The sequence below is a fragment of the Pholis gunnellus genome, assembly GCF_910591455.1.
Source record: "Pholis gunnellus genome assembly, chromosome: 2".
Lineage (NCBI taxonomy): Eukaryota > Metazoa > Chordata > Actinopteri > Perciformes > Pholidae > Pholis > Pholis gunnellus.
In genome coordinates this window covers 21,891,069-22,000,381 of record NC_136536.1, presented here as the reverse complement: position 1 = coordinate 22,000,381, position 109,313 = coordinate 21,891,069, and the positions used below count along the sequence as shown (strand labels likewise).

At 45.3% G+C, this 109,313-nt stretch overlaps 3 protein-coding genes across 17 annotated transcripts; all 3 read left to right on the top strand.

Moving 5' to 3' along the window:
* Nucleotides 1-4,566: 4,566 nt before the first annotated feature.
* Nucleotides 4,567-13,250, top strand: vwa1 (von Willebrand factor A domain containing 1). Its single transcript, XM_079182000.1, has 6 exons — nt 4,567-4,948; nt 7,614-8,171; nt 9,908-10,240; nt 10,419-10,694; nt 10,997-11,272; nt 12,287-13,250. The coding sequence occupies exons 1-6, from the start codon at nt 4,864-4,866 to the stop codon at nt 12,313-12,315; spliced, it is 1,557 nt and encodes a 518-aa protein (XP_079038126.1). The 5' UTR covers nt 4,567-4,863; the 3' UTR covers nt 12,316-13,250.
* Nucleotides 13,251-13,935: 685 nt separating this feature from the next.
* On the top strand, nt 13,936-31,373 carry LOC306704399 (ral GTPase-activating protein subunit beta-like). 15 transcript variants are annotated; one of them, XM_079170725.1, is made up of 32 exons: nt 13,936-14,155; nt 15,179-15,399; nt 16,485-16,687; nt 16,805-16,971; nt 17,072-17,258; nt 17,502-17,633; nt 17,834-18,012; nt 18,499-18,567; nt 19,042-19,193; nt 19,539-19,779; nt 21,240-21,441; nt 21,533-21,700; nt 21,822-21,936; nt 22,111-22,258; nt 22,394-22,458; nt 22,580-22,724; nt 23,931-24,058; nt 24,421-24,603; nt 24,715-24,863; nt 25,861-26,048; nt 26,158-26,261; nt 26,405-26,560; nt 26,719-26,784; nt 27,215-27,424; nt 27,694-27,852; nt 28,027-28,195; nt 28,565-28,687; nt 28,798-28,934; nt 29,034-29,142; nt 29,309-29,387; nt 30,205-30,353; nt 31,119-31,373. In XM_079170725.1, exons 2-32 carry the CDS (start codon nt 15,223-15,225, stop codon nt 31,310-31,312), a joined length of 4,653 nt encoding a protein of 1,550 aa, XP_079026851.1. In that variant the 5' UTR covers nt 13,936-14,155; nt 15,179-15,222; the 3' UTR covers nt 31,313-31,373. The 15 variants fall into 15 exon arrangements, with proteins under 15 accessions (XP_079026851.1, XP_079026858.1, XP_079026857.1 ...); XM_079170732.1 differs by having other exon boundaries at nt 26,158-26,282; XM_079170731.1 differs by having other exon boundaries at nt 23,922-24,058; nt 24,427-24,603; nt 26,158-26,282.
* A 3,334-nt stretch (nt 31,374-34,707) lies between these two features.
* Nucleotides 34,708-108,400, top strand: prex1 (phosphatidylinositol-3,4,5-trisphosphate-dependent Rac exchange factor 1). Its single transcript, XM_079173550.1, has 40 exons — nt 34,708-35,045; nt 52,556-52,621; nt 52,852-52,974; nt 58,128-58,232; nt 60,939-61,040; nt 61,393-61,554; nt 65,205-65,338; nt 65,651-65,766; nt 67,360-67,509; nt 70,897-71,044; nt 74,942-75,042; nt 76,443-76,546; nt 77,685-77,734; nt 79,626-79,701; nt 80,168-80,240; nt 83,215-83,360; nt 85,655-85,747; nt 87,566-87,714; nt 87,826-87,911; nt 89,228-89,367; nt 90,495-90,639; nt 91,387-91,562; nt 91,996-92,157; nt 92,494-92,704; nt 93,955-94,243; nt 94,940-95,158; nt 98,331-98,419; nt 99,046-99,128; nt 99,820-99,910; nt 100,035-100,163; nt 100,250-100,291; nt 101,110-101,327; nt 101,568-101,670; nt 103,830-103,973; nt 104,980-105,094; nt 105,779-105,845; nt 107,013-107,188; nt 107,418-107,520; nt 108,072-108,139; nt 108,234-108,400. Exons 1-40 carry the CDS (start codon nt 34,902-34,904, stop codon nt 108,274-108,276), a joined length of 4,941 nt encoding a protein of 1,646 aa, XP_079029676.1. The 5' UTR covers nt 34,708-34,901; the 3' UTR covers nt 108,277-108,400.
* Nucleotides 108,401-109,313: the final 913 nt, after the last annotated feature.

Genomic DNA, 109,313 nt, shown 5'->3' with positions numbered 1-109,313 from the left:
TGTCCCAGAAGCTAAACGCTGAGGGAATTGTCTTTATAGACACCGCTTAGAAAAGACAAAAGGCCCGCTGTGGACAAACAGGATGCTGATCAGCGGAGGCAGGAAAGTACCACAGACGCAGGAGCGGAGGTGTCGATGTTGTTCAGGAAGGCAGTGGGCACTTGGCGCATTTCTGGTCATCACATCCCAGTGATGGGAAGTCCCTCCGACTTGTCTGTCTGTGTTTTAGTTTAATGGCTTTTATTCGTGTGTCACGTTAGAATCCAGTGTGGCAGGAGGCAGAGATCGTTCTGCATGGGATGTATCTTCCTTTCCTATCACTCTCATACCCGCATCGCCCCTTGTTCCTCTCTCTAATCTCTCTTTCCTTGTCTTTGTGATGCAGTTTTTCTTTGCAGAGAGACAAAGCTGCTTTTCTTCCTCAAATCCCCACAAAAAAAACACGGTTTGCTATAAACCAAACCTCAAATACCATAGGCTGGCAGAAAGTAGGAAAAAAGCTGGCAAATATAGATCCGTGGAATTCACTTAACTACCGACAGTGGCATTCCGAAAACCTCGGCAGCCAACGTTTTAATGGGTAATTACAACGTTAGGCTGCTGTTATGGGCCAAAGTTACAAGAAGAAGTAACTCTGGCTTCAACCCTCTCGCCAAAGGATGGGCTGCTCTTCTTTATTCCCATGTTATCGCACCCTGTATGTCGTAAACTCTTCCAGTGATGACATCTCGCTGTTTTCGCCTCTCCTCCCTTTACTCCTCTTCCTTCTGCCGCAGGCCCCAGTTTAAAGGTCAAGTTTGCTGTTGCTGTTTTCAACTTTTACCCTCTTGCAGGAGTTTTAGTCGTCATCCCTCCCGGGCCTGTGACGGTTTGTGAGCGAGGCAGCGAACCTGACACGAGACCGCTTTGAGAGAGCCGCCGATGTCGGTGGATCGTCGGCGTGGCGTCGAACGCCGACTCGAGCTGCAGTTTCGCGTGCTTGACACCTGTTGCATGTAATCCTTCATTGCACAACTCACCCATAGCTTTACACGGTGAAATACATGGAGAAATGTGCGCACATGCTCACGTAGAGAACAGAGCATGCTCTGTGCAAGATATGCATGTTCAGCTATTTACTGCTTCTCACGCGCATCGGTGCCAAGTAGTTCCAGGTGGGGGTGTACTGTGTGTATCTGACTGATATACAGCTTGCTGTAAAAAAAAAAAGAAAAGAAAAAAGCATTGGAAGAGGACTCCCATCTGTAGTGATATCCAAACAACAGTGTCGTTGACCACGGGCTTCGGGGGGGGCGCAGATGTGCGTGTGACAACTTGTTCAGGCCTGGAGGGGAGGTACTGGAAAAAACGCAGAGAAATGAATGTTGCATGTCCGTTGTGCAGCAGCAGCAGGGTGTAAACGGATCGTGATGCAGCAGGGAACTTGACTTCCCAGACATTTGGAGTTCAATTTTAGCAACGGAGCATAAAACAAGAATTTTCAGACACCGGACACGGACTTCAATTGTAATGGCTGCCAAAGTCGTCAATGCAAACAAAATGAATTACTCCTCAGTCACGATCATAACTGTATATTATATAATTGCACAAAGCATAACAAAGTGCTTGTATTGTATTTATTTTTACAAATGTGTTTCATATAGACTAGTGCAGTGAAATAGGTCAGACAAAGCTATCATAATGTGTCTCAATCACTGAGTGCACTGTAGCCGTATGTGTTTAGTTACTAAGTGTGTGTATTGGGAAGGGTGTGTTCAATGTCAATGTCTCACTGGAACAATAGAAGTGTTTGGACACGGTACGTCACAGAGGAATCCAGACCTTTGAATTCTTGCATCCTCTGCCGTCCATTTATTCCCTCCTACCCCCATTGTTTCTTTCTTTTTTTGTCTCACAAACACACAAACACACACACACAAACACACACACACACACACACACACACACACACAAACACACACACACACACACACACACACACACGCAAACACGCACAGACAGGAAGACAAACAGTATCAATAATCTCCATGCTGAATCACACTCTCAGAAATAAGATCCTCAAGGGCAAAGGTTCCTCACAAAACAATTTTCAGAAAGAAAGGGTTTTCTCAAGGGTTCTTCGTAAGACTAAGGGTTCCATTGAGAACCTTTTTCATCCAAAGAACTCTTTTTGGGACAAAGAGTTTGTCATGGATTATTAAACGCATGGATGTTAAAGGATCCTCCTAGCTCACACTCCCAAAAACTGTGATTGTGAACCATGTCTGTTGTGGGTTGTGCTGCAGGAGCGAATTTATAAGGGTTCTCAATAGAACCCTCTTGGTGGGTTCTAGATGCAACCCTTGGAATATGAAAGGATTCTCGCTGAACCCCCGTGGTAGTGTTCTAGATGAAACCCTTCAAATATGAGATGGTTATCAATAGAACCCCCTGGATCTAGATGCGATCCTTTGAATACAGCAGGGTTCCAGATGAAACCCTTGGAATATAAAATGACTTTCGGAAGAACGCCCGGGTGGGTTCTTGTTAACACCCTTGGAAGGTGGAAAGGTTTTGGATAGGACCTCCTGACGGGGTACTCGGTGGAACCAGAAGGGTTTTCCTTAGTACCTCTCCAAAGGGCTTCTGGGTGGAACCTTTCACACATGGCTCTAGGAGTTTATGTTGGGTTCTAGGAGGAAACGCATCAGAACCCCTTGTGGTTCTAGTTAGCACCTTTATTTCTATGAGCAAACAGCGGGTCCTGTGTGAGTCCGTGCTGCCCACTCACTATCTGTCTACATGGAAATGTAACTTTATTTTAAAAGGCAGAGTGGTTGACCTCAGTGAACAGCCTGCATGCAAAGCTGCTGACACTTTTTCCACTCCAGGACGCTGTGCTGTATAATTTCAAAGATGCACTCCCATTGGTTTGAATACTGCAAGAATTTGTGGCCGCTCTCAGTGAACCAGAGGTTCCTTACAGTCGCTCGGATAGCTGACATTCTTGGTTGTCTTCACCAGACAATTATTGAGAAAATAAGTTAAGTCTAAAGGTAAACAGTACTGGTAGTCTGTAGAATATCAGCAAATATATACATTTTACAGATGTATTAATGCATGCTCTTATTACTCCGTAAATCCCAATAGCTAATACCTTCTGTGGTGTATATGACGCACTCTAAAATGTATCAGCAAAACATGTAAAGTGAGCTTTTAGTGGCTTCCCCATTTATATCCCTGCTAATAAGGTTAGGGGAAGACTTACATGTGATAGTGGCTCAGATCCAAGGTGTTGACGCCTGTATGGTGAACACAGCCCTATTTACTATTCTGAGTAACTGGGGAGACTGGAGACAGAAGGGAGGAGTAAGGTAAACTACACGAGAAAGTGAGATGTGTCAAGCCAGACAGTGGTAGCCAGAAGGAAGTCAAAGCAGCTTGAACCTCAAAATAAAGGCATCCTTTTGTCAGTAGCGGTTTGTCTGTGTGGTACAGCTGTGTCAACCGTTTCTATACACTTATTTGTGTTAAAGTCACTGAATATAAACATGTAAAACTAGAACTCAAGTCTGTTTGAATCTACTGAACACATTGGGGGTTTACTTACTAAATACAATCTGAGGTACCTATACTGGGGTATTTATATTTTATGATACTTTATTACATTTCTCATTTAAATATTGTATTTATTTACTTCTCTATATGTATCTGATAGCTAGAGTTAGTTTGCAGATTATTTCTTTTGGGTGAGGATGCACATGCACACTTAAAAAGCTAAATCCACACACAATGCTGCCAGTGGTTTCAAACTATTCCACTGATCTACAGGTGGAGGAACAGTTAAGAAACGTAGCACCGTGCCAGGAAAGGCCAGGAAGAAAAAGGTTGTCAGCAAATAAACAGGGATGTAAATAATGCAGGTTTGAAAAGGACATTTTTTTTTTATCAGCTTTGCAAATGTTATACAAAGAAGGAAATGCATTCAACGCTTTTGTTATACACACAACACACACAATGCCTTTTGGTGAACAACACTGTCTAGACATAACCTCTGCTTACAAGAAAACGCCACGAAGGGCCTTTAACATTTTTTATTTAATTTTTTTAACATAATATAACCTACTTAATATAAATAATTGTCATCACTATTAAACCAGACAACACTATATAAATCAATTAAAGTCAATAATAATTATCAAATGGCGTAGCATATTTGGTAGGCTAATATTACTCTGAAAGGGACCATTCGGCATTAGGAATACTTTACTTTGTGAGAATACTTTTGCATTTTATTTTAGTAAAATTTGAAAAGTGGAATAAACTTGGGATTTTGTATGCCTTAAATGCTTTATTTCACAACAGGCAACAGCTTTGGGTTGACCAAAATGTCAGGTTTATAATTAAATCCCTAAAACACTAAATCTATAACTGTATTTTGGCCAACAGGCCTATTGGCATTGCGTTTCTTTTTAAGAAAATACATTTGCCTAAAAGCGAACGAAAGTTTTATTTTGAAAGTTTCAGCCCGGAAAACTTGCATTTACTTCTCGCGTGCTTGATATTCGTTGTCCCGAGCGCGAGCGAGGCGCATTCGCCTTGACGGGGAGCGTCCAGACGCAGCGCGCACAGTTTAGTTAAAGTTTAACTTCCAGCGTCTCCAGTCACTGAGTGGGTCGACCATGCTCACCGAGGGAGAGAGAGAAGAAGCGAAATAAAAACAAAAAAAGCCGGACTGGACGTGACTCAATTATGCTCCTGACTAAGTAAAGTAATTCACTGACTGGGAATGCGCTCCTCCGCGCTGTGGTGGACATACGGTTGACTCAGGAACCCATTTGTGTCGTAATTTGCTTCGCGGGGAACTAACTCGTAACTGTTGTGATGGAGAGCCGCGTGCTGGCGACATGGGCGCTGCTGTGTGTGCTCCTGCGGCCGTCGGCTACGCAGAACACTGCACCTGAAGGAGGTAAGACCCCCTCAGACATGCACCCCATTGATCCAGTTATATATATATATATATAAAACTGTGTGTGTATTTTATATTTTATTTTTTATTTATTCATATATTTATATGTATTATATATATATTTATTTATTTATACATATATTTTTTTCTTTTATTTATTTATATAAATATATATATATATATATGTAGGCTATATATATTTATAGATATATTTATATAATAAGAAGTGATTATACATAACCAGAGATGACATATTTCCATGAGAAACTGCTGCTGCAGGAGGTGGAGTGACTGGAGCTCCGGGTGGATCAGGGTGGGGTTGATATTACACCAGTGTTCTCAGCAAAGTGGCACGACTCCAGGTCTGGAATTGTCAGTTGACGAAATCCCACAGCCTGAGGTAGTGCTTCCTCAAAACAGGGGGGGGGGGGCGCAGATGCCAATCAGGGCGGCCTGGGGAAGGCTTCAGATGCTCCCCATATATAACACACACACACACACACACACACACACACACACACACACACACACACACACACACACACACACACACACAAGAAAAGGGGTTGAATTCCCAGATTATTGTAAGCTGATGACATCTCTTGGCGTTACAGCAGTGGCTTCCAAAGTAGCGGCAAATCAGTTTCCTGATAGAGTGAGAAATAGTAACATCTTAATCATTATGGCATCCATTAAAGTAACAATCTACTGAGAAAAGAAAACTGAGCACGAGAATGACTGATCTGCAGTTTTAGATTCCCGCATCTTTGACGTAGGCCACTAAGATGCAATAAAATCTCTTTTCTTTCTCTTACACTGACTGGTGTGGAGCTGAGACAGTCCTTGGTGAGTTTACAGGCTGGTTTTGATGCCAACACGCGCCTCTATTTGTCACCAGTTTCCCGATCAGTGACGACACACACTGACAGAAGATTCAAAACAAAACGTCACCAGCCGTTGACACCCATGCGGTAAGAACTCAGGACATGTCTTGAGAGGCTAAACTTGGCGGCGGCGACACCGAGCGAATCTCTGTGACCTCGTTAGCATAGTAGCCTGGTGAGTGAGTGGTCGCTTTGGCTATTTCCATTAATAGGGACCTGATGACACTCAACCCACATAGCTCACGGTAATTGGGCTTTTTATAAGCGCTAGCTTAGCTTTTATAAGACCTACCATCCCCATGACCCGCAGGCCACAGAAAAAGAAGGATGTTGCCCAATGTACCAACGTGATTATGAGACATTTAAAGGGAATTAAGGATCAGGACTGTCTGTCCTTTGTTGTCCTCATAGTCATGCTATACATCCCCGCACATCCAGCCCTCAAATCTATATTGTTCAGGCTTGTGTCAGTGTCAGACCCATATACCGTGATGTCCATGTGTTGCGGGTCCTGTTGTGTTTCAAGTCTTCTCTCTACAAACAGTGAAGCGGCTATCTCCAGACGCCAACATGTGGTTTCATAGATAAAGACATACCTGCACACATAGGTAGAGGTGGGGGGCGGTGGCGGGGTGGTGGGCTCCAAAGTCCAAAAGATCTAAGGAATTCTTCCGGCTGATGGAGAGAAAGGCAGCGAGTGTGAGTGTGTGTGTGTGTGTGTGTGTGTGTGTGTGTGTGCGTGCAGGCCTTGCTGTATTCTCAGCTTTTCAACGCCTCACCTCATGCGTTACATTCAAATATTGGAGAAAAAGAAAGAAAGAAGAGGCATCCAAAGTTTCCAAAGGTGTCTGAGTCCATGCAGTAATTGCAGTCTTATTAAATCACAGTAACCTCGGGGCAATGGAAGGTCTTGGGTCTCTCACGCATTTTGTTGCGCTTCTCCCTTAAACCACTTTTAACAGAAGGCGTTTCTTCGCGATTGACTGCACAATCTGCAACTTAATATTGCTCTTTAGATTCGACCTTCATCTGTCTGCTTCTCTCTCTCGGCTCTGTAGAATGGCCATCCAACATTCCTCCTCGTCTCTCACATGGAACCTGCCGGCGAGCACCCCCCCATCTCAGCCTCACTCCTTTTATTTCCCCGTGTCCCACCTCTCTTCTCTCCACTCCCTCTACACTTCTAAGCCCAACAGCTACTGTCCCCCCCCCCCCCCCACCTTCTGTCTTCCACTCTTGGCATCCACTTTTCACTTTGCTTCTGTTACGAAATATGGAAAATTGTGGGAGAAAAAAAAAAAAAAAGAGTCCACTCCCTGTCCCTGTGCTCAAATGCCTTTTATCAATCTCCCACTCCTTCTGAAGTCATTACGCTGCCGCTTCCTGTTTGTTTGGGTTTCTTCTTATCCACGCTGTCATTACTCGCTTGCTGACTCTTTGCTGCCTTCATCTCGACAATATCCCCTATAAAAGTTGTTGTTCCAGGAAGCTGGACGCAGAATGGGAGATTCCAAGTAAGTGTGTGTGTGTGTGTGTGTGTGTGTGTGTGTGTGTGTGTGTGTGTGTGTGTGTGTGTGTGTGTGTGTGTGTGTGTGTGTGTGTGTGTGCGCGTGTGTGTTTGTGTCAGTGAAACAAGAGGGGACCTGTGGAAAAAGTTGTGGGAGTAGAAAGGAACCATAGAGGGAGTCCAGCATCAGAAGGCGGTCGACCATCGTATTCATTTTGATTGCCTGATTTGCATTTAAATGTCTGCATTGATTGTAATTTTCTTTTCTCCACAGTGCTGAACTGCTGCGAGGGAGACGTCCTCTTCTTGCTGGACTCCTCGGGGAGCGTGTCGTCCTACGAGCACTCCCGCATGCTCACCTTCCTGTCGGAGCTCCTCCTCCCCTTCTCGCTGGGGGAGGACCAGGTGAGGGTGGGACTTCTGCAGGTGGGCACCCGGCCACGCCTCGAGTTCGGCTTCGACGCCCACGGCGCCCAGAGCGGCCTCCAGGGGGCTCTGAGGAACGTCAAGCCTCTGAGGGGGGACACCAACACGGTGGAGGCGCTGAGGATGGCCAAGGAGAGGGCGCTGAGGCCCGGGGCGCCAGGCGGGGCCCGGGAGGGGCTCCCGAGAGTGCTGGTGTGGCTGACGGACGGGGTGAAGCCCGGCGATGTGATCGGGCCGATGGCCCAGCTGCGGGAGGAGGGCGTGGCGGTGCTGGTGGTCTCCACCGGGCACGGCAACTACCAGGTGTTGAGGCAGGTGGTGAGTCCGCCGGTGGAGAGCAACCTGTACTTTGTGGACATCGATGACATGAGCATCATCACAGAGGACCTGCGGGACGCCATCATCGGTGAGTCGGAATGGGATAGCGGGGGATGTTTGAGGCTGAATTGTGCCACCAAAAATGATTATTGTTTTTTCAGAGTTTAATAATAATCATTTTAATGAATTCATGTTTCACAATTTGTGAAATGGAGTCACAAAACAGATTCTTTAGATGTCACCGTGTTGGACTCTGGTAGAACAGGAGACAAATGAGCAGTGAGATGGAATATGATCGATAGCGTATCATAACGCAATCCTCAAAAACTATTTTTTTAAATGGAATTATTGTTGGAAAATGTGATGATTTGTGAAAATGTTCTCAATTCAGAATTGTTCCATTCAATTTACCGATTCATTAAAGTTTTTCCATAATAATAGTAATGGATCAACTGACTGAAATCGCTCCCGCCCTCTTTATCACATGCAATAGTGCTGAAGGAACGAGTCCTAAAACCTGTAAATGAGTTCCCTCGTCACGAGGTCAGTGGGTTCAAAGCCGCCGCGTCGGGTACATCATGTTTTTTGGTCGGACAATTCTCGTGAGCGCGATAAATGGAGAAAATGGAGAAAATGTCTTCAAATTTGGCACAAACTTGGACTCGAGGATGAACTGATTTGAATCTGGTGGTCAAAGATCACATCGACCTCACTAATGCGTTTTCAGCCACAACTCAAGAATTCATAAGCTAGTTATGACAGTTTCACACAAATGTCTGACAGGATGAGCTGATGACATTTTGGACAGACACGGATGTAAACTGTGTCGTGACTGGTTGGTGGAGGCGTACAACCAGGAAGCTTTCATTCTAATGGCTTTTAGGTTCCGAGTCTGAAATAAGTTCTGTGGTTTAAAGATTTTAATATTTTGTTTGACGACATAAAAAAATGGCAGTTAATCCCTTTTCGTGAATTTTGAAGCTTTTAAGTGTGAGAAAGAATCCGATTGTCTTTTGGTCGAGTGAACCAGTGCGACGCTAACTTTTCCGATGTTGGCCGACAAAAACACGCCTCTCTGTGCATTTCGTAATCCACCACTCATTCACGGATCATAAATATCTCTGTGCTCCTCCTCCCTGATTCCACACATGCTCCTGAAGACAGAGAGTCTAAATAGGAAGCCGGGACATTGAGAGCGTCCATGTGCCTGTGTGAGACTTACTGTAATGAGATAGGACGATCTATTATTGGATTAATGATTCAAAGTCCCTTGCTGCATCCACCAACACTATGCCAGACATGACACATACATACATACATGATATATATATATATATGTATATGTATGTATGTATGTATGTATGTATGTATGTTTGTATGTATGTATATATGTATGTATATATATATATATATATATATATATATATATATATATATATATATATATATATATATATATATATATATATATATAGAGAGAGAAAGAGAAGAAAGCTCACAAGGGACACCTCAGCTATTACACAGTATATACTGCAGAAATGCACCAGTCCTTGCTTGGTGCCTTCGGGTCTGATCACAGATATCAATGCCTCTGTGGCATTAGTTATTTTGTTGCAGGGCCTCACTGGGTTGGCTATTTCAAGTTGTCTTAATTCAAGCGCTACGAATGCATCCAGAAACCTAAGTCTGGCTCTCCACGTGGGTGGCCGTCTGAATCCCATTTTTAGCACCGCCTTGTTCTCTTCGTCATGCCGTCCTTTTTTCCCCCCTCTGTGCAGAATTTATGAGCAAACTTCATTCATCTTTTTCTCCTTCACCCTGCAGAGATCATCCGAGCCGAGCGTATCACCGTCCGCGACGTTGCCACCGACTCGGCCACGCTCCAGTGGCGCCCCGTCCTGTCCGGTTTGACGGGCTACTACGAGATCCGCTTCAGCTCGCTGCCGCCGGGAGAAGCGGGAGGCGGCGGAGGAGGAGGAGGCGGGACCAGTCCGAGCACCAGTGGTAGTCAGTACCAGAGGCTGACCCAGTCTGCAGACTCCAGCACTGCCAGGCTAACGGGCCTGAAGCCCGACACCATGTACACCGCCACGCTGACCCCGGAGTCCAACGACCAGGCGTTCAACACACTCTCCATCAACTTCAGAACAAAGCCAGGTTGAAAAGCCACATTTTTGCAAGACTTGAAATGCTTCTTATTAACAGGAATTCATTCATTAGAAGTGTGCCATCTCTATCTTCTTGTTTTTATTCTATTCTAGTTAGTATGAAATCATCAAAGAGGTTATTCTCCTCATGTGATCTCATACTGACTCACTGTCTCACTGCCCCCCAGAGGTGCTGAGCCCCGCCGTGGTGACGGTCTCTGAGTCGGGGCAAACCAGCGTCCGGGTGAGCTGGGGTCCCTCTCAGCCGGAGACGGTCACAAGTTACTACGTGGAGTACTCCGCCCTGCCCAGGGGCAAGCTCCACGCTGTCACCGTGGGCCGGACGCAGAACTCCACGCTCCTCCGGGACCTCCAACCAGACACCACGTACCTGGTCACGGTCAGTGCCCGGCACGCCTCGGGCACGGAGAGGGCCATGTCCGTCAAAGTGTGCACCCAGGAAGGTGAGCGAAGACGATGCAGTCGGACTCTGTGATCACAGATCCAATTCTCCTAATCCCACGCAGCCTAGCCCTTTCTGTGTCTTACATTTCAGATAATTACTAGCAGGTTCCATTCAGGTTTGAAGACGCCAAGAGCAGTTGTGAGCAGCTAGAGGAGCAGGAGCCGATCAAACTGTCACATGTTTCTTCCCTTTATAGCTTGTTCTTTAGTTTTTTAAGTCCTCTTCATTCATAACCTCTGCTCTAAAATTCCCTTCCTTTTAGAAATGTACGCTAACGACCGGTGTGGTCTTCATTTGCAGTGACTCCGGGCCTGGCAGACCTGCAGCTGACCACGGTGGGCAGCGACGCGGTGCAGGTCGACTGGAGGAGCAGCCCGGGCTCTCTGAGGGGCTACTGGCTCACCTGGGAGGGACAGGAGAGCTCGGCCCCCGACCAGCGCTCCTCCTTCTATTTGCCCCCCGACTCCTTGTCGACGCGCCTCACACACCTCCCCCCAGCTACCAGAGTGTGTGTGTCGCCCATTTACCGGACGGCGCGAGGGGAGGGGCTGTGTTGCACCGCACAGTTCAATTCAAGTGAGTGGTGACAGACAGCGCGGCCGTTTTCACGTCCATATTTTGTAGGAATAGTGTGGGAAATGGACATGTTTGCTTTCTTTGAGAGAGTTTAGCTTGGCAATTAGCCTAGCTTCGCATTAAAAACTGAATAAACAGCTCACCAATGACCACGTAACTCCATCTTAAACCACATATTTTTCATTTACATTTCTGTTTCGGTAAGGATTAAAAATGTTTTACTTTGGAGGCAAAAGGCTAGCTGTTTCCACTATTTAAAGCAACAAAAGTCTGACATTTTGGACCTTATGCTTCAGTTACTGATGAGAAGATTGATACCCCTCTCACACAAGTTGCCAAGCAACCAGCAGAGGCTCCAGGAAGTTACTGGAATCGTTTTTCTGGACACATATCCCTCCATCAAACTAGAGATGTGTTGCTTTTACACAAAGACTTTTGTACTGGTTAGTCAAACGAGTAACAACGTGTTAATCAGCGAGCCTTTAGAGGTGCTTGTAGGGGGATTTAGTCACGTATGGACAGAGCCAGGCCCGCTGTTTCCCCCTGTTTCCATCTTTTGTGCTAAGCTAAGTTAGCGGGCTACTGGCGGTAGCGTTATATTAACCATACAGCCATAAGACTGGTATCAGCCTTCTCATCCAACTTTACTGGATACATCACAGTAAACAGTTTTTTGTTCTTGTATCTTTTTTCTACCGGAGTAATAATCCCTAAAATTACATTTTTTTTTAATGTAATTCTTCATTACTGTGAGCAGCACAAATTACATCACATTCAGCTCTCATCTCATCAGTGTGGACGTAGAACTCATAGACACATGTCATACAGTTTGTTTCTGTAATTGGAGTGAACAGCCCCTCTAAACAGAAACATGTTTATGTCGGACTGAATAAATAGCTCCAGATCAGTTCCATTTGGCTGAGTGAAGAAGATTCATAACACTTTGACTTTTGCCCAAATGTTTCAATGTACGAATGTCAACGTCTCAACTTGTCCCCCCTCTCTGTCCTTTAGATGCATTACCATACGGCTACCAATCCTAGCGCCCCTTTCAGCTGCAAGTGCTCCCACCAAACATGGAGACACGATGAAGGCAGGAAGAATGCTGACTTTTCCTCCATAATTCTTTTCCGTTGCCTCTCCCCTCTGTGGATGTCATCCAGGACAGCCGTGCGGTTTGGCTCACTGAGCACTCATGTGGAAGCCATAGACACTTGAGAGTGGTCCGGGACAATGTGGCCACATGTTGACTGCTACAATGTGCAACACAGAGGACTATTTGCTTTTCCTTTTTCTCGTCTCATCTGGTTTACACCTGTAGTAAATGTATAGTGTTACAGATTAGAGTAGCAAGCATAAGCTGAATTTTTTTTTTTTTCCAGAAACAGAGCAGGGCGTGCTGGGAATGTTGGATATTTTTACGTGGCTTGTTTCCGGAGAAGGGCTTTGCACCATGTGTGGGCCTCATGCCCAAATCCTGCTAACACACAGAGAACATCTGATTTACATTTATAATGAATGCTTACCAGTTGTACTTAAATAACTTCTCTTTCAGCACATGCTTGACACTAGTATGTGCGGCAAGCGAACGTCAACGCGAGCTCCCTAATAACAGGGTCTTCAGGATTGCTTTGAACAGAGCGTCCACACAGATGCTGGGTTTGACACAAATCCGCATGACGGAGAGTAGCGTCTGTCCGTGGACACGGATCCATTATTCATATTTATTAATCAAGAATCATGTAAGTATGATAATTAATAGCGCACAGTATTTACAGACATGCTGTTTAGTATTAAGACTGTTACCTTCTTTTTAAGCGAGTCTCTGCTGCCCCCTACTGAAAGCATCCTAACAGGCTGACAGCTGATCTTTTACTGGTATTCTCTCAGAGCAAATGTATTGTTTGATGTTGGTTGACCACTATTGAAATTTAACATATGTAATAGAAAAAATGCAATAAAGTCCTTTAATAATGTTGTTTGTACTATGTGTATTTAAAAAATGTATTATTATAGTACAATGTAGCATTGTGGACAGAGATAAGGACTAACTCCACTGAGTTTATGAGTCGCGAGGTGTACTCAGCCAGTGAAAACAGTTGTATGTCTTTGTTGCTTTACAGGCGCTTTGAATGATTTAGCAGGCAGAGTGGGTCTAAGGAAATACTTTGGGAAGTGTAGGATCCAGCATTTTGGGAGTTTGACTCATTCTAGGGACTAAAATTCTGGATATTTTGGCCTCTGCTGCTTCGATTGAGACCATTATTTTTATATCTGTCTCCAGCAAGTCCCCTAACTATTTGCAAATGCAATACTTAATCAATAAAGCCCCCCTTTAAATCACTTAATAATGAAATTGCACCTCATAGGGACTACATTTATCAAGAAAAGTAACATTCATAATAACACTATGGAACTATAGTGTTGGTCTTAATAATGTTTTCCACATCTTGGGAAATGCAACAATTCCAAACTAGATCAGGGTACCCAGATATTAGTCTAATCTATATTATAATTGATCAGAGCATATATCTTTTTTGAAAAGTTTTTGTAAAACTAAACTGGCCAATATGAAGAAAAATATTGATTTTTCATTGTTTTTCCGAAAGTACCTGAATAGGCGTAAAGGATGATTTCGGGCGGATGGTAGGTTTCGGGAGACCAGGAGCACTTGAAGGCAGCATCGGGTCTGATGCAGTTGCTGTAGCAGTCCAGTAGGGAGCGACAATCCACGCATCCTGTTTCCCGTTAGTTCATCAAGCTGCAATAGCCAAGCCTTGACATTGCGAAGATGGACGCTGTTATGGTGTAGACCTGGATACATAGAAAGCAAAAACGGCGAGTTTCAGAGGTCTGTTATGACAACATTTCCAGTTCGTACAGGTAAATAAAAAAACCTGGTTACTTAGCTAGCGAGCAAACGTTTGCGTCTTTGCAAAGTTAGGTAGCTAGCAAAATGACAGCCAGCTCAGCTACTTAATGTCAACGAACGAGCTAGCGAATATGAGCTAAACTAGCTAGCAACGTCGGTCCAACTAGTTACAGCGTACCGAGAGATATCTAACCGATACGTTAGTGCAGCCTCTAGTCTAACCCAGAGAGACAGACGTGTTACACAGAAGCCAGCCAACACTTAACGACAGCTAATGTCATCGGCAAGGCGAGGAAGATGTTTTGATGTCAATGCTAGCTAACGTTAGCAAGCTAATCATTTTGAGAACCGTTTCCTGGTTGTGATTCCTCGGCTTGTGACCAACCCGAGGTTTAGGACACAAGTGGACCTTGACTTCGTTTCAGCTTACAGTATGCTAAATGCAGCAGGTATTTAAATGATGCTATGTAATGTCAGTCTTAATACCATATTGATATATCTAGAAGGAGAGAACGTAACGTTAACGGAAGCAATAGCATTAAAAACAAGCTGGACTGTTGGATGGGTCCTGTTTCCTGTCAAACTAACGTCATAGCCAACGTTAATGTTACACGAAGTGCACGTCTTCCGACTCTTTACACGGTTTTATCTTTCGCTATTCATCTCGCTATGCTTGTATTGCGCAAAATGACAATTTACTATTTTTGTCGTATTAAGCTACGCGTTGATGCAAACGAAGTACGTTTTAATCCTGCACCAAAATACACTAGCTAGCTAAGTAAGATGAGAGTGAATCCGTTAGCGATCACCAAGTTAAGACCTTTTGATAGTCGTCAAGATCAAAACGATTATCAAAACAATATAGCACTGTCAGACAGGGTTACACATTGACAGCTTTGGAGAAGTGTTCTCACAACAGAGGCTACAGCTGTGTTGGTGCTAGACATTAGCTAAGTAACGTTAGCCTGTACCTAGTTTCCGGTTTTCTCAACCCCCCCCCCCTACGTTGACTGAAATGATTTGTGTGTGTGCAGGTGGAGGCAGGAGGTGTGAGTAGAGTGCAGTAGACATCGGCAGCATGTATTCTGAGTGGCGCTCGCTGCAGCTGGTGGTGCAGAGTGACCAGGGCCACCTCAGCGTTCTGCACTCCTACCCCACGAGCGTGGGCACGGAGGTGGCCAATGCTGTGGTCAAGCCTCTGGGCACGGCGGTGAGCCCCGTCGCCACGGAGAACATCCTCAAGACGGACAAGGAGGTGAGAAAACACTGTTGTACCAGCAGCTCCGTGGACACCACACGACGTGTATATGTCATGTTGACATTGGTGGTTCACTATGGGGGGATGATAGTACGTGTGTAGACCCCGATTTTGCCCAGATGCTTGACAATCAAACGAAAGAGTTCATTTTTCTATCTCGTAAGATCAGAGTCCTTTTCCCCGCTCCTCATGCTGTTAAAGTCTATTTAAATGCCATTAAGCAAGGCCCAGTCGGGCTGTTATATGTCTGTGGTGGAGCTACTCCAGCATGTAAAGGAGTGACTGTTGGAGCGCTGCAGAGATAGCTTCTGTTTTCTCTGCGGGAGGTGTAGGCCTGAAACACAACAGACACTTCCCCTTCACATTCCATGTTAATGGAAGTGAGCACAGCTTGGTTTGCGATATTTATTTTCTTTACGTGTTGTGTGTGGATTATGCAAAAGAATACTTTGAAAATGGCTAGTGTCATATCTTAGAGCCTCTGAGGCACTCGGTGATAAAACTATGTTAGTGTGTTTTAATAGGGATGTCCTGAGCCCTTCCGTATACTGGTTATGATAAAAAGAAGAAGCGATGAAGCAGCTGTCTCCCTCGTGCTCTGATAAAACACTGGATCGTCTGCCAATACACAACGCTGTGAGCAGGTGAACCGCACAGCTCGCAGCAAGCCAGACATCCCCTGCCTTTGCTGTCGTCTTTGATGCATTTACACCAGTGTTCAAATGTAACATTGACTGGAGGATGATGAGCTGGTTTGTCATGCAGCGCTTGTCTTTTGAATAGCCGCTCTGTTTTGGATTTGGCAAGAAATGGCATACCATGATTTGGAGAGTGTCGTTATTGCCGTCATCATCTTGCTCTAAACCTTTGGCCTTCCTTGTTATGAGACAGTAAATCAAGATGTGCTCAACACCTCGTGCTTTACTCGCTTGACATAGAGCAGACGGAGATAAGGCAAAAGAATGGCAGAGTATGACACTGTTGAAATAGGTCTTGGGAGCTGCTGTTGTCGCCCTCGTGTGTCATAAACCAATAACTTATTGAAATTCACACAAATAGATTAAAACGGTCTGGGTTCCTAGGTGAAATGGACCATGGAGGTGCTGTGCTATGGCCTCACCCTCCCCCTGGAGGGGGACACCGTCAAGCTGTGTGTGGACGTGTACACAGACTGGATGATGGCCCTGGTGTCGCCCAGGGACTCCATGCCTCAGCCCGTGGTCAAGGAGCCCAATATGTACGTCCAGACCATCCTCAAGCATCTCTACAACGTCTTTGTGCCGAGGTACGTCAGAGAGAGACACCAATGTCACTTGTGTTGCCTGCTGTTTTCTTTACTCTTTCTCTCTCCCTGGTTTCCTCTGTAACCCTCTCATTTTCAACTCTCTGTCTCCCCCTCCAGGCCTGAACAACACAGTCTAAACCACATCAGGCTTTGCCAGCAGGTTCTGACGGCGGTCCAGAAACTGGCCCGAGAGTCCGTTTCCATGGTGAGGGAAACCTGGGAGGTGCTGTTGCTCTTCCTGCTTCGCATCAACGACACATTACTGGCCCCGCCCACGGTCGGAGGTAAGACCCGCCCCTGTACTTACACAGCCCCCCTCTTGCGGTATTTACTTAGCTATCAACGCTGATTACTAAAAATCAATAATCCCGTAATATCTTTCAGTCGGGGTGGCTGAGAAACTGGCGGAGAAATTGATGGCCGTGCTGTTCGAGGTGTGGCTGCTGGCATGCGCCCGCTGCTTTCCCACGCCGCCTTATTGGAAGACGTCAAGGGAGATGCTGGCCAACTGGAGACACCACCCTCCTGTCGTGGAGCAGTGGAGCAGAGTGGCCTGCGCCCTGACCTCCAGGTGAGAAAGGCAGCCGCTCAGCTTAACCTCGGATCTTGTGCCGGGAAAGCGTGTTGAGTAGTTTGATTAGCGTTGGTAGTTTGTTTGTCCAATCTGTTTCACTCTTGTGGAGAAGCAAAACTTAAGAGTAGTAGCCTCTGAACTGGGAGATGTATTAGTGGTTGTAATAATGACAATAGGAAAAATGTCCGTGTTCTCTACTGAGTGTGATCTGTACATTCCTGTCTCGCTCCTTTAATCCAGGCTCCTGCGCTTTACCCACGGACCATCCTTCCCGCCTTTTAAAGTCCCCGATGAAGACGCCAGCCTGATCCCTTTAGAGATGGATTACGACTGTGTGGCACAGACGTGGTACCGCTTTCTCCACATGCTCAGGTGCACAAACCCTCATTTTTCTGGGTTCTAACCTGAAAAAGAGATGTTCTCTCCCCAATCAAACTAACTTGAATGGACACAGATGATTTTTGACGTGTTTGGTCAGAGAAGCTGGAGCACAGAAGTCCCTCATACCTCCCTCTCACCGTAAACTTTTTTTCTTAATCTGTGAATTTGCTTGTTTCTCCGTTTGTCTCCAGCAACCCGGTGGACCTGAGCAACCCTACGATAGTGAGCACCACTCCCAAATTCCAAGAGCAGTTTCTGAACTCCAGCGGCTTGCCTCATGAAGTGGTGCTGCATCCCTGTTTGAAACAGCTGCCCCAGATTTTCTTCAGGGCCATGAGGGGCATCAGCTGCTTAGTGGACGCCTTCTTAGGTAAGAATGAAAAAGAATCGCTCAGCTGCCTGCTTCAGTTCGGTAACCCATCACATTCAACATGCTTCTGCTGTCGTTGTGATTGTAGGACGGACTGACTTTCCAAGCCTGTCCTGCAGAACATGCAACAGAGATGTTACTCTGACAAAAATAAAGTGTTAATTATGATCTCAATACATACAAATGCATTTTCTTACTGTAGTGAAATCAATGGGTCTTGGAGGGGAGTAAAAAATATATAAAAAAATCAAAAATGCCCACATTGTTTAAAAAAAGGTTACACAGAAGTGTGAGATATAGTAATTATTAAATATAGTAATCTAGTAGTGGAAATGGTAATTCCAAGCATCCGTTTCTTATTACCAGCTGTTATTCTGGGCAGTACTCCTCTCTTAACATCAGGATGGAAGATGTCAAGTCAATAACATTTGTTGAAACGTTTGAATAGAAAGATGTCGGTGTGATTTTTCTCTCTTTACACTGTAGGTGTCTCTGTTGAAAAGAGAGATGTACGGGAGAGGGTGTTCTCTTTTTGTCCAGTGCTGCTCTCTCATGGTACACACATCAGCTGATGCATGGTCTAATGCAATGGGCCTAGTATGGAGTGCTGTGTCCATTTGGTGGTGATGATATTATCAACTGGGCTCAGTCTTTCTGTAGCAAAATGATACACTTCCAGACATTCAGATTAACCAACAAGATCATCGAGGAGGGGTCTCTTGTGGGCGCCAAAAGTCAATCACTATGGAGGGATGTCAATTACTGCTGATTCGTGTCTAACCATTGTCTTGCATGTCTACGAATGACTACCGTTTATGATCACAGACTCTGAAGCTACTTCATCTTCTCTTCTAACATTAACATGAAATACGGGGAAAATTGCTTCAAATGATTCAATTTAACCATAACAAGTTCTGTCCTCTGGAGAAGTTGGGCGGTGGAGATTTGTTTGTTCTTGTTTGCTAATCAGAAATCTCTTGACGCCAACTAACTCTAGCCCCCCAGCTCATCCTACCTTCCTGTCGACAGGTATCTCCCGTCCCAGAGCGGACAGTGCTCCGCCCACCCCAGTCAACAGGATGAGCATGTCTCCGCCCCCCTCCATCACCAACACCACGCCCCCTCACAGCCGCAAGCAGCGGCACGCAGTGGTCAACAAAACCACCAGCAAGAGCTCCATTGTAAGTTCAAGCGTTGCATCAAGCCGTAACAAATAGTAAGTGCAGAGTTAGAAAAGGCCTAGATCTATACTTTAATTACCTTATGGCAGGAGGCGTTATGTTTTTAGGTTGTAAGTCTATGTGGTCCATTCTGTGAAAGAGATTTCTCAGGAAAGGCACTACAGGAGTTCTTCACATTTGGCTCAAATATCCACCTGCACTCCAGAATGAACTTGAACAGATATTTTTTTTAATTAAAAGAAATCTTCTTTTCATCTAATCTTTTCTGCGTGTCATCTGTTAGTGCCATTCGTCATATTGTCGGCAGCCTAATCAGATATCTCCCCCCCCACCCCCACCCTGCAGGGCGGTAGTAGTCAGCCAACCAAAGCATCCCAGCAGCAGCAGCAGCAGCAGCAGCAGACTTCATCCTCCCCGACCCTGCTGTCCAGTCCCAATCAGAGCAGTTGGGAGACTCGGCCCTTGCCGGCCCCGGCGCGGCCGAAGGTCAACAGCATCCTCAATCTGTTCGGCCAGTGGCTGTTCGACGCTGCGCTGGTCCACTGTAAGCTCCACAGCGGCCTCAGCCGAGACCCCAGCATGACCGGTAAGACGTGAGGCGGGGGTTTACAGCGTTTCTTTCATTTGTGCATGGGCAGGTGGGTGTTTCGTTGCCGTTGATCAGTATGTCGTTTTTGTGGAGTTCCCTGTGTTTTTGGTGTTATTTTATTACTGTATGTCTTTGGGATATCCTTTCCTTTTTTTTTTCTCCACCATTTTCTCTAAAACTTCTTTGTGCCTTTTTGTGTGGGTGGAGGGCTTGGTTAGAAGTGGCCTGGTATGAGATTTCCATCTGATTCTAATTCATTTACATCTACAAACTAGAGCTAGAACTACATATAGACTGTAATCATACGCTAAGGACTTCATACAGCCATTCACAGCACACACAGTACTTAGTGCTTGGAAAGTGATTTGGCTCCTCATTAGCTCTCAATTAATTTGTCTCTCTTTGGTGTAGTGTCCTGCATGTGTCTGCCATGTCTTATTAATGTTAAAGAGTTGTAATGGGTCAAAAGTCAGAATGTATTGAGGAGAACGAGAAACAATAAGAACACAATTCATGCTTAATATGAATTGATCCCAAAATATTGGCTCTGCTTTGATTTTGTGTCTCTCCACTATTTCTGTTATCTTGCAGCCTCTTTTATCCAAATTCTCCTTTCTTACAAATCTTGTAAGTAGGAACGGCAGCTTGTTTTGCCTCACTTGATTTGCGTTTCTTGACAAATCTTACCCGCTTTTTAGTTGAGTTTCCTCATGATCATCGCCATTATCGCCATTGTTTTCTGTTCCCACTGCCTGTCATACATCAAAGTCCACCAGCGTTCTCTCAGCGTTCCTCCAAAGGTGATGGAATGGGTTTCACCAAACTGACCACTTGTCTCGACCATAACGTTGCCAGTTTGTGACGACGCCAACCCCCGTTTTTTCAGTTCTCATTTTCTTTTTCCTTTTGGGTCACACTAATCCTTATTATTATTTCAGACCCCTCAACTTCAGCATTAATGTTTGGTTTCCTATGATTTCCTTTTTGTATTGTCAGTTCACTTGAGTTTTGGTTTTATTGGTTTGGTGCCTCAATGCATGAACTGGATGTTCTGTACCTTGGGTGACTGTCATATAAGTGCAACAGAGAGGGAGCTGACACAGGGATTTTGCTTTGTGATCTTGCGGCTGAAAACATTTTATTACCAGCGCACTAAACTCGGTCTGATGTGCCAGCAATAGGAAACTCTTTGTGTCAGAGTTCCCTTTTGGATGATGTGAGTGTGTGTTTACTGTCATTTAAGTCTTTTTTTTCTCTTGTGATAGCGATTAAGTGTCTGCTTTATGCTGCTTTTTCCATCTAATTTAAACTATGTTTCCTTTATTTTTTTTATTGTGGTGTGCTTCTAGTAGCTACATGTCTTTGTCTGCCTGTTGCTCATACATGCATGTTTACTGGTGACCATATTACAATTCAGGGTCCCTTTCATTCTCTGTCTCTTCGCGCTCTCTACACAGCGATAGCCACTCAAGTGGGTCTGGAGCTGAGACGGAAGGGTTCCCAAATGTCCACCGACTCCATGGTGTCCAACCCCATGTTCGACGCCAACGAGTTCCCGGAGAGCTACGAGGCGGGACGAGCCGAGGCCTGCGGGACTCTCTGCCGCATCTTCTGTAGCAAGAAAACCGGAGAGGATATTCTGCCTGTTTACCTGTCCAGGTAAGTCTCAGTCCCAGGTAAGAGGATTTAGTGTCGTTAAACTGCAACAGTTTGAGTATTCCTCTCTCTCTCTCTCTCTCTCTCTCTGCAGGTTCTACATGGTCCTGATTCAGGGTCTCCAGATCTCTGACTTTATCTGTAGACCAGTTCTGGCTTCGATCATTCTCAACTCTTCCTCTCTCTTCTGCACCGACCTGAAGGGCATCAATGTGGTGGTGCCCTACTTCATAGCTGCGCTGGAGACTATTGTACCAGACAGGTGAGACTGCTTTTGGATTGGTTGATTTGATTGATATGATTTTTTTTGTGAAATTACTCTTCAGAGGTTTTGAGAATATCTCCTTCAGTTCCTTGAAGTCCATGTGTTTGGCTCTCAACAGGGAGCTGTCCAAATTCAAGATGTATGTAAATCCCACCGACCTGAGGCGAGCCTCCATCAACATCCTGCTCTCCATGCTGCCGTTGCCGCACCATTTTGGCAACATCAAATCAGAGGTTTCATTTTTATTTATTTAACATCTTCCACGTAAGTGCAGCTTTTCTGGGTTTGCAGTGTAATTTCAACCCTTTTTTTTTTTTTTGTCACTGCAGCTTTTTTCCTTAGCTTATGTAAAAGCCAGTTGAAGTTGAAAACGTTTGGTTGTTTAGCATGTTGATGTTGCGCTTTAGGTTCTGTTGGAAGGGAAGTTCAATGAGGAGGATGGGTGGCCCCATGACCAGCCCGTGTCCTTCCTGTCCCTGAGGCTACGTCTCGTCAACGTCCTCATTGGAGCACTTCAGACGGAGACCGACCCCACCAACACACAGCTCATTCTGGGTATCTACTGACTTCTTTACTTTGCCTCTCCATATTGTTTACGCAGTATTTTGCCGCTTTAAACCATTTTTGGACTGTTTTGAATCTCTATTGTTCTATGTGTTGTATAATTATTGGCCACCCCTCCCCTCTCAGGTGCGATGCTAAACATTGTTCAAGACTCGGCGCTGTTGGAGTCCATAGGTGCACAGACTGAAACGGTAAGGCTCCGATGACTGCTGCTGTCTACTTATGAACGGTTAACACGTTACAAGGCTGGAAGCAGTGTGACAGACCGGACATCAAGACCGCTGTGTGTGTGTTTTTTGTGTGTGGTGGTAGGGGAGCATAGACGGGAGCAACGTGACCGTGAGGAGTCAGAGTCACAGCCGCACCAACAGCGGCATTAGTTTCACCAGCGGGGGCAGCACGGAGGCCACCAGCCCGGACTCTGAGCGCCCCGTCCAGGCCCTGCTCCGGGACTACGGTAAGACGCACGGCTGCTCCACATGAACCGCTGTCCTCCTGCTGGCTGAATGAACACGAACGTTCCTTCATGGGATCAGTGCCTACTTGCTTGGTCGACGCACAAAACGTGTAACTTGCTGAATTAACACATGTGTTCTTCATAGCTTACGTGGTTAAAGTGGTACGCAGAGTTAAGAAGCGTTGGGTGAAATGCCTTTGTAGGTGATGCCGACGTTATTTGCTGTGATGCTGTGCTGTTGTATAGTGTGGAGTGCCTGCTAATTGCCTTTTCTATTGCCTCATCAAAAGCATTTTAAAAGAGTCTTTTCCTCAGTAGGGCTGAGCGATGTTTGGCTAAATTAATGTTTTGGACATTTTTTTTTTTTTTGAATAACTGATAATGGCCACACGTTTCTAGCTACTTCCACTTAACACTGTGCTGCTTATGGGTGACTTTGTCCAGCAGGACATGGCAGTGTTCCTGGTTACATTGTGTTGTGAGGCTCAGTACTGGAAAGCAAAAAGCAGACATGAGAGTGAGGCAATTTGTAGGTAATCTGAGGAAGTGCACGGTGCTGCGTCCACCATTGAATGAGAACGCTGCAGCTGGCAGCAGCTAACATCGGGGCTGCAATGTAATCATGTTGAGCAACTCCTCACCGTCAGTGTACATCCACTAAATGTTTAAGAATTAAAGTTGTATTTCTATGTACGGTCCTTTCCATAATGTTATCAGACAAATATAATAACCATCTGAGCTCGTCCGTGTCAATAACAAGCACGTACATTGACGTGAGGAGCTGCCCGATATGATTACATTGCTGCCCGTTTAGCGGCTGCCGGCTGCAGCAAAGATTGTCGTCACTTCAACACAAAAAAACAAACCAAAGTTACCCGTAAAGTATTTTTTTTAACTTTTATCAGATTGGCCTAGTTATTAATATATTCAGTCAGTTTGCTGACTATATCAGACATCAAGTTTTATTTTCTTTCAAAGTCAGAACGTGATCGCTCGGCCCTTTTCCCCAGCAGTGTGTCCACTATCTATATTTCAGTCTACATTGTGTGCTGAACTGATTTCAAACTCTTACTTCAATGCATGTTTTCAATATCTAATAACGGGGGCATTTCCCTCGGCATTTGAGCTGCTCTGCCTGAATCCTGCTTTGCTCTACTCTCTGCGGTGTTTGGTATTTTGGGGTGTTATATGGTCTAGCTCTTCCAGATACGGCAGCGGGCCTGCTGGTGCGCAGCATCCACCTGGTCACCCAGAGACTCAACTCCCAGTGGAGGCAAGACATGAGCATTTCACTGGCCGCCCTGGAGCTGCTGGCTGGGCTTGCCACGGTAAAGGTACAACGTCCGAACGAACACCACAGAGGGTTACTCCGTGTCTGCAATCATCGCTAGTCTGGTCCCTGTTAACTAGTGCAATTTGTAAAACAGACAGTATTTTGCTATAAAATGTAAATATCTGGGACTTGATGTGACATAAATGAAGAGTGCTGAGGGGAGAGGCCAGGGGAACATTGATGTTGTTTACATTGACATGAATACTAGCTCTAACAATACTCTAACTTCTATTTCAAATCAAATGTGCCGTATTTGAGTAAACCAATTAAACACGCACCAAAGCGCACAAACTGTTCACAAGTGCATGAAATGAAGAAGTTTGAAGCTTAACATTTGTGTGTGTGTGTGTATGTCTGAACCAGGTAAAGGCGGGAGTGGACTCTGCGGACCGTAAACGTGCCGTCAGCTCTATATGTGGGTACATTGTGTACCAGTGTAGCCGGCCAGCTCCCCTTCAGTCCCGAGACCTCCACTCCATGATTGTAGCTGCCTTCCAGTTTCTGTGCGTGTGGCTCACCGAGCACCCTGACATGCTGGATGAGAAGGTACGTTCAAAAGACAAATTCAAGTTTACCTTCCCAAACTTCTACCACACATACAACTGCAAACCGTGCCACTTGCTCTGAGATTCGGTCCTCTTTTCCTTTCTGGATCAGGACTGTTTGGTGGAGGTGTTGGAGATCGTGGAGCTGGGAATCTCGGGCAGCAAGTCCCGACAGGAGCTGGAGGTGCGACATAAAGGGGAGAAGGAGCACAACCCGGCTTCAATGAGGGTGAAGGACGCTGCAGAGGCGACTTTGTCCTGGTGAGATTCCTCAAAGCTTCTACAGCACGGATCTAAATCTACAGTTTGTTAATATGGTTAGGGAACACTTTAAACATGATAATCTGCACATACAGGTAAAGCATATATTGTTCCAAAGTGGTCTTTTATTTCTCTCTGCTCTGTCTTTACGGGTATTTCATATTTGTCTGTGTCTCGTCTGTGAATATACAAGGAATACATTTGTCATGCGACAGGATATCTATTCCACCAGTTCAAGCTTTTTGATACTTCCAGCACCTTATTTATGATAAATGCCGAGTGGAGCGGTGGTTATCCTGCATTTGCAATACGTTTTCATAAAACAGTAACCATCACCATGCCATCGTCGGTGTCATGGTTACATCCAGCCCTACGGCACAAATGAGCTATCCGAACACTAGCTTTCTAGCCGTGACGGCTCCTCCTTATCTGCGAGCGGAGACACTTATGTTGATCTGCACAATGGCTGTTGACAAGCTAGCAAACAAATGTCCATTGTGGAAGAAGTGCAACAGTACTGCTCATGTGGCTTTGCATGCTAAATACCCTGCAAACTGACACGAGGTCAGTTGGCTAGTCGGCTGTAGCAGTCAGAATTCAGAACCGCTGGCCATGACCCAGATAGCCAGGCACACAATAAACATTGTATCTAAAAAGATCCTGTGTGACTTTTGTCTAACTCGCACCTCAGACAAGAACTAAAGGAAAACTTGGTACAATCAAATCATCGCAATCTTAAAATCATAGCTGCAAGTTTAATTTCTGGATATCTCCCCAAATGTTTTTTTTTGTTATGATGTTGTGATTAATACATTTGAACATCACTTTTACATCATTTATGACTTGTTTCAGTCGTTGTTCTAAATTATGTATTTGTTCTATATTTTCCTGCTGACACGGTGACCTAGTTTCCCCGGCTTTTCCTGCTGGACCTCCACACAGCACACAAGTATAGCGTGCTGTGCCTATTGACCCAGTTTGCTTTGGTGTTCCCCAGTATCATGCAGGTGTTGGGGGCCTTCCCTTCCCCGAGCGGACCCGCCTCCACCTGCAGCCTGCTGAACGAAGACACCCTGATTCGCTACGCCCGACTCAGCGCCACAGGAGCCAGCAACTTCCGCTACTTCGTCCTGGACAACTCGGTCATCCTCGCCATGCTGGAGCAACCTCTCGGCAACGAGCAGAGTCAGTAGCTTATCATCCCATAATACCAGTTCATTGAATGTAGGAGTAGGCACTGTATCGCCTGTCAATGTATCAATTACCAACATGCCCTCCATGTCTATCCATAAAGACCCCAGTCCATCAGTGACGGTTCTGATCCGAGGGACGGCGGGCAGACATGCCTGGACCATGCAGCTCTTCCACCAACCCAGAGGAGCTCGGGCCAATCAGAGGGTGAGATCACACCGTGGTTCGGTGCGTCACGAAAGACAACGGCGCTAAACCTGACTTTTTTTTTGCTTTTGTCAAAACCTCCACATCCGTTTGGCTGATGACGCCTCTCTGCTCCTCGTCTGTGCTCTTCTCTCCTTCTGCAGCAGGTGTTTGTTCCAGAGGGCCGCCCCACACCCAACAACGGCGTGGGCATCAAGTACAACGTCAAGCAGAGGCCCTTCCCCGAGGAGGTGGACAAGATACCTCTTGTCAAAGCTGATGTCAGCATTCCTGACTTGGATGACATCGTCAGTAAAGAGGTGAGAGTCGCATCCTGTCGTTGATCTTGTATCCACGTTATGACTAATAATTGATATATTCTACTTCGGGCACAAGCTGAAACTAGATTGTTGTCGTGGCTAAACTAGAGCCTGCAGTACATTAATCACTCCTATTGTTCGTTATCATACAAACTCAGGTGGGTTGTATGGGCTGGCAGGATGATTCCAGAGCTGCAAGTACACTGATGAGTTATTTCCCACACGTGAGTTGTTGGAGAGGTGAAATTCCACTTGGGTGTCTCCTGGAATAGAGGGTCAAATCATCGTTCGTTTGGTGGAAAGCATATCAGGATCACGGATGGTGTGCAGTTTCTCAATCCACTACAATACCCTTGCAATCAGTTTGAGCTTTTTACTCCAAAAAACATGTTCTGAAAAATGACCAGAGTTGAATCAGCACCTCTCTGACACAGTGTTAAGAAAGAAGATTAAAAACTTCAGACAGGCTGAATTTTTGGAGCTGGGTTACTGGATTGGATTGAACAGGTTTAGCTAATGCAATGGTCACCGGCAATCAGCTTTGGGAGGTGACACCTCAGCATTTGGACTGTGGGACTTTGTGGGTTCATGCTGAATTTATACAATCAAGTGCCATCTGTTAGCCACCTAAAATTGTCTTCTTCTTCATTTCAGTTGGAAGTTCAGCATGACAGGCTTCGTCTTCTGATGACTAAGCAGATAGAGTATGAGAGCGCCTTGGAGCGGCACAGCGAGGAAATCTGGAAGTCCAAGCCTTACCCCGACCCACAGACGGACTGCAAACCCCCTCCCCCCTCGCAGGAGTTCCAGACAGCGCGCCTCTTCCTCTCCCACTTCGGCTTTCTGTCTCTGGAGGCGCTCAAGGTTGGTCAGCATCATTTGTGCGACCATGAGTGCTGAGAAATTCTCTTGAATTGAAGCTGAAAAAAAAAACACATTTTCTGCCAACATCAAATCCTCCAGCTACTCCCACTTAACTTTAATTGGCACTTTTACATTGTGATTCTATTAAAGTCTGTGGAATTAGGATATGAATATATTATAGTGGTAATGATGCTGTAATGTATGACGTTTCTGGTCATTTATACATTCATAGTATTGTTATTTTTAATATGCTTAATTACTATTAATAGGAGCCCAACAACAGTCGTCTACCTCCTCATCTGATTGGCCTGGAGTCATCGTTGCCGGGGTTTTTTGATGACATCAGCTACCTGGACCTGCTTCCCTGCCGACCGTTCGACACCGTCTTCATTTTCTATGTGAGGGCTGGACAGAAAAGCAGCCCCGAGGTGAGAGAGTTCACAACAGATCCTGTCTAGAATGGCAGCCTACTGTATAATTCCCCTTGTATTTCATTACAATTGGAATGAAATGGCTTGAATTTAGCTTGAAAACGTACAGATGTTGGACCTCAGTATGTGTATAAATAAGAAGGAATGTGTCGTTGTGCTCGCCGCGGTCAGATCCTGAGGAACGTGGAGTCATCGTCCAGCGTCCAGCCCCACTTTTTGGAGTTCCTGCTGTCCTTGGGCTGGCCTGTGGACGTGGGACGCCACCCAGGGTGGACGGGACACCTGGACACCAGCTGGTCCCTCAACTCCTGCTCCGACAGCAACGAAATACAGCAAACAGGTAAGATCTAAGCTAACTACTGCATCAGCTGTGAGGAAGACTTCGGAAGAATGCACATCATGGCATCTGTTATACATCTGCATGTTGGATATGCGAGGAAATAACATGAAGAAGAAAGATCAAACCTGATAGCACTCTATCAAATGTAAATAGACCAAGTACTGGTAAATAAAAACAGCAACTATTCCATTAATAGAAAAACACGAGCTGTTAAAGATTTATTTATTTGATTGTATAATTTCTGTTAATTATATTTTATTATATTGTTATTTAGTTTTTTCTTTGTCTTGAGTATGTTTATAGACTGATTTTGTAAATTTTATAAATACATTTTAAAAAGTCGATGTTGAACCTTTTCTTCCACTGTAGAGGACGCAGCTACTCCCGAGGACACGGGAGGCTCAGCGTTCAACGGGGAGAAGAAGGTTTTGTACTACGCCGATGCTCTGACGGAGATCGCCTTCGTGGTTCCGTCTTTAACAGAAAACTCTGGTCAGTGTTCTCTAAGTCGAGCACGAGTCGATAGATGCTGTATATGATGAAAACCCAGTGAGGGATTCAGGGTTGACAGAGTGGTTGTTTGTCCCTCTTTGCTTCCCCAGAGGAGTCCTCGGTGCACAGTGACTCCACAGTGGAGGCAGACACCAACGCTGACCTCGTGCCTGGTTCACTCAAACAACCCAACCTCACCCTGGAGCTGTTCCCCAACCATTCTGAAAACCTGGAGTCTGCCAAGAAGGTAACGTTTGGCTCACGTCAGTGTGTGCTGACAGCACGGATTAGGATTTCTAATGGTTTGATTTGCTTAAACTCACCGTGTGTTGTGCTGTTTCTGCAGCTGAGTCCTTTGGTGAAGACAAAGAGGTCGTCCACTGGGAAATCTTTCCCACCACTGGGTCCTGAGACGAAGGTGTTTGTGGTCTGGGTGGAGCGCTTTGACGATATCGGTATGCACATACTTCATTCTACCTCTTCTTCTCTTGTGCTGTCATTAAGTTACTCTCCACAAAACAGTTTATTAAAAGCTACTCTGTAGCCTTTGAAAGGTAGCTGTAAAAATGTGTGTGACCAGTGAAATTGAGGTACATGAATGTCACTGTTTTTTGTTTTTAGAGCACTTCCCTTTGTCTGATCTCTTGGCGGAAACCAGCACGGGCTTGGAAGCCAGCATGAGCAACAGCACTTCCTGCAGGTATTCAGACGTTTACACTCAAAGCACTCTTGTTTGCTGCCAGTAAGGAGAACATACGGTTCGTGAATTGGTTTTGGTCAGGTGCAAAAATGAAGGGAAAACTGCTAAACATCATGTGCGCTCACATGCAGGATAACAAACACACACACACACACACACACACACACACACACAATGCAAAACAGGAAGTACAACATGCAGCGTGTGCAAAAGACAGGCAGAGAAAGGGAACCGTGGCAGAGCTGTGACCACGGTTACAGACTGCTTCGTCGTGAGGACTGTGGATGGATGGAGGCTTGTGGTCAGTGGCCTCAAATGTCAAACTGATTTAAATGGCCTGTGATTAACCAAATTAACTATGCCTTGTTGTCTGGAGGCGTGTGATCTGATCCGATAACATCAACAGTTCATTTAATTAGTGAGTCGTTTTCTGAGCAGACGGCGAATCCTCGAAAGATAATGGACGCTTGGCATTTGTGAAGATTGAGGAATTATGTTTTTCCTGTTTCCAAAGCAAACTAAGAAGCTATTTTGTGCAAATAAAGAGGTGAAAATGGCATCGGAGGACAAGTCCAGTCAGGCTTCAACATGTTTCATGTGGAGGGGAAAATCTGTTTATATTTACACTTCAGTCAGTCAAGTTTCACACGATTACAGTCTGATCGATCAAGATACACGTTACTGAATGAGTTCTTTTTGTATAACTGTGGTGTTTTGTGTTGTATCGTGCCTCCGTTTGTCAAAAAGGCTTCTATTACATGTTGCAGCTCACCTACATCATCGTCCTCTGTGTTTTTGTGAACTGTTCCCGCTGCAGGTCAGGGTTACTAGAGAAGGATGTTCCTCTGATCTTCATCCACCCCCTGAAGACGGGGCTCTTCAGGATCCGGCTGCATGGGGCCATGGGTAAATTTGGCATGGTGATTCCCCTGGTGGACGGCATGGTGGTCAGCCGCAGAGCACTAGGTAACGACTCATATGGCTCTCTCTTTCTTTCTTCATCCCTCTCTAGCATACATTTCATTTTTGTTCCTCATCAGAAAGAAACAGAGGCAACATGTCTCAATGCATAACAGGGTTTTCCTATGGGACTCATTTAGGATCATTGATGAGCTTACTTAAATGAGAATAATATGCACACATAGATATGTTGTGGTTTAAATACATTGAAAACGAGCTGCATTTCATTTGTTTTCCAATGCAGAAGTTATGGTTTGTAGCACAAAGAAGGCTGCAGCACAGGTGTTGTATTCACAAGTTGAACTTGTGTCAACGTGCACGTAGGTCACACGAGCTACAGTCAGTTAAAATACAGAGAGAAAGTCTGTGGAAATGTCCTTGTTTAGCTGTACCATCAAAGAAATACATGCAAGTATTTATCTCTCCTTTGCTGACAGAGAACTTTACCTTGAAAAACATATCTAACCTCATTCTGCTCTCAATGCACGTAATGCCACTCTTGGCCAGCAGGTGGCAGAGTTGCAAGCCATGTTTTTTGACTTTTTAAATCATAAATGCACAAGAGTAAATAAAAAACATAAATGTATATATGTTTAACTTTGTCCCTTTAGTCAAAGCAGTTAGTCAAATGTTTCCCTCCCTTATTCGGTGCTGTGACTCGTCAGTTGTGAAAGGATTCATTCACATCACCTTTGTACAGTTTCACAAAAACCTTCCCATTGATTGCTTTGGCCTGACGAGCTCCTGTGTCTGCCCCCCCCCCTCCTCCAGGGTTTCTCGTGCGGCAAACGGTCATCAACGTGTGCCGACGGAAGCGTCTGGAAAGTGACTTGTACAACCCGCCTCACGTGCGGCGGAAGCAGAAAATAACGGAGATCGTCCAGCGTTACCGCAACAAGCAACTGGAGCCCGAGTTCTACACCTCGCTCTTCCACGAGGTGGGGGAGGGGAAGCCTCACCTTTAACCCCCCCGCCCCCGCCCTGTCCTAACACTGGCGCACACAACAACACACACACACTCTTGTCCTATACTCACACACCATTTACAGCTGTGCGTGCATACACAAACACACACACACACACACACAGAATCTTTATATTTATACTGTACTGTTTTGTTATTTATATGAATACATATATCAACACTGTCTGCCTTTGACTCCGAGAGCAAAGTGTCAAAAAACATGCCACGGTGGGACGCGCCTCATTTCTATGTCGCAGCCACTCGCTGAAGACTCGGACGGCTGGAGCTCAGCAGCGACTGTCTCTCTTCATTTAGTGTTCACGCTTCGTGGCAAAAGAGTTCCTGCTTGTCATTAACTGCAATACAATAGTTACACTGTTGGCCTTTCTGAACTTGTAAAGAGCTTGTCCTTTTTAAACCCTGTGTGTTCATGACGGTTTGCTAATACAGAGGTCGTGTCCTTAATCCAGATCTGCATATCTGTTTTTGTTTTAACCAGATTTCGGGGTTGGATTTTTGCCAAGGAGATAAACACGCAAGCGTTATTAAAAGAAAAGGAAAACAGTTTTGTAGTACACACAGCTGCTGCTGCTGCTGCCATGAGGCAAGCAGCTGGAAGTGATGGAGAGCATTAACCCCTGATCTGATTTTACAGAAAACAAATTGTCATCCACTGCTAAAGTCTTCCTCCTCGTGCGAAAACAAACGCATTCGGCCATCGCAGCAGCTGACTGAGCACGCCGATTTTTTGCCGTTTCTATATTTTTTTATTGTCCAGATGATTTCTAGGACTCCTGCGTTGTATTACTGCACGCGGGTGTCATTTTTGACACCTGCGCCGGTCTGAAAGTAGTCCCATCTCACAACAGCCACTGCACTGTTTGTGTGTGTGTGTGTGTGTGTGTGTGTGCGCGCGCTTGCGTGGCCACATTTATGCTTATTCAGCCAGTCAAATCATTTACACTACAAGGAGTCATGGTGACTCGAACCCATACACTGCATTTAGAGATCTGGGAATAACCCTGAAACTGGTTTACTCTTAGCTTGGTATATTTTAATTGACTGATGATGAGCAGTCACAGAGCTCCTGGAGTTTGCACTTGACGTTTGCAGGGCTGATATGAAATGACCGCAAAATACATTTTAGGTATGAAAGACAATATTTAACTTGTCTGAAATATTCCGTTTTGGATAACAGAAATGTGCAGTTTTGACTTTTTTTTTGCTTCACAATTGGTCTCACTTTTGTTTACTCACTGTACTTCTGGTTTTGATTCGAGCCTGTAACAATGTGAACTTATTTATCACAGCGACGAAAGCAGGGCCAACACCTCTAGTTTCTTTGTTCTATTTGAGAAGTCTTAATGCACTGAGCACGTTTTATGTTTATTTTCTATTCCCTTTGGTTACCGTACATGTCTTTTTGTACTTTGGTGCGTTTTTGGAAGCAACCCCCTGCTGAAGGAAGAGTTTTATCTTGCGATATATAAGGAAGAAGAGGCGCCGGAGTTTTTTTTTTAACCTATCATGTCTAATAGTGCGACTCACTTTTTATGACAGTGCTTTGTGCACGTGCCTTTTTTTTTTTTTTTTTAGAAGGAAAAAGTACATTGAATATGCTTCAAAAACTACATACAATCAGTCATACATTGTATCCTATGTTACTCCTCTGATGTTTGATCATATTTAAAGATTTGCCATGTACAGAAGCGGAGGATGGTATGTAAATATATGATAGTGTAAGGCATTTACAAGTTGTCTGTTGCATTCCTCATCCAGCGAGAGAAGTTGTGTATGTATGCAATTACGCGTGGGAGCATCACAATGGGTATTGAATGTAACATGCATCAATTAAAACTATTATTGACATTTTAATTTGTTTCTCCCACTCCTGATGTTTGACCTTTTCTTAACTGGATGGATCTCTGTTACTATTATTGGTTAGAGACAAAATTACACCTGAATAAAACGTTAACGTTTTCAGTTATATGAATATTTGCAGCACGTGCGGAGTGTGACTTTTGGCGTAAAACGGTGGTCGGGTGTGTGCGCGAGCGCAGTGAAACAAAGCCGGATATTAACTTGATAAAACCGTCAGCAGGTCTGGGTCCAGACCCGTGACAGTGTGCCTCCATGCCCCGAAGCTGTGATGACATATTAACGTACTCTGTTTACCGTAACTACACGTATTTAATATAGCCGAAGTATAACAGTCATAGCTGTTCGCATTATACCCTGTTTGTATACTGTATACACCAACGACAGTTGTTCACAAAACTGGTTTGAATTAAAAAAGTACCGTTTGAATTCATTAATACTGCACCAAAAAACCCCACATAATATTCGGATTTCCGAGGGACATAAAATCGACTCGACATCCAGCTGTAGCGCGAGACCAGAAGCCCTGAAACATATAGGCACGAGACTCAAATGAGCCCGCGTTCAAAGTGGACATATTAGAGTGGAAATGGGCAAGTCGGTGTTGCTATAACTAATTACAAATGAAGGCGGTTTGTTTTTCTTAGACCTGACCTCGTGCCGGAGCGTGTTACCCGTTAGAAAGAGAGTTGTTTATCACATGAGCTGCGCTTGTTGCGCCGGTATACACCAGAGGGCGCTATACTCTCAAATTACGAGCTAACGTTCGCTACAGGTGCCGCTGTGACAGGTAGGGCCCCTAAATATGTAGCTAACTTATTCAATAAACGTGATTTTAAAATGGTTAATAGCGTTATAGGCCGTGACCCTCAATTCAAAGACGAGCTTTAAAAAAACTAAAACAAATAGTTGAAGCTTTTAATTAAGACGTTTATTTCTGTCTTTACTTGCTAGCATATATTTGCATTTGGCTAAGAAGGAGTAACGTTAGCTATTTACACTTAGCCTCACAGTAGTGGTCACCTCACATTACATTTCGTTGTGGAATTAAAAAAGTAGAACAATACAGTGACTCTGGGTCTTTATGATGTGAATTACAGTATTAGTTGTTTTACGTCATGTTTTTAAATATTTAGAACCTGCTAAGGCATATTAGACATTCTCTAGTAAACAGGCTGAATTAATTCAGTGTAGCTGCCGTTTTATTCTCTAGTTAGTTAATGGCTTTACTTCATTATTTATTGCGATTTTTAATATTCTGTAAAAAGGCTAAACCACAGTAGGGAAATCAATGTAGCGTTAAGCCTCAATGACCACCGTTACAGATGTTTCTGTGTTTGTTTTTGTGTGCTCACTGCAGAAGTGAGCTGCTCCCCGGTGTGTGTGTGCGCGCGTGTGTCTCCTCCTCCCCTCTGCCGTCTCTCCAATCTGAACGGATCTACTGTCGCCTCGCTCGCGCTCAGCTGGTGCTGCGACCACACAGCCAGAGGCTCTCCGCTCGTCGCTTCGGTACTTCTGCTGTGAAACTTTTATCTCCTGTGTGTTTCTTGTGTGCGGTGCGTAACGTTTGCGCGTGGCACCTCGCGAGGGTTTTTTGGGAAACTTGCTGCCGCGAGATGGACTGAAGCAAACAAACTCGGCAAAGTGTGGATACTCGGAACGAGGAGAGCATTTGTGTAGAGAGCAGCCTCTCTGCGGGTTGAATTAGCACCATGGACGAGGACGACGGGCATCACGAGAACGGCGTCCACGCCACCAAGGACTCGGACCGACAGCAGCGGCTCAGGCTTTGTGTTTTAAACGAAATACTGAACACGGAGAGGGATTATGTGCGGACGCTGCTTTTCCTTCAGTCGGTAAGTTTTGACATTACCTCTTCACGCTGCTCGTGCTCACGTTCCGCTTTCTCAGACGCGGACAGAACGCTGCGCCAAACCCCAACCGCGAGTCCTTCAATTCACGTTTGTCTTTCATTTTGAACAAACATGCACGTTGTGTCAAGACCACTGGTGACATTTTACGAAACTACAGGCTGCACTCTTCCATTCGGCATATACACAGTGCGTTGTGAGATCAAAATAAACTTGAATATTTCCCCTCGCTCTAGGGTAGGACGATACACCAGCAGAAAGAAGTCCTGGGTTTGGCGTGACGTTCTGTACACGCGCATAGCTCCTGTTTACATCCTAACTTTTGAACCCCACGTTATTGTTATATACATATATAAGCATGCGACAGAGTTGGACACGCCTCGCATTTGTGATTTACAGCTTTTGATTGACTTTTATTGACCGCTTTATTCTGAGGTTGCAGCCTGCGGGAGATGTTATAGGCGTAGACGTGTCGAACTTACCGCGATCTTAGCTTCACGCTCTATGAAAATGTGAATGTGAGGAACACATTCCTGGGAAGATTTGTTAAGATTCGCGTGTGTATGGGGGGGCATTGTGTGTTAAACCTCAGGTTCAAGAGAATCAAAGAAACCCTCAATTCACATTGGCTTTGCAAATAAATAGATATTCATGAGCATTCAACACCACCGCACCTCGCTTGTCCTGAAGAGATGGGAAACCATCTCACACACTCATTGCACATCAGCTGCCTTTGATGAATGAACGTCCTGGTCATTTTACCCCCGTGTAGACGGCTCCCACCTGCAGGAAGCCATTCGCCACGTTTATCACTTCTTGTCATTTGTTGTTGTCTCTCTCCTCCTCGCCTTGTCATCTGGTGCTTGCACAGAGCAGGTGACTTCTGCGTCCAGCTGTTGCAAAGTCGGTGTGGTTTTGCTGACTTTATTATTATGCTTTATTACTGCCTGTAAGGAAATCCCCTATTTTGTCGCAACAGTGTCAAAGGTCAGGGTCGGCTCCAAAACACAACCCTCCAGCTGGTCGGGATTCTGGCTCCTCTCGCTCACTTTGCCAACCCCCAGGCTGACTCTGAGGATTGCCGTCATGTTTTACTTGCTGTTTCTTCATGAACATGCCACTGATTCTGGTCATTCTCCAATTTCAACATCTGGCAAGCGTTTTGTCAAACATAGCTGTGGTTCCCTCTTTGTCTTGTGCTGTCACGCGTTAAGGAACTTCCTCAAAGTTCTTGAAATAGTTCTGTTCGTCTGCACAGGCGGTTCACGGTAGCCCGGGGGTCGCGGATATATTAGATTATCATACAGAGTTCAAGTCAGTGATTCATTGCTTTCTCCAGATTATACCCCCACACAATGAGATGATTTCTACAACATTTTGAGGGCCAGTCTCTGTGACGCTGCTTCCTTTCTCAGTTCCGCAAGAAGCAGCCGAGGCTTATCTTCTGTTACAAGACAGACCAGGCAGCAGAGGGAAATGCTTTAACCCCACACACCCCCACAGCCAGTACCGACATAATGATAAAGACAAAGCCCCAATGATTTATCAGAGAAGTCTGGAAGCCCCCCCCCCTCTGAACATCTGAAAGCTGTCGGTGCCCTCCACCCGCTCCTCCCCATCTCACATCAATTGGGATGTCTTGATTTAAGCCATACGGTGTGCAGCCAGAGGGGAGTCGGGCTAGAGAGAAAGTCTGTTATCACCTGGGTCTTTGCATAGAATTCTCTTTTAGACACACACACACACACACACACACACACACACACACACACACACACACACACACACACACACACACACACACTGCAGTCACATGCGAGTGTCAAAACTAGGCTAGTCCTCATTTTTCCTTGTTAAGATAAGGCCATAGGTTTTATTTTGATTCATGACATTCGCAGTTTGATTCTTTCTGTAACTAAATACAATAAATCCTTTGATTTGGTAGAAAAAATTAGTTGATTTTTTTTATTTCTATGGTTAACAAGTGTCTTTGAAGGCTGCACAAGATTGCCCCCATTACAAGTCATCTTCACATATGGGCACATACTGTGCAACCAAGCCCCGACGCCAAAGCATGCTGCTCCATATCAATGGACCCTATATGCGATAGTATATGCTGTGCGTGCACTGAGATCATTCCAAAACCCACTGAATCTCCATATGGAGGACTCTCCGTTGGGGCTCTGCAGCTTAGATTGCTTCAGGAGTACACGGATCCGCTGCAAATCCCTCCCATGCTCTCCCCGTCCAGCCAGGGTCCAGCTGAGCCAGCTCCCATCCCTCCACGGGAGGCCAGGCTCTGTCACCATGCAGCCTACTGTTGGTGTTGATAAGGGAAGTCTGTCTGTGGGAGCTCAGAACATATGGTTTCAATAGAGATATGTGAGTGGTTCAGAGGGGGGGGGGGGGATGTATAGTCCCTCAGTGTGAAGAGGCTAGAGCAGTGAATGAAAAGTGAGAGCGGTCATTTGTGTTTTCCAACACTTATTTTGTGATCACGGGTGACTTTTTTTTGCGTGCCTCGAATTCGGTTAGATAGCATCCTACATTTCCCACAATGCCGTTTCACAGTGCACTGACAATGATTGATATTCTGATGCTTCTTCTGTGAGTTTCACATGTACAACATCTGTCGTTGTATGTTGAACGTCATGACATCACGGCGCAGATCACTGAAACATTTTCTGCTGTCACACCGGAGTTACCTGGATGTGTTTATATTTGCCTCTTTAAGTCCTAAAAACATCACCATAGCGGTGTTCTTCTGTATATAGATGCTTTTATGTCGACACCCCCCCCCCCAAGCTTCTTTTCTTATCTGTTTCCACCTGACAGTTTGGTTTCCCTCAGTTTCTTTGGGGGTTTCCCCCACATGTCCTCCATAGAAATTGATCAGTGGCAGACTGAATGGCAGCTTACACTCGCCCACATCACTCTCCGTTGCGTTTCTTTTTCCTACCTTTGTACTTAGGCCCCCCCCCCCCCCCTGTACAGAATCACTTCCCAATCGCAATGATTGCAAACGACACACAAGAGAGAAGGTTATCCGGCTCTGGCGTCCCAGACGTTTCTGCATGTCACTCATCCGCCGGCAATTACCAGAGCCAACGAGCTCATCCAATGTGCTGGGAGGCAAGGATGTAGGGGCGGTGGGAAGGGAAGAGGTGAGAAGGGGGTTTGGGGGGTGTGAAAAGAGGGATTAGAGGATTCGTTTTGCTCGGAGCTATCGAACCGAATCTCCAAATCTATCGCTTCTTTGAGGCAGCGAGCCGATTCCTTTTCAATTCCAGGTTTTATTGTGATAACTGCTCGTTTCATGTTTTTGTCTGTGTCTTAATCGATCATGTCTTAGTGCCAAAGATTAGAGGGGATTTTCTTCAAGGCCTCGCTTTGTTGATTTAATCCAGGCAACTGGATTTTCCCCGGTCACGATCCACCAAAATGTAGGCGATACCTAGGACAGGAATACGGTCAGTGGCGTCATACCCGGTAGACGAGAGGGATTTTCCTTCAAAACCATAAAATTGGGGGTTTGCCTTTTTGAAAGCAGCTGTCTGATGTTTTTTTTTCTCACCACGCTGACCCATGTCTTAGTGAATCCTGTCCAGTTAAGACAACAGCGGAATCGCGTGGCCAATAAGTCAGTCAGCGTTTGGCCTTCCCTCTTGGTTCTGAGAAGTGTGAGACTGAGAGTAGGAAGGTCTCATCAGATAATAGGAAACATCTGGAAATCCTGCCCCGTTTGACCCTTGCTTCAGGGCCACACACAAGCCAGTTTACGCATCGTCTAACACTGCCGCCTGTTAGGTGTTCTGCTGTGTGGCTGCACGCACACTGTTAAAGCTGCACACCTCTTTCTCTCCTCTTTCGCTGCCTGTTGACTTTTCAGTATGTCCACCTCGCCGTTGACGAGGATTGCTGAGCAAACAGGACGGACGCAAACACATGGTCCGACCGGTGCCCAAACAGACAGACATGCAGGAAGCCGGCCGTGAGCTTCCTCCCCAAACTTGAGCCTGCGTCTACCTCTTTTCCTTTTTTTGTTGTTTTTGTTTTTCCTCCGCTCCATCTCTCCAGCCCTCCCCATTCGGTGGGAAAGACCAGCCTGAAGTTTCTCTGGGTATAAATAGCTTCAGATTGTAACTCTCATCTTTGCCACAACGCCAGCGGTTTCAGTTCGCTGCAACCTCAGCCCAACTGAAGTCATACAAACACACATCACATATATATATAGCAGGGGTGAAGCCTGTGCAGTCCTAACAGCAGGTAGTTACTGTGGCAGACTGCTGGGGGTCTGTGAGGGTTTGTTCTGTTAATACTGGGCTTTAATCTCTAGTCTCATCGTGTATCTTAAACTCACAGATCAATCAAACCTTTTTTAATGCACAAAGCGGTATTAGAGTGGGACAGATATGCAAAAGAGAGAGAACTAAACATTTTTGTGCCCTCCAGTTTGATTAATAATGCTATATGTTATCTACTGGCTTTGGATTTTTGGTTCGGTAGAGTTCAAAACAACGTACTCGCTCTCCAGGCCGTCTGTTTCCAAGACGTTCGCACACTAGCACTGCCTTAAGCTGAGGTCGATGCATACGCCACCGCTCTAACTTGCCACTGTGCATCCCTCCCTCTCACTCCGCATAATCGGTACCTTGCAGTGCCGCCTTTGCCAGACTAACTCATTACAATGCAGCGTGTTACATAAACGGGGGGGGGGGGGTAAATGCCAGTTTCCAACTTAATCTGTGCGTTTTATTTAGTCATGTGCGCTGATAAGCCATTTCTTTGAGGCATAAGACTGCATCAGGAATTTTAAGAATTCAACTTAACAAGTCTAAACCACTGTAACACCCGGAGGCGTGATGTCAAAAAAAAAAGCGCCCCCCTCATTCTCTCCAAAAGAGATGTTTTCAGAGTCTTATAGATGCGGATTAGCATTAGAGAAAAGTCACTCCACATGTTGTGAATGTTGACACGGCCATCCTTTTGGGATGTGTAGGTATCTAATGGATTAAGTGTTTCCCTTTTTAAGTAGTTCTCTGTCAATGGTTACGCAACTAAGGGTGAATCTATTCAGCAGTGGAATCTGAGTTGTGTGGAGGTGAGAACATGTCAAAAAACCAGAAGTCGCCAGTGTTGCATCAGGTTAGCATTCTTTTTTTAATGACCGGAGCAAACGCCAACTACGAGCTGCCCCCACTGTGTATGTGAACAGCTCTGTGAAGCGCTTGTCAACAGGCTGATATGCGATACAGCGGGTGACCCGGCCTGGCTTGTAAAAGCGCGGCAACGCGAGATCTCTGGTGTCCCTTCGGAGACCATGACTCGGACAAAATTGTGACACGCACTTTCTCAGGGTGGGTACTGGGTCCAGTAGCTGTGCAGCATGTTTTTTGTAGAAAACTAGGGAGAATGAATAGGATGGAGGGATACCTACAGAGTGACTTGGCATAGACTCCCTCCCCCCTCTGGGAGCTTCCTATGTGGTTTAGGAGCCGTGGCAGCGGGCTTACAATGTTTGTTTGCTTTCTCAAATGCAACCAGATGCGTGGTTCCTTTCAGGGTTAGAGGTCATTTGCCTCTCAGAGAAAAATGGCGAACAACAAAACAGCCACAGAGCGACTAGACGCGGAGCTTCTTAAATGTCGAGAAGGAGACGTTTGATATAGTCTGGGTTAGATCACAGAGCTGCTGAAGTGTTGCCCGATCAGGGCGGGTCGGGGTAAATGCCTGTATGCTGTCCAGCCAGGAAGCTGCTCACACGGCACAATGGGACAAAGAAGGAGCGTTACACACACACACACACACACACACACACACACACACACACACACACACACACACACACACACACACACACACACACACACACACACACACATCACACATCACACACTACCAAGACAATCTGAAGTAGGTGTCTTTTGTCTCTCATCACATGACACAGAAGCAGATTCACTGATGGATTTTGATGTGGACTGATCCAGTCTATCTCATTAGTGTTTTCCTACAAATAAAACCATGGGCGGTTTCTGAAGCACCGTAGCGATGCTCAAAGTGGCCGGCTCTGGCCGTCGCCATTTTGGCATTGACGAGACAGCCCGACTCTAAAGAAAGGCAAAGAGGTGGATCGTAGGTGGAGATGACTCAGCAGAGCAGACCGTATAGACGGTATCAATTAGCGTACGGTACCCACCTCTCACTCAAAGTGTCCACACCCTTAACCCTTAGCATAAAAGAATTCACCACCTGTACAGTTTTCATGAATATTAGCCATAGAGTGCCTTAGACTTGCATTCTCTCTAATGGCCATCAGGGGGCGACTCCTCCGATATCAAAAGAAGTCTGATTGTGTAGAAGTCTATGAGAAAATGACTCTACTAGTGTCAAGTCTTCTTCAATACAGCATGATGTTCACTTAGTAAATTATGATCCATTTAGAGTCAAATACACCATAAAGCAGGGTATGCTTTAGGGCGGGGCTACCTTGTGATTGACAGGTTGCTACCATGGCGCTGTCCGGTGTGGGAGTTGTTTGCGTTCTCGTCTTACAACTTTAACCTTTTCACTGTTTCTTAGTTCATGAAAGTTCATTGTAAACGGCTTGATCGTCTAAAAATGTCTCCGTCAGCGTCCGCTTGTACTCAGCTCCGCCCTCTGGTATCACTTCTGGTTGCAAAGAACAATAAGATGGGGACAGATTACATTACAGTCATTTAGCAGACGCTTTTATCCAAAGCGACTTACAAGAAGTGTATTCAACATCGGTATTCAAGAGAACTACTAGTCACCAGAAGTCATAAGTGCATCTCCCTTGCTAAACAAGTATCTAAGAGCATAAACCAGGGCAAACGTACAGTGCAGAAACAAACATACAATAAGTGCAACGAGCAAACCCGCAATACAATAAGTGCAACGAACTAATACGATTACAATAAGTGCAATAAGCTAATACGAATAAAATAAGTGCTAAGTGATTAAATGCCGAACTTCTTACATACAGTCTTGTGTTTCAGAGCCGGCCTCAAGTTGCCATTCGTAGAACTGCCGCTTTTGGCACTTCATGCATTGGCTTCATTTCTTATCACTCGAGGTTCCTTTTCCGGTTCATTCTCGTCTCTTTGGAGCATTGCTTTGTTCTCCAGGCTCAGGTCTGCTCTTAATGTAACATTCTCACTTCCTCTTGACACGCTGCTGGTGTACGCCGTGGGACAAAAATGTGAATGAAAAGTGTGTCTAATGGCGGCGTGTTCAGCCAGTAGAGCGTGCGACAGCCTGAGTGAGTGGGGGAACGATGTGACGGTGGTGGGAAGATGCGCGGAAGACGGGACGCTCCTGGATTCACTTTTCTAGCTCGTTCGAGGAAGTTTTATGCTTCGATTTTCTTGTCACTTTGTTGAACATCACTTTGAAGATAAACCATTTCACTTCACCAATTAGTGGGGATCTTCGCCTATTTACGTTATTTAACCCCACGGGTTAAAGAGGCTGCAGACTCTGTTGTTCTAACTGTTCGCGACAGCTGCTGACAAATTCTTGGGGCCTGGTTCGCTGGAGGGCCTTTTTTTGGGGGGTGGGGGGGGGCATCTGTTGGATGCGATGACATTTTTCTTTTGCCGACTTACGTGGCATGACTAAAGGCCTGAGTCATACGTGCCGGGGCTACTGCGATGATTTTGTTCTCACGGGCCGACAGGAAAGCTTTCAGAAAATGGCACGACGTTTCTGACATGATGAATTGCTACAGCCATTTTCTTTTTTTTTTTAGCTCCGATTTGTTTTCTGCCCTGATTTACATGACCCGTTACATGTTACAGGATGGATACGTGATGCCATCCTGTTAGTGAATGGAGCCCTTGTTTTGATGGGGATTTCACCAGGACTGCGCTCTCTTGTCGTCATGTGATCACACGTGATTCAGTCTCACAATTTACATTCCACGCGGTTATCTCTCAGCTGTGCTGTTTTCTTGCACCGAGTCGGAATGTTGTGAATGAAAACGACCCCAAAGGCATCACCCTTTGAAGCGGAAACTAACACCGTAGTGGCTGACAAAAGCAGCAGTTGAGATGTAATGTTGGTCAGTTGATCAGTGTTTTCAGAGGTAAAATGAGACCTTTTTTCAGACAGAGAGGGCTTTAACTATCTGCCGCCTGTCTGCCCATTAAATACTGTTCTCTGTCTGCTTGGTAAATACATAGTCACATCTAGTGGGTGCCCTCTATGATCTTCCTCCCTGCTTGGCCAAATGACCATTATTGTGTGGCGTGGGACACTAATTTGGTTCTTTCCCACCTTTCTCTCTCCGTCTGTGACCATGACAGTGTTTATGTCTGGCCTGCTGAACGCCACATGTGGCACTCTTGGTTTTGGTTTTGCAAACTAAGAGTAAGTATGAAAGAAACCGGCTCTGAAACACGCGTGTCCAGGTATTATGGGAAAATGTTGGGGAAAGCGCTTCTGTAGATAAAAGCTTAAATGATCAGCCGCGCCGCATACTTTTTTTTCCGTTGAGTCTGTCGGAAGCTTCCCATGTCTCTGATGGCTCACTCAACGCCACACTCGCCACACTCTGATCCAGTCCTTCGGCACCGGAAAACTCCCGTCCAGATGGCTTCTGCAATCTGGTCCGCTGTGTTATCTCCCTATTGCCACATGTCACCCCTCGACAGGAAAGACACTTAGAAAAAGGACGCATAGACAAACCTGTGTCAAGCACCGGTAGAGATGAAATTCAGTCTGTTGATTGGCCGAGATGGAAGCTGAACGAGCCCTGTGAAGAGAAACTTCAGCAGTGGTTGTATATAATAAGCATGTCATTCTAACAGATGTACAGGTTGAAGCGGTTGTCTGAATGGCTTGCTGCAAACATTCTGTGTACAAATTGGGGAAGAGAATATGTCGACATGTCTTCCAGCACATTAATGCATCACAAGCCATTTGCATTATCACACGAGTGTCTTTTGTTGTTATAGATGTGTGATGAGAGCGAGTCTGTAATTGTGTGAAAGAAGCTGCCTAACCACCTGGAAAAGTGGAGATATCGTAGAGGATATTTATAACATTAATTACGTGCAGCCACTGTGAAAGCGTGAGCATCTAGCTAAACCCCCCCCCCCTGCCCCCTCCCCGCCCGCTCAGTGCCAACTTGTCCAATAAAAACTAGACATGCTCAGAAGATTTAAATGTCTGAGGCCGTGAAACTCCATGAAAACACAATCCAGCCGTCCAGAGTGATTTTTTTTCTTCTTTTTTTTCCATCACAAGTGTTTTTGAAAGTCTGGATTTTGCATATTCATCATGTGCATCACACCTCCATTAATGCAACTCGTCTCGTCTCGCCTCGTCTTGAACAGGAAGTCTCTGGTCCTCTGTGGTGGAGACACTGTCTCATACCCCTGTAGTGTTCGGTTTCCGCCCATGTGAGCGACTTAAAGAGCCTTGAAGTTTAAAGTCCTTCAAAGCGGAAGTGAGTGAGAGTGGGAGGAGAAGAAAAAAAACTGGACAAGACTCAAAGAAGACTTTGTGTTTTGGTGATTGGCTCTGCCAAAAAGGGTTTCTCTTGGACGACAGCGAGTGTACGGTTGGGCGGGTGAGGGGGAACTGAGGGAGTTTTTTGGATGGTTGGGGAAAGATGTGAATTACGGCTTCAGGGAGAAAGTAGTCCACTAAGGTTTGCCGGGGTCCCCTCATTGTGGCAGTGCCGCGGGCCCGCTCTCTGGCTCCGCTGCGCACGGCCCACAAAGAGGGGACTTCTTTATTTATTTATTCAATTTCATGCCACGTCGACCCCTAAACGGCCCCCGTCCCCTCTCCAAAACTACCCTGTCCCCCTTTGTGGCCGGTCAGTCCAATCCTCTTCCCCCCCCTCAAAAGGAGAGCCCCTTAATGGACGCATTGTTTGTTAGCTTGTTGTTGTTTTTCTCTCGCATAAGGAGGGGTAGAGAGTTTTTCGGGGCTGTTGACCTGAGAACACGCATAGAAAAAGTCCTGAATCTGTGGATCTGGGATTGTGTTTGAGGCTTGTTTCAGTAGGTGTGGGAACCGCAGAGCATTGAAAGGGGGCTCTCAGGGTCTTCTGGAGAGAAGAAAAAAACAAAAAAACCCTGACAAGTGTTAGAGCTTGTGCTTGATATACGGGGGCTCTTGTGAGATATCTGAATTGAGTGAGATGGCCCAGCATTGTTGCTGAATGCTGATGTAGCCACGGGCAATCGGGGAAACGTCCCAGTTCTGTCCCCATTAACGCCATCTTTAGTCCCGGTATGGAGAAGCTGCTCGAGCGAGAGAAGCAGGCCCAGTATACTGATACTGAATCAGTATATATGAGCTGCTCATGACATGACTTGTAGAAAACGTGGTATATGCATACATACATATATTAACATGGTTTTACAGTAAACGATGCTGATACAGGGCGCACTGGCACATATGTCAATTTGTTTCTAAATCTAGTCGACATGTGTTTGTTCATATGCTAGGCTGTGGATGTGAGAAACACTCATTATTTATTTATGTCATGTGCAATATAACTTCTATTTCAGTTTCTATTAGGCACTGGTGTTAGTGTTACTTCTTAAATCCTTTTACTACTGTATTTTGTTTCTTACACTGCTTTTTAGTGTTTTAATGAATGTTAATTGTTTTTAAATCTCCTTTTCTTTTGCCTTATGTTTTGATGCTTTTAATGGTTTTATGTGAAGCATTTTGATGCTTTTAATGGTTTTATGTGAAGCACTTTGAATTACCTTGTTGTTGAAATGTGCAAATAAACTTGCCTTGCCTTAAACACTTCATATTTTTGCTCTTATGGTAATTTACTTTTTAGTTTATTTTAGTTTTACTACATTTACCTTACTCCTTTTTTTTCGCACTGCTATCAGTATTACTTCTTATACACTAAATACTTAATACTTTTATTCTGTTTTTTTCTTATACTTAAATCTCTGGCACAAGAATTTCCCTCAGGATAAATAAAGTTCTATCGTATCGTATCTGATCTCTTAAGTTATTCTTGTGATTCAGGACACTACTACAGGTTCAGGTTCAGGTTCAGGTTCAGGTTCAGGTTCAGGTTACTTTTATTGGTACCCGTAGGTAGACTTGGTTAGCAATAGAGAGCGAGTCATCCATCTCAACAGGCATTACAATCAACACAGAGACAACAAGACAAACATGATAAAACTACACAAGGCTACAAATCAGTCTATCAATAAATAACAGATATGTTTTGTCACGTCCCTCCCTGTTTTTCTGTACAACATACTCTAAACACCTCTCAGTATAATGTAATCCAGTGCGAAGCCACCACGGCTTCCACAATGTCCACTGCGTGACCGCGTTCTCACAGGGATCCATTAATCCCCATGTCATGTGGAGGACCTTCTCTGAATGTGAACATCCAAATTAACAGGGTCCTGACTGTGAGTGACCCCTGAGGCCACACATCCCCTTTCAGCAGCCGAAATGTTCCCTGACTGGTCGCCGGACTTACTCTCATGTCGCAACTGGTTTAACGATTACTTCTCCCTCTCGTTATTTCCCTTCTGTTATTGTGACCGCGTGAAGTTTCTTGCCTTAAGAAATTATGTTCGTTTGCTAAGATCTGACACTTGTTAAGCAAGTGTAGTTTCGTGTTTAGTGGCGTGTATTTTTGTGAGCCAGCCCAATTTGCCTTGACTCAAAGATGTGAAGCGTGTTGTAGTGTTGGCTGCAGGTAGAAAGCTCTGCTCAGAGGCAGACGAGGCAGACGCTAAGGCAGCAGGCCTCCTGCTCCCTGTCCAGTGGAGCGAACGCTGAACCCGCACCAGCATATGGTCCATCTGTATCCTCACACCTTTCTGTCTGGCCCCCCCCCCACCCCCTCAACACAGATCTGACCCTTTGGCAGTTGGTCATATGACACAAAATCGTCCTAAACAGTGATCCCACCGTCTGGGGTGGCGGACAATGCTGGATGTTGGGTTAGACATGTTTTTTTTTTTTTGGGGGGGGGGGGGGGGGTTTCAGCCTGCCAAGTGCTACGATGGGCGGCAACGACATCATGTGTAAATAATCAAAACCGAGGCTTTGTGTTTCCATCCGTTCCTTTCAATCCATAGCATAATAAATAGCACGATCCCCCTCTAGTCATTGAGTCTTAAAAACATAGACGGCATTCTCATTACAGTGTGGCTGCTGCGCCACAAAGTTCAGGGTGAAGTCCATAATTTAAATCCCTTTTCAAGCCCATAATGTGATTTATTTGTTTGTCACGATTTGGTTGCATGCTAGCGCGAATCCGTGAGACCTAACTTTAGGAAAACACAGTCGAGTTAGCGGCCAGTCAAACATGTCACATACTTCCTTCACACAAAAGCCACACTTCCTTTTTTTCGAGGCAACATCTGCCGCTTTTGTGTCGAGAGGCGCTGCTTCGTTTGTTTTCCCTCCCCGCTGAGTCCAATCGCCGTCTATCTGCCTGAAAAGGAAAAACAAACTTGTCAATGATTTGGTTGTCTTCAAAAAAAAAAGTGTCGGCTTTTGTTCGGTGTGATTGCTCTGTTTTCACTTCCTGTTTGCTTGCCACACACACACACACCAACAAAGGCATCCATGGGCACTTCTTCTGTTGCAGTTTGGGCTTTTTTAAATTGTCTTCACTTCTTCTCGCGCACAAGTTGCTGCAATAAAACGGACAGTGACTCAGCTTTGCGGCACGTGGCCATTCAGCAAGTAGCACTTTTGACAGCTTTCAGTAGAACTGATGCAAGGGACACCAAAATGTGACCTGTTCTTCACACTCAATAGCAGAAGTGCAAAAGTAATGCACTCCTTGCATAGTGGGATCAGTCATGTCCTGTCATAATGCAGCATGTGCAACAAGCAGCTGTGACTTATGAGGTAGAGGAAGAGATCGGCAGTTCAATTCCCGGCTTCTCCTTTGTGTGGACAGAAGACCAGAAAGTCCATTAGCAGTGCAGTGCAGGCTTCTACCAGACGCTCATTTTGTTGTGGAGTCTGAGAGGGCTTTTTCCGAACTGCCTCTGACTTCGACGGAAGGTTTCACTCTTGAGTTAACTTACCGAACTCTTGGGCCAAACGGCATCAAGGACAGAAAGTTCACAAGTGTGAAAAACACCCGAGTGCAACTGTCTTTCAAAATGAGGGCAGAGGAAGAGGTGTGTGCCTGTGAAGATGCTAACAAAAAGCTAATACGCTATTTCTGTGAACTTGGAGTGATGTAGGTTTGCACTTTGCTGTTTAAGTGAGATCAGGCAACCTTTTGAATGTCTCGCCTCTTATTGTTGTTGTTACGAATGGATCTGAAGTGCTTGTACACACTTTTGAGGGTGAGTGAGGAGGAAATAATGTAGAACAATTATTGAGCCACAGAGAGAACTTGAAGACAGTCCTGGCAATGATGTCAGTGCTGTAATGCTTTCACAACTGCAGCGCAGAATATTAAAGGCCTGACAACTAAGAAGAAGAAGAGTGTTCAGGGAGGAAGATAAGCAGGTCTGTTTATGAAGACTGTTATTGGTTCCTCTTCAATAACTAGAGTAAGATTAATCTGTACATTGTTTCCATGAAAAAGTGCGAAAACTGCATTCTGTCTCCTGAAACTGCCAAATATTATTATGACTGATAAGTGAAATATTTCGCAAAATGCTCAAGATTACGATGCTTTCCATAATGAGATAACTTTAAAGTTTTATATTTCAGAAGAAAAGCCACCACATGAATAATGTATAAATGTCTCCAAGAAGCCGTTTTAACCATTACAGCATTCTGTTATTCTGGAACACGTCACCGTGACTTCCCTGGCTGCTTTCGCACTCTGAAATATTAGTGGTGTAATTCTGCATTAGTGTCGTGCTTGGCAGCCACTTTGTGGTCTATGAAGAAGCTCCATCACGGTTGCGTTGCCGGCCTCCCGTGGGATTGCATCACGAGCAGTCCCCCCCCCCTCAACAGCTCATCACCCCCTGTGGCAAGAGACGACCGCGGGCAGCAGCTGAGCCCCCCCCCCCCCCCCCCGGTGCAGCCACTCTGACTCACTATTACGAGCACGGGGTATCAAAAAGCGAATTTGGTGTCCCATCTGACCGACTATTATTAACACATTGATTGATGTCATCGCTATTTTTAGGAGTCGGAAAAGGCAACTGGGCATCTCATGCACAAGATAAAACAAGCCAAGTGTGGGTCACCTGTGGCTCAGTCAGATCTCAGTAACAGACGAGACAGAGTTGTTGTTGTTGAGTGATTGTCGCCCCGTCATACATGTCCATATCTCCACTCAACGTGATTACGATGTGCCGATGTCAGGAAAAAGAGGCAGCCGGGTCACCTGAGACGGGAGATTAGAAAGCAAACATCCAGCCGCCGCTCAGCATGTTCATTAAGAAGCAATGAGCCTAACGAGCGTGCCCAGTGGGTAGCGGATTACAGTGCTCCTCATGACTACTGTTTGTTTTTCATGATTGATTTATTTTGTTCTCCTTTTCCAATAACAACTGGCTTAGCTGCGTACTGTGGAAAGGATGGCTCTTTTCAATATTCATCTCATATTGAAATGTCAGTGTGTGTGTGTGGGGGGGTGGTATTGTCCTCTCCTTGCAAATGATGCATGACTCGCAGTACGCTGAGGGTTATCTGAGGGCGCGCTCACATCTGCATGTTTCCGTGCGAGTTGGAAATATCACCTCTGTTTTATTTTTTTTGGTGTCGAATCGTGAAGTCGATCTGGACTCAACAGACGCCGTGTGGAGTCACGCGTTACTCGTCCGTGAGTATCGGTAACTTGTCATTTTGGCCGAGTTACAGATTCAGGCCGTGGATGTCAAAACTTCTGCCACGTATGACTGACTTGTCTGTTCTCTCACCGGTGGTCATTACGGTTAAGAACTGCAGAAGTAGCTGAATACGAAAGTCCAGACTGCAGATTGCCCAATTATGATTCTTGGCTTTCAATGTACAATGAACTGCCGTCCATCAAACGTCAAAATCCTTCCAATTATACCCATAATGCTTTTGTTTTTCGGGGCAAATTCCCGTTGTTGATTCTGATCACGCTCACCAAATATTACAATCCAGACTGTAAAAAGTTTGCGCCATGCTTGGAGTGCATGCCTGGTTTATGCTCTGCTCTGTTGTCATGCTGGTGGACAGAGGGAGCTCCATGTTTTTTTTCTTCTCCCTCAAATAAACCTGTGTGCTTTGTGACGGAACAATGAAGACAGCCAACACAACCCTGGGTGAGAATGGCCATGTCAGGGGGCGAGACCTGAGCTGAAAGGATCCCTTTGTTGCTCCTTCCCTCCATCCTCCCCGCTGATGGCCACATCTGTGTGGCACATTTAGTTTCAAACAGCGAATCCCATCCTGGATGGTAGGTGTCCACAGAGAATGACTCCAAAGTCTGGATGCTTTAGTTCCCGCCCACTGTCCTAACATTGTCCCTTTTGCCTTTTTTTTTTGTTTTCCCTCTCTGCTCTCCACTGAGGAAGAGCCTTGTTTCCTGCCTCTCCTCGTCCTCTCGGCCAGTGAGCAATCTCTCAAACGAGTGACTCCTCCAGTGTGGACACGGTACAAGTTGCCATATGGGAGATTTAATTAGTGCACGCCTTCGAGCACAATCAGCGCCCTCCCAAAACCAGTCAAGAACACGACAACTGCCGCTTCCCTTTAATACTGATCTTAATTAGCGAGGCCGCAGCTCGCTGCTGAGGACCTTTGCTTTCTATTTTGGTGCAACCGACGCAAAAGCCAGTTTAAAAAAAACAACCAAAATACTGGAGACAGTCCTCCCAACGTGTTCGGCCTCTGAGGAAATGATATGATTGCAGCCTGCTACTCGGCTGGCTGCGTTCTATCTTTAGAGCAAATGTGTGATTACAAGTGTGAGTCTTTCATTACAGGCAAGGGACTTACTGTAAGTAATACATGCAGTTGGCTGATGTTTTGTGTGACTGCAGAGCATTCAAGGGTTTTTCTTTATGTTGTCTGTTTAACCAAATGGCAAAAAAAACAGATTTCCTTACTCGTCGACATTCTGGGTTGCTCTTGATAATCCACAGAACACAGAGCCAACCGCTTTCATACGGACTATTTATTTCCTAATTAAGTATATTTGGCCTGGATAATGAATCTTAATATGTTTTTAGGACCCACTTAAAACGTAGCGTCAACTAAAATGACCAAGAATCGGGTTGATTGATCGGATATTGCCTGATCTCATGTGGGAAAATGTTCCGTCTTTAATCTGTTCATCATTTATTTAACACTGATGCACCGAGGAGTAAAAAGGGGTTGAACTTGAAACATGTTGATTGTTAAAACAATATCCTGAAACATGTTTAATCTCATTGTAGTGAGGCAGGAAATCTACAAAGATGATCTCAAAAACCTGAACAAAAGAATCTAGAAAGATGCCACTAGAACCACTGACCCTTTCATCTGGCACTATAGATCATTGCGCTGCTTCTTTCAGTGTAGCTTTAAAGTGCCAGGTGTGAATCAGCTGCAAGGTTTTAGGAACAACAGCAGTATTCTCCAGTGACACTTACATTTCAGATGTACATTCATCATTGAACCCAGCGCCCCCCCCCCCTCCTTCATCCGTGTGGCACACTATCACTTTTCACACTTGAGGCTCTGACATGCAGGCAGACACAACAGCAGGAAGGAGCCTGCCAGATGAAGGAGGCTGCAGGAGTAGAGTTTTATTTGGTTTGGGGATTCATATCTCTCTCCACTTTCATTTGGCAGACGGTTATCGGTGTCTGGAGATGAGAGGCTGCCAGTCAGATGGAGGCAGGTTGTGTCTGACAGACAGAGAATTGGAGAAGAGAGAATAAAAGAAACAGTTTGCACATTCACTTCCCCCTCTCTGCACCCTTCTTTCAAAGTCGGGATTGGCAGGCGCGTGCACACACGGACAAAACCGCACACGCAAGCAAAGCCCAACTTGACGTGAGCCTGTTGCTGTCGTCTCCGGTGAAGCGGTGTGTGTGTGCAGATGCTGCAACAATTAAGCAGTTATGTTTTCTCTTTCTTCCTGCTGGATGCCCAGGTGCATTAGCTTCCTCTACAGCGGAGCCATGCAGTGAGCTTTAAGTGTCACAAGACAAACACGCAACACCTAAGGGATAGTGAAGTAACTGTGACGCGTCTTTGTGGAGCGCCATAAAAGGCGCTTTTCTCTTAAGTATGTGAGTGTGCATGTGGCTGTCTGTCGCTCAAGGGCTTGTGTGTTTTATGCTCATATATGTATGTTTCCTCAAAGCAAAGAGCTCATACGCACTCATGTAAAAAAAAAAATGAGTAGAGGGAAGCTGGACTTCCACTTCCAGGCAACGCTTGTGTTGTGTACACACAGTTTTTTTTTTTTAAAAGCCCCCTATTGTTATCTTGTTTATAATAGCGAACTCACCACGCTTATGTTCTCATAGATGGTCGTCAACAAAAAAAGACTTTTTCTTAAACCTGCTCTGTTTCTGTTTCCCCTTCAGGCGTTTTTACAGAGAATCCGACAAACTGCAGATGACCAACAGTGCCTCTCACCCGAACATGTCAAGGTATGGCCGGCCTTTAAATACTACAAAATCTTTCTAAAATGATTGTTTTTTTTAATATTATGAATCTCAGACATGGTATTTGCCTTCTTTCCCCCACGTCTCCGTCCATCTGTTGGTCACTTCCTTGCCCTTTTCCCTCGCTTCCTTCCACCCTGCCTCTTTATCTCTTCCTTCCTCTGCATCCCCTCCCCTTACATCACCCTCTCCCCCCCTCCCCTCCCTGTTTTTAGATTCTGTTTTCAAATATTGAGGACATCCTGGAGTTGCACAAAGAGGTGCTGTCTGCAGTGGAGGCCGGTCTGCTGCCCGATCCCCATCCCCAGCATGCACTGGGACACGTGTTCCTGCAGTTTGTAAGTACCACATGACACACACACACACAGACGGACAGCAGACGGTCACACGGATCACGCATGTGGGAGTGCGTGCATGCATGCAATTCCTCCTCCTTGCGAGAAAAAACACACACACACACACACACACACACACACACACACACACACACACACACACACACACACACACACACACACACACACACACACACACACACACACACACACACACACACACACACACACACACACACACACACACACAAACACTTTTCATGGGCTACGCGTAACCACAGATGCAGGGAAAGCGTGCAAAGCCTGCTGTGAAAATGCCCCTTAATTCTCTCTTTCTCCCCCCCCCCCACACACACACACACACACTACATCCCTCCCTTTGCCTTTCCTCCCTTTCCAAACAGGCTGCATCCTGTCAGCCAAAAAGAGTCTCTCTTCATCAGTCTCTGTCTCCTGCCATCTCCTTCTCTTGCCCCTCCATCCCTCCATCCAAAGATTCCTCTCCGCTCTGCACCCCCCCCCCCCCGCGCTCCCCTCTGTTTGAACTCGTTTGGCCCCAGGGAACAAACAAAGAAGGGTCTGTGTCCAGGGAGGAAGAGATGGTGTGTCACTCGGCGAGGGGACAATGCTTCTGCCGGTTGCACTCAATCGCAAGCTCCCTCTCTTGCTCTCCCTGTTTGTCTCTCTCTGATAAACCATCTTCAATTCACTTTCACTGAGGCACAGAACGCCTCCGCTAGGTATTCCACTGTCAGTCTGCTCCATCAGCCTATTGGTCAGTGTTGCAGGACGCCATTAGATTCTCAAAAACAGAAAAAAAGGTAGGTTTTTTTTTTGTCTTTTGAGAAATGTCCATATAGCCAAAAGTCCAACCTGCATGCCATTTCATGAAGCACACCACCATCAATAATAATCCACCCACTACCTGCTTGTGGCAAGGATGCCATTTAATCACATCTGTGGAGAGCCGTTTAATCGGCTCATCAAAATGTACCTTCACACGTTATGGCTGTCAGGTCAAGTGTCGGGGCGGAGAATTGATTAAAGGAACCCAGTCTGTTTTTTTCCCAACACTCTGGGAGATATAGAGGTCAGGCTGGATGGGTGCTTACATTCCCCACGGCCTCTTCATAATGTCAGTGTCTTTAAGTCAGTGCCACAACAGGAAAGAAACCTGTGTGACTCAAACCAGCACTGGATATCAATTCCAGGTATGATGATGAGTCATAGTAAGAAAGCGAAACTCAATATGCTTAATATAATGAATTTAAATGCTATTTCAGTACAGTTCTGTTCAACAGATTCAGACGTCAAACATGTACATGAAAACTGAGTATAGTTTTTAAAATATACATACATACATTAAATTACATGGAATGTTTATGCACTTTTTAATGTTGACTTAAAGTAGAAGGTTGTCAATAATCTACTTTTTATCTTATTGTCAACTAATTACCATGAAAATACCAAAACCAACACAAAAATAATAGATTCTGTCCCGTATCTACGTCGTTTTTATTGAAGTGTCAACATGCTGTGTTGTGTTTGTACAAGGGTTAGCGTGTGTTTTGTAATTTAACTCTCAGCAAAAAGCGTATAAGCATATCTCCCAACATGTTTAACTATTCTTTTAAATTCATTTTAATCACAATTTTTGGCGAACTTCCAACTAATTTAGCACTAATATGTTTAATTTGCAAACGGGAAGTATACGCAGTTTATATTTTATAATCAGTATATAAACATGCAATAAATGGTTTATAACACACTGTAATGCACTTGTAAGCAGATTTTGAAAGTTTGTTAATGACTTTATCAACTCCTCCTGTGAGTTTAGTAAGTGGAGGCTGCTGTGTCAACAGATAGTGAATGGCAATAAAACACAGTTGTAATGATGTAAAATATGCCTCCATAAGAGAAGTTATAATTGTTGACAAATACCATGTAACTAACACTTGAACATGTCCTCTTGTTTGCTTACAACTGCATTATGGTGTGTTTGTTAAATGCGTATGCGCTGCTTATAAATAGGGGGGAGGGGGGGGGGGGGGGGGGGGTGTTACCCTGCATATCCATTACACTTCCCTCTCCAGCCCATGACCTTTGTCTCCTCCGACACCGACACGTCTCAGCCAATCGGTTTGCCCCGTCTGGCGCCCTCCAGCCGTAGCCCTTGACCTCGACCGGAGGTCACCACCATGACTGGGATTTGATTAACCTCCCGCATTGTTCCGCAAGACTGTCTGCCACTCACAGTGAGGGAAGACAAATGGGAAGATTCATTGCTATTCAAAGTCAGATGTCGCCAAGATGGCTTGGGAGGCTGCAGATGTAAAGAAAAAAGAAAGTGCACCAGTCTTTTATTTTGAAGGCAAAGCAAGTTTGTTTGTCTAGCACATTTCAGTAGCAAGGTAATTCAAAGTGCATTACATATAACATCAAAAGCATGAACACAGTGTACAGATGCTTCTTTGTCACTGTTAATGAATAGAGGACATTTAATAAAAATTGACCACACACACACACACACACACACACACACACACACACACACACACACACACACACACACACACACACACACACACACACACACACACACACACACACACACACAGATTCTTAGCCCTCGCTTCAAGACCACAGCATACATGAGATTATTGGAACCCTGCGAAAGGTGCAAAAGTGACTCACGCCAGAGGAGAAATCAGAGACATCAATATTTGCTCTATTTCTGGGAGTGTATACACGAGCACTGTGCAAGAGGCAACAGTCACGTCATTATGCACTTTCTGAACTACGGCCATTATGCTTTGACTCTGTGTGTCTGTGTGTGTGTGTGATGCTACCCCTCTCATCTAGCCTCCAGAATAACATTCCAATGACGAGGGATTCAAATAAAGACGTATGTTTATCAAAGGGACAGCCCTCGTCTTTGAGCTATTCTGGATACAACCGATGTCTTTCAGAGTAGTCTCGATGCTTAAAACTGACTCTGTGGTTCACCTTTTGGCCCCTGGTAAGACATTTAGCTGGGCCTGAAGACTATGTAGTTGTTGTCACCGGAGAAAATGAAATACCTCTGAGGGGGCTTTGGTTGTAAACATAGCTGCAAAAAAAGGGTCGCTGTTTTTTATTTATTTATTTTTTTGGAGCAGGGGGGCTCAACAGCCAGTTGGTGACTGAGAGCTGAAAGGTTTTTTTTCAGGTTGAGCTACTGCAGTGCCACCATATCCAGGAGCACGTAGGAGTAAACTGATATACGGTGGCTACGTTTACATGTCCCGAAATATTCAGCCTGCTCAAGTACTGTGTTGTGTTTGTTTATTCAGCTTAATTCAGGTACAAGAAAGTTTTTCACACATGGAAACATCCTGTTCAGCGTCTCCAGCCCGTCATGGTTTAACAATTGAGTAGAGCAGACAGCCAGAAGACATATTCTGGTTACTGGTTCCACGAATAGCAAGCTATCAGGGTTTTTTTATTTTTTAAGTTGCTTAGTTGCTACTTAAAAAAGTAATCCTTGAAAGGAGTGTGTGGTTTTTCCATGTTTTCACTTCACAAACTGTGCAATTTACATTAAAATGTTGTGCTACATAGATGTTGTGCTGTGGACAAAGTAGAGCCAGAATCAACTTTATTGGCACTAAACTTTGCATTTGTTTTTGCTCGATAGCTTCGGGACTGCTGAGCTAACGGAGTGGTCTCAGTGAAATGAATTATGATTCATGGAAAAGTGCTAATTTGAGAGATAAAGTCCCCCCGAGCCTGTAAATACCACCTTACTCATTTTTAAATGTGCACCGAAAAGAACGGAAACCAATGACACAATGACAGTCTGTGAAATAGGGATGATGAACTTTGTTAAATATCTGAGATGTTGTCATCTTTAATCATCACTCCATCATAATGAGACTATTACAAATATGCATTTTACACATGTCCATGCCTTGCCCCCCCCCCCCCAAAACGTGGCCTCGGGTGTGTTTGGGTTCCTGACTGCCTGTGTGGCTAAAAAAAACCCAACTGTTTATATTGTGCTGCTGCTCACCACTGTTACACATCTCAGCTCCTTCTGGTCAAGAGACAACGAGTTCTATAAAAAGAGCTGTTAGCTTTGTTTGGCTGCTTCTGTCACCACTGCTGGGTTACCATGTAAAAACAGATTGTGTGTGTGTGTGTGTGTGTGTGTGTGTGGATATTGTTGTGTGTGTGGTACAAGTTGCTGGCTTGGTAACCACCTTCATTAGTACAACTTGTTAAAACATTCAAATATGCTATCAAAACTTTTCAGGCTGACTGGTCTCAATGACTGAATATTGATTATTCCTTTGTAGTCGTTATGGCCACGCCAGCGTTAACTGCAAAGCCTCGGGGCGGCGGTAGTTAACGTTCAGAGCGGTGTCCGAGCACCTGCGGTTTTGGATTTCACTTACTAAGCTGCTTCAGATGACAGTTTCAGTTTCTAGACCCGGAGCTTCGGCCCCACCGTGCACGTGGTTTCACATCCCAGTTGCTGTCGCATAGTTAAGAACACACAATAGGCCTCAATGAGCTTCGGGTGTACACATTGTTGTAGCACGCTGCATGAATAACGCATGCAGAGCTACGGTGTGTTCACTCGGCCCGCGTGTCACGTTACGTTTTTGTAAAGAAAACTAAATGACAGCCCGACAAATGCGTCCGTATCAGCGCTGAGGTTGTTCTGCCTTGTTGCACCTATAGGAAAAGGGAAGTGTGGTTTGTTGGCATGCTATTCTCCCCCCCCCCAATGATGTGGACTTCTTCGAAAAAGAGAAGTGTGATGGACAATGTGAACGAACACTGCGGTCATAGAAATACATAGAAATTCGATGAGGCTCTTTATTCTTTCGGTGGTTTCGTCCCTGTTGCACTTGATAGCCTGGAATCGCTAAAGGCTGGCGTTGCTGCTACTAATAATGATGAGCAGTGGCAGCTGTGGAAGTGCAGCTATCCCAAACTTTCATTGCAATAATAAAACTGAATCTCACTGATCTTCAAGAAACTGGAGCTTTTCTCCCCAGTTTCTGCTCCGCTCAGTGAATCTTCCTCCTGTCGGCCGTCTCAGTGGATTCCTCAACGCGGCCAGCTCGCTGCAACCCTGACATGTGTTTTGTCCCCCCTTGATCTTGCAGAGGAGGAGTTTCTCGGTGTACGGCGAGTACTGCAGTAACCACGAGAAGGCTCTGCGACTCCTCGTGGAGCTAAACAAAGTCCCCAACATCAGGACCTTCCTGCTGGTAAGTCGACACATCTGCCCTCTCCTCTCGCCTTTTTCTGCATCCTTCCTCTTCCGCACTATGACTTCGACTTCGACAAATCTCAAATGTTTTCATTATTTCATTTCACAGGAGTCTTATGTATCCTTTCCTCTAGTGGTGGTCCATATAACACCTTATCTTCTTTCCTTGTGGCTTACACTCATGTCTACCTTTGCCCCACATTTCTCCCCTCCTGTGAGTCTCCTCTCGCCCTTTCCTCATTTTTTCCTTCCATCATATCTACCTCCATTTCCATGTCAGCGCTTCAATAAAGGGAAGAAAAACCCCAGCGAGGTCAGAGGGTTCTTCCTGCGCGGACAGGATGCAACCGCCATCGAGGTCACCTTTGTGTCGCTCTTGTAGTGTTTCCGCTGCCAGCTGTTTTCTGTGTTTTGACACCCTAACACTCGGGCCCTAAGACAATGAACTTAAAATGCCGACGGGGCCTTTTGAGCTGGGGGGGGGGCGGGGGGGCCGAGCCGATGAAATCATCTGCACATTCTGGGCCAGCCAGCTGTGGAGCGTTGGCAGCCGGTTTGGGATTGGCCGAGAGATCTGAGGCAGCGTGTTTGTCGCTGCCTGACGGTTGGCTTCCACGACAATATTGTGACCCACAGGACGGGATCAGAGTGTTCGCTGTGTGCTTTGGCTCTTCGCTCCTCCTGGCCCGGTCATGCGGCGGCTAATTGGTTAGGTCTTGAGCTGCATTGACGCCTCCAAAATAGAATGACGGCACAAACATCTGGTTATGTATGAAAACAGTTGTCTGACCTGCTCAGTGTAAGCTCACATATTGGAACCGCTCTTGTGCTTTGAGTAGCAACGGCGAGCAAAACAGAAACAAGATCGATTCACCGTCATTTAGAAACAAACCAAAATAATCTTTCAGAAGTTGACAGAGAAAATGTGTGATTCTTCTGTAGAGGATGCAGAATGAAAGTTTTTTTTTTCGACAATCATTGTCATCGCAATTAATGTCAGAGTAACGTGTATCCCCGCTGGCGTCTTTCCAGCTTTGCATTTTTTTTTTCTCTCTTCTGGATGAAACTATTTTCATGCTAATTGAATCGCACGACGACGGGAGCTTCTGCAATTGTACGTCGAAATGAAGTGCTAATTGCGTTTGGAGGAGAGGAGAGAAGTGAAGCGAAAGCAAAAGGAGGTCGGAGTGAAGAGCGGAGGGAGTTCTGGCTTTAGGCTGGCAGATTACAAGTAAGCAGAGGATGAGAGAAGGGAAGATTTGAGATAGAAATTTGGTTTTGTTGGAGAGAAACACATTATTACATTAGGAATCTGTGTGAATACCAAAGTCTTCTGCGGTCGCGATAAGTTGTTCCTGTTTTTGCACCCCCCCCCCTGCAGAGTCATAATGCTCTAAACTGATTTTCCCACAGGAGGAACACTCAAGTGGTTTATCTGCGTGGCTGCTTTTGATCTTTCATCCCTTCCCATGAGCTCATACCATACTGACAGGCTGCGTTCCTACAAAATACAAGGCGCACAGAAACCATGACTGTAACTGTAACCCCCCCACACACACACACACACACTTCTGAAGAAAACCCTTCCTTTAAACTGGTTCTGGGGGGGGTCGCTTACAGACCGAATCTACCGGGGAATGAGAACCCATTTTAGAGCTTTCTCAGTGATCCTTTGGTTGGCTTTGAGGTGGCACAGTAGAAGGAATGTAGAGAAGTTCCAACTATAGAGTTGTGTGTATAAATACGCCATCTTAAAAATGAAGTCTTTTTTTTGGTTCTTTTTTAAACCCCCTGACTGCTGCTTTCCTGTAAGAGAAGCAGAAAGCGAAGGAACTGGGTTTAAAATAAGTGCTCCCAACACGCAACAAAGTGTGGCTGAAACAGACCATAAAGTGCTATTGGTAATAATGAAACCCCATAGACATGCCGAAATACAGTTTTGGTGACGGGATGTGGTCATCGGCAGTAAAGCTTAAACAGCATAAACAGCTATCGTGGTTTGGACCCACCGAAATATAGGATGTGCAGAGCTGTCACAGAAGTCAAGTAGCACTGTCATTAAATGAATCCCTATACTGCAATATGATAGAAATATGTATAAACAGACTAAGAAATAAATAATCATGCATTTCTGAAACCAAAGACGTGACTATTATTGTCACCATATTTATTCTTTTTTGAGAGACCACATAGACAAAGGCCACTTCAGTGGCAGCAAAGCATTAGCTCCATAATTGCGCATGCCTTTTTTTTTTTTTTTTTATAGCATGTGCATACAGGTTTAATAACGCGTTTATAAATGGGGAAAAAAATGTAGCCACACCTAAGGCTTTACTCCCAAACACACAGACGGATCATTCTTCTGCACCTGGACCTGTTGTAGAGCCTGTGACTGAATGGAAAGGACAACAATGGTCAATTAGAGTCTATTTATGTGATGCAAACAGCTGCAAATGCACTGAAATAGACAGGTGCTGTGTGAGACGATAAACATTTTCTTTTGAAGTATAAAACTTATTTTACTCCTTTTTGAATCCTGATTAATCTTCTATTCATTCACTGGTAACTTGACACAGTGAGCTCACCAGCACATTTTCTTCTCTTAACTTTTTCATCTTTTGTACACAAGCAGTTTTTAACTCACTCTGTTGGTAAATAGAAGTGTGAACACTGGTAACGGTGTTTGTTTGCGCTTCTTCTCCAGCACTGCATGCTACTCGGAGGGAAGAAAAGCACAGATGTTCCCCTGGAGGGCTACCTTCTCTCCCCCATTCAGAGGATCTGCAAGTACCCTCTGCTGCTCAGGGTACCGTACAACTGCTCATCAAGAGATAACACCACCATCACAGCCTGCTCAGACAATCTAAAAAACACTCTGCTAACATCAGAAACCTCATTACATGGACACAGCGCTAATGTGTTGATCAATACCACACATTCATTTTATATTGTTAGCAAGAACTCTAAATACCTGCGGGCATTTCAAGGCTTCCCCACACACTTTTCCTTCTGCATGGGTGGCGGGAAGATTTTGTTGTTACTAAAGGTCACAGAATACTTTATGCTCTAAGACTTATGTGTTTTTATTTATGTGCCCACTTCTGGAAAGTCTACAGTTTCTTTAAAACTCCCCCTTCCCCCCCCCCCCCCCAATCCAGGAGCTGCTGAAGCGGACCCCGAAGAAGCACGCCGACTACCCGGCAGTGGAAGAGGCTCTGCAGGCCATGAAGGCCGTCTGCTCCAACATCAACGAGACCAAGAGGCAGATGGAGAAACTGGAGGCTCTGGAGCAGCTGCAGTCGCACATCGAGGGCTGGGAGGTGAGAGCGAGACGGACGGAGCGCGGGCGAACGAGAAAGCCTCAGACAGTAGTCGTTAGGAGGCAGGACGGGCGGCCAGTTGAAAAGGAAAATAGCTGTTGCGTGCTTGAGAAGAGGGGAACCCTGAGAGCTGAAAGATGGTGGCAAAATTGCAAGGGGTGGTGCTGTGACATTCTTAGGGTAGAAATTGGAGGATAGAACGACGCTTTTTTTAGAGCAACACAATTATGATTTGAAAAAAGGCCTTTGTAAAAGAAAGAGAGGAAAGTCCTGTAACATAACCACGGCAAACACAGCCGAGCTCATTTGAGAAAGACCTCAACCGCAACGGTCGCCATCCACCTTAAGAGTTAAGCGCTGCTGCAGCCAGAATCACTGCTCTGAGCACGGGGGCCACGGACAGGGCTTGGGAGCCGAGCGAAGGGTCCAGTGCATTTTTCACGCCTCCCTCACCCACCACAACAGAGGCCTTGTCCTAGCAGGCACCAATGGGACAATCCACCCACACAGGGTGCCAAGGGGGATGCCAGCCGGCACACTGCCCAATCAGAAGAGACCAAGGAAGCAGGACTCTAGTCCCACATAAACTGGGAGGGTTATATGAGGGGACTATTTGAAGGGAGGAAGAAAATTGAAGGATGGAACTAGAGAGTGGGCCCCATTGGGATATCGCACTTTGCTTGCCAAAACAGAGCCCTCTCCTGCCTTTGCCTCTGAAAAATGTCACAATTTGAGCCTGATGATTGGTTCTTTAGCTTGGGTGCATTGACGGTAAAGGACCGTACAGGATGTTTTCTGCTTTAGCCACCATGACGTCCCCCATCTTTTATTTGATGTCTTATGTCATGTATGACCCAAGACCACAGCGAGTAGGGCGGAAGACGTTATTCAATGGTTTTGATAATTGATTAATATTATTATTATTAATCGAATTCCACATTTTCCGCCTCTGCTTCTTTGATTATAATTTTTCTTCTTAAAATGAAAAAAACAATGGCATTTTTTTCGAGCTAAACTATCAAAGATTATTAGTGTTTTGTACAATTTTAAATATATTTGAGTTTTGGACTGATATTCAAACAATGAATTTGAAGACATCACTTCAGGCTTATGGTGATATGGTGGCAGTTTTTTCCAAATTATTTGCCATTTTATACTCAATACAATGAATCGTTTTATTGGAAACAAAAATCAATCATGAAAATGATAGTTGGATACAATCCTAACAGCAAGTCGTATCGATGTGAGTCACTTTCACATCAGTGATGGAGTCAATGTTGAGATTTACCTCAATAACCTGAATGTGAATGATTATTGAACACAAATTAGCCTTTTAAACGGATCACATTCAATAGGCCACCGCCAACATCCAGCGTTTACCTCTAAAAATGGACGCATGTCCGATTCAGTCATTCTTTTGTGGTCCAAGACAGTCACTGTCTGTGCTCTCCCTCTGAACAACTCGGTAGAAGCTCAGAGAGGCGCTTCACCCGACCCTCCCCCTCCCCCCACAGAGCCTCCAACCTTACAGCATTAGTCTCACTCTTCTTTCCTCCTCCCCAGCCGCTCTCCGGGCTAATCACCTCCAGCTCTAATGGCAGAGGCCGCTAGTAGTGCCGAATCAGACCCCGACCCATTACCGCTGCTCAGATACACTGCGCGCACACACACACACACACACACACACACACACACACACACACACACACACACACACACACACACACACACACACACACACACACACACACACACACACACACCCCGTCTCTGCTTATTTGTACGTTTTCATATAGATTATGGATGCATGAAAACTTGCTTGTGAACGCACATTACAAACGCTCAAAAAAGCTCATGCACACGGTCATGCCAGCCCCCCACCTCAGGTTAGTGCCGTTAAGACGAGGTTGAATCGATGGTCTGAAACACAATCCCCTCCTCAAGACCCTGTCAGTGTGCGCCTTAAGAAAAAGCTCCTAGAGTCATTTTTTTCTCTCTAACGAACTCTGGAGCGGTGAACATCCATCATAAATACATACTCGTGGGACTCAATTATGGACGCTTGAGAGCGGGTGTGGCCGGCGGGGGGTTTCCAAAGGTCTCCGGTGGACTCATGTCTGAAACATCAAAGACGACATCGAAGTCCAGATCTGATGTATGCGCGTGGGCATGCGGTGAGGGGTGGTGGGTGCTCTTCAAGCCACAAAGGAGGGGGAGGCTGTCCGAAAGTCGGCACATGGGTGTATTTAGTTCCGGGTGATTTGGAGGGGAGTGATCCGTTTAACAATGAGTAATAAGACGTCTTTGTTGTCTGTCGTTTCATTTTATGTTCTGGCGGGCAGCCACCCCGGCTCACAGACCCGAGGAAGTCATCCAAATAAAATTCTTCAATATTCTTGTTTGATAGTAGGAAACGTCTTCGTCCGTCATGCACAAAACGGGAAGGAAAGCGCGAGCGCTTGGTTGCTCATGTGCGTCTGTGAAAGCGGTTTCTGTTCCTGCTCGATGGAAATGTGAAAATAATTTTCTAAAATGAACGACATCCTATTAATGTCAGCAGTTGGTCCTGAAGTCCAGCCACTTTGTGAGAAGGTTAATTAGACAACATGCTGTGGTCAATCAACACGGCATTCATCTCAACAGTTCCCGACTGACGTCAACGACCTCATTAACAAACACTGAAAAGGTCCATGGATCACTTTTCTAAATATTTATTCTCTAAATTTCAGTAAATACAGTCCGACTGAGGCAGGAAGCCTTCAGACATGTGATGCACACATCTCAATACAGAGAATGAGATTATGTGTTGAACAGAGAAACGTGTACTTTCTCGTGGTTTGCGTCCTGCTGCTTCTTAAAGAGAAAAGGTTATTTCGGTCTTCAAGTCGGGGCGTAGTTGATAGCCGTCGAGAAACGGCTTTTAAGAACGACTTAATCACATCCTGTGAGGGTGGCAGGCTGCAGAGTAGCATAATGCACCTTCATATCACACTGGCCCTACAGAGGTACACAGCGTTTCATCAGGTTTCACTGCAGGGATCACGATAATACTGAAGCACTTCTACCTACAGTCTGCACCACGCAATGCATTTCCTTCCTCTATGCACTTACAGCTATATTATTTTATGTGCACGGGTGCAGGCATTTTCTCTGTAGCTTGCGCGTACATGTGTTTGCATCCTGAGAAGACAATAAAAAGTTGTTTGTTTCAGAGCCCCACAGGAAGCTCTATGTAGGCCAGGGTGACAGTCTTGACTGGGCTGCCACGTTAAAGTTGAATGCTTCCATTGAACGTACACCTTATGGATTTGTTTGAGACAACCCTGCAACCCCTTTGTGTGAGCAACACTCTAGCGAGAAGCTAACTGTCCTGGCAGTGAACAGTGTGTTTACTCTTTCTTATCAGTGAAGATGGAATGAAAACAAATCGTCCTCAATGTTAAAGTTCAATTTCATATTGTTTCGCCAAGGCTGTGAACTCTGCAAATTCTATACAGGCGACAATGTTTTCCTTATAACTCTCCTATTTAGACTAAAAGTGCTGTCAGAGTTACCATGCTCTGCTCTAATAGAACCAACATGAACCTTGAGTTACAGTAACAATTCCAGAAGCTAATCGCCTTTTTCAATCTTTTTTTCTTTTTCTTCAGGGAACCAACCTGACAGATATCTGCACGGAGTTGCTGCTTCATGGAAATCTTCTGAAAATCTCTGCGGGCAATATCCAGGAGCGCGTCTTCTTCCTGTTCGACAACCTTTTGGTTTACTGTAAGAGGAAGTCCAGGTGAGAAGGGGCAAACCTCCCTCCAGCTACACGGCAGCTTCCACTAACAGCATGTCAAAGGGAGGAGGAACAGGAAAGCATTCAAAAATATTTCAATTGACAGACTACCGGGAACAAGTCAGACGTGGAAAACTGGAACGATTGTGCATGTTCCTGTTTGTGCGGACTGGTTTTTAGTATGCAAGCAAAAACATCTACACGTGCCTGCTGCTCCCATAGCCGTGTCTGCGTGAATGTACGCGTGTTATTTTCTTACAGCGGATGTTTTTTCCCCCCCGCCGAGTGTAACCGCAGTGTTGTCTCATTATGCAGGGTTTCTGGAAAGAAGTCCACCAAGAGGACCAAGTCCATCAACGGGCCCCTCTATGTGTTCAGAGGCCGAATCAACACCGAGGTGATGGAGGTGGAAAATGTGGAGGATGGAACAGGTTTGTGTTTGCCCTGCGGCTTTGCAGAATGTCTGTACGTCCATTCATGCAGCCCATGCTCTTTTTTGATTGGTTCACTATGACATCCCAGGTAATATAGGAAAATAAGGTTGTGCATCTACTACCTTCAATTTGCCTACAGGGCTCATTTCTTTTCTTCACCTTTAAGGTCATAAAACGTTGCTGTTTAGAAACTGGGGGTTGGATAGGAATCCGGTACTTGTTGACAGTTTGGGTGGAGTGTCGATCTTGCACCTAGTTTCAAACAGGATGCAGCTCGAAACCTCGCGTACCACCTTTTGATGTCGGCTATTCAGTAATGGGTTGAGGTGCAGATACCAATCTGAGGTGCAAAAAGCACTCACCCGAGCCAGGTGATAAACGCGACACACTCTCGCATCGGGTTCGAGATGTTGTGCCAGAGATAGACGAGTCCTCTGCGATCCGGTTGTCAGCCATCTTTTCTTGCTGTTGTGGTTTGTAGCGAGGCATCGCCCCGGGCTTGGTAGAAACACTTTGTCTTCCTCTCTCTCTCTCACATGTTTCCTCTTTTTTTTTTTTTTTTTTAGTCTCTTCTGTGCTGGCAGAATATTTTGCAAGCTCACATGACATTTTTTCTTTTCTTCTTTTGTTCTGCATGTTGGCTGCTGGCTGTCACATTTAGGCTGCTAAAGAGGAAACCGCAAAGAACAACATGCCGTATTCTCAGAACCAAGGGGTCTTGCATCGAGAATACATACATGTGTGAACTCCATCAACGCAGATTATCTGATTACTACGGGTGTAAGATATGAAATGTGGGACCGTCCAGGGTTATCTGCTGAAAGCTTGAATGGAACCATCCTGTTTCTATTTGAAAAGATAACTGCATAAACTCTACATGATATGCCTTAGGTCACACCTGTGAGGAATCTGACTCAAAAGGCCACCTGTTCAACATTCAAAATATCCTCACTTTCACAGACTCGTGCACCTCTCCGCCTTGATTAGTGCCACCATGTACTTACATTAAAGTGTAAGAGAATCCATCTTTTCCATCCCAGCGGCTACAAAGAGAGCGGACACAGTAGAATCTCCCAGATCAGCAGGAGCTGGTCCCCGTGGGGCCTGAAGTATCACATCTATATATATGACCTTTGAGCGCGGGACTAATGCACCCCCATTACCAGCGGCCATTCATTATTCAGTAGCGGCTCACCTGCAGCTAAATGGATGATAAGATTAGAAAGGGGAACGAGGAGGGATTTTGCTGAGTCAGTGGAAAGGTGGTCTGCTACCGCTCTCGTGGTGCATCGTGTTTATCTCTTTAATTGGCTTGTAAATCATTGTTCGAGTAGTAAATCCTTTTAAGAGTGATGTTATTACACTCATTACTACTTTCTTTACTTACCACTGAGGTCAATGTTGACTTGAAAAACAAGCTCGACAAAAAACTGCAAACCACAGAGATAATTTACAATTTTCTTTAAATTAGATGATTTGTTTTAAGTGTAACCCTAAAGGCCATGCCAATATAGGCCAGAAATTCAAACGCTTGCCCTACTCTTTAATAGATGATTTTAATGTTTTGATTACTTTCTTTTTGCCTCGCAGCGGACTACCACAGCAACAACTACACGGTGACGAACGGCTGGAAGATCCACAACACGGCTAAAAACAAGTGGTTTGTCTGCATGGCCAAACATGCAGAGGACAAGCAGAAGTGGCTGGACGCCATCTTGAGGGAACGGGAGCAGAGAGAATGTGAGTTAGGCCTTTTGAAAAAGGCAATTTATGGCACTTCTGGTTTATGGGCCTGAGAGTGCAAAACCAGAAATGATCTTGTTTAGAAAGACTTGACACGACCGACTATGTTTTACAAGGGAGCCATTATTGGTTTATGTTATACTCAGTCTTTCAATGTATTACATACACTTTCCACAGGTAGGATGTATTGCGCGGCTGTTTTAACTAGGTGTACCTAATAAACTGGCAACTGCAGTGCCTCCCGCTCCCCCTCCCCCCTCTGCTTTTCTAGCCCTCTCTATGTGCCCTACATGCCGGTGTCACCTTGGATTCACAAGCTATCACGACCCCCCTCAGCTGGCACACAGTAATGCCAGTGGATGTGCGCCTGATCTGGATGCAGTGTTTGTGTCCCCCGGTTACGTCCCACCTTGAACGAGCTGCCCGCCTTCGTTTTCGCAAACAGAGGCTCAGGTGACATGGCGTCTACAGTTGGCCCGGCTGGCCTGTGCGCCGAGCAGAGGCTGCCACAGCAATCTATTCTTCACATTCAAAAAACCAAAACAAATCAATGCAGCGGAGGTATTTGACTAATCAAGGCCGCCGGTGTGAAGGGACCGATGAGACAAGCGTCTCATTCACAAACAACAGATATGCTAAAAACAGCATCTTGGTCAAACGCTTCAAATAGAAACGCATTGTCAAAGAAAGCGAAGCTCAATGACGTCATGCACAAGCACTTTAATTCATCTGGATCTATTTATACTGTAATAAAAGTGTTTGTGTCTTGCATGGGCTAGAATACCCAGTTGTATCCATTTCAGTTTGTGCAGTCATAGAATGAGTTGACATGAGGATTTAGCTTTGGATTAGTGTGCAGAAAATCTAACTGTATTCAGTCTGGCCCAAAAGAAATAAACCTCATTCACTGGTGGTAAAAAATAAGCCCTATACAGCACCACATCCGCTGATGTGAGATTAGTAATGCAAACTGATATTCTTGTCGCTCCTTCAGACTTCCCTTTTTTGCCTTTTAAAATGGTCTCCCACCTGTTCAGCACTGGCCATCTGTCTTCGTTACGTTGTGTGCGTTACACAGTGTGAAAGGCTTTAACCAGATTTTGAGCCGGTACACATCAGGTCACCTGATAGCATTGATGGCTAAAAAAAATCAAAATTGGATCCCTAAAGCTAAGTGTTGGGCTGAAAATGACAGAAGGTTAGCTGCACGTGCACGTTTGGCCGAGCGCAACCGTCAACACAAACATTTGCATTCTTGTGAATTACTCTTTTGTGATCTTACATCAAATAAGCATCCGCAGCGGAGTTCGACGTCATCGGCATCTAATCCTGTGATGAAAGGGTTGCAGAATAACAATAAGTACGAGGGAGTGTGCTGCAGCTTGTGGTGTTTGGTTTCAAGCCCGGCGGAACTCGACCTGAGGCTAACAGATGCCAGATCAGTCACAGTGCCCAGTTTCCCCACAATCTCCTTTTCTATTACCCCCCCCCCCCACACTATACTCTGCTCTCACTGTGTGCTTACCTTTCCCTCAAACTCTTTACGAACAGTCTAGACAGCTACTTGATAAAGGTTTTACTGCGATAAATCCTGTCCGTTTTTTTTCTTCTCTTCTTCCCCTTCATGCGTTATTGCTTTTCCTAACACGCCTCGTTAACGTGACCTTTTCCATGTATCGCTGTGGTCCTCCCCTGTGTTGGACATCCTGAACCCTCCTAGAAGACTTTCATTGTTCATCAACTGCTAGGTGGAGGTGGTTTGTCTCCTCACTGGGAAAATGCCGCGGTCAGATAACGCGCCGGGGTACGAGCTCGTGCCAGTGAGCGCAGGAAGACGAGGAGCAGCCCAAGACAAACTCTGACAGCTGGAACAGAAGCTGAGGGGCCCTCTGCTGCTGGACAGGCCCCGTCTGTTGTTCAATGACACTCATTGTTTAAGTCTGCTCCAGCTGCTGTCAAACGTAATATAACCCCACCTCCATCACGGGGGCTGCCAGTGCAGAACCCCAAAGACTCTGTGGGAAAACTGGAGTCAGGAGTTAACCGTTCGTCTCACCCCTCTCACTCCCTTTCAGTTGGTCAGACTTTCACCACAACACTTCTACCTTTTTATATAAGTTGCATAAAGAAGCACCAAGTGTATAGAGTGGGAAAATACTAAGGACCTTGGCACTCCAAGCCGACCGCAAAGGAAAAGTGACCTAGGCCAGGTGATCACATGCCTCGCGTTGCCTCACATTTCGCATACAGCCAAATGTCAGCTGATCGCCTGCATGCACAAATGTTCTGCGACTGCATGAGAGGAAATAACTAGTCAGCTGTTTGTATTTGTAGTCCAAGGAACATCTGAGCAAGACAAAGCATAGTCACCTGCCATATTCAAGCCACAACGATGAGAGGAAGCAGCACTTAAAGGGTGAATTCACTGATTCGCTAGGCTAAGCAGCCAATCAGCAATGCTCACTGGTACAACGGTGAAATGGACAGTTCTCAGTTCACACCTGGCATTAGAACTAAAGGGACCACTTGTGATCGGATCTCTATCGCAGATTGCAATGCGCCTTGGTGTTCGTTAACACTTTAGCGCTGTCCACTTGTCATTCGGTCGTCGTAGACGCATGTTTATACGAGGTGTAAACAAGGTCAAAGATCCCAAGTTAGATCAGTTTCCTGCTTTCACAAATATAATATTTTGTCTTTCAAGCGCATTGCGACCCGCTCACAATAGAGTTCGGTAGCTTGAAGTGCCTCTCAGCAGAGTTAAGCAGCTTAGGGGGGCGCGCAGTGTAACACAGTTGAGTTGCCTGAGTCAGAAAGCCTCACATCGTGGTTCAGAAGTTCATCGAATCCCAAGATGAGGTTAAGCAGCTAGAACTGTGAACACACTGGAGGGGTTTTAGAGGGGCAGCAGGCCTCACAATGGGCCCCTCACATGTTACAATAGTGGAATAACAGTTGACGAACCAACACGGAAACAAGATCAAGATCACACTGCCCTCCTGAACTCGACTTACTCCCAGAACAACTTTTCAAGGAGAGATAAACATCTGGATTTGTTGCAGAAAGTTGTGGCAGACCCGAGCCGCCGTGCTCTGTTCCAGGCTTCATTCCATCTGCACAATACCAGAACACAACCGGGCCGTCAAGCTAAAGGCTCGCTTGTCTCTTCTAAGCACCATGACGGCCTTTGCCTTTTGGCTTTGACACGCGTAGAAAGCACGTCGACATTTGTGTCCAGTAATTGGTCTGCTGCGTTTTTATCGCAAATGTGATCCAGTGAATGTAGTTACTGAAATGTTCCCTCTCTTTCCAGTGATGGGACGAGGGGGGGACGGGGGGGACAAATCCTCTTGGATCTGACGTGTTCTTCTCTTTTGTTTGTAGGTCTCAAACTCGGGATGGAGCGGGATGCCTATGTGATGATTGCAGAGAAGGGGGAGAAGCTCTACCACATGATGATGACCAAGAGTCGGCACCTGATCAAGGATCGACGCAGGAAGCTCAGCATTGTGCCCAAGTGCTTCATGGGAAAGTGAGTTTCTTTGCCTCCTCGGTGCCTGGTCTCTTCAGGTTCCCAGAATGCGACTGCAATGCGGCGCCGTTCACAAGGGGACCCTTACAAATCGCTGTTACGTAAGATCAGCAGGCTTTCAAAAGAGCTGGTATACAGTCTCCCCAAGTCCTGGCAAGGTGCCTAAACTGTTTTATCCCTACATCCTCTTGTCTGTAATGAGCCGCCCCCCCCACCGCGCGCCTCATAGTCTCCTCTCACGGTTCATAGAAAGGCCCCAGTTGCTCCCCACACACTCCTATCACTCACACACCCAGACTTTCACTAGCAAAGGAGCTTTAACTGAGGCCCTGCAACAAGCCATCCCCCTTTCTGTCCCCTTGATGTTTCACTACAATGAATAGACAACGAGAGGCTTGCTTAAGTTTCCCTCACGCCAGCGATCGTGAGATCGCGAGCAGCAATTAAAGTTCTTACGGTCACCATTTTGGGGAAAAATAGAACGAGGCAATACTGCGATGACTACGACCGGTCTTGTAAAGGGAAACCAGGGGAGCAACACCGCCAACGGTATTTTACAAATCATTAAGTGCATCCCACATCTGAAATTGTTTTTTTTGGGGGGAGGGGCAATAACACAGTGACTACTATCACATCAGCCACTAACAAGAAGCAAATTTAATGGGCTGCTCAAAAATGTAATGGTGTTTCTGGGAGGCATGTTCCCTCTTGGTGGCCTCATGTGAAGTTTAGTCTTTCAGAGTGTACTGTATTTGGAGCAGTGCTTTATTAGTATCCTCAAAGAAGTAATGTTTCATCTCGCGCCCATTCACTGGTAGGACAGAGCTGTTCAGTGCCAGAGCAGTGGCTGTTAAGCTGGTTCAAATCCCAATGTTTGCCAACATGGATCGTTTCTCAGACAATCCTTTGTTTTCAGTCACTCGCTTCCTCCTCTTGGCTCGTCCATGTGGTACAGTATAAGCTAGTCTGCCTCTTCCTCTCACACGGTGCTCCCTTTCCATCATCTCCCACTTTCCTCACTTTATCACTCAGTCATTTCCTCCCGATGAGTGCAACCAGCATTAGCTCTGCATTTGTCTCTCTGATGAAATTATCAGCAGGCGTAGTTTGACTGCTTATTGCATTAAACAGAGATGCCGACTGCCGGTTTTTGATAGCACCGCGTTGTCTTGATGGCATCATTCTGCTATCTGTATTGGATGATGGTGTTAACAGGCTTTACATTTTCTTATTGTTGCTATTTCCGTCATGCCAGTGCTCGCCTAGCTATCGTTTTGTGGTGATATAGCATATCCTTATGATCTTGTATTGTTTGTTCCTACCTTTTCGTATGAGGAGATGGAATTAGATCTCCCGGCTCGCTTTCTGGGTTAGCTTGTGTTCCTCTATTTTCTGGTTCTCAATGTATTTTCTCACCCTCTGAGAGAAAATACATTCGCCGTGTCCCAATTCCATACTTCACTTTTTCTTTTCTTTTTCTGGAGTGGGTTTTTGAGCATGTAGTGTTTTCACACTTTAAACATGACAAAACTAAGTACACTATAAATAGGCAGTACGCATACTTTCATAGACTTGCACACTATTGTCCCACCGTGCGATGCACAAAGGAAGTGGAGCTGGAACAAATTAAGATAAAAGGGGCGCGTGGTGGTGAGATGGTTCCAGAAAGATCTTAGAAAACAATCACACGATGTTTGGGAAAGCATACCATGGAGACTAGTGTGTCGTACACGCTGAACACGGTCAGAACGTGGAATTGGAACACGGCCGTTGTCGATCCAAGCCCAGGGGCCTACTCGAAAAGCCCCGCTAATGTTGCTGAACTTCACACGCAGATTCACAATCATCAGCAGATATTCCCACAAATCCGTTATCCTTGTCCTCTACTCCTCCGTGTGTGGCTGAAGGCTCTCTGTCTTTCTTCCTCGCTCACGCACACGCACACGCACTACTCCTGCTCATCATATTAATTTCCATAACAGCTCTGTGTCCAAAATTAACCTGACTCTTACGTAACATCCACACACATATATACACACACACACACACACACACACACACACACACACACACACACACACACACACACACACACACACACACACACACACACACACACACACACACACACACACACAGACACACACTCACTCACTCAATATCCCCTCACATTCAGTCCCCTGTCAATGCCAATTTACAACCACCGGCTTTGACATGAACATACAGAGAGACAATAAACACACACAAACACTAATAATGCAGGCATGACAAATACATTCTTTGTTTACCAATTATGGTAAAATATTCCTTTTGTGCATCAGGCAGACATGAATGACCAGTGGCAGGTGGTTCAAGGTTTCCGCAGTTCTGCGTGATCGCACGCACACACACACACCAACACACACACACACACACACAGCAATCATATGCTTGTGATTGGACTTTATATGCACGCACACCTTGTATGCTTTTCATTATTGCATTTCAAGCAATCCGACTAACACTCATACGTCTGTCGCACCACTGCCGGAAAGCAAATCCACACATGAGCACAAATTTCTCATAACACATGCTTCACAATTGTTCCCATGCTGGAATGTTCATGAACACACACACACACACACACACACACACACACTGCTAGCTCTCGCCAATTCACTTTTCATCATTATCTGGGGATGTGATTTCACTCAGCAGCATGAAAGACGAAGAAGGGGAGAATGTAATTTTCCCCTTCAAACATTTGTTCAGCGCAAACTGGGCGTGAAGAGAAGGGAGCGGAGCTGAAGCGCTTATATTTGGACGGTTAATGCTTGTGCAGTGTCGAAGCTCCAGGGATATTTTTGTTGCAAAGAAGAGAAAAAGGAGAAACTCATCCTCAAGTTTTCTACTTGAATATGCACTTGTACTGTAGATGCTGTGCTGTGCTTGTGGTGGAAGTAGTTCCATTTTTTAAATGTCCTTCGGTCAGATTAAACGGCACAAAGGGCCTCGCACAGTGTCGAGATGTTGCACAAGGCACTCAGTAGTGATCGTCCAGGGCCAGCTCCGCCTCAGAATGTCCTACATCTAGTAATCAGAGCCACAGTCAGTAGTGTATGACAGTGGTTGTCATACACAAACTAAGCATTGGCTCATAACTCATTTACTCAATCATCACCTGCACTCTTGTTCTTTAGTGGTTCCTCACAGTTAACACGTGAAGGAATTCTTCTGCTTTGTCTTGGGCAACAGAATCCAACAAAAACTAAAAAAGAGCAGTTCAGCCCCGTGCATCGACTTCCTTTCTGTTGGCGTTTCTGGAGGGAAAGTGGCGCACGAAGTCTTCACCGCGTTGGCTAGCGGTGAAGCTGTCTTTCCCAAAGCATTAACCTGAGCTCCACATTGTTACTTTTCCCCAGTGGTGGACTCTGGCACGTGCACGTAAACTTTGACAACTTTGTATCCTCATTAACCTCTGCTCAAATACAAGGAAGTCGCTTTGGCTAATCAAAATACCAAGATGCTGTTTTCAACTGAGCTGCAGTGAAATCCCCATATCCAAACATCTATACACAAAACGTTTCTCAATGTGTCGTCGCATTTCATTTTTAAATTTGACGTCTACATTTTGTGTTCAAGAGCTTATCCCTCAGAACAAGGGAAACGTTGCAAGTTTATACAAGCGTGGTATTGGCCTTGTTTAGTGTAAGCCTCGAGCATGAGAGGCTTTATGAATGAACATGAAAGAAACACTTTAAATCCAATACAAAATGTAGTGGCAAAAACAGCACAGCAAGGAGCCCCGTGCCAAAGACGGTGACAATATCAAAAAAACAAAAAAAACATCAGCGAGCAGATTACCACTTAGAGAAAGCGGGCCTCATCGTATCTGCTACTTTGTCTTTGTGTTCGCAGTGAGTTTGTGTCGTGGATGATCGAGAGCGGAGAGATCAGTAAACCTGACGAAGGGGTCAACCTGGGACAAGCCTTGCTGGAAAATGGCATCATTCACCACGGTGAGACGAAACCCTTTATTTCTCTCTCTGTCTGTTTGGTCAACCTCAAACATCATCTTGAGGCTCTTTGCAGCTCCCTTGTCACGTTCTTAACTTTGTTTAGTCATCTCGTCCTCTGGTTGTTTTGGTTTGTTTTCCTGCTTCTCTCTTTCTCTGATTCACATTCTCCTTCTGTAATTGTTTGACTCATACGTGTTATGAATTTGTCCCCCACTTCCTATTGGAGCAGACAATGATGGGGTTGAAAACCACCATGATCCAAGGGCATTCTCTGGCAGTAATACTTCTGGAAATGTGTCTCACTTTATCTCCCCTCTTCTCTGGTTTTGTCTCGAGTGTGACATTCACCGGTCCACCGTCCTGAATAATGCATTGAGGAATGAAAGACACAGACACACACAAACCTATACATAACATGTTCCTGAATGGGCTCTTGTACATCGTAAAAGCAAGCAGCACGGTTTATACACACCACCCTCTTAGGGACGTTTGCTGAGACACAACCTCCACATTCCTTAATACCTGTGGAAAATCCCCTGAAATCCTCCCTCGCGGTAGCGTCCGACCACAGAGAGGTGCAACGATGACATGCAGGGCTCTGTGGGACGGCAGTGAGGCTTTGTGGGCAAACCGTAGAATGCTCAGGCCCGGCAGGCAAAGTGTAGGTGTCACCATTTAGTCAGGGAAAAGAAACCAGACAGAGAGAGGGTCATGTGACAGAGTAGCAGGTCGAAGCTGTCCACCTACCCTCACATTTGTAATGCCAAGAGACGCATATAAAGAGAGACGGTCAACCGCGTGCATTTTATAGTCCGGCTGTACACGTTTGATCCGCCAGTTCGTACTTGAATTTATACAATTTTGACATCTCCGTTGCTCCCCCAAAAAATAATTCCGCTATCATCTAATGTGTTTAAATTCCATGGTTGACACTTTTCAATGTGTGCTGCCTTTGGGTTTTATGAGGACATTTGAAGTCTAGACTGAGAAAACCCAGCAGCTTGTTTGAGCCCATGCCAACTTGTTGTGGTGGAACCAAACTGCCTCCGTTTGTCAGATTTCACTGTTAGCTTCTCCAACAGGCATCTGTTTGTGTACGCGTTAGTCTTTTTCCATTCTCTGTTAGATTGATTGTAGATAAAAGGTTGTTTTGTCATTTGTTAATATGATTATGGAGATTTTATGGGAATTGGCAGCTGTTGGCTACGTTAAATATTCAAATCTCATGGCTTACCCGACACAGACAGAATTCACAGCAGCAGTGAACCACAAACTTCTTGCCTCTTGTCTGTACTCACCCCTCAATGTGTAAGAAAGTTAGGAACACAATACAGTGACAAGCTAATGCTTCGCTGTACTCCCAGCTGATGTGACATTCTCTCCTCCTGGTGTTGTTTCAGTGTCCGACAAGCACCAGTTCAAGAACGAGCAGGTGTTGTACCGATTCCGCTACGACGATGGCACCTACAAGGCCCGCAGTGAGATGGAGGACATCATGTCTAAGGTAACTATAAGTAAGCGTCTGGAGATCTTCCGGTGTTTGATAGAAAAATGTGAAAAACAAAGATGAGGAACAAGAGATCTGAGCTGTGAACACGCGCCAGATTTAAAGTAAATTAGTGTTTGAAAATTGCACATATGCGTCTAGTCATATAAATGATTCTACAAAGTGTTGATTGTAGAATATTTCAAAAATGTAACTTCAAATACAAAGGAAAAAAGAATAAATGCAACATCATCATTGACTGCACCTTTGCTAAAATCATACTCTGTATAAGAAGTGGGCGTAGTTTCACTGTGATGTCACCCATTGGTTTATGAACTACAATTTTAAAGCTGTGAGTTTGTCATTTGGCCGTCCCCATCCTGTTTTTTTTGCTGTCGCCATCTCTTTTTTTGCAACCAGAAGTAACACATCAAAACGATTACAATTATCTGTCATGAACTGAAAACACGCTGTGAAAGGGTTAAAGTTATATGACGAAAACACAGACAACTCCCAGACCGGACAACGCCATGGTAGTGGCCTGTCAATCACAAGGTAGCCCCGCCCTAAAGCATACCCCGCTTTATCATTTTCTCTATGCTAAATGGACCATAATTTACTAAATGAACATCATGTTGTATTGAAGAAGACTTGAAACTAGAGATTGAGACCATAAACTTCTCATAGACTTCTATACAATCAGACTTCTTTTTGAAACCAGCTTTAAGGCACTTCCTAAGTGGCTTCACTTTTCACACCCGGAGGTTGCCGCCTGACTAAAATGTGCCAATTGTATCGTCTTTCTAAAGATACGTTATTGAATACATTTGTTCAACATCATTTTTTGTACATTCATACAAGCGTAAACCTTTGTGACTGGTTTATGCAAATGTTCCTACTCTGGAGTCACTAATCCCTTCCCATAGAAAACTGAATCTAAATATTAGAGACAAAAGACAAAGGTTGGTTATGTTGGCCTACCTCTGCTCTCCGATCCCTCTATGGTTTTAAAATGTCTATCCTAAAACAATAACCCTGCGGCAACTCTTGTCACAGTCAACGGTTAAAATCTCTTGTCCTGAGGCCATGCTTGTACTTGTTTACCCAAGGTGTGTGCGTTCTGTGAGTCAGCGCCTCCGTTTTTCTTCTCTCTTAGGGCGTCAGGCTGTACTGCCGTCTTCAGAGCCTCCACATGCCCGTCATCAAGTAAGTACCTGCCCTACAACCCCCCCCCCCCCCCCCCCCGTATGCTAATGTTCCCGCTCTCCAGGTGCAACGGATGCATATTCATGAAGGGTTCATGTACGGCCCACGTCAACCTTTCTGAACTAACAGTAGCACAGCCAGGAATGAGAGCCCTTCAAACCCCCCCCCCCCCCCCCCCCATGCGTACCATGATCCAGTTCAGGTGGAGGATGCCAGGCCTTCGTGCCTGGAGGTTTATATGAGGTAGCTCTTGAAGGATTAAGGAGAGCCGCATATTATGAACATTTGTCTCTTAATCCTCACAGTGTTGTGGGTGAGCTGAATTTATGTTGGTGAATTTTTAAGTTTAGTGGGATGCCGAACAGCTTCATGCTCTCTCCCTCCTTCTCTCACACACACACACACACACACACTTACTCACCTTCTTACCTACATATGCACTACACATACTCGTAAATATAAACAGCACAGTGTATATAAACACGCTCCATCCTCTGAATGCTATACGTCTTCTATCAATATACAGTTCTCCATTAGTCCTTAATTGTTCTTTTAAACTAAATCTTATTACTTCTATTATTACTAATACTCTATAGCTTGACACAAGTCCTGAAACTATGGCTAACGTTAGAGTTAACTGTACTTTACAAAAACGTTTCAAAGAGTCGGAACAGAAGTACAAATTTATACCGAAACAGAAGAAAGACACATCGTCTCCCTCTGACGCCCCCCTCAAACACACACACGCACACATTCTCTGTCCGCCGCAGCCCCTCCCTTCCTACTCTTACCCCCCACACCCCTCTATCTCTCCCCACATCACTCACCCGCTGATTGAAGTGCCCGGGGTTGCCATTGCCGCAAACAAAGAGCTTTCGGTGCGGAGGGACAAATCCTATTAACATACAAAGGCAATCCCTCTGCCCTGCCAGCCAGATATGATGTAAAAGAGCCATGCTTTTTTAAATCCATCACTAAATTGGCATTGTAAGTAGCAACCATTAATTATAATGTTGGCGTGATGGATGTATTGCCTTTAATGAAGCATAAATGATTACAAACTGGGCCTCTGCTTTTATTAAACTCTGTGGAGAGACAAAGCGTCACCGGTTTCGTAACTCAGCGAACAACGATAATGATGATAAAATGGATATAAACCTTATAAAATCAATCTTGGGAATGTCACCGACATCTTATGCTGTAGATGACGATGCCCTCTGATGTTGAAATTCATAGATCAGCAAACGACGTCCGTTTTAAGACACCGTCCACCACATCAGTCAGTGCACTTCTCGTCCAAATCTGCACATCTGAATGCGTCAGTTTACAATATGGGCGTTCCACTCCAGACACACCCAGTGTCTTACTCACACCACAGATGATTAAGACATGGGGTTATCAAACATACCGTACATTTGACAGGCCCATGATACACCCGTCGAGTCACGCTGCCAACCACAGGTCCGCTGCAGCGCTTCCTGTTTCACGTGTTTACACGTCGAGCGGATTGGTCCACAGCGGCTGCTTGTGTAATCTCACAGAGGCTCAGAGATTCAGAAAATGAAAGGGCAGTGACTAAGTCCTCGTTCTTCTGGCAGGATGAACAACAGACGGCCTGCAGCAGATGTACAATATGTAGTGCTATACCTGCAAATGCACCTCGTGATATGGATGGTTTTTTTTGTGACTTTCTCTGACTTGACTCTTAAATACTTCTTGAGTGACGTTCTCTCTGTCACTCAAGAAGTGCAACATTACAGAAACACGAAAGACACTGTTGATTGTTGATTGCTGTTGACCACAAACAGGCCACAGGCTGCTTTTACCTTGCAACAATTGTACTGTGAAAACACATTTTGTGAATGTTTTTTTTGTTGTTTGGCTCCTTTAGGGACAGAGACCACCATCTGAAAACCTTCAAATCTGTGGTGCCTGCCAGCAAACTGGTCGACTGGCTACTCCTGCAGGTGAAATCAACGTGTACTTAATCTTAACGCACATTACACTAAACAAGGCAGCAAGGGTGCGTAAACGACAATAACTTTCACTTTCAACTGTCATTGTACTGTTTGACTATATACTACATGTCAGTATTTTATTTTTGCTGAATTGCATTTTTCACTATTTCTCAGTTTTTCCATTGCAAATGAAACTAGCCACCCAAAAAACATGTATTATTTGCAACGAAATGCACTTTGGACATTTGCCACCGCTCAGTGACCTTGAAGAGCACAATCAAGGACGTGCAGAATCAGTCTCCCGATCTCTCATTGTCTTTATCACACACACACACATTTATTAATCATCACCCTCACTCCAGCAAACGCACAGAGAGAAGCTCAGGCCAGCGAGGCTGCAGCCCGCTGCACATGAGCAGCTGTAAACAGGACCTGTAGCTGACCGACTGTGTGCGTCACTCACTCTGTTTCCCAGGGAGACTGCTCCACCCGAGAGGACGCGGTGACGCTGGGCGTGGGGCTCTGCAACAATGGCTTCATGCACCACGGTCAGTTCCATTCTCTTATCACACACATGCACTAAGACAAACTGACCATTTAAAAAAAAAACTTTATTTCAGTCTGATTACTCAGCATGAGATTAAAGGAGGTCAATGAAACTCTGACATGACACGTGTATGGTGTGTCTTTTGTCTGTATTTTGCAACAGCTCACCCCCCCCACCCCCCCACCCCCCTTTCCCCTGTCAGTCCTTCTCTCTCTACGCACAAAAATGTGATACCAGCCTCTTCTTTGTCATGAAAATAAGAAAAGTAAACATACCCGGTCCAGCCAGGTCTCGGTAACCTCACTGACCACGTTGTAGCGGAGCGGCTTTGGCTCCGTCCCCGCGTGTTGAACGTAAACAGCATTAGCAGTGTACCCTAACCAGAGCTGTTTGGCTTAGCTACATGGCTGTCTGGGTCAGTCCACTGAACCGTGAGCGCTGGTGGAGGCCTTGAATTGAATCAGCCAGCTTCATCGGCATAGAAATGTATTAAGTGCAAAGCGAGACCCACTTAAAAGCAGCACTTATGGTGGAATACTGAAGAAGTAACATGACGACAGCACTTCCTGATGCTTATAGTGACGCATGTGAGACTGAAATCTAAGATGAAGGTGAATTGTTTCTTTTAATTGGAGTGGTTTGAAGTCTCCTGAAGGTGTAGTGAATATTGTTATTATTACAGGTCACACAAGCACACGGGTACCATTTCACTGGCTGCTTATTGACATGTCTGGTAGCTCTCGGTACAAGTGATGCATCAGATCAGAATGTAAACAGTACCAAGGCTTAAATGTGCACACGATGTACATTTAAACACACGGAACCGCTCCCATGAAGTTCTACAGTGACTTTATCCTCACTTTTAGATCTCCCACGCCTTCCTCCCTCTACCATCTGTTTGAAGGTGTCACCTGTTCTCCCTCCTCTCTACGACCTTTCTCCTCTCAGCCTGTCTGCACTCCTCACCTCTCCTCCGGTCACTCTCTGTAGTCCTTAGTCAGCACATCTGCTCTCTCTTCACCTGGTTCCTCGTGACCTCCGCTTCTTTTTTCTGTCTTTTTTTAATTCTGCCCATGTCTTCCTTGACTCTGTCTTTCTATGTCTGTCTGTGTGTCTGGACGTATTTGTTATGAGGCTGCTGTTGGGAGGATCCCTGACGATAGATAACACCGTTAATGTGCCTATCATCTGTCCTTACCTGCTTACATCATTCATCTACACGTCCGTCGCTAACACATGTTGCGTTTTACCCATCAGTCAACGTAACATACGGGATACAATTTCCATGTATCCTCCACTTGTCCTGTTATACGACAGGGTTGAATGGCTCCTAAGCCAAACTGTCGTTTACAAGTAGTTATCCATTTGACCGTTTTAAATACAGAATACCAGTAATGAAAGGAACAGTGAGTAATAGTTTTTTTTTTAACCACAGATTTCCCTTCTACCGCAATGTACTTATCTACAGCATTCACAGTTATGCAATTCAAAACTAAACATAATGAATTCATGTGTAAGTATTCATTTAATGTTAATTAGTCACATGTGACTAAATAGAACAGAATGAGCCTTAACACTGTTTTCTTGACCCTCGCACATTGTCAGCTGTTCTCAACACGTACATAATGATTTAGCATGTCTTTGCGTAACTGTGTGTGTGTGGGTGTTTGTGTTATTAGGGTATGCCAGCTTCCGGAGTAGCACTCCCTCTAGTTGAATAGGTAGTGTTCAGGTATTGTGTGACCACAGCCTCCGTGACTCAGAGGAAATAAATCACGTTCGGGGTGTGTGTGTGTGTGTGTGTGTGTGTGTGTGTGTGTGTGTGTGTGTGTGTGTGTGTGTGTGTGTGTGTGTGTGTGTGTGTGTGTGTGTGTGTGTGTGTGTGTGTGTGTGTGTGTGTGTGTGTGTGTGTGTGTGTGTGTGTGTGTGTGTGTGTGTGTGTGTGTGTGTGTGTGTAATCAGTTTGCTTTTGTTCACCTGAGGGTGCCAGATGCTCGCCAAATCTCTGAACAGCTGGGTACCTTCAGCTCTCAAGCCCCATGTTACAGATTCATGCACCTAAGGTTAGGAGATTTGGGCTCGTATGACACAAACAAGATACATATTTTCTCAGTTCTGTCCAACACAATAAAACCTGCCTCCCACATCATGGCTTTGGTCCAAATGTGACCACTCACTGTCATTATAGGCCCGCTTGCACCTGTTGCAGCAGTGTCCAGCAAATGAAAACTGACGGGGGAGAATTATTCGGTCGGTGTTCTAATGAAAGTAACCAAATTGAGGTTGAAATTCTAAAAAAGGCATCTTTTATGCAAGAAAACTGTTCTTGAGCACAATAAATTCTCACCTAGTGTAACTGTGGGCCTCATTTCAGTGGCGAGAAAGATTTTAAGGAAGCTACAGTAGGTTTAATGCAGAGTGTTTTGGTTCAAGCGTCCACGCTAGATGAGCCCCATGTGTTGGAGTGGTGCTCGGCCCAACAGTGGGACTTCTAAACCCACTCAGACACACGCGGCACACTGTTCCTCGTGTCCTCCGGAGGGATCCTTCCGAGGCCCGGCCTGAGCTGGCTACGACCCAGATGTGGCTTCTCTCCAGATGTTCCTGCTAGCATCATTAGCTAATGAGCTAATTAACCGCTGTGCTAGTCTGTCTGAAGATTACCGCACAATGAAGTGGCGGTTTTATGGGCCTTTGAAGTTTCAAATGACCTGCAGACAGCGTTAGTGCCATCATGTAACACACTTGACATTTACAAGTCCATTTTAGCAACAAGACCATCAATTTAGTCAGTTTGAGCGGACATGCTTTAATGGATGGCTAAAGCTTATGCTAAATGCATTTTTTTTGGCCTTTCATTAGTATCGCTTTACTTCCTTTTTCCTGCAACTTTGAACTGAGATGTAACCCATTGCTTATTCAGAATTTCAGTCAGTGGCTTTCTGATCACACGCTGTGTGTTTTCCCCTCCTCAGTCTTGGAGAAGAGCGAGTTCAAAGACGAGTCCCAGTTCTTCCGTTTCTATGCGGACGAGGAGATGGAGGGAACCAGCACCAAGAGCAAGCAGCTCCAGCGCAATGACTTCAAACTCATCGAAAACATCTTGGCCAAGTCCCTGGTGGTGAGCTGGAACACGGACACACACGCACACACGTACACACGCACACGCATCTACGTCTTTGTTACCTTTTGGAAAAAAAAGAAAAAGAAATCACTGTTCGGAATGGGAAACAATCGATCAATGCAGATGGATTCAAAAACAAAAGATTGTATCCACATTCATCTGGATACGCGTCACTCTTTCATGCAGATTCACGTGCAGGGTACTGTATGTGTACATACACAGAAGATATAACAGGACCGCATTGTACTGTATAGCTAATTGAACTGACATACTAGCATCTGCTTTAGGCTTCACTCTAGTTTGCTTGGAGCCGTGCGCGTGTGCGCTCTTCTCTCCAATCTCCACATCTAGCCCCCGTCCCCTTGTCCCCACGGGAACGGGGGCTGCTTTGATGACAATAAACACCTTTTGAATTTGCTCTGATCCACATGCATCCTAATGAGTGTTGTCCTGTGGAAATCAACTGTGCTGCCTGGGACGAGGTCCCTTTTGTGTTGCTGCGGAGGCAAGAGATTAAACTATCGAGACTACTAACGAGAGGCGACAGCAGCTGATTCCTGCTGTCAGAATCACCGAACACTCGTCTTCCTTTGAAGATTTCATTTTAGTGCACGGACGTGAAACACGGCGTAGGAAGTGCTAGTGAGCCCAGGATTTAACCCCTCTTTATTTATTATTCTGATTAAAATAAGACATTTCAAATGGCTTGCTAGTCAGGGCTTGTGACCTTTCATGTCATTCCAGTCTGTGATACCAATATATATCTTTTACCAACAGGCTGCTCAGTGCCTTTATCTAACAAAGCAGAGCCTAATTATAATTTAAATGCAACAGATACAAAAGCACTTAACAACCCCCACTCATGACATGACACAACAGGTGCTGGGAGAATAGAGTGAAGAGGAAAACCCCCCAAAGCAACAAAAATCCGACGTGAGATGTTTCAGCACCGTTTACTTTGGCATGAAAAAGACAACTCAAATTAGTACGGAGTGGAAAACATCTGTCCTGCTGCCCTGTTAGGTAGAGAAGATATTCTTTTGTGAGACAAACACAAAGCAGTGCAACATGTAGAAGCTTCTACTACAATACGTTTTTGCCAATAAAACAGCATAATTGTGGGAACCTTTTTGAAGTTTCTGAAAGTGAAGTTCCATGCATGATGAGACATAAAACATGCTGATGATGATCCAAACATGATGCATGGAGCAAAGGTGCAGAAAGGTTACATGGACATCCTTAGGCCAGGTTCAACGTAATAGATTCAGTGAAGGAAAAAGTAGAACGTGTCTGCTCACTGTATTAAAGCTCCTGGAACTTAAGGTGCAGCACACGTAGTCATGGGCTGGGTAAGGATTTTTATTGGTATTAACCTTTCTACAGTAAAAGCACAAAAGCTGAATGTCCTTTTGTCAATATCATTTGTGCAATAGGACACACAGCATATAGCGGAATATAACTGATGTGTATTTATGACACGTAGAATAAGGTCAGTGTACACTGTTTTGGGTCCAGCGGACAGAAAGTGAAGTGTTTACTGAAGTCCATTATCATTGGGGAAACCTAGAAGCATCACTAGCATCCCTTTTCATATCACATTGGGAAGTAGGCTCGCTATCTGTTCTTCCACAAGAAGTGGAAGAGGCTTCCCCCCCCCCCCCCGTTGATTAGCAGAGCTAATCCTCCCCTCCCGGCTATTATTGCAGTGAAGTGCAGGAACTCTTTATTTATCGCAGCCATCTCCTCTGATGTAACTGCAGAGATCCTCATCTTATCAGGGCCGTGCAGCAGGAAGATGGCCCCGGCAGCTTACCTAATGGAAGCGGGCTAATGTGTTCGGTGATGACAGCGTACAACTAAGCCTCGCCCCACTGGGGAATAGAATGTGAGAGGCAAGCAGAGAACACCATCAGGAGCAAGACCACCTGACACGCAACACAAATCACAGATTGGAAACCTGCAAGATTCCCAAACTGTGATAATGTCCGGATAGTTTGTGTATCGGAGGTGTCACCTTATTTTTTAGCACGAAGCTTCAGTGAGTCCTCAGAAGAAATTGGGTCATTTCAGCAACAGATGTCAGATGTACGAGGAGTGCGAACGACAAGACGGGATGTGACAAATAGCAGCAAATCACAGAGAAGCAATGAATATGAATATATACTGTGTGTCATGACAATTATTTTGCCACTTGCTCACTCGTGATGCTGAACCAGTGAAAGACGTTTTAAGTCCAACAACCAGTCACCCGTGTAAATGTGGCAGTAATTAGGTGATTTTCTCTGCACTAGATTCACCCCGAGGAAGAAGACTACGGCTTTGAGATCGAGGAGAAAAACAAAGCCATTGTGGTGAAATCTGTCACCAGGGGCTCACATGCTGAGGTAATGGCCAACACACACACACACACACACACACACACACACACACACACACACACACACACACACACAGCATCTCCTTCCTGCCCCGGGGCATTAGTTCTAGTAGGTAATGGCTGTCTACTGTTTTGACGGCTGCTGTCAGTCTTCCTCTGTTTCGCTTTGGAAGGAGTTCATTCTGATTGGCTGTAGAGCCATTAGATATGCTCACCCACATCCCCTCCACAAAAACACACACACACTTTATCCATCTGTAGTGATTTTTAAAATGCAGATGAAGCATTTAAAACTGGCATGATTATCGAGTTTCTCTTTAACAAGCGATGTTTTAGTATTATTGTTATGTTCAGGGGCAGCCTGTAAAAATGGGATTTGTCATATCTGTGGCTACTCTGTCAGCAGCGACAGACTTTTATTTATTTTCCTGTGATTTCACCTTCTGAAAAAGGAGCAAATCCGACCAGCAACCAAACCTTTGTACCGTTTACACAATCTTTCCGGCATCTTCCTACTTGAAAATGCAGGACGATGCCCTGGCTGTTTGTGGAATCTTCCTTTCCCACAGGTCCAGGGATGTGGAAACCCTTTACTTTACTTGCCCTGCACTATTTTAATTTACCAGAATTCCTCTTTTGTCCCTGGTCTTGCGGTTCAAGTTTCCTCATCCCTTTCTGTTATTTTACTCATTGCAGTTCTTTCCCACATTGCTCCTCCTCTTAAGTCATTCTCTGGACAATCATTCTCCTCTGCCTCTTCCACCCTCCTCTCCACTTCTCTCTCTCTCTGTCCCCACTCTTACTCTGTTATTCATCCCCAGTCTCCCTCGTTCCCCCACAATAACAGGATTGCTAGTTGTGACACGGCCCCGTGTGCCAGCACCGTGAATGAAGCTCAGCTGATTCCCATGGGGGCTCTGAAAAGGGCTGACAGACACATACAGAGCTCTTTCACTATATGATGCTGTTCCAGCAAATCACGTGCAGACAGGCACCCATGCTGTATACTCGCGCACACGCATGCACACACACACACACACACACACACACACACACACACACACACACACACACACACACACACACGCACACCTACACACACACACCATTACACATTCTGTGGCTCCTCCCAGTTGTTCCTACAGCCATCCTGGGCCCATAGTCAGGGGGGTGGGGTGCCCGGCTCAGCCAAGGCCACCCCACCGGATCTGTGCTCAGGACACTGGACTCACAGCACGAACACACAGAGGCAGCATTCTTCTCCCAACGTGACTGAAGATGTGCAAGATGACTGCATGTGATGACGTGCAGCAGGCTGTGTCTGTCCTTTAAAAATAGGGGTTTCAGAAGCTGCAATTGCGTGCAAATCCAACTGGCAGCAGGCAGGAGACTAAGGTGTAAATATCATGCACTTTAATCATATCTAGTAGCCAATCTGTAAATGCACTCCCTCCATATAAAAAAGCCTGTTCATATGCTGGAAAATACACGACAAGACTGAACAGGCTGTGGACATATTGAGCGGTGCACGCTGATTTTCTCTCTTATGTTTTGGTTCGTGTCCTGCCGTGCTCCTTGGAGGCACATGTACCGAACTTGGACTTGTTTCTGGGTTCAGTGAGGTAAAAACTTGGATGATACTCTATCTGAGCTTAATGCTGCACATGGTTTTAGTGTCACTGTGACACTGGAGAGAATTGTTGCCCACCTGAAGCCCTTGCTGTGCAAAAGGGGGGGGGGGGGGGGCTTTAGAGGGAGCTGGAAACAAGCTGCAGCCTAAAAATAACCACCATTGTGTGTCCTTTCTGTGCGTCTGTCCACCCAGATGGCTGGCCTGCAGGTGGGCAGGAAGATCTTCACCATCAACGAGGACCTGCTGTTCCTCAGGCCCATCTCCGAGGTGGAGACCATGATCAGCCAGGCCTTCTGCATACGACGCTCCCTGCGGCTGCTGGTCGCCACCAAGGCCAAGGAGTGAGGAAGCGCACACTCGCTCAAAAGACACACACACACACACACACACACACACACACACACACACACTCACACAGGGCTCACTGGTCTGACTGGTCTTTTCTCACCCAGGATTGTGAAGATCCCTGACAACCCAGACAGCCTGTCCTTCAGACTCTGTGGCTCTGCCCCTCCTCATGTCCACGCTGTCAGGAAAGGTGAGTGACTTCATTTGACAAATGAGAATAACAAGCAGGATAAGGACATACTACTTAACATTTAATAATAAAATAATAAAGCTACCAATAAAGAAGATGCTCCTTTCTTATCTCCCAAAATAATGTCCTCATTATTAGTCATGGTCCTCGTTTACTCAGCTCACAAGAAAGGACAGGATAAACACTATACCGTGAACAGATATGTAGGAGCTTGACCTTGTTATTGCAGACCTTTGGTGTCAGAAAGACAAGTAGTTCTGGGTGAATTTGAGGGGAAAGATGAGGTAACTCTAGCCTCCAACCACCTGTTACTTTCTGCTTTTAGTGAGCCTCCATTAGGTTTTTATGGCCACCTGTTAGTCAGACGGGCTGCTGACAGGATTCAAACCCCTAATAGACTCTACTTTTAAGACACACACACACACTCTATAATCAGAGCTAAAAGAGTAATGGGTAACTGAAGAGCTACCCCACACGTTTGTTCTCCCTTCTCATTCCTCCCGCTTTGTTGGTAGGTGGTGAAAACCAGATGTTTTCACCACCTACTCGTAATAGAAACATGAGTGATTCATGACAAGTTGAATGAATTAATCCAGATGTGTAAACCAGACAGGAGCAAGAGAGGACACACACACACACAAACACAGCGAGGAGAGGAGCCGCTCGGCGCATCCATGGAATGCGACCTCATGGCTTTACTTTGCTTTATTATGGCAAAGGGACTTCTCTGCTTCCTCTCGCCCTCAGTTCTCCCCCATTTCTCCCCTCTCCCCTCCCTCCCCACACTGTTTCTCCTCTCTTTCCCAGTGTTTTGTATGCCTTGTGGCCTCTCTGCTAAATCAGTTCCTAAATCAGTCCCCCTGTGTGATATCCATGCATGGGGTCAAGTAGCCCCAGAGTTGGGTAATTGTTGGCGCGCTGGGTGGGCGTGATGCCAGCGCGGGTATTTTTAGATCGGAGTGGAAGACGATGGAGGTGTTGATTGGACTTCCAGGCTGCTGAGCCATTAGCAGCTTGGGACAGCGTATTACGGCATTGAACTGAGTAATTTTCTATTTTCCCAGAGGAACAAAACATGCAAGCTCATGTGGGAATTGAGGCGAAAACCAGATTCCATATAAAGTGACCACGATTTAATATTTTGCAGAAGATATTTTTTTCCTAGATACGGGAAACACACGCACGGCACATTAAACTCCTGCTTTTTACTGACTTACGTTACATGTTTTCACAATAGCCCGATGTGTTGTGTACAGTTCCACTGTGCTTACACCACCTTGTGACCTTCGACCTCTGATCCTGTTTTGACACTGCAGGCTGGGAGGCAGCGGGATCGGGTCTTCAGCCCGGCCAGGTCGTCCTGAAGGTCAACGGCAACAACGTCAACCACAGCGACTACCAAGAGGCCCTGGAGCACTTCGCCGCGCAGCACACGCACCAGGAGCCTCCCCAAGCGGTGAGGACACACATGAAAACAAAGCGTGACAGACAATCTTTTCTTCATCGGAGCAGGGTTTGAAAAGAAATACAATCTTGTCAGTTGTGGGCTTGAAAGTTAATTAACCAGGTCATTCAACAACGCGGGACAAGCACACTAAATTCCCGTTTGACGAGCTAACAGACTGGAAAGCAGCAGTGACCCAGACATTCCTGCTCTGAGACGGTACATAAAACAGCATTAGCTTTAGTTAGAGCTACAATGTGTGTTTGTAAGAAAAGAAGAAAGAACTGTATAGTACTTCAAGGATTCATTTCTAATCTTCATCTCTGTGTGATACCAAAGTGACGCTACACTATATGTTCATTTATTTCATCAGCGTTCCAGCAGTGGGTGGTCTAGCGATCTCAAGCATAAATCACTGGCTGACACGTTCTCGCTGTAGGCCACTTGTAGTGAGGGTTGAACATTTTTCAGCTCGAGATACAATGCCCGGAGAGAAAAGGTAGCCCAGAGCAACAAACAAACCACCTATTTCCACTGAACCTTCATCCACTCCTGCTAACGAGATTCTTTTGGATGAATTCTGTTTTTCAGTTTTTTTTCTTTTTTAGAGCCACCAGTGGTTTACAGCTAACTGTCAAACAGCAAACCCCGTGTCTGGGTGTTAGTACATTCCTACAGCAGCACTCTGTGGCTCCAGGCGGGTATTTCACAGGGCTGCCGTCCGTATAGGATGTCCTCCTCTCTGTATAAAGCACATAGTTTTGTTTTCTTTAGTCTGGCCCACAGGCTCTGCTGAGCAGCCTTGTTTGGGGCTTGTAACTGTTGGTTCATTGAACAGCAGGATACATTAGATGTAGTTGTAGATGTGGTTAACTGCACCGCTGGTTTTTTGGCGGTGCAGTCAACCCTGATTACCTTGTCAGCTGAAAAGTGTCTTCAGATTCTTGCCTTCAAATTCTGTGTATAAAATACACCCACATCTACAGCTTTATATTAAAAAAATGCACATACTGGTACTTGAGCATTGCCAAATACAACCTCATTATTTTTATTTCATGCTCTCTCTCTTTATCGCACTTATACGTCAGTTTCTTTTTGCTCATTATAGTAATACCATGTAATATCATGTTCCCCCCCAGTGTCAGTGGGTGTATCGTGCATTCGAGGATGTGGAGGAGCTGCAAAGAGAAAGGGGTGCAGACGAGAAGGAGGAGAGTCATTTCAGTTCTTATCCAGCGGAGAACGGTTCGGACCACGAGGAGGAGAACGGCACCAACGGAGCAGGTGAAACACAATGTTCTGTTTTTATTTTAAATATCTGATGAAGGAGTCGATGCTGAATCATTCAAGTATCACAATCCTGTTAATTGTATATATTTTTTACCCATAGCAGTGATGTCAACAATTATGAGCAGCAAGTTTTATTTTCAGGCTGCAAAATTGATTGGAACAGTGTTACTTGGGAATGTGCTTTGATATAAACTGGCTGCTTTGTGTGTCTGTGTAGATTGATTGCAGACTTGATCAATCAGAACATTATGTTCCACCTAAAATGCTATTTTCAGACGACCTCTGAATTCGATCACTGTCAGTAGAAAGTGGCTCCAGCGGTAGTTACACACGCTACTTACAGCCAGTAGTTACAGTTGTAGGACATCATCTGGTCACACTGTGTCAGTGTATATACAATAAGTGACCAATTTTTCTTCCAGTGCTGGCAGAGTAAGTACATTGACAGATGTGCGCCACATCGTGTACCTTTTTACATGCGTCATTACTAAATGGATTTAAAACATAATATGTTGGTCTTTCCAAAGCTTTGGAGGTTTTGTTACACAAGCATGTTTTGTTTTGCATGACCATGACTTCACCTCTTTTTTTTAATTCACAATGCTAGTCTTTTATTTATTTTGTAACGGCAAATACATTTTTCACTTTGTATATAAGTGCTTTTCCTAAATAACTTGAATCCCTTCTGAATGCATGCAGAGTTTACATACTGACAGCAAGTGAAAATGTGCTGCTCCACAGACCACCGGCTGGCCAGACTCTCCCTCTCTGGCGAGCTGCCGCTGGTCAGCATGACGGTAGATAACGTCCACCTGGAGCACGGCGTCGTCTATGAATACGTCAGCCCTGCCGGCATCAAGAGCCACGTCCTGGAGAAGATGGTGCAGCCCAAGGGCTGCTTCAGCCTCACTGCCAAGGTAGTTATGTGGTGAAGTTTGATTATCTGAAGCTGATGAGTGAGTTGAAAATCTGATTCTGAGGAGAGAAAGCTGTCATTCATTTGTAGCTAAATGTTGATTGATGCCACTTTTAAGTTGTTGTAACAGTTGTTAAAACAACTTGCGTGTTCTCGGCTAGCAAAATATCAGATCTCGTGTATCATAGAAGATCCCAACATGGCCGCTCACCAGTTTGCGGGTCACTGATATTTGTTCAACTTGCAAGACAATGAGCAACAAAAAGGCCTTTTTGGCCTCACTGGTGGTTTCGGTTGTTTGTAATGGAAAGCTGAATGTTTAGTTAGATGAAAACCACACTTGCTGCTGCTGCAAGGAATGTTATTTTGGACTCTAGATATAAACTGTTACTGTAGGAGTGAGCCATCCTTACCAATGTCTCTTGTCTCCACAGATCCTGGAGGCATTCTCTGGCGATGACAGCCTCTTTGTTCGTAACTGCAGCCAGCTCATCTCCCAGAGTGACCGAGTCGTTACCATGCCTCAGTACGAGTTCAGGCAAATCTGTGACACCAAGCTGGAGAGTATCCGGCGGCGGATCAGCAGCTATAAGCAGGTACGAACACATAGACGTCAGGCCGTTCAGATCCAGCTGTTACACACAGAAACGTCCCCTACTCGTTGATATTAACTTAAAAACACAAAGATCCTTTATTCACAGCTCTTCTATATACACTTGTAAAACATGACAAAAAGGATAATAGTGAGACACAAGCTTTTTTTCTTCATTACTGAAAACACCAAGAACTCAATGAGTAGTCCATGTAGTGACCATGTTTTACCTTGGTGGTAAAAGTTAAAATCATTTCATCATAAACACAAATATTAGAGCTGCCAGTCATGTGCGTTGTTCTTTCTCTAAACTAAGCCCGTGTTCCCCTTTTCCACCCAGTTCGCCCTGGAGCTGAGGAACAAGGCGTGGCCCTCCTTCAGGCAGGCCGGCGTGCGCCCTCACCCGCTGGGCTGCATGGACTTTGTTCCCACCAACTGCCACGTCAACTTCATGCAGGTCTCCTACCCCAAGAGCACGACCTCGGCTGGCAGGACTTTCAGCATGCGCTTTGGGCGCAAGAACTCCCTGTTTGGCCTGGATCCTGACCAAGGTAGAGGGGGGAGGGGCACACACACTCACACACCTCTATCCAATATGTTGTGAATATTAGCGCAATCTCTGTCACAAAACCACTGCTTAAACCAAGCTTCACTCAGATCCATCCTCTCCCTGACAACACTGCTTAACCCACTTAACACCAGTGATCGTTTTGACTAATTACCCTCCATGACCACTTAAAGCCCTCAGCATTGAGAAAGTAATGTGGACCCCAGCCTCCCACAGTAGCCATGAGGGCTCCACAAGAATTCCCACAGTAAATTAGATGAGTGGTTGGCCGTTAAGACTCCATTAGCCCCAGGCCGTACCCCTGTTATTGACATGAGAAGTGAATGAGTGATGTCAGAAAAGATGGTGCCTCGAGGCGGCGTAGGAATTTGTGCCATTCACTCAATGCTGCTGCTGCTGCTGCTGCTGCTGCTGCTGCTGCAGGGGTCAAAGGCGGAGAGTAAAAGAGAGCGAGGGATTTAAGTGGAAATGGAATGGAATGTCGGCAAAGAATAATTTCAAGAAGAGGGCAAAATGTTAAGAAATCCTCCATCCATAGATAAAAAGAAGGAAGTAGCCTGTCTTCTGTCTATGTGGCCCGACTTTATGATATTAATTAAGAGTCTTTAGCTTCTGAACTCTACTCTCAGCAAAGATGAGAAGGCAGGAGAGTTAGCATCGCTGTCGGCGTTCCAGGAATGCCTCGTCGTCATCCTTCCTCTCAGCACCAGCTGCAAGTCAGACGTCTGACTAGCAGTTGTGCCAGCGAGGTGTTCCCCTCTGTGCCGGCTCACCCAGCCAAAAGTAAAGGAGACGATGCTTTCTCTCGTGACAGGCAGGAGATAGTCTTCAACGTTGCAATCACAAATTTAATGAATTTACAAGGCTTATTACCTGAGGCGGTGCACTTTCTTTTCTTCGAGCACCGCACCCTGGATTTTAAAGGAATGTGTAGAATGTAGTGCACACCCCGGGTTCACTGAAAGAACTTGATCTGTCTGCTGTTTTGGGATGTCTCAAGTTATTGCAGCACAGTTTGGCATTCAACCCAAGTAAACAAGTTTGTGTCCTGTGTATATCAGTCGCACGGGTGCCCTTTAAGAAGTTGTTTTCCATCAAAGACAGGAGTGTTGCCTCATATGGTTTTTGAACATCTTGGGTAACGTGATGTGATGTAATTGTCAGAGAGTGAAGTCTGTTTCTTTCACCCACTGCAAACATGCTCTTTACACCCCCCTCTGTCCTGTCCCGCAGCACAATTGAACCCCATGTCCCACACCCAGCACTGTGTGACCAGCATGGGCGCTCCCTCCTGGAGCTGCTCCGGCCTGGACGGGGACGAGGCGGACGGCAGCGCGGAGGTGAGCTCGGATGGAGGCGACGGGTCGACGGACAATCGGCGGAGCGGCGTCCACGGGGAAGGCGGGTTGAGCTTCCTGCTCAAACAGGAAGACACGGAGACCCAGGACGCCTACATTCACTTGTACAGCCGCCTGGACGTCGCTGTACGGGAGATGAGGCAGTATGTCGCTCAGATAGATGTGTAAGTGTTACAGTTTCCTATGAATTCTGTGCAACTGAACTATTTGTTCCTCACTTTAATATTGTAAAACCAAGTGTCATCTATTAAATTAAAAGAAAGGTGTTCACTCATATCCATTCAGACAATATTTTCAGCTCTGCTGGTGCTATTATCAAATATTGGCATCCCACTGGTGTTTATTATTTTCGTAGCCTTCACGGTGACATTTTGAGATCTCTGCATTAAAAGCAAGGAGCTGTTATCCCAACGCCAGCCTCCCGAGGCTGTTCGTCTGCCTCTCTTTGTCTGCCTGCCCTTTTGGCTTGTTTAAAGCTGAGGATTTACAAAAGGAACATTCTTCAGGCCCAAAATATTTATGCGCCCGGGCCCAGTACAGGAACAGGGAGTGAGGCCAGGATAACATCAATAGAAAGAGACACATATTGTGTGTCTGTGCCGAGGAAGGGGTGTGACAATGTGGCTGAATATTGTTGGATTGTGCCCAGTGTATTATATTTCGAACGATTTCATTTCAATATACTTTATATTTCTTGAGCTATTAATACATTTTAAACTATTTAAAAATGCAAAAAATATACTACAAAAAAAGATAAATAAATAAATAAATAAATAAATAAAAGATGTGGTGTGAGTAACACATCATCGTTTTTTTTAATAAAACTTTTTTGAATAAGGTCTCTTTTTTCCTCTCTTTAGCCTCTTGTCGTCTATCACCGAGCCCACGCAACCCCAGGGGGAGGGTGGGGAGCCTCCGGCCTACGAGCCCAGCCAGCCACCCTCTCTGGCCCCCTGCGAGGACGGCTGCGACCAGGACAAAGTGGAGCAAGGCGGCATTAAAAGGGTCTGCTTCAAGGTGAACGAGGAGGACCAGGAGGACTCGGGCCACGACACGATGAGCTACAGGGACTCCTACAGGTAACGACTAAAGACCGCGTCATAATGAAATCAAACACATCTTTCTGAATATTAGAATGTAACCTGGCTGTCAAGCTTAGGAAGTACATTTGTTTATCCTCAAATGTCTTCTGGTAAGCCTGGCTGCCTGGTAAGAAGCACACAATCTATATTTAGCTTTTATAGGAGCATGGTTGTAAAACACAAGAAAGGAAACATCGAACACCCTCGTGTCACACCTGGATTTGTAACTGTGGACTCTAAAAAGCATGAACAACATTGAAACTCCCTCTTTACCCTATAAACCCATAATGCTCCCCCCCCCCCCCCCTCGTTCGGAGGCCGAAAGTCATTCCAGATGTTGCCCTTTTTTAACTGCGATCGAGGGCTAAAAATAACTTCAAAATGTTTTGGTCAGATCTGGTTATGTCATTTGCTCGTTGTGAGTTCATTCAGATGTTTCTGTGTGTGTGTGTGTGTGTGTGTGTGTGTGTGTGTGTGTGTGTGTGTGTGTGTGTGTGTGTACATGGTTCACTAGGCAGTGCTCCACTGAGCCCCACCCTCCACCACCCACTAAGATGTAGTTATTGGTTGTTGGTGTGGTGGGCTGGTGTATAATAGAGCCAAATGTTTGGGGCGCGGCCTCCTCACCCACTCTGTCATTAAGGCCCCGGCCACGCCATGTGAAACGTGAGCTCATTGCAATAAAATGCATAGGAGAAATGTAGACTGTTGTTTGTGTGGTACACACACACGCACGCATGCGCACACACACACACACACACACACACACACACACACACACACACACACACACACACACACACACACACACACACACACCGTGAGGTGTTTATTCAGGGTTTGGACGCCCAGTGGAAAACCTCAGTTCAAGGTAATAGTGCAGGGCTGCACAGTGAATGTGGATGAATCTGCCCACTTGTGATGAAAGATGTTTCTGTGTCTCAGAAGGCGGGCAGTGAAAGCTTTTCTTTTTTTGTTGAGTCTTGTTGAAAGAATCGGACATGAAAGCCCGAGGTGGTGACAGATCGCGGCAGAGCTCAACAGTCAGAGGTCACTGCCTGAGTACAGTTTGTGAGGAACATAATGTGAAAACGGGAACAGAAGAGAGAGACACTTGCAGACACGGGGGGGTCAAAGACATAAAAATGGAAATGAGGGGGGAAGAAAGAAATGGTGATCAGGTAGTGCTTGTTCTAAACTCTGGTACGTTGTCGTAAATCTCTGGCTCCTGTATCTGCGTATGACCCTGCGAGGACCTTTTGTCTCGAATTAAGACGACTGTGTCCGGACCCAGCTGAAACGGATCACAGTCCCCTCCAAGCATCAGAATGCATCTCGAGTGATTGATCGTCCTTCGTCGCCTAACATTTCAAACGGTCCTATTTGTCTCTTCCGTTTCCTGAAACAGCAGCATCCCCAGAATTGATCCGCTACTATTGATTCGCTTCCTCAGGTAAACCAGCTTGCTCAAGACATTACACTTCCTGACAGCAGATGAACCTTCATTTCCAGACTTAAAACACTCCAGCTTGAACACATTGTGCAAGTAAAATTTGTGTTTTTATTGTCCGGGATGTCCCTGAAGCTGTCGCAGCAACATCCAAATTGCGTTCAACCTTTTTAGTAGCTGAGTAGTTCCTCGGTTCCTACTGTGCATTGCATTGTGGGACAATATGTCCATTAATGCCACACTAAAAATTCAAGTGGTTTCAGTCTGCACATTGGCATTTTTTTGTGTCCTTAATTTGGGCCGTTTTTCCACTGTGAATGCTACATCTACACCGTTTGCAAATGGGACATGGCTACAATTAACGAAGCAAGCTCTCTCTAATATTCTCGCGCGTGTGTGTGTGTGTGTGTGTGTGTGTGTGTGTGTGTGTGTGTGTGTGTGTGTGTGTGTGTGTGTGTGTGTGTGTGTGTGTGTGTGTGTGTGTGTGTGTGTGTGTGTGTGTGTGTGTGTGGTTTAGGTTTAAGCCAGATCCGCTACTACAAGCGGGATAATTGTCACAGTGGTGCTCACACTTTTGGCAGGAGGCGTGTGGTTAAATTTAGACAACACCTCTTTGTGTGTGTGTTTGCCTCTGAATTCAGCCAGAAAACACACCTACTTGTGCAGAAGCAGATATCCAGAAGGGGAGTAATGCAGGACACATAGGGAGAAGGGGAATTGTGTGTATATTAGGCAACAAATAAACAGAAAAGCAATGGGAGGCCTGGAGTATGATTAGACAGAGTGGAGGGAAAGAGTACAAAGACAAAAAAAACAACTTGGATTTACGAGTGCATCCACACATATTAGCATTAGAGTGTAACACAGTGTGCATGTTTGAGTGTGTGTGAATAAAAGCCAGCCAAGAATTCAAGCCAAACGACTAAAAGACGGCCGTATTAACTCTCTCCCCATAATTGGAGCAGCTCTGACGTAGCCAAGCCCCCACAACCACCACAATCACACTCACATACACACACACACATTAGGGACCACGGAATAACCCAGCAGGTGATATCCACTCCCTACTCCCCCACATTGTCATCCCTCTTAGCTGGCCACCAGCAAAAGAAAGACAAAGTCCTCCATTGTCGCTCCATAGCTCGTAGGCCATTTGTCATACTAGCTCAGCCTGTGAATCATTCAGAGCTCCTCCGAAGGCTATCGCGAGCGTGCTGACTTGGAGCGACGTATAATTTGAGCCACATAAATCTTCCACGTGCTCCCGGTAATCATGTTGAATCACGTAGATGCATGACTATAAATACCAGACCATGCCGTTTTTTCTTTGCAAAACTGTCTCAGGCAAGACTGTAAGTGCCAGCACGAAGGAACCCACCAAGCTACAGAGAGCTTGTGTTTGTAAACGTATCGGGGCAGATAGGCGAGCTCCATTTCAGTGTTCAAGGCTAGTGCATTTGTTAATCTGTGAAATGTGTGGGACTCTGAGTGTAAACCAGTGGCGGTTGGTTGCTGTGTGAAACATTTAATTACCTTTCAGTCTTTCATACTGTAAATCAGAAAGAGGCATTTACAATCAGAAGGATTACTTGGCAGCATAATTACAAGACGCAGCTCTCCAAATCCTCTCTGTGGTTTGAGAACGGAATGAACCCTTTGCTTTATTATGCATTTTAAAACTGTGTGTGTGTGTGTGTGTATGTGTATGCTTTATTACAGCGAATGCAACAGCAACAGAGACTCGGTCCTGTCCTACACCAGTGTGCGAAGTAACAGCTCATACCTGGGGAGCGACGAGATGGGATCAGGTAAAGGAAATGTCGAATATCTGACCTTTTCATGTGAAACAATGATCGCTTCACAAACCAGCGTCAAGCAAAGAGCCGACACGACAATACAAACGTGTCGCTCTCCAAACAGAAGAACGTGTAAAGTGAATTTAACGTAAACAACATGAGCGAGGCCGAAGCAAAAGCATGCTTCCCGAGTGTCAAACAAAGACAAGAAGTAATGGATGTTTGCATCAAAAAAAAGTGCTACTCCTCTTTTAGTTTGTGATAATGTTGATCGTATGTCACACTTCCAGAGCGCCAAAACAGAGAAATACTGGAGATGTTCGTTGGCGGTGACCGTGGTCAGATATTTCAGACACAACATTTCGTAACCCCGCAGCCACATTTTTGCTCCGTGAGCCAAGTATGTGTCCAACGCTGTTTATCGCCTCGTTATTTTGTCCACAATGAGGCATTCAATTGAAATGATTTAGCAGCCTTCATCCCCTCCAATCTTTTTCATCCGAATTTAAATTAAAACAGATGGATAGAAACGTGTTTGATAAGTGCAGATGGTCAAATAAAAATGAGCGCTGGCGTACAAAAATGTGTGATCTCTCCTCAAACTGTTATGTTTGGTGTTTTTATTTTCCCGCTGCTAGGGGACGAGCTGCCGTGTGACATGAGGATTCCCTCGGACAAGCAGGACAAGCTGCACGGCTGCCTCGAGCACCTTTTCAACCAGGTTAGTTCTGGGGTTCGGCCTGGACTACTCGATCCATTCATTTTGGGACTTCCAAACTTCCATCTAATTCGAACAGGACGTGGCGGCAATCTATTCCCAAACTCACACTTTGGAAGACAAACTGAGATGACTTAACTTTAAACTCAGCCAAAAGATTTAAGCACCACCACCACCACCGGCAAACGATTTGGATCAGATGATTGTGATAGTAATCAGTCGACATCTGGGCTGAGTTACCTCGAGGAACTCTCTGTCCTCTGGTCAGGATCCTGGTTTTCTCTCTCATCTTTTACTTGACCTCCTTTTCTTTCTCTCCCTTCCTTCATTCTCACTTTCTCCTCTCACACACACACACACAAACACACAAACACGCTGTCTTTTCATCTCCTCTTGCCGGCACTCCATGTTCCTTGGCTGCTCTGTGGGCTACTCTCACTGCTATAGCTCTTTGCACATGTAAACAGCAGCTCAGGGAGGCCTACAATCACAAACGCTGTTGTTGTTAATGCTGGAAGACTCTGCCAGAAGCTAGAGTTGTGTTTATATGCGTGTGTTTGTGTGAGCATGTGTGTTTGTTTGAATGACATGGATAGAAAGAAAGAAAGAAAGAAAGAAAGAAAGAAAGAAAGAAGATGAGAGGCGAAGATCAGCTGACAATATATACTTTGTGTGCTTTAATTTCTGCACACAGGTCGACTCCATCAACAGCCTACTCAAAGGAGCAGTCATGACCAAGGCCTGTGAGGAGACCAAGCACTTTTACTCAGACCACAGCCAACCAGGTATTCATAAATGTGTGTGTGTACCGCCAGAAAGGTGAGAGGGTGTGTTGTCATGTTGATACTGTTACACGACAGATACGCACGCTCACACATTCCTGGATTTTCTTTTACTTTTTGTGAACAGAGTTCCGACAAACAGAAGATTGGACGATTCGCTGTCGCTACATCATCCACAAGAACATCCAGGAGGACCCTTGGAACCTTCCCAACTCTATCAAAACCCTGGTGGAGAGCCTGCAGCGATTCGTGGACGGTTAGCGGAACACACGCACACACACGTGCATGTGATTCGTCTACGGTTACAATCAAAGTCAACTTGTTTTCCTTCTGTCCCCACAGATGGAAAGAACCAGCTTCTCCTGGCTCTGCTGAAGTGCACAGGTAGAGGAACATGTCAGCGTTGTAGATAGAGACCAGTTAACAGTCGGAGCAAGGCGCCGCTGACTAATCGAACTAGATAAGACATGCTGTGCAATCACTCGGCAGAATTCAGGCTCAAGCAGCAGGAAACGTCTCATAACTGGAGTATTTTAAATGATTCCAACAATTTAGAGCACTTAGCAAATGAGATCATCCATCATATGAAAATACAGCCAGTTCTACATCAGGGCATCTGCAGGTCCTTAAGACATCTTCAAAGGTTATTCAATTGTAACTGAAATATTTATTTATGATGTCAAGAATACAGTTTCATGGGATTTAATGTTTATATTGTCTTTGTTTCTGTCAGTTTGTCACATTAGTTCTAAAACAATGCACGCCTGCTTTTGTATTAATAATGAACAGCCTAGTAATATAGCCATATGTAAGTATGTTTTGATTTAATCACATCTGCTTTATTGCAGAAGATAAAGCGGATGTTTAAATGTATTTAGTTTCCAGTCTAATTTTCAGCGCTGTTTTTATTTTCCATATCGGGCACATTTCCATCTCCAGGTTGTTTTGTGTGTTTGTACAAGGATGAGGGCTTGGTGTCAGAGCACATGATGCTCCAGTCACTTTGAACTGTGCGCAGTGGCATGTGGTGCTAGTTAGTGGGAGATATCCTCTCAGGGGATCCAGGCTAATGGAATAAAGTATTTGTACCGGAGCAACTCCGGGACACGTGTAACGAGGAAGGTTACCGTGGGAAGTCGGGATGCCTTAACCCTCTTCTGCCCACTGATCTTCCCCATAATCTCCCCCTTTGTTCACAACAGACACGTCTCTGCAGCTGCGACGGGATGTGATCTTCTGCCAGGCGGCGACGGGCGCCCTGTGCACACTGGCGGAGCAGCTGTTGGCGGCGCTGCGGTCGCGGTTCAACAACGCCGGCGAGTACCAAGAGGACGGCAAGGAGACCAGCCGCAAGTGGCTGGAGCAAATATCTGTCATCGGCGTGCTGCTGCACTTCCAGTCTACGCTGGCACCACACCTGGTGAGCACAGATGTTTTATTTTGGCAAACTGATTTGTGATGTAGCTTCTCATAAGTTGGATGCATTACTTAAAAAAGTCTTACCTGATGCAGTTTTAAGCAAACATCAAGATGTAGTGGCTGTCCTTTTGCATCCGTGTGTCTTGGGTCTTTTGGGGTTTCTAGCAATGCAGGTGTCTTCTGACTATCGCAACTCTTTTCCCCGCTACGACTGAGCTCTCTTTTTTTCTCCCCCCGGCAGAAAGAGGAGCGGACCATGCTGGAGGACACCAAGGCGGCCCTGTTGGACTTGGACAAAGTCACTGTGTTCTTCAGGCAACTGGAGGATGAGTGTCTAGTCGCAAGTAAGAGACTCCAACAAGAAAGACTGACTCTGCCCATTCAAACCACACCGCTGCTAATGAGCAGCTGTATGATTCGACCAACTCTGAATAAAGTTCCATTGTGTGGATGTATGGAAGCCATTGAGGGCGAAATTGACATTTTATCATTGCAGATTCCGTTTTCTTTTCAGTGGAACGCGACTGAATAGGGAGCTAAAACAACACCATAATGGCTCCATAAATCATCTCAAACAAGGGCACAGCATGCCGTCTCTTAGAGTCCTCGTTGCCCTTGTATTAAAGATAAGACGGCCCCTTCTTGACAGGCTCTAAGAGGGAATCATTCAAACTAGAGTGCTGCTCTGAAACGCATGAAATACTGACACATATGGAGGCACCGATAGATATACACAAACAGTACTGTAAACTCATGTGTAATACTCCGCTGCATGAAAAGGGCAAAACTGATTTTGTGGTTTGCATCGCTTCCGTCCCGCCAAACCACTCACGGTCAGAGCATTAATTTCAGAGTACGCATTTGAATAGAAGAGTGCACTGCAGTAGCTTCAACTGAGAATGCACCGCAGGTTGTTCATAGTGGGCATTGTGAGCATCCTGACGTGACCGGGGCACATTTGTGCCTTTTAATAACCTCAGTATCTGTATTCACTGAAGGTGCTCACCGGCCACCAGGAGCCTTAAAGCCAGCAGATACAAAAGGACGGCCGCATCCTGAATCAGTTCTCCTTTCAGCCTCCTCAATGTGGCCGGCAGAGATTTGCCGTTCAAAGGAAAAGCACAACATGCACTTCCCATTTTGGGAAGCAGGGCTGTGGATGAAGCAGGGGATTTGTTATTCTAGGATCACGCTCTGCAGCAGAAAGTATTTAGTGTGCACATGGCATGCGTATATTTTGCACGAACATGCAAACCAATGCCTGCACATACTGACTTGGTCATTCATACTGCACTTTATGTAAGACCGGCATGTAGAGATATACACAGTGTGCAGACCTAAACTCCTACACTTTGATGTAAAAAAAAAAAAGCAACAAACAGTTTTTAACCAAACGGCTTCGCTGAAGTTGCGTTTCATGCTCAGAATGCTGCAGTGCAGGCAGATGGTTTGTGGCGGCAGCCTCCATTGGACAGTATTGATTTGCTAATAGCATCTTCAGCAGGCCGGGAGCTATTGGTGGGGCACAATCGTGTGAGCACCACAGAGTCTGAGGCATCACGGCCAATTCCACAGGATTACGTCGTGATGGGTTCTCTCGCAAAGAGCGCTGACCCTAGAGGTCGCTCAGTAAAGGTCATCTTTTCCATTTTCTAAGAACAGCTCATGTGCCACAGTCAGAAACCGCTGCAAGGTATTCATTATCACTAGTCATGTATTGTTTGTAGAATTAGAAAAGGTTACTGCTCTGCTTAAGTAATTCAGTTATGACAAATTAGTTTGAACTACAAAGGGAGCAGAAATACGCCAGACAACCATCTAAATTGTACATGTGTCGTTGTCCTCCATGATGGGGATCAACCTCTGTCCATTTAAAAACATCTCATCCCACCGGTGTGTGTTTGCCAGAAGCTGTTACATTAAAAACAGACATAACAGCATATGTCGTGCAGATTTCCCCAAAATGACCATCGGTAATTACCGATGTTATATTTAAATGGTCTTGTGTCTTTTTTTTCCATTACCGTGCGCTCTGTGGCAGTGTCAAAGCCAAAGTAAGGCCATGCTGGAGACACAGGGAGTTTTCCACATTTCATTTAGTTGACATTTTTCTGAAATCCTGCTTAGTAAAAATACAAATAACTCAAAATGATTGCTGACGCTCAATAATGCAGCAGTACGTCTGTGCTGTCTTTAACGGCATCGGAAACCTGGACTTCTGACAAATGTAAACGTTAATACACGTTTAGAGTGACGGGCCTGTAAAACTTCACTGCTCTATCATTAATGCTGAATTGCATATGTGTTGCATATGTGAAATGAAGTGTTTTTGTTCACTCTAAAGACTATTACATAGTCTAAAACAAAACATCTGAGGGTCGCTGACTTCATAGCCCCTCACCGTTTGTTCACTCAACACATTTTCACGTGTTGAGTGAACGGCCAGAATGATGATAGTGCGGTCTTGTTAACGTTCTCCCCTGTCTGCGTCTATGTATTGCAGACACACCGGTGTGTTACCAGGTGGAGGGCAGCCGGCAGGCCCTGAGGGTCACTCTGTACCTGGACAGCTGTCACTTCAGCGAGCTGCCCACCCGGCTGCAAAATGGAGGCAGCCTCAAGCTGCAGACCGTCCTCTTCACCAGGGGTAAGGCTGGGACAGAGGAACAAAGGGTGTGGAGAAAGAAGTGTAACACCACACAACAGTGGCGAGTGTTGTTCCTGTTAGAATACAACATCTGTTTACCAATAGTTTTATACAGGATTTTTGTTTAAGCAAGAACATAAACTACAATTCTGCATTAAAAGGTAGTTTAATTTAAGCATTATGAAATAAAAAACAAAACTAGAGTCTCACCATGACGTCCAATGCTCAGCACACTGTTTGGGTCAATGGGGCCAAATTCAGAGAGGGTTATATTGAACACAGAGGAAACACTTCTGCACGCTACACATTGAGTTGTATAATTTAAAAACACTCTCAGAGCATTATGCAGCCTCTCACACACGCACATTTCCTGAAAGCTCGAGCTTTTATTAAGTTAGATTGAAGCCTTTTACTCGGCCATTGACGACACTCCGCCTTTGCGTTCTCCTCTGCTGCCGTGCGCCTTCTAGTTCTCCATCAGTCTCTGCTGGCCTAGTGTGAACGGATAGAGTCATGCATCAGGCCTGTCTGCCAAATGGCCATTATACGTACTTCCATAGACGAGCGCCAGTTGGAACACTAACCCGATGACAGAGCTCACATCGTTCTCATGTCGTTCAACTGGAACTAAGTGCTGCATCGCAGCTTCAGAGCCAATCAGCAGTACAGGTCTGTGGTTGAACATTGCCACCTACTGGAAAATAGTCTTTGCTGCAGGTTGGGGGGGTTGTTACGGTATTGCAGGTGCTGAAGTTTGTGTGAGTGCGTGGCCATATCTGTGAGCACCTTATATATTATATTAAGTAAGGAGATTTAAGGCATTAAATGTTATTTCACACTGGAGGTTAGGATTACGCCTGAGGCTGGTTGGATCGGATGGATTTTCAGAATCAACATTAAAATGATGTTTGTGTTAGTTTAGGGTTGGAGGGCATGAAAACGTGCGATCATGTAAAAGCGTAACCCATGTGTGTTGACCTAAATGCCTCCTGCCCGTTCCATCCAGCACTGGAGCGTCCAGAGGGAGTGTCCCAGCAGGACTACGCAGCCATGGAGGAGTTCCAGCAGCGCACCAACGCTGTCTCACTGGAGAAGGTCAAGGCCTACTACCGCAGGCTCAGGTACGCCATGCTACACTGCGTCGCTGCCCTCACTAGCGCTCAGGGATATATTTCACCTTAAAGGGAGAGTCGACCCTGTGATGTTGCATAAGCAAGCAGAAACGCTGCTTCGACTGCTGTTTGAACTAGTTTCAAGGTCCTGAATTGTTCAAGGTGAGAACTGACTCCTTTAGCTGGACCAGTGGCTCATGTAGTGACATCAGTGATATCTATGCAACATTAAACAGCCTTTGATATGAACTTGGTTAGCAGTGAATGTTGTACATTTTTGATAATCTCTGTCTGCATCATATTGTTTTTAGATGTCACGTGTGCAAGATACAATGTTTACAAAATGTTTACAGTAAAAATGTGTATTTAAATAACTGTAAAATATTATATTCAGCAATTTCAGTTCATGAAGTTCAGATCTACAGAGCTGCATATATGACCGAGTTTTTCTTTTCTTTGAGTTATTATTTATTGCCCTGTGTAGTGTGATGTCTTGTGTGTGCGTTAATCCCCGATAAATTACTCATGCAACATCAATAAATGATGAAATATGTACTGTAACGGACACATATTCTCTAAAGCGAAGTACTTGAGATGCTAGATGACTCAGCTTTCACACAGAGTGAGTCAGAGGAGAAAAATGTGTCGATCTCCGAACAAGATGGAACTAGATATGTTCTTTTCCCCATACAGGGCTTTCTATTTGGAGAAGTCCAATCTCCCTACGGACTCAAACACCACAGCGATGAAGATAGACCAGGTAAATATACACTTATTCTGTTACATTTCCCATTTATTGCCTTTGCTGTCTACTTTACAGTCTCGTAACTTATATCCTGTTCTTGTAACATGAGTCCATTTTTTATATAACGTTGTGACTGGATATAAATGCAAGCACAGATACTGGGCCTTGAAGTTAGAGACCTGCAACCAAGCATTTCAAAAGTAAGATGTACTGGAGTCCTGTTCCCTCCACTGGAACCCGCACCCTCCCCTCCAACTAGTTTGCCAAGACTCCCCCTATTAACTCCAACTAACCTCAACACGTCAACATTATACAACTGCATCCATTTGAACCTCAGAGATGATTAGATTAGAAAGCGAATCCTAGTTTCCCAAACTGACTGTAGCTGAACTAGATTCCAGTGAATAAACCCGAATAGAACATAGTTTCAATATCTAGAGCCTCATTCTCAGGTTTTCATCGTCTTTTACAAGAAAGGCTACAAAGAGTTGAACCTCTTTGTGTTATTCTGAAGGGTTGTCCTCTTATTTCTGCTGGTGCACCATCTTAACAAGTCACTTACTCTTACTTAGTCTAGTATCAAATAATACAGATCAACTTTTTCACTGTTTAAAAAAAAAATCTTAATTTGCTCTCATTTTAAAGGGACAGTTAACCACACAATCCAAAATATATATTAACATAATCCGCAGGCCTTGTTTTCAGAAGTTTCATGTTGCAACATATGGTTGAAAGAAAATAGTCCCTTCATGAAACTGCTCACAACAAGGCCTTTGGATTATCTTAAGTACCATGTCATGATTTCTGGAAAGTGATGTTGCGTTTTTTGGGCATCAATGAGAGTGTCATGTTGTCCTGTTATACTGGAGAGAAGGCAGACGGCTCTACAGACGATACCTACAAAACTAGGCAACTCACACCAAAACAATCAAGACTCTCAAATAGCACTTCTGGGAATATGTCTATTTCTTGATTTTGCTGTGAACTGTCCCTTTAATTGATATTCCTGTGTTATTCGTCAGTATTAATATTTGAATATAAACAAGTTGGTTTTATAGTTTTGCTGAAATACAGATTTTAAAACTTAATAGTAGTGTAAATGACTTGGTAAGATGGCCACCTTTGCCACTGTAACTTCTTGTTTGCAGTCCATTAAACCACTGACCTGTCTCCTCCCCACAGCTGCTGCGACCCCTCAACACACTGGACGATCTCTGTCGACTGATGCAGTCCTACGTCAACGTGCGCCCCAGCGCCCAAGGCCACCCGTCGGGTGTCAGCGTGCTGTGTGTGTCCTCCGAGCTGTGTAACCGCCTGGGAGCGTGCCACATCACCATGTGCGGCACAGGCATGCAGAGGTCAGCCCGGCGCCACGCTGACATTTTTGTACCGCTTGTGTAGCACCACTAGACTGTCAGCTGCGATCAAGATTAACACAGCGCGGCCTCGCCTCGCTGTTTTGAATACGTTTCTACTTCGAGGTGTCCCGCAGCGGGTGCACATACCTGTGTGGACAACCCCATTCGTGTGTTTTGTTCCAGAGGTGCACGCCGAGCTGACCCTCTCAACCCGTTTGGTTCTTTGCAGATGTACCCTGAATGTGACCCTGGAGCAGGCGATGATCTTAGCCAGGAACCACGGCCTCATGCCGCGCTGCATCATGCAGACCATGGATATCATGCGCAAACAGGTAAAGCTCAGGGGCCGTGGATGCCTCGTATGGCCTCCCCACTAAAGTGTGGTGTCTTTGCACCTACATTTTGTTCATTACAAATTATTTTACTATGACTGATAATACATCTATTTTACAATAAGAGAAAGTGTGTTTTTTTGGATATTGATGTGTATTTAATAATACAAAAATCTTATCCAATTTTGAAGTTTGATGTCTGATGCCATGAGCCCAAGTGTTGCACTTGAATGCGTCACAGTACAATTTGCTTGGAATTACAACTTAATTAATCATATTTAATCTCCCAGCCTGATTCCATGTACAGTTAGAGGAACAATTGTGATCAAACATTTTTCTCAGCTACTTTAGCACCAAGTCTTACCGTATGGATGCCTTTGTCAAAATCATATCAAATAATAATCTGAGTTGCATGAAATGCCATCAAATCCCCTGAGTTCCAGCAGGTATTTCTAGACATTGTGGGCTTTTTAATGCTAAGTGATTCAGTGTAATGTGGTCATTGTAGAGCATATAGCATAATGTTTCCTTTTTTTTTTTTTTATTACCAGGGAGCAAGAGTTGAGCTCTCTGCTAAAAATCTCAAGGTAATGGACCAGATGCCTCCATCATTCCCAAGGTACTGTATAAAACCTCTTCCAATGCCATCAGTACGTGATATGGCCTTGAGACGAGGTGGATTCTCCTCATTTCCTGCTTTTCTTTTACAACAGGCTCTTCAAGCTGTGTTTGCCACCGTCAGATGGAGATTTCTAAGAAAACCGTCACTTCAGAGAAGGCATCAGAGAAGAGGGTGAATGTGAAATAGGAAGATATGATGAGAGGTGGCAATAACAGAGGTCTCACCGCTTTCTTTTCCAAGAGACGCTCCCACTGGAAACCCCCCCCCCCCCCCCCCCCCCCCCCCCCCCAACTGCCCCAGTTACACAGGGATCATTCCACCATGGATACCACTAAAGTCCTCAGTGCAAAGTACAGGTTAAACAAGACTGTACAAACGACTAATGACAGCTACTAGGGAGCACCTAGATTGAGACTGATGCAGCCTGAAGCTCCAGACTAGTCATGTACTGTTATACTGGGAAGCCACCCAGATAGAAGTAGCATTGCTCTGTCTGTCTGTCTGTCTGTCTGTCTGTCTGTCTGTCTGTCTGTCTGTCTGTCTGTCTGTCTGTCTGTCTGTCTACACAAGGCTGACAACTGGTGCAAAATGTTCACAACATCAGTGAAAGGGAGAGGCCAGCTTGAGGCCTCATACAGAAGACACCAACAGTGATTACGCTCCTAACCGAGCTGGATTAACTGGATTAACCAAACTACCTATAGCTGGCTGTCATACTAAATGCAGATGCTATCCGTTCTGCCTTGGACTGCAACTCCAGAGAGCTGCCTCTCTGTTTGGACCCCAAGTGAAGTAGAATACTTGAATCCCCTTGTGTTCACGTCTGTAGCTGGCTGAATAGATGCAGGAAGACTAGACAGAGGGATGGAAGTAGGGATCGAGGGACAGATGAAAAGAGGGATGATAAAGAGGGGGGGGGGGGTCTTTCTTCAGCCCTTTGCATGTGGTTACTGTGCAATTACTGTAGGTTTAGTGTGAGTACTGTATTACTGCACTATATGAAGGATAGTTATTTATTGTGTCCAGAAGGAGCATTTTTACCCCTTACTTCTACTATATCAGGTATTAAAGAATCTAAAAGCATTCCAGCCTACGTATTGAACAGTATTTAAAGGACCAATGGCATGCCATTCTTTTCTTTTTTTAGACGTAACTGCTTGAGTATTTTATT

Bases quoted from the DNA above. Each gene is read 5' to 3' on its own strand.
- LOC306704399 (XM_079170723.1), top strand. From the start codon at position 15,223: ATGTATTCTGAGTGGCGCTCGCTGCAGCTGGTGGTGCAGAGTGACCAG. The intron at 16,688-16,804 runs GTACGTCAGAGA...CTCCCCCTCCAG, and splicing joins TACAACGTCTTTGTGCCGAG to GCCTGAACAACACAGTCTAA. The intron at 24,059-24,420 runs GTACAACGTCCG...TGTCTGAACCAG, and splicing joins CTGGGCTTGCCACGGTAAAG to GTAAAGGCGGGAGTGGACTC.
- vwa1 (XM_079182000.1), top strand. From the start codon at position 4,864: ATGGAGAGCCGCGTGCTGGCGACATGGGCGCTGCTGTGTGTGCTCCTG. The intron at 10,695-10,996 runs GTGAGCGAAGAC...CTTCATTTGCAG, and splicing joins CAAAGTGTGCACCCAGGAAG to TGACTCCGGGCCTGGCAGAC. The intron at 11,273-12,286 runs GTGAGTGGTGAC...TCTGTCCTTTAG, and splicing joins CACCGCACAGTTCAATTCAA to ATGCATTACCATACGGCTAC.
- prex1 (XM_079173550.1), top strand. From the start codon at position 34,902: ATGGACGAGGACGACGGGCATCACGAGAACGGCGTCCACGCCACCAAG. The intron at 99,911-100,034 runs GTATTCATAAAT...TTTTGTGAACAG, and splicing joins CTCAGACCACAGCCAACCAG to AGTTCCGACAAACAGAAGAT. The intron at 105,846-107,012 runs GTAAATATACAC...TCCTCCCCACAG, and splicing joins CAGCGATGAAGATAGACCAG to CTGCTGCGACCCCTCAACAC.